The 103,344-nt window shown below is 38.3% G+C and overlaps 9 protein-coding genes across 15 annotated transcripts; 5 read left to right on the forward strand and 4 right to left on the reverse strand.

Moving 5' to 3' along the window:
* Positions 1-3,435: 3,435 nt before the first annotated feature.
* LOC103970510 (U-box domain-containing protein 44) lies at positions 3,436-8,352 on the reverse strand. The gene is made up of 3 exons (XM_009384307.3): positions 7,522-8,352; positions 6,952-7,252; positions 3,436-5,543 (listed from the first exon to the last, which is right to left on the reverse strand). Exons 1-3 carry the CDS (start codon positions 8,233-8,235, stop codon positions 4,081-4,083), a joined length of 2,478 nt encoding a protein of 825 aa, XP_009382582.2. The 5' UTR covers positions 8,236-8,352; the 3' UTR covers positions 3,436-4,080.
* Positions 8,353-13,468: 5,116 nt separating this feature from the next.
* Positions 13,469-28,450, forward strand: LOC135627802 (F-box protein At3g54460-like). 3 transcript variants are annotated; one of them, XM_065134124.1, is made up of 9 exons: positions 13,469-14,187; positions 19,483-22,134; positions 22,207-22,420; positions 22,497-22,775; positions 22,861-22,920; positions 22,993-23,123; positions 23,424-23,538; positions 24,857-25,006; positions 28,144-28,450. In XM_065134124.1, exons 1-8 carry the CDS (start codon positions 13,667-13,669, stop codon positions 25,001-25,003), a joined length of 4,119 nt encoding a protein of 1,372 aa, XP_064990196.1. In that variant the 5' UTR covers positions 13,469-13,666; the 3' UTR covers positions 25,004-25,006; positions 28,144-28,450. The 3 variants fall into 3 exon arrangements, with proteins under 3 accessions (XP_064990196.1, XP_064990197.1, XP_064990198.1); XM_065134125.1 differs by lacking the exon at positions 13,469-14,187 and adding an exon at positions 15,284-15,382; XM_065134126.1 differs by lacking the exon at positions 13,469-14,187 and adding an exon at positions 15,426-15,535.
* Positions 28,451-30,932: 2,482 nt separating this feature from the next.
* On the forward strand, positions 30,933-33,134 carry LOC103970513 (two-component response regulator ORR9). The gene is made up of 5 exons (XM_009384310.3): positions 30,933-31,305; positions 31,406-31,497; positions 31,581-31,658; positions 31,774-31,844; positions 32,642-33,134. Exons 1-5 carry the CDS (start codon positions 31,203-31,205, stop codon positions 32,916-32,918), a joined length of 621 nt encoding a protein of 206 aa, XP_009382585.2. The 5' UTR covers positions 30,933-31,202; the 3' UTR covers positions 32,919-33,134.
* Positions 33,135-34,484: 1,350 nt separating this feature from the next.
* Positions 34,485-60,098, forward strand: LOC135585757 (protein LONG AFTER FAR-RED 3-like). Of its 4 annotated transcripts, none has more exons than XM_065134129.1 (15): positions 34,485-34,644; positions 34,766-34,914; positions 39,606-39,707; positions 41,440-41,512; positions 44,847-44,953; positions 45,035-45,158; positions 46,795-46,989; positions 47,334-47,419; positions 49,886-49,993; positions 55,379-55,474; positions 55,553-55,651; positions 55,810-55,884; positions 57,125-57,256; positions 57,372-57,487; positions 59,741-60,098. In XM_065134129.1, exons 1-15 carry the CDS (start codon positions 34,554-34,556, stop codon positions 59,913-59,915), a joined length of 1,728 nt encoding a protein of 575 aa, XP_064990201.1. In that variant the 5' UTR covers positions 34,485-34,553; the 3' UTR covers positions 59,916-60,098. The 4 variants fall into 4 exon arrangements, with proteins under 4 accessions (XP_064990201.1, XP_064990205.1, XP_064990202.1 ...); XM_065134132.1 differs by lacking the exons at positions 34,485-34,644; positions 34,766-34,914 and adding exons at positions 39,189-39,314; positions 39,393-39,477; XM_065134133.1 differs by lacking the exons at positions 34,485-34,644; positions 34,766-34,914 and adding an exon at positions 36,934-36,995.
* A 4,632-nt stretch (positions 60,099-64,730) lies between these two features.
* On the forward strand, positions 64,731-65,732 carry LOC135627265 (uncharacterized). Its single transcript, XM_065133285.1, has one exon. It carries the CDS (start codon positions 64,768-64,770, stop codon positions 65,386-65,388), a length of 621 nt encoding a protein of 206 aa, XP_064989357.1. The 5' UTR covers positions 64,731-64,767; the 3' UTR covers positions 65,389-65,732.
* A 3,339-nt stretch (positions 65,733-69,071) lies between these two features.
* LOC135627150 (uncharacterized) lies at positions 69,072-70,096 on the forward strand. Of its 2 annotated transcripts, none has more exons than XM_065133146.1 (3): positions 69,072-69,410; positions 69,615-69,709; positions 69,783-70,096. In XM_065133146.1, exons 1-2 carry the CDS (start codon positions 69,088-69,090, stop codon positions 69,625-69,627), a joined length of 336 nt encoding a protein of 111 aa, XP_064989218.1. In that variant the 5' UTR covers positions 69,072-69,087; the 3' UTR covers positions 69,628-69,709; positions 69,783-70,096. The 2 variants fall into 2 exon arrangements, with proteins under 2 accessions (XP_064989218.1, XP_064989217.1); XM_065133145.1 differs by having other exon boundaries at positions 69,796-70,095.
* Positions 70,097-70,216: 120 nt separating this feature from the next.
* LOC135627153 (AT-hook motif nuclear-localized protein 28-like) lies at positions 70,217-71,954 on the reverse strand. Its single transcript, XM_065133150.1, has one exon. It carries the CDS (start codon positions 71,899-71,901, stop codon positions 71,038-71,040), a length of 864 nt encoding a protein of 287 aa, XP_064989222.1. The 5' UTR covers positions 71,902-71,954; the 3' UTR covers positions 70,217-71,037.
* Positions 71,955-72,844: 890 nt separating this feature from the next.
* On the reverse strand, positions 72,845-73,291 carry LOC135626322 (SKP1-like protein 12). The gene has a single exon (XM_065131547.1). It carries the CDS (start codon positions 73,289-73,291, stop codon positions 72,845-72,847), a length of 447 nt encoding a protein of 148 aa, XP_064987619.1.
* A 6,822-nt stretch (positions 73,292-80,113) lies between these two features.
* On the reverse strand, positions 80,114-81,291 carry LOC135627417 (U-box domain-containing protein 11-like). Its single transcript, XM_065133515.1, has one exon. It carries the CDS (start codon positions 81,190-81,192, stop codon positions 80,191-80,193), a length of 1,002 nt encoding a protein of 333 aa, XP_064989587.1. The 5' UTR covers positions 81,193-81,291; the 3' UTR covers positions 80,114-80,190.
* Between the last annotated feature and the right edge of the window lie 22,053 nt (positions 81,292-103,344).

The following is a 103,344-nucleotide window of genomic DNA, read 5'->3' on the forward strand; positions in this document are numbered from 1 at the left end:
ATATAGAATTTACTAATTTATAGAAACATGCATAATATATGTGAAGGGTATTAGTAATAACAATTTTTGGATATTTAATGACATTAAGCTAACAATCAAGAAATTAACTAATATATATAAATAAAATCACTTTGAAGGATGTATATGCGATATTTGAAAAGATGGTGGGGGGGGGGGGGGGGGGAATCAATCCTCGTTTAATAATCTTTAACCACATATTTGAAAAGCTCTATATAGCTTTATCAAGAAATTTCATTTTTTTTATTTTGAAAAATAGGCTGAACCACTTCTGTTGGATATTAGAAATGCAAAGAATTAATTATAAAATCCAAAAAAAGTCAGATGTTAGATTATGCATTCAAATCAATATCAATTGATTGCTTTCCAATCTTCAAAAACTGCAATTTTAAATATTCTAATTAATCAACACATTTAATATTTACATTTTATAGAATTATATATATATATAATTGATTTTACAAAAATGTTTCTTACCAAATTGTCACTTTCATTATCATATATATTTGGGAGAGACTCTCTAAATATTGCAAATAAAAAATAAAAAATAAAAAAAGAAAGTTTAAGCAGCAAGGAATCAGAATGTACTTCCTTTATAATCCATGAAATGGGACTTCACACGCTTCCATGTTTACCTATGGTGCTATGTTCCTCGAGTGTATTACTTCTGCTAACAAGCTTGAGAGGATGCCTTTGGTACCTAAAATTGATCTTTGATTCTACTTCTGAGAAGAGCCTTTGGTACCGACGAGGGAGATGAATGATTGCAGCCTCTTCTCGGACTCGGTAAACAGCTGAAGTACTTCTTCTTACGGAGGGGACCTCCCCCTTCCTCCATTCTGTACTTTTGTCATGCTCACTTCTCCCTATCATCTGCTATCGTTCATTGGTCTCATCCGCTGCAACTCTTCTCTACCTTCTATTACATTCATCTCTTCTTTTATCTTCGTCGTTACCTTCCTCTTTTGTCTTTTGTTACACTTGTCTTTCTTCTCCTCTATCATCATTGTCACTTTTGGTTATCCTCGTCTCCTACTATTTTGACTTTGTATCATCGCTTAGGGTCACCTCAGTCTCCCTTTGCTACTTAGGCTCCCTCTACCTGCTCCTTCGTTGGTGATATTGACTTCTTCGGAGATGATCTCATCATCTTCACCACACTCGTATATAAACGTTGTTATTCTCAATTATAGAATCATATTGAGAATATCAATTTTGAATATAAATATTTCTAAATCCACACAAAATAGAAAACTATATATTTATTATTCTCGTGTTATTTTTCCTCCGATCTGAAAGTCAAATATAAAATGAACATTATTTATGTCGTATACAATCATATATCAAAGTCATTATACTTGTTTTTAAAACTATAGTAAAAATATGCCAAATTTGAATATAAATATCCACAAATTTAATTAAAAATATTCATAAATTCGTGACTTCGAAGGAAGGCTATGTGGGACGATGACATGGGTCTAGTTGCAAGTAGGACAAGTGGGGCGACTATCGACCTTGTCATCTCATGTCAAGAAATTACTTCTTCATCTTCGATTTTAACTAATTTCACTAAGGAGATGACTAATGATAATGTTATCAATAATAAATTTATTAATTATCAGTTACATTATTTGATATCATACAAGTGTTTTCCTATTACAGGCTAGAGTAATTTCAAGCAAAAGCAATCTAAAACATGGTTGTGAAGAAATTGCCAAATTTTTTTTTTAAAAGAAGGTAATAACCTATTACAGAATTTTAAATAATTCAAGTTTCCAAGAGAGAAAGCAACATGATCTAAACTTTTGTGTGGGTGGGGGGGGGAGGAGAATGTCATGGCATGGGAGAAGCAACGACTAGCCATTGAGTGATTTGATGTATTCATCTTGCCTAAACTCTTCTCTTTCATACAGGCACACAAATACTTACACACACAACACATATGAAGAGTAGGTATCTGTGTCCTCTGAGGTATATAGCTTTTTATTCATGCCACGAAATTGAAGATGGGACCAGAACCAAAATTATAACGAGCTATAAAATATTAGCCAAAAATTTTAAGACTGATTAAGCCATTATTTATAATAACAAAGGCATCAGTCCTGCAGATACATAAGCAGTTTAACAACTAGTCTTAAAAGAGATGAAAAAAAAAAAACGAAAAGAAGAGTAGAGAGAAATGTGAAGGAAAGAAATGCAGTCCGAACCCATATGCAATGGATTATCCGATGCGCCTCCAAACTAAAACTATCAAGCTCTCGATATGTATGTCGTCTGCACAAAGATCGTGGTTGGGAGAAATTTTTCGATCCAATTCGTCAGAAACTTAAGTTAGTAATCCAAGATATATGAGTGTAGATGCGAGTGGTCAAAAAGTTGATTCCCTTTCATTGTGTTAAAGATGAGCTTTTAAACTTAATTGTAAATATATAGAATATTTCATGAAATATTCTATTGAATCTTGAATTTTGATGATGAAATCAATTAATGAGTTTATTGAACTAATATGCTTTTAAGATAAGTGATATAGAAAATACTTCAATCACAAATTCAAACGACCGAAGAGCCAACTATTGAGCATGAGAGTCGAAATTATGCTAAAAAATTATCATGTCAAAAATTAGACATCGAGTTAAAGAATTGGTCAACGTGCCAAAAATCAAACTTTGTACTAAGAGTTCGAGCATAATAGTAAAATGATCAGATATTGTGCTAAAAGATTATATGCTATAAAAAAATCGACATATTGATGTGGTCTAAACCCGTATATGCAGGATTGTCAGATGTTCCTCCAAAGTTAAAACGTCAAGCTCCCGAGGTACCACCTTCACGAAGATCGTAGTCGAGAAAGGTTTCACAATCTAATCCCCTTAATGCCCATGTTAGTAATCTGAAGTATAAAAGTGTAGACGTGAGCAATAAAAAATAATAATCACCTTTCAATATGTTGAAGATGAGTTTTTATATCTAATGAGCAAAATATAATATTTTATAGGGAGATAGCCTATGCTCGCCTCCAACAATCTCCTCCTAACCTCTTCTCCATGTGGGCAACGAGGGAGGATAAAGAATGATTTATCGTGAATACCGTGAACGGATGAAGATTGAGATGTACTACCTGTTAAAAAGCTAAGAAAGTTTATTATTATAATCATGACCAGTAAATTATTGTCAAAGGACGACATCCACAATTCCGCGCAAAGGTCAATTGGAGCTCAACGAGCATCATTGATATGAGCTTATACAGCCCTACCAAGTAGGCATCCCTCAGTTGTTACATAGACATCTGAAGAATAAAGCTAGCATGGAAACAATAGAAGATCTGCTACCATTGAACAAAGTCACAAACTACCAGTGAGGTAGACATCAGCAGGAAAACAAACCATTGCTAGAAGCAGTTTCAGAGACCGATGTACGTTAGGACTAAACCATCGAAGAATGATTTCATAAATGAAACTACACTATGTACTTCAAAGTTCGACCATTCAAATACAGCTCCATAGACCCAACAAATATGTGCACATCCTCTACAAGAACAGTTACAGCATAATGTATATTATAGCACACGCAATTTTATAATGGAAATTATATACATGTAAGAATTGGCATACCTACATTCCTTTTTTTATTTCCGGAGATATGAACAAAAATTGGATACACATGAGCACTTCCATCGAAGAGTCTTGTGTGTTCTGCCTTCTGATGAAGGTGAAATTATGGCTGTCTTCAGTACACAAATGTTGTGGCATAAAAGATCAAACTTGCACTATAGATCTCACATTCAGTATTTTCCCCTATACGTACATAGTAGATTCCGAACCCAAAGTTTTATCTGATAACTTCTTGCGGTTGCTACAAGATCATAATGGGCCAGTCACAGCAGCAAGGGTACAAGTATCTCTCTCCTTTCCTTTGATGAACATTATCGATATATAGTGAGTGGTCCTTGTTTCCCAAGTACGTGGAAGGCAAAGCTACGAACCTTTATCCTTGAACAATTACAAACTTTGTTGAGTTGCTTTTTGAAGCTTCTCCAAAATACCAAAGAAGTATTAAAGCCTCTCAGAAGTAGCTTGATTGTGTTTGCAATAGCTGAAGGTGTGCTAGAATCTTTGCAATTTTTGGTTTCAGAGTTGGACTTCCTTTTTGTGCTAGATCAATGAGAACAACTTGAGCAGCTTCACCATGCTGCTCCGTGTGGGCTTCGAGCCTAAAGATCCTCTCCAGCATCCATATCGCTTTTTCTTGAGCCTTCAGATTACCTACTTCAAGAACTCTCACAAGTGCCTGCACTCCTGATACCTTTTCAATAGCATTGCTTCCACTTTCCCATGTCTCATCGTGCAATAAGGTTGCCAGGGCATCAAGAACTGCTTCGTCTGCTTCACGCTCTTTGCCTTCCAACACTTGTACCAAAGGAGGTATAGCACCAGACTTAACCAAGCAAAATGTACTTTTCACAATGCAAGTGCCCTTGTGAACCTCACAAAATGTTTCGGATGATGGAGGAACACATAACCATCTAGTGGACTTGACCTTGCTCAAAGCAATTGTATTCTGTGATAGCTGACCCAGTGAAATAGCAGCTTTAGATTTGGCAACAGCAGAGCCACATGAAAGTAACTTCAAAAGGCAAGAAATAATACCATGTGATGCTGATATTCTCTGCATTTTCTTATCCCAAGGAACAGTGAACCGAATCATCACTCCTGCAATGCTCTCAAGTAACAACATTTTTGTAGTACCTAAAGATCCTATGATGGTTTCCCCAAGCAAAGAAATCAAAACAGGGAGTAAGTTTTCCCTTGCAAGAATTTCTGTTACTCTTTTGTCATTCACAGGGAGATTACTAAGAATGCCAACAGCAGCGGATTTCTCACTCTCTGAAATTGATGTCGAGACAATATTTACTAGGATGTTGAGATGAGCCTCTCCTAGCTGCTCAAAACACTCTATTGCTGGACCAAAATCTTTAGAGATGTGGAATAGTAAGTTCAAGGCTGCAATCCTGATCTCAGGATTGTCCTCAGTTAGGAATGGCAGAAGCAGCTGCATAGCACCATTTTCCTTCATTTTGGTTCTGATTCTTTTGGCATTAGGGTGACTTGCAATGCTATTAAGAGCCTGTAAAAGATGAATCTGGATTGCAGGGCTTGAGTGGTTAAGAAGAGACAGAATTTGTGGTGCCACACCTTTTTTTATTAGGATTAGATCAGATTGTGCTATGCTCGCAAGTATAGCTGATGCAGGTTCTCGAAGAGTCACGAGCACAGATGTAACAGAAAATAGGAGCTGAAGTAATGGTTCTACAGCACCTGACTTGATCAAACGGTGAATGTTCTCTCTCAAGCCAGAGAGGTTACGTAAGGCCCCCAGTGCAGACAACTTGGATTCGAGTTTCCCCATCGTAAACATTTTTACAAGGGGTTCTATAGAGCCCTCTTCTCCAAGGGTAGATTTCATTTGGTCTGTAAGTTTCATTCTTGAAATTGCATTTGCCATAAGAATTTTGTTCATTTCAGAACCTGCAGATGCAATATTAATTGAATGGACCAAGTTAGCAGGATAGGTTTCAAACAAATCAGCAAGAATAACTATGTCATAAATATTAGAAGGAAGTAAATTCTTTAAAGCTATCAGTCAGTGCACTGATGCATACAGAAAGTCAAATGTGAAAGAAAAATATGACATGCTTGGAGACCAAAATAGTCAGAAGGGCCTGAATGTTTTGATAGCTAAATAGATGGTTTCCTAATTCGTAACCATATAGAAGTGGATTTAGTGGATCCTTATATTATTTCAGGAAGAAATTGTAGTCCACATAGTAGTGGATCCTTATAGATGTCAACAACTGTAGTCCACATATTGAGATGAAGACAACGCAGATTTCATGTCTAGGTATGGAGTAGTGCTTACTGGGGAAACACAAGTAGTCTTTGATTATTAATATCACCAAAAGCCCATTAGAATAAGAACTAAAGTAAAACTTTGTCAACTTGAAATGAGTGCAAATGCTAAAGCTACCTTTGCGATTCCTCGAGTACAAACAGGATTCTGCATATAGGTAAGAGGCACATTATGGGCAAACATCTAAACTGCTTTTAGCATACTCGGCCTAAGTATCCAAATTTAATCCATAAATTCTTCATTTACAACATACAAATTACTGATCTTGGGATCAAAGATAAATGAAACTACATTAAAAGGAGTAATTTATGATAATATGGTCTGAGATGGAGGCCATTTGAATTGTCACCTCCAGTCCAACACAAATAAATCCACTTTCATTCACTTTATGCATTAGACAGTGTATCATTTGAGGAAACAATATGTCATGAACTTTGTCCGCATTTATTTAAGTTACCTATATTTGTGTAACAAAAAGTAAGATATCCCTTAGAGATTTCAGCATTAAGTAACATAGTTCCATTCAAGTTGGCCGACTGAATTCTGAAATTACATGATATAATTTCCACAGTAAAAGATGAGATCTTTTAATCAAGTTCATTATCTTAAAATCTCTAGTTGCAATTTAAGAATGTTGGATGGAGTTCTTATCTTTTAAGTAAACGACTTAGTTTCTAAGAGATCTCAGAACTACGATTAGCAATTTGAAATCCTAATCATCTATCATAGTGACTTAGAAGGAAGATGAAATCTAGATCATAGTTCCAGGGTTGGTTCAGTCATTTCTGCTACTTTGTTAAGGATTCAGGGATAATTGTCAGTACTATTATTACTATTAAATCACACTAAAATAATTAGTTTTATCTTGGAAGAAACATCTTAAACTGAACACCTTGAATAATAGATACACAACTGAGTAATTAAAAAACACATATACAAGATGTTGCTTAGAAACCAAACATAATGGAAATTTACATCTGGCATCGTACATGAAAATTTGAAATTAGAGGATTGTCTTGAAAGTACCTTCCTTCAAATAGTGTACCAGAGGTACGAAGTAACCAGCTTCTGCCATAAGGAGAACATTGTGTGCGTTACCTGACAAAACTCTCAGTAACTTCCCTGAATCTTGTGAAGCAATAGGGTCATCTCCATTTTGCAATGTAACCAACATCACCATACAACCTTGGATTCTACCAATTCTCTGTCGAATTTTCGGGACTACTGACAAATCCAAAAGCAGCCCTACTGCTTCTCTACTCTCTTCAACATACCTTGACAAAGATCTCACTATAGTAGAAAGAGCTTCAATGCCTGCCATTCTCTCCTGCAAACTAAATGACAACATAAGCAAACCAAGCAACCATTGCATCATTCAGTGTGCCCATGTGCACTTTCTCATGATCCTAGCATACAGAATTATGACCAATCTAGCAATCAAGTTAGCTTGACTCTGTGAACAACTCGATCTAAATTATAACATCTCCAAGAAGCAAAATCACAAAAGTAACTAACTCACATCTAATCCTTAAACTTCTAAGATTGAATAACATGGAAATCGAAGTGGAAAGGACATAAGTATACTCGAAATGCTACCTTGTTCTCGGTGCTGTACGATGCAAGACTCCTCAACACCGGAATCATCTTCAACCTATTCGCACTCTTTGCGGAAGCCAATCGATTAAGAAGAGCTGAGATCAACCTCCCGCCCTCCTCCCACACCAATCCCTCACCAAGTAGGACCTCAATCTCAGAGATCACTACCCAGAGTTCATCCTCCTCCCCATTCTTAATCCGCACAACCAAGTCTTCGGTATCTACGTAAGTGCCGCCACCCTTGTCACTCGCCGGTCCCTGGAATCGCGCTTCCATCAATTCCATCTGCAGAGCTTCCATCTCACTCCTAATATTCGCCGGTGCATCGGTCCACGCGCCGGCCAAGACCCGGACTCCACTCGCGAGGTTGCGAGCGGCGCCGTCGAGCAGGCGGGCGGCCAACGCGGAGGGATACCCAGTCGATCTCTCGGCGAGGCAGCGAGAGCGGCTGAGCTCGGAGTCGAGGGATTCGACAGCGCTCCTCTTGATGGTTGCGGTCGGTGCATCGGCGAGCTCGGACGGCTGCTGCAGCAGGACGTGGAGGATGGGGTTGAGGCGGCCTACCAAGGCCGAAAAATAAGGGAGGGCGGAGGGGACGTGGTGGGAGGACTCGGCGACGTCGGTAGGCCCGGCGAGGGATGCGGTCTCGTCGACGGAATCCAAGAGGCGGGAGAGGAGCTCGGCAGTGCTCGGGGCAGAATCCTCGGGCTGCATGGTGAAACGGAAAGGAGGAGGGAAAGCAGTTGCTGTAGAAGGATTGGCGATCGATAAGAGGAGGGAAGAAGAGAAGTAGTGGAGGGCGGCAGAGACGGAGCCACCCAGAAGCGCGGTGATGACGAAGTGGGATAGGACGGCTTTTGTCGTGAATCTTGACGATGACGTGGAGAAGACCGATTCAAACGAGTTAAAGAGTGCGGATTCCGTGTATCAACTAACTCAAGACGGCGACTAACAACCGTAAATCGGGTGCTAAGTGGGGTCCACATGGGTCGACCCACGGATTGCCACCAGTAGAAAACGTTGATATCCTGTTTGGTGATTTGAAGCACACAGATGAGCTTACGCGTGGAAGGATAGATGACGGTGTGAGAAAGGTCAAGCCCAGAACACGGAACCGATTTAACAGATATATCGGAGTAGAAAGATAACGGTCCGTCTTAAACGTGTGAGAACCGTTTATGTTCTCGCTCTTGTTCTTGAAAGAAAACAAAAAGTAGGTCTACTCCAACTTTTAGCTGTCATTTCAGAGTTAGTACTTAACCTAATTTATTTGGCAAATTGATAATTCAATCCTTCTGTTTGTCATGATAGTTTATTTTTTAAGTTTTTGAATAATAATTGTTGATTTTATTTAATCAAATGAGAATCGGATAGAGATTTATTTATTATTTATTTATTATTAAGAATAGTGAAACTTTATAAACAATGATGTAATCATTTTTTTCGATAGATAATTAAATATTATTTAGTCTTGTAATAAAATCCTAGAAGCCTGATCCCCTCGAAGTGATCAAGGAGGATAATCCTCTTGAAGTAATCATTATATTTTCTCTCATTTCTTTTATGATAAAATTCTAGGATCTTATCAATTGGTATCAGATGATTCTTGATGTTATCACTGTAGTGTTGCCGTAGCTATCATCAAAAAAAAAAAAAATGAAGAGAGGAAGAAGAAGCCGCACACCCCTGCTTTCCCTGGTTCCGACCATCTCACATGTCGTCTCTGCTCTTCGACCAGCGACTGACTCTGTCTCGCCCCCCTTCTCTACCACCGCTGTAGGGCAACTCGATCTCCATCATCGCCTTTGTTTCCCAGCCAGCATGCCTCCTCCCTTCGTTGCGCTGCAATCGCTCACGCCCCCATCAAGCTCGAGCGAGAAAAGGGCGCCTCATCCCGCATTCCACCATAGTCATCCCTTCGAGCCTTCAGCGGAGACAATGCTGCCAGTATCTCATCCCACCGCAGCCCCGTGATCGTCTTCCCTTTCGCTCCTAGCCTCGGTCACCACCACTTCCTCTTCTCCACCGACATCAACAATAGAGCATCCTCTGCTGTTGTAGTCATTGGACCCACCGTTGCCTCTTGACCTTGTCAATGCCACCACAACCACCCAGCCTTCAACTTGCATGCAGCCTCCCTGCCCTCAGCCAACAACCTCCTCTCCTCATTGTGCCGTAACCGCCATAAGCCCATCTTCTCCCATATGAAGCCCATCTGGTCGAAAGGGCTCCCTGCTTCCCCTGCTTTCAGCCAGGCCCACTACTGTTGTTGCTTTCCGATTAATGACCACCGTCACCGTTGCTCCTCAGCTAGCAGCCTTCCCTCCTTGCTGCTCCACCCTACTCAAGCAAGAAGGGCCATGATCGTTGTTTCCTGGCCAACGGACCAACCCCCTCATCGCTTCTACCATCGGCGACGCTACCCCCAACCGCACCACCATCGCTGCCTCCCCTTGGGTTATATATGAAGTCGCTAGACCATCCCTCCTCATGCCGATCAAAATAAGGCAATCATGACTGTCGTAGCCACTGTCGTTTCCTCAACCGTACACAATCCCTTGGCATCACCAGCGCCTCCTTCTGTAGTGCGACAAAGACAGAGCAACGTTGCCTTCCATTTACATCGTCGCAGCCATCGCAACAGTGAGCCCTTGGCGGCGCTGCCCCCAGTCGCACTACCATCGCTGCCCCCCAGCCCTCAGCAACAACGATCTCTCCATGCAGTAACCGCAACAAGCATCGCTGCCTCCCACGCAGCGACCACAACTACATTCCAGCATCCTCGTAGCACCCTCCATTCCCATAGTGCTGCCATCGACTGCGTCACAACAGCAGCACCAAATAGGGTAGTGCCCTAGTCCCGACACCAGAAATAAGAGTTGAAATTACATATTTGCAGTCTTATGTAATGGTCATCGATAACTCGATTAAAGCACAAATGGAAGCATTGGAAATCAGAATTGAGAACCGGTCGTAAGAAATACTTAATGATTTCAAAAAGAGCATACTGGAGAGTTTTAGCAAATTTCAATAAGATAGGAGCTCAAGTTCTATATTGCACAGATCTAAAAATACAAGAAAATAGCCCTAAGATTGTGACATAAACTACTCACACATGAAGGTAGAATTTTCGAGATGGGAAGATGGAGATCCGACCAGTTGGATCTCTAGGGCAGAATTTTTTTTTCGTTTTCACATAACTCCAGAGGAATTCGAGGTGGAAATAACCTCAATCCAACTAGAGGAACATGCAATCCAGTGGTATAATTGGTATAAAACTTGTCACAGAGTTCCCTCATGGGAACAATTTAAAAGAGGACTTTTTATTCGCTTTAGACCATTTGAATACGAGAATGTTGATGGGCAGCTCACCAAAATTTATTAGACTTCTATAGTGTTATAATATTAGAGCAAATTTGAATGATTGTCAAATCAAGCTAGAGATTGGTCTGAACGACAACTGGTGAGAACATTTTTTGAAGGACTTAATCTAGGTATCCAGTGTGAAGTTAAGGCTTGTCAACCCCGCACTATGATAGCTGCGATCTCATTCGCACATCTACATGAGGAAAAAATTAGCAGGAAAAATCATGGAAACAGAAGCGATAACAACCAGATGATCAACATGCCACTTGCCCCATCTATTCCCAACCAAAACCCTGACACCCGAAGACTAACCCAAGAAGAACTCAAGGAAAGATCAGCAAAGGGTTTGTATTATGATGAAAAGTGAAGTATGGAGCACCGATATAAACAAGGTCAACTTTTGATGATTAAACCAATTGGAGAGGAACTAAAAGCTAAGAATGTGAACTCGAATCATGAAGGTCTAGATTCTAATAAAGATGTTGGACTTACCATGCATACAATACATGTATTAACTGTCTACTCTAACCCGCAAACTATGAAAGTTGACGAAACTCTAGAACATCAATATGTTATAGTTTTGATTGATACTGGTAGTACTAATAATTTTATAGACAGTAAAATTGTTGATCGATTGGCCCACCACATTGAAGACTGTGATAAATTCGAAATAAAGATCGCTGATGGACGAATTTTAACTTGTAATAGCAAATGTTCGAAAATAAAATTGATTATACAAGGTCAGAAGTTTCTTGCAATGATTACTACACTGAAAGACCGGCCTATTGCTTACACTATCAAAAAGTGGAGATCATACTTACTTAATCAATGGGTTGTGATGCGTTGCAAATAGCGAAGTGCTGAAAGAGAAGCTCCCTGATGCTACTCAACCTTGAGGACAAGGCTGATTTGAAAAGGAAGGAATTGTTAGGATCCATTTATTTTCTATGCTTTTGAGTAATGTTTATTGAGTCTGTTTAATTCAGTTAAAGTCGAGTAGAGGTTTATTTAATATTTATTTATTATTAAAAGTCGAAGTCCTAATGAACTCTAGGTGGAACTCTATAAATGGTGATGTAATCGTTTCTTTTCGATAGATAATTAAATATTATTCAATCTTGTGACAAAACCCTAGGAGGTCGATCCTCTCAAAGTGATTATTCTTTTTTCTCTTTTTTTCTTCTATGATAAAATCTTAGGATCTTACTATATCGTTCGTCCGTCGTTAATAAAAGAATAAGTTGTAGACACATTCAATTTAAAATTATTTATAATATCATAGGACAAATTATTGAACACGGCATTCATAGAAATCTTCAAGTTTCCAAAATCAATCCCTAGACTGCCAAATTTTAGTTTTTAATATTTTTAATATTTTACTATCAATTGCTGACGAGCGAATAAGTTATTGAGATATTGATCAGCTTGATATAATTTAGAACCGTAAATATATAATTGTCCAACGTATCTTTAAGATGAAAAACTTTGTATTACTTATAAAAAATTAAGATAAAAAATAATTTTTCTATTCAATTCCTTTAACACCAAAGTATGTATATAGTTAAAAAAAATAAACTGAAGATGAGTTTTTATATTTGATCATAAAATAATAGAATATTTTTAAAATATTCTACCATCATCTTTATTCATCTCTGACCTTTTATCCACATGCATAATTAAGAGAGGAGATGAAGCTTATAATTATTTATTTTAGATCGTCTATATGAGTAGGTAATAAAGGATGAACTTATCTTTTTCTTATAGACACCAAATATTAATGATTTAATTTAAAGAAAAAAATGTTAAATGTAACCGCATATAACAGGATAGAGGACTATCATATTCTTAATTTTACAAAGCTCTTCTAATATTTAAATTAATAGTGTATTGGACCGATTCAATCATATTGTCAGCGTAGACCAAAAAAGAATATATCTGAAGATAAAAAGTGACTTGTGCTGTTTTGTTTTGTGTCTCCTCAGTTGATGTGAAATTAAATATATTTATTACATGTAGTATATGTTTAAATGTTATTCAGAAGTTTCGAATAACCCATGCAACAAATATGCTATCACACCCTTTCAGGTAACTTTGAGTGTGATGGTCTGACTTAATCAAATATAAACGAACTAAAAATTCGATCCAACCCAATTAGATTTGGAAAAAAAACATTTTTTTTATAATAAAAGCATTTTGATCAATTTATAAATATAAAACATTTTTCTGCATTATGGAAAAACTTAAAAAAATGAGGCTTTTCTCGAATAATAAGTCAATAATCTCTCTCTCTCTCTCTCTATATATATGTATATATATATATATGTATATACATATATGTATATATATATATGTATATACATATATATATATATATGTATGCATATACATATATATATGTATATATGTATATACATACATATATATATGTATATATATATACATATATATATATATAATATTTATAATTTAAGGGTGAAATATGGCGGTTTGCAAACGTATCCATAACGGGTTATTTCTTCGTCTGATATATTAAACAAAGATAAAACGCAAACGGATCATGAGTTCAGTCGGGCGTCTTCGGTCGATCCGATTCCAGTCCGTCACGTCGTCGTTAGTTCTTCACCCATCCCCTCTCTCCTTTGCTACGAATCCTTCTCCTATTCCATCTTCACTTATCCTTATATTTTGGCTACTGCCTCCTTCCATGTCTTCCAAAGCCGAACGCCACGAACATTCGGAACCCTAATCTGGTCCCGCGACAGCAATTCGGGCTTCTCTTATGGAGAGCGACCACAAGCTTTGCGGCTTCCTCCAGGTCGTGCTCTCCGTGCCCTCGCCCACCCAAATCCTAACCCCCGGCGCTTCCTGCTCCCTTTTCTCCGACGGACCTAATGTCGGTTTCCGCTCCGATGAAGGCGTCCTCCTGCTGCCTTTGCCCGACCGCACCGCCTCGCCTCCGCCCGCAGCTGCTGACGCCGCCGCCGTGACGGCGACTCCGGGGAGGACCATGGCCGCATTTGGGAATGCCGCCGTGACGTTGCCCTCGTCGGCGTCGAAGAGGAGGAGGCGGAGGGTGGCCGGGCTGGTCAACGGGAGCATGAGCGTAGTCCACCAGTTGCAGGCGCTCACGGCTTTCAAGTGCGTGAAGATTGATGCCAGAGTCGTGAGGATTTCTGCTCGAGGGGACGGCGAGGTGAGGGCGGTGGTGTTGATTGACTTGTATTTGCCCATTGCTGTGTGGTCCGGTTGGCAATTCCCCAGGTCCGGGGCGTTGGCTGCATCTCTCTTCAAGCATGCAAGGTATGGACCTCCTTTCCTCTAAATCGCTTGAAAGTCGTCCAATTTTAGATATCGTAATCTCAAGTGAACTTGTTCATAGGTCCAGGTGCTGTGCCCCGATACAATAACATGATCATACCGTGTGTAAGCTCATAAGAAACCACATTCACAGAGCAGGAACTTATATCTTTCAAGTGTTTATTCATAACAACGAGATGGCTTAATTGCTCAGTTCTTAAAACACTTTTGGATACCATAAAAAATGATGACCTGCTTGCTTTCTTTAATTTTCATTCAAGGGGATCTTTCCCCATTATCTGGGCAAAACTTGGTGTTCATTACATGAAAGTCAACATATAAAAGGTTGTAGACGTTAGACCTATTGCCTTATCCAATTTCCTTCATAAATCACTTGATAAAATCTTTGCGGATGAAATTAAGCTAAAAATTTATCCTCTTAGTTCCAACAACAATTTGCTTTTGTCCCTGATAGCAGTAGGAATATTCATGATAATATCCTTATCACCAATGAGGTTGTTTATTCAAGGCCCAACTTTAAATATCTCCTCTTATTCTCATCAAGGTGAAGTCTTTTTGACATTTACTTGGTCTGACATCTTTGAAACCCTGAGTAAAATGTATTTATCTTCTGTTTTTGTTCAGTGGATTATGACTTTTGTTTCATCCTCTAGATTTGTTTGCCTCATTAATGGTAACTCTTCTAATTGGTTCCAGAGTCATAGGAAAATAAGGCAAGGAAACCTCCTCTCTCCTTATCTCTTTATCCTAATTCACCATGTCTTATCCAATATTCTCACTAATTTTGTTAGGCACAAGAAAATCATTCCCTTTAATCTCAAAGGAATCAAAATCTCATTACTTATGTATGGTGATCATCTTCTTATTACAATTAGGGGTAATTCCAAATCTTGCCTTAATCTTTGTTAGAGCTCTTTATATTTTTTTAGTCCTCACTAATCTAAGGATTAACAGAAGTAAGCCTGAATATTTCATCCCCAAGTCAAATGATCCTAATGTTAAATTATGATATCTTTGGTTTCGATTAGGGCAAATGGCCCATGAAATATCATGACCTTTTTGTCTCTTTTGACTGATTAGCTGAAAAAGACTAAAGTTTGATGCCGGACAAAGCGGTAACAATGGTGGATGTCTAGGAGATGGTTCAAGGTTTGATGAGGGCCTTGTAACTAGCGAGGTATGGTACATCCTATATTATGGCGTGCCCTATTTTGTTGTGTGGGACTAAATATATACAAAATCAGGGCTTTGACATACTCCTTTAAAGGCCACAGGAATTGGTATCCTTACTAATAAGGATTCTTTTAGCATTCCCTGAGTTTGGGGCAAGGTATATATTGCTATCTTTGGTATATGTTATTTGTAATGTGTTTAGTTAAGATTTGGTTACTAAGTATTTATTATCCATGTCTAGCATGTGCTTTTCAGATAGTATATGTGACAAAAGAGTTTTATTCTTTATATAAGATCAAAGAATAGAAATGAGAATGAATAGCTACAAATAGCAATTTTGTATCAACCAATAAAATCAAAATTGCATGTGTGCCATCCTTGGGGAGTTGAGCCAATGCTATTAAGAGGCCTCCGGTGCTTGTCTAGGCACTTGGGTGAGATGAGGCTAGAGCGCCTCAAATAAATTTGAGGAGGCACTTAGGCTTGGGTGCTCCTTATGCGAACTCCTGGTCCTGGGCATTGGTCTGCCTAAGCGTTCGCTAGGTTAGCTCAAATGCATTGAGTTTGGTTCTGTTAGCTATAACAAACCCAAGTCCGAACTAACAAACCCGATTCGCTCTCCCAATTCAAGTCCAACTCTAATTTGACTAAGCTAGATATGGGCCAGTCAAATAAAATATCTAAACATCCTTAACCCCACCCCTAACCCTTCCCCATGATTCGAGTCCCAATCTGATCTGATTGAGCTAATTGATCTAGCTCAGTCAACCAAGATATCTTAACCAAGGTTTGTAATTTCGGTCCGTACCGGTATATTGACCAATGGTCGGTACGGTACGTACCGAGGCATATTGATGGTATGCCCAAAAAAAAAGCTCCAAAAATACCTGAAAATTAGAAAAAATTAGTTTAGGATTTTGAAGTTGGAAATAAATATAAATTTAGTATAATTTTAGTGAAAATAATCAAAATTAAGAAAGAATAGTGACATATATCTTTTTTGAGCTTTGGGGAGTAATTTTGTTATACGTTTTGAATCATCATTCCATTAATATTGAATTATCTACAAAGAAATGATTTGAATTGTTAGATGTGAGTAATAATAAGCTTGAGAGAGTTGAAGAGATTGAGAGATTGATATGAGTTGAAAGAGGGAGGAGGAAAGGGGAAAGGGTTTAAAAACCCTTTCCTATGAAATATGGCGATCTTAGTCATTGATCGATAATGGTCGAAATTCGACCGTTATCGACCGATACACACCCCATATCACTCGATATGGGATTAGGTTATGGTATCGCCCTCAAGTCGGTAATGGTCAGATTTCGATCATTACCATCCAGTACAAACCTTGCATTGCCCAATACGTGGTTAGGTTATGGTATTGCTCGGTAAAGGGTAGTCCACGTATTGGTCCCTTGTCGGATTGATACGTGTCACCCATACCGGGCGGTATGGGTTGGTACTGCGCACCATGATCTTAACAATCTAGTTCACGCCCTGGTTGATAGGGGTACATGTAAGTGTAAAAGTCAGTGAGCTCATTTAAAATAACTGTAAACTATATTATTTGAAGATAAAAATATCTAAATTGACAACTCTTGGAAATTAGGTGTAAAATGAGATTCAACAGATTTTTTTTGAAGCCTAAAATGATATTTTTATTAATTTGAGTCCACTAAAATTAAAATTGTGATAAATTATTTTTTTTTATCAATTAGCCACTCATTTCATGAATAACTTCATGAATTGAAAGCTTAAAATTTCTTTTATATGAAATTGTAGAATGAATTTTGGCCCAAAAAAGAGGTTTTTGTTATTATAGGTAAAGTAATTTTGATGAAAAATATTTTAATATTTGAAGTGTTACTATAATATTTAATATTTATTGATTTGTTTACAAAATATTATTTTTAAAACATATATTTTTATTTTACAAACAATGATTTGATTTTACCATATTTTATTTTTTGTCATAATTTTTTTGTTTATTTTAACTGTTATTTTTTTATAATTATTTTATTAGTATAAATAAATTTATTAATATTATTTAATTTTGTTAGTCATTATTTATTTTTGTATCAGTTTAAATATTGGTTGGGTTAAATTGGTCCAATTAGATTAGATTGAAAAAGGAGGGAAAAGAGAAAAAGCTGACTTGATTGATTGTGTTGAAACATATGATCAATCTTAGATAATACTTACATGGATTCTGTTTAAGCCGACTGGTACTGAAAGCCTTGCTATTAGCTAGCCTTTCAAGTTTCAAGGTTTTTGTGGTGCCTACCAAAATGGTAAGGCTCCAATTAGCCCCATTTCATGTATATTTTGTCAGCAATGCAGGATGGACCTTTTTAACAAATGATTAGGGATGGCAGTGGATTGGTTTTTTTTAGTACTCAGGTCTGACCTGCTTAAATTGGTCTTGGATTTTTCTTAGGTTTATGATGTGTTCAGGTAGGGAAGTTGGTACATGAGTTAGTGTTCAGATACCTAGGTAATTAGTCAGGTTTGGATCCATTGTCAATCCTTGCGTGAGCTAGGATGGCAGTTCAGGTATTTTGGTCCATTGTCTTACCAACCCACATAAATTGGGTTCAAGTCCCCTTTAATTGGGTTTGGGATGGGGTTCGGTTAGGAAGGTAGGTACCCATGTCAGGTCTGGGTTTGCTTTGGGTTGAAATCAATGATGCCAAACCTTTGCTGTCCTGATCAATGATCTTGATGACTTTTGAGGAAAGGACATGCAATTATGGTGCTTATGACCCTAGGTTCTAGTTAATAGTCAATATAAATATATGATCATGAGATCCATTTAATAGTCCTAGGCCTTTTAACTGATTCTAACTTCTTAGAGAAAAACTTTAAGCATTATATGCTGTTATGCTTATTCCCATTAACAATTACCATGAGAATCAGGATAGCCTGTCACGCTCTGCTGATTCCGCAATCATGTGTTTTATCCCTTTTAGTGTAACCTCCAGGATTCTTACATAGAACGAAGTCATTAACAACAGATGTATTCAATCATTTATGTTTTTAAGGAGGAGTTATGGGTTAGGTTTAACAAACATTTAGTGCAAAAGAAACAATCATAACAAAGCTTAGTAAATATGTAAAATAGTGAAAACTTAAACTGTTTAAAATTATGGGACAGTAGCTAGAAGAGATTAGTGATTTAAGATTTATTTTGGTCAGTTAATAGAGTTCAGAGAAGGACACCAGCAAACTTGAACAGTAATTTGGCAGGATGCTGGCATTGAATAAAAGATACCATCTGATTGGCTACAGTTTGGCAGTTAAAAGATGAATCAATATGATGATCATATTTGGATTAATCTTTATCTTCCTTGTTGAGTACTTTATCTATTTGTTTATAGGTTCCCCATTATGAGGTTAACTGTGTGACAAGATGTGGATAGCTGGTTGGAAAGTTAAACATAGAGGCACAATTGCTCTTCTCACTCTTCCAAAGATGATTTGGTGAATAAGATGAATTGGCAATATTATCCAGTAACCTGTTTCTGTTATGGAAAGTTCAATAGTTGGTTCAATGAAACCTCATGAAAAAGTTGGGAGGAATTGCCTGATTCGCTTGATAGAAGGATATGCTTTAGCAGAATCAACAAAATGAAGTTTACCTGTTGCTATTAAAAGAATTTGGCTCATGCTTTTTGAGATCTATATATCTCCTCTTGGAGTTGGCATAGTTAATATCAGTTATAACCACTGAAAGTTTATGGCTTTTTTTCTAGGGAAAGATATCATTTGCATCACGTGATTGATATGGTTTTGATAATTTTATATAAGTAATGTATATACATGCATACATTTATATTTCTTTGCATCATCGTAAAAACTCACTTAGATTGTTGTCCACCACACTGAGTAAACTCTGTTGGTCATCAAATGTTTGATCCGAATTTTATGTTAGCAACAAATTTGCTTGTATAGGTCCCATGTGTTCCCTGATCAGTATATTGTTCTTATTATTGTTTGTTTATCTAGTGAATTAATTAATTTGGATCAGATTTATGTCCATCCATGCAAAACCATGAATGGTTAATTAACTATTTGCTAACATTAATTACCAATGTCTGTCTACAGTTGTAATTGGGAAGTCAGAATTTCTTTACTCACCTTTGATTGGAAAGCCAAGGATTATTGCAAGTTGGATGATGAATCCATTTGGAACTATTCTGATTGTCATATCTTGGGCTGCAAGATGCGCTGTACTTTATCTGGTTCTGACAATAAGAATCTATTTGATCTTCATGAAATGTTCAAGAGCTTACCTAGCATTGGGAAGGAAAAGAAGATTTACTCTACTAGAATAAGACCTGATGGCGAATTTGTAAGTCCTGGTATCTGGGATATTTCGGATGATGTTTTGACAAATGTGTTGAATCAACTTGGCCCCAAGGACCTTGTAAATGTTGCAGCCACTTGTCATCATCTAAGATCCTTGGCTAGGCCTATCATGCCATGTACGAAGCTAAAGCTTTTTCCTCACCAGGAAGCAGCAGTTGAGTGGATGCTAAAACGTGAGCACCATACTGCTGTTCTGGCACATCCTCTATACAGAGATTTTTCAACAGTGGATGGATTTTCACTTTACATGAATTCTGTTTCTGGTGAACTATCTACTGAAATGGCTCCGACTGTATGTGATTTCCATGGAGGAATGTTTTGTGATGAACCAGGATTAGGGAAAACTGTAACTGCTCTATCTCTTATCCTGAAAACTCATGGAACTGTTGCTGACCCTCCTCATAATGCAGATGTAGTTTGGTGCATGCATAATATGGACCAAAGATGTGGTTATTATGAACTTGTTGCTGATAATTTAAATTCAGTTAACTTTATGTCAGCAAGAAAAAGATCTATAGCACAAAATTTAGGAAGGGGTGAGACCCAATTTAATCAGCCCCTACTGAGACCTAGTTCAGTTGAAAACTCAAATTCCTTCCCATATGATAGATGCAGATCAATAGATTCTAAGTTTACAGCAGAATTGATAGATTCTTCTAGTTGGAAGTCGGATATTTCAACTTGCACAAAATCAAGTCCAATGCCTGTAACATGCATTGTTAGAAGTACTAGAAGCTTGAGTCGAGTTAAGAGAAATCTTCTAAACAAATATGGAAAGGGTATTATCTCTGATAACAACATAAAGACTGCAGGAAAAGTTGTTGGCTGCACAAACATATCGACTGCTGCAAAAGGAGAACATTTGATGAATCAGGAACATGTTTTTCCTGCTGTTCGCAACAACTACAAGAAGCTAAAAAAAGAGACTGTTGGTTCTGATTCTAGTGAGACATGGGTTCAGTGTGATGCTTGTAGAAAATGGCGAAGGCTATCCGAGAGAAGTACACTTGACACTGCAGCAGCATGGTTTTGCAGTATGAACAATGATCCAATACATCAGAACTGTGGTGCTCCAGAAGAGTCTTGGGACTCCAAGACAAGAATTACATATTTGCCTGGATTTTATACAAAAGGAACTGCAGAAGGGAAAGAGCAAAACATCTCATTTTTCACAAGTGTATTAAAGGATAATTTCTCACTGATCAATCATGAAACAAATAAGGCTTTAAATTGGTTGTCCAATCTTTCACACAGCAAGTTCCAAGAGATGGAAAAAAATGGTTTGACACGGCCAGTTCTAAATGCACAGTGGGAAGTATATACAAGAGAGGCTCAGGGGTACCATAAAATATTTCAAGCATTTGGGCTTGTAAGAAAGCTTGAGCATGGTACAATAAAATGGTATTACCCATCTTCACTTGATAATTTGGCATTTGACTCTGCAGCACTCAGGATTGCTTTGACCAAACCATTGGACTCAATTAGGTTGTATTTGTCTAGAGCCACCCTGATTGTTGTCCCAGCAAATTTGATTGATCACTGGATAACCCAAATTCAGAAGCATGTTAGTCCTGGTCACCTACGTGTTTATGTGTGGGCTGATAACAGAAAGCCTTCTGCTCATAATCTTGCATGGGATTATGACATTGTCTTAACCACCTTCAACAAGTTAAGTGCAGAGTGGGGCCCTCGCAAGAGGAGCATCTTAATGCAAGTGCACTGGCTTAGGATAATGCTAGACGAAGGACATACGCTTGGCTCAAGTCTCAGCTTGACAAACAAATTACAGTTGGCTGTCTCTTTGACTGCAGCAAGTAGATGGATTCTTACTGGTACACCAACTCCAAATACCCCAAATAGTCAAGTAGCTCATCTTCAACCTATGCTCAAATTTCTTCATGATGAAGCTTATGGTCAAAATCAGGAATCCTGGGAAGCAGGTATACTTAGACCTTTTGAAGCACAACTGGAGGAGGGACGGTTACGCCTTTTTCATTTACTTAAGCGGATTATGATTAGTGCAAGGAAAATAGATCTCAAAAGCATACCTCCTTGCATAAAAAAGATTACCTTTTTACATTTTACTGAAGAGCACGCAACAAGTTACAATGAATTGGTTCTTACTGTCCGACGAAATATATTAATGGCTGACTGGAATGATCCTTCTCATGTTGAGTCACTTCTGAACCCAAAACAATGGAAGTTCCGCAGTAGCACTATTAGGAATGTCAGACTATCTTGTTGTGTAGCTGGTCATATCAAGGTAACAGATGCTGGTCAGGATATACAAGAAACAATGGATATACTAGTGCAACATGGTCTTGATCCTCTTTCAGAAGAGTATGGGTTCATTAAGAATTCTCTTTTGAATGGTTGTAGCTGTTTCAGGTAATTGATGCATATAAATTTTTAACTGATGATATTTTCTGATAATAATCATTTTGTTGTTACTACATTTAGGTGCGAAAATTGGTGTCGTTTACCTGTTATTACACCATGTCGGCATATGTTGTGCCTTGATTGTGTTGCTCTGGACAGTGAAAGATGCACTCTACCTGGCTGTGGATATCATTATGAGATGCAATCTCCAGAAACAATAGCTCGGCCAGAAAATCCAAATCCAAAGTGGCCTGTTCCCAAGGATCTTATTGAGCTACAGCCATCATATAAACAGGCATGCCATTATTTTTAACTAACATCAAATGATCTATTTCAACTACTGCTCTAGAATTACTTGTGCTCTTTTACAGGATGACTGGGATCCTGACTGGCAGTCAACATCTAGCAGCAAAGTTGCATATTTAGTAGAGCGATTGAAGGTTTTACAAGAAACAAACAGAAAATTTGGTGAATCTGTAGATGGAATAGATAAAACCAAGGAGCTTCTTTATTCTTCTAAGGTCAACTGTAGTTTTTTTGTGCATCGGAAAGCTTGGTCCGCACAGAATAGTGAGTCTTGTATGGTGCTGCCTGAGAAAGTAATTGTTTTTTCTCAGTTTCTTGAGCATATACATGTTGTTGAACAGCAGGTAAACATTAAACATGTCTTCGAGAGTTTATTCATCATCCGAGTAACCTATAGTGAATGGGTCGATATTTGGTTCTTTGTTTCAGTTGACAGTTGCTGGCATCATCTTTGCTAAAATGTATAGTCCGATGCATTCCAGCAACAAGGTATGAAGTCATTACCCAATTATAAAATTATTCGTCCCACATGGATGGATCTTACTTAATTGTCTTGTTCAGATGAAATCATTGATGACCTTCCAACTAGACCCAAATTGCATGGTTTTGCTAATGGATGGAAGTGCAGCCTTGGGCCTAGATCTGAGCTTTGTTACACATGTTTTTTTGATGGAACCAATCTGGGATAGAAGGTAATTCTCTTGTTTACCTGTATACAGTAAGTAAATGCATATATGCAAGAGGTACCACCACTTGCGTTAGTAAATTCCTTTTTTAGTGTTAATTAATGCTCTGTTGTAGCTATTCAGGAAGTAAGGACATTAACTTGTCTTAATCAGGCAATAGTTATCTTCAATTTTGTTTCTTCCATTAATTGCTTACTGTTTGTTATGTGCTTTTCCTCTTTACAGTTTTTTTTCTATTTTTATTTATCAGCAGATGGATAGGCATCTCATTTTAACCTGTACTATGAATTTGTTATATGTAATCAGCATGGAAGAACAAGTGATTAGTCGTGCTCATCGCATGGGTGCGACACGTCCGATTAATGTAGAAACACTGGCAATGTATGGTACCATTGAAGAGCAAATGTTGAAATTTTTACAGGTAAATATTTCCTGACGTTGCGTGCTCTGCTGTAGGTAGCTTGTTTGATCCATTGGTGAGCATTTTTAATGTGTTAAGAGGCAATTGTCCGTTCTAATTCATACTATAACAACAAAGTCTAATCCATGTAAATTTCAGTTCTAAGGTCAAGCACTTTTCATTTGAGGATTGAAGTACAAGTGATTTGACAAATATAAAACAAATCAGCGATCGGAAGTCGACCTGGTGGTTTATCTTGTTTTATTGCTCAATTTTTGAAATGTTGAGGAGAAAAATAGTCAGTTTCTAGTGACTAGTGAATACTTTTAGAGTTCTAGCTACTCTAGTTATGATCTACAAGAGATTTTTTAATGAATAAATCTATCCTGCTGTAATCAATTCCCTGAACAATAACAAGGCCTCTGGTTGTTGCTTCTCTTGTTCTGTTACATGAAGATCTCTTTGATCTAATCTTCCATGAATATTTAACCTGTTGCTAGAATTTGTTTCATATCTTCTTTGGAAGTCCTTGGTGGAATTTCTTCAGATTCTCTTTCTAGGGCTACTCATGGGAGGTTTTGGGTGGTTGTGCAAGCAACTGAAGCAAGTAAAGAATGGTTTCCACTTTCCACCAGTCTCCAGGCTTCATTAGTAAAATAATTTTAGACAATACGTTAGTTGAATGCTTTGCCATTTCGAATTTGGCAGCACAATGGAATTGGGATAAAGTGCTAATTTTGCCTCTTTTAATTATATATCTCTCTTGTTGTGTTATTCTTCTTTGAATGAGAAAGGTGGAGAGGGTGTGAAAAGAGGAGTGATCAGACTTTCGAGGAGATGGGAGTGATTCTCAGGGTTCTACTGTGACCAGTTTTGCTTGAAATATATAGGGTTTTAAATCAGTTCCAATGCAAGTTTGGTAAAATTATGAAAAAATGGGCTAGATATAATCAGTTCACTTCATACAACCTGAGATTGGGTAGTCCACATTTCAATCCATGGTTAATTTGGCATGTACTGGTTGATATGGTATGGTCTGCTGCGATACTTTTTGGCTATGGTTTGAACCTTTACTTCCTGCAAGGTTCCATTCTTGTTGTTTTCTTGCTTAATCATCATTTGAGGTCGACATTAGTTTTGGAAGCAATTTTCATTTTTGCCTTATTTTCTATAATTAATTCTTTTTTGGAAGTATGAAATTGTTTGCTAATCCTTCTTGGACCCTTTGAACCTAGGGCTTAGTTATAATTGTATCTGCAAGATTCTAGCACTGGAACATTTAGTAAGTGCAATATTAGCTGCAAGTTTAATGTACCACTAACTGCATCTGTCCCTTCAGGATGTCAATGCTTGTAGAGAAACATTCAAGCAAGAAGTTGATAAAGATGAATATGAAGGGACACGAGCTCATCGCACACTACATAATTTTGCTGAAAGCAATTATTTGGCTCGATTGAGCTTTGTGCGCACAAATGTGAAAGCATAACAGGTATTGGACCTGTCACAATCTATCTAATTATCTGTTAGTTGCTATTTACAAACTAGTTAGAATAAACATGCATTGTATTCGGTCTTTTTGTTTATTATCTTCACTTTACTATCATAGATTCTAGACAGCAAAAAGTTATGTAGATGTTAAACTTTGTTACATGATCATCCAGAGTCAAAAACTTCATGGCTGCTATTATCAGGAGAGTAGTACAAACTATAATTAGAGAGATTACATTAATGATCGCATTCTATTTAAGAATATTAGAACCATTATATTTTTCTTGCAGACTCCTTCTATAGACCTTATATTTATCATGAATAATACAGTGATTTAAAAAACGTTAGGCGCCAAGGTCATTAAATGTCCGAGGCGCTAGGTGCCCACCAAAGTGCCTGGTCGAGCAAAGCGAGGCACTCTAAAATATCAAAATATAAAAAATATATAATATAATTGATAAATATGATTATATAAGTATTAAAAAAAGATCTAAAGTATCAAGTCACATTATCCATCTTCTAATAACAAAAATGTCGAAAGACTCAACAATAAAACTTTACGTCAAATGTAATCATCATCATAATCAACATCATCATTCTCAAACATATCATCAACTTTCTCTTTCTCTCGTCCAACTTCATCAAAATATGTTTTATCCTTTTCAACAATGGCAAGAGATGACTATTATATAGGTTTCTTCTCGTCCATCTTCATCTTTCTCTTCTTCTCATCCTCTTCAATAATAGGTTCTAAATAAATAGAGATTAGCAGTGTTCAAATCTAAATAGGGACTATTATAAGGTAATAGTAATTAACAATATGCTATTAACGGTATTTAATCCACTGTTAATAGTAGTTAGAGGAGAGAAAATAGTCATCGGCGGTGGAAAGTGGAGAAAGAGAGAACGACGGTGATGAAAGAACTTTCGATTGACGACTGTGGTGGCGAAGGAAGCTTCGGACGGTAACAACAGCGATGGAGAAAACTTTGGACTACAGTGGCGGTGGCAGAGGAAACTACTGACAGTAGCAGCAGCGACCGAGAAAACTTCGGACAGCGACATTGCGGGCGGAGGAAGCTTTAGATGTGTCTATCGGTGGCAGCGGAAGCTACGGTCCGCTCCCTCGATGGTGGAAGGAGCTGCACATGGAAGTAGTGGCAACAGAGGGAACTACACACGAAAGCTAGACCTTTGGACCCGTTCGTCAGCGATAGAGGTAGAGGCTGTGCGTGTTTATGGGCCAGGGTCGTGCACGCAAGGTGGGTTGCTTGTGCAGCTTTAGAAATAGTAGGTTCAATTGAACCAATTAAGTTACTGTTCAATCGAACCAAACTTGATCATCCGGCTCGGTTGCTTTGCTAAAACAAGGTGCTTGCCTGAGGCGCCCGATGCCTGGGTTCATACGAGCTCCTAGGCGGACTTCACCTCGCCTCACCCAAGCGCCTAGGTAAGCGCTCGAGTACCTATTTAAACCACTAGAATAATGAAACATGGATATCTACTATTGAAGTAGTCATCCTTGAGGAACTACGGCATCTTCTTTGGCCTTGACACCACTATCTTCAAAGAACAATTTAAAGAATAGAATCAAGGTATAATGAATGCATGAATCATCTAAAAGTTTGTAAAGGATATAGGAAGACAATTTTACTTACAGAGAACATCATGGAGGACATGATTTTAGCTAGTATTGACATTAGGAGCTTTTCTTTTTCATAGACTTCAGTAGAAATTATAAATAAGGATTTATATACTCTTTAACTGAGCTGGGAATATAACTTTTTATAGAGTCCTATGGTGGCAAAAAATCCCTGTGGCCAACCCCAAATAATTGGGATATTATGGTTTTTTTGTTGTTGTGAGCACCCTGCAACAAGTCTAATAGCATTTTATGGTAATTGCTTTTAAGGATGTGCATGTTTAATATGATAACTATCATCATGGAGGATAAGACTATATGCAATGTTACTGTTAGAATAAAGCAAAAATGAAAAATCTTATACTTTCTCACATGGCAAAAGAGTAAATATGATAGCCTGTTTTGTAACTATCATATATCATTGCCTTTTTTGTTCTAGTTAACTTATATTGCTGAGTGAAAAATCTATGGAAGTGCTTTTGTATTGTCATTTAAGTGATTGCTTCCTTTTTTTCTAATCGTTTTGTCACCATGTACCAATGATACAAAGAAGAGTACAAATGCTAGAAAGGATAGGGTGCTAAAACCAAGAAGCTTAAGAGTTACTCATCTTGTAATGTAGCTTCAAGGGATTAATATCTTGGGGAACTTATCACCTTTTAGCCACTGGAACAAGCACTTTCTTTGTTATGCTGGCTCACATGATTGTACCATCAAAATAGGAAAGCTAAGACAATGTTGATGAAACTGAAGCACTAGGCTTCTCTTTGTAATTTGTATGGTTGATATCAAGATCGGGATCCACTTGTGATGATATGATCAAATTTATAGAAGTGCTCAGATTAGACTTACAAGATCAAGACAAGCCAAGAATAAACTTAAAAAATATAATAAAAAATATTAGCAAAGGCGAAATAGGATCTGAGAACTTAAAATATGTTTTTATTCTATTATTTGATATGATATCTAACTTTTCAATAAAAAAGGAAACTACTATAAAAATTTTAAAAATCATAAATGATAACAACAAAAGATATTGGAAAGTAATTCATCAAGAAGTAACTATGATATATTTAATAGAAATAATTGTAGTAAATATATAATAAAAATTCAAAACATTTGCTCCTACAACTTTGAAAACTGTGATGCTGAAGTGTCGGGTAATGTGAAAACAACTAGAGAAGAAAAGATATTTTGAAGAGAATACTCCTGGGATTCAAATAGATTTTAAATGTCATGACACCTCTCTTCTTTTTTTGTGGAGAACCAAGATTGATGGTCACTATTTGTCCTTTTCATATACTTGTGTTCTTTCTTTTCTGTCATATGCATGGATGATTAATGCAACAAATACAATAGTTTTAGGAAATATTATTATTTGCAATAGTAGCAACATCTTCATTTCACTCGCATAATTATAAGTTTTCTTTGTCTTTCAATCTGAACTTCTTCCTCTCCTTTTGCTTTACGGCCTCTTTTTTTATTTGTTTTTGCAGCTGTCAAATGATAATTGGCCGAAATTAGCCAACTCCGATTGAATTCCATTGGTTGTACCTATTCCAATTGATTTTATGACTGTAGGTTGAAAAGTTTTGGAAATCATAAGCCTTTGATGATACTGATACAGATGGAACATTAACAGAAGTCAAATGATATTGTGAACCGTGTTCCTTTCACATCCAACCTTTATTTTTGAGGAGGTAAGGTGGCAATATTTGACGTTATGTAAGGCAGAGCAATCTGTATATTTCTGGTATTTATCTGACCTGAGGTCTTCTCCATCCTTGGATCTTTCTTCCGTTATTTTGGTAGCAAGGTGAGGTGGCATCGAGTGTCGAGTCTATTAAATCTTGGGTGGATCTTGGACTGAATTGCTCTACATGGGGTTAACAAAGGTTGGTTTGACCATGTCAAATCGAACTGGTCTAGTATTATTGAGATCCTCAGTTTTTGGAGCTTGATAGATGACCGGCTCGAGTAATTTTGCTCAATGGTGTGCAAGCAGCTTCATTTGTGAACATAGTAGAGTCTCACTTTAGAAGGAATTCTATCTGCATAAGTGGAATAATGTAGCTAAGTTATTGTAGTGTTGTTATCTGACATCCAAAGCAAACCCACTATGAATACATATGTATAGGAAACCTGTGAATTACCGCCTATTGTTGTTTATCAAGGGAATTCGAACCTTAGTGGTTGGTCAACGGTTGCTGAACTCGATCGAGCCGATCACAAATCAGGTGGAGTCAATCTGTCCTATCACGATCGAAACCCATATGATCTCTCGTGAACTAGTCAGTGCCAGTCCATCCACGGCTACTGCTTATGACTTGGAAGAATCCACAGATCGAATCAGATCAGATCAAGCTGGGCCACCATGTCACAGAAGAGTCTGTGGGTTGTTGACCCGAGTGATTTGCATGCATCTCACGCTGGGCTGACGGTCAACGATCATGCCCAAGCCGGTCAAGATCTCATTGCTACTATGCATTGGTAATTAAGGACGCTTCACGCCATGTTGAATCGGTCCAATGTCTAATTAAATGGTACAGTTTCTTGATTGAGCCGTCGAACCGAACTACTATTCCAAATTGGCGTGTGAAAGAACTTTACATGGACCACATGAGTTTAATGTTTAGAGGTTGTGAGATGATATTTGATAGTCGTAATCAGCTTCATTCATACTCTAATACCGAATAATAAACTCCAAAAAATGAACTGGTTGACTGACGACAATTTTTTGGTCAAGTCAAATATCGAGTCAGGTCTAACTGGATCACCTCATGCGTTCTCATTACAGAAGAAAAATTGATCACACATTGATTTGACACTCGAAAGACCTTTTTTCCTATCTATCTTAAACGATAGATAATGACTCCGACAGACATCCATCCCAGATGAACGCTAAGTTCTATGACCATATGAAATCCAGTACACGACGCATCTAAATATTAATAAGATTTTGGGGAGTACAGATTTATATTTATTATACAACGAAAACTAAAGCTAGAGAACATTCATTAGTTTAATATAAGGTAAAATCTAACACTTGTAGATGCACATTCATGTTTGGAATACGACTAGAATTCAACCCAAATCCATATCCTTGTCCAAAAGATTTTGAGTGACTATTTCGGAGTACATTTAAATAAAAATTGATCCACGTAATTTTATTATTATTATTATTATTAAAAGAACCTACTAAATTTGAATCAATTGAGGGACAATTATATAACCTGAATAATTAGAGGGAAGATTTAGGTGAAAGTGTTATATTTGACTACCCAAATCACCTATAATAATAATAATAATAAGATAAAAAACGAATGCACACACTACATCAGCTAATAATACAATTATATATACAACACCCACCTTAACTTCAAGAGACGAGACTCCCAAACCATAAATTGGTGGACACACACCACATCAGCTAAAAGAGATCATTTTGTCTATCAGATCCTCAATCACATACTTACATGGCCCACACCATAGAGCTTGACCAGCCAAGCTTATATGGTAGCACAAGAAAATGAAATGGTATGTGATCCCAATATTGAAATCTGGAAGAAATCAGTCATAGAAAGACAATGGCCGGTGGAGTCTTCTTCCAGGTCTGCTACCAAAAACTGTACAATCTTCACTCAGCAAGCATCCATTCTTGTGTCAACCTCAACTTCTTTAATATATATATACGTGCATGATACTTGTTATGCCTTTGGTCTCCCATCTGACCGACTCCTCAGCAATACTAAATTATTATCATATATGAATGAAGATACAGATGGTGGTGCGTATGATGCCTCAGGCTGCTATTTTTGTATGCTACATTGAATAGTCTGGCACGGAAGCAAGCAGAGGAGAGAGAGAGAAGGAAAGAGATGGAAAAAGATCCGTGGAGACAGCAGGAAAGAGAGAGGGAGAGAGAGGGAGAGAGAGAGAGAGAGGGAGCAGAAGGACAGAGATGATGGGGAGGCAAATCTAGAAGGGATCACATGGAATTGCCTTCCAAGTGCTTGTGGGGGAGGGGCAGATCCTGCAAAGACCACAAGAACTCACACAACCAAAGAAAAGCGAGGGCCGACGGTGACGTCAGCGAATCTCATGCCAGGATTGGGTGGTCCACCACCACCGAGCCTTTCCCCGCTTCTGCTCCACGCCCTTCATCTGCTGGCCTTCCGCCCCTCCTCAGCCCTCGATCATGGCCGCACTAATCTCGTAGCAAGTTGCTTAACTTTGGCCCGAAAGGACATGTCAGGAGGTGGCTTACATATAAAACATCACTCCATGGGGGACGGGGGAGAGGGAAGTGCCGTTTCTGTGGTGGCTTCGCTTGGTATCCAATTCATAGATAGAGCCGAGGGGATTCCTTTCGAGGAGGTGAGATTTTGGTGGGTTGCAAGGTGGATTATATTTGATCGTCTTGCTGGAGGTTGGAATCCGCTGGTGAGAAAACACAAGGGAAGTGAACAGAAACCTCTCCTCCTCCTCCTCTTCTTCTTCTTCTTCTTCATTGCTGTTGTAGTTGTCGTCATCGAGAGAGAGAGAGGAAGAGAATATGGCTGTTGATCGGGAGGCACAGTTTCATGTGCTGGCTGTGGATGACAGCCTCATCGACAGGAAGCTCATCGAGAGGCTCCTCAAGACCTCATCCTACCAAGGTACTCTCACTGCTTATACTTACTTGCATGAATGGGGAACAGCGGATTCGCCACCCACTCGATTCAAGTGTTTCTGAGAGAAATGTGTTGTTTGCTTCAGTTACCACAGTAGACTCTGGGAGCAAAGCCTTGGAATTGCTGGGGTTGAGAGAGGACCAGGATATCTCATCGCCTTCCTCACCGGACAAGAACGTAAGTCAAATCGTCCATCGATTTCACAGCATGGGTTCTTCTCGTTTCTGATGAATCGTGATGGATGGTAATCGTGCTTATAGGAAATAGCGGTGAATTTGGTCATAACAGACTACTGTATGCCCGGGATGACAGGGTATGATCTGCTCAAGAAGATCAAGGTAGAACTGATGGCTGGTCCGATTTCCATTCTTCGACTTTTAATTGCTTTTTTAGCTTGTTTCAAGATAGTTATGTGTGTTTGTGTGTGTGTGCTTGGTTTACTTGTTATATCAGGGGTCATCATCTTTGAAGGAGATTCCAGTTGTGATCATGTCCTCTGAGAATGTGCCTTCCAGGATCAACAGGTGAGGAAGTGGATTCCTTACCATTAAATTCTTGCATGAGATTTTGGTTTGGTTTCACTCGGCATAAATGGAGCACCTTTACAGTCTTGCAACTTTAAGAAAAGGTGAAGTAGGAAGGACAATAAAAGAATCCCAAGATGCTGTTGGTTTCTCTTCCAGCTTTCTTAAGTTTACAGTGACCAAGATATGAACTTTGTTCCAGAGGCTGATACCTCAAGAGCTGTATCCAATTTGTTGCCTTTTAGGAATTCCAGAGGCTGCCACTAATTTATGCAGCTAAGAAGTCCCAAGAAAGAGATCCAGCTCAAAATACTACACGGATGGGATTCTTCTTCTTCTTCTTCTTCTTCTTCAATTCACTTGCTTTTCATCAAAAGAGGAGAGAAACAAAAAAATAATAATAATAATAATAATAAAGGCAAGCAGTAAATTAGATCTTCCCTGGTTCACACAGTATCTCATATCTTGCCCATCACTGGGGGTAACGAGCGAGGATGGGGGGAAACATCCAAACCAGCAAGTGGTCCTCGAGGCATGTTTGTTTTCCCAACTTTGGTTCATAAAAGTTGGGTCGGAGTCATCTGTGCGGTGGTCATAGCTTGGGTGGAATCAGGATAAAGCCACCCCTATACGCCAATAAAGTCAAACATCCAAAATCTTTTCCATGTTGATGTTAGATTTGCTCAATATTCTGAAGTTGATGTGATGAGAGAAAAAAGGATAGAAAGTCCCACCTTAGACTCCTTTCTTCTCACCTACATCTGACATGTAAATGCTTTGATGTGTCCTGATGACAGATGCTTGGAAGGAGGAGCTGAGGAGTTCTTCCTCAAGCCAATACAGCTTTCAGACCTCATCAGGCTCAGACCTTACATGCTAAAAGGCAAGTTGAAGGAGCAGCAACCATCACAACACCAAGAAACCAACAGTAGTACCATTAGCAGCTGCAGCAGTAATAACAACAGTAAGAGCAATAAAAGGAAGGCCATGGATGAGGGGCTTTCACCTGAGAAGACCAGGCCAAGATTCTCCAGTAGTAGCTTGGCATTGGTGTCATATGAAGAGACCACCTAATTGCTTACGCCATAGATCTTGTGTTCTTTTTCTCTCTCTTCGCCATCTACCTTGGATTGGGTTTCCTTGAATCATATGCCTGGAAACCCATATACATACACCTACTTGATTCCAATTTTTGTTGTTGTCATGATCTCCCCAACATCACAAGCAAATGTAAAAAAGAAAAATGGAGATTCAAGTCATGAATGGATAGATTGGATTTCTGAACTCAAAGCGTTTGCACATGGATGCGTTGCTACCTATGCCCTCTGTATTGCAGCATTCAAAGGACAATATGATGAAGAACCATAGCAAATCCAGCTGAGACGAGACAATAAAAGGCAGGAAGCCGAGAAAAAGTTCAGGACATCAGCCATTATTATGTTCCTTGACCTCTCAGACTCCATGCCGAAAGCTTTTCAGTGGCTTGCCAACCTTTGTCTGTAATGGCATGGGGGACTGCAAATTGCATGATTCAAAGCATCAGAAAAATTTGATCTACTAATAATGTATCTGAGCCTTTTTGGTTTGAACAGAGCATGGAAATAGCATTCGATCAAACCAAAGAGCTTAGATTATTCCCAAGCAAAACACTTGGCTTCCAGTATTACTTGGAGTAGCTGCATTTGACAGCCCACCGAAGGATCGCCTTGCACGCAACCACCAAATCATTTAATTAGTTCTTCAAAGGATTGTCCCCATGCCTTCTTCCACGGCAATTAATTCTTGCTTCCAATAAAAGGGAAATGCTTTTATGATGAGAACTTACAACAGAATTTTTTTGCTAGATTTTAGTAAGATTAAAAAGGCATTTTTACAGTTGAAGGACGACTGTGATTCCATTCTTACCATTAAAAAGTGCAACCTGATGCCTTGAGAGTTAGAATCTTAGTGTCTCTTGTGTTGAGCAGTTTTGATCCAAAATGACATCATTTCTTGTGAGGACTATAACAAGAAACACTTTTGGTCTCTTCCATATGACTCTCTATTAATAATTTAATAATCAAAAATTAAAACATAAGATTTTTATAAATATTCATAAAAATCTTAAAATAAGTTGTATATATTTCTAACATAAACTAATCACATTGTTTTTGAATAATTTCTATTAGTTTTGTCTCTTTCATATTAGTTTTTAATATTTTAGAGGTCAATAATTATTTTCATTATTTAATAAATTTACCATTGATTTTATAATTTGTATAATTTAATTTTTTTTTTAAATTTAACTAAAATTATAAAATTTGTTGGTTTTTAATCCAATTTTATATTCAGGGATCTAACCCTAAATCAAATTGAAATATGAAAAAAAAAAGAGAATCAATTTTTGTTGGATTATATATATATATATATATATATATATGAGATAAAATCATTCTTTCTTTCGATTTTAAAAAGATTATATATATATATATTTATTATTTGAGACATTAGAATGGATTAGAATAATATCAAACGAAAATCAAATAAATTAATTTTTTTAATTAGAAAAATCAAACGAAAATGTCTTCTAATCAAAACAAAAACTTGAAACGATTTCCTTAATCCCAAAAACTCTACCTACCAAAACCCACCGCTGATTACTATACTACCAATGGCCCAAAATTGCTCCACCGCCGTCACCCCCTCGCTGCGTACTCTTCTGTTATTGGTATGGCCAGTAGAACCACCGCCCTCGCGTCCCTCTCCGCGGTGGCTGCCGCCCTTTTCGCTATCATCCTCGCTCCGGCTCTGCGCCTCGCATGTACCCCCTCTCTGCTACTAGTCTCACAATCTTACTACTAGTTGAGAATGAAATCGATGGTGAAGCAATAGGGGAATGACTTGGGGAGGGCTAAAACTGTGTCGTGCTCTGTGAATCGCAGGGAGTCCGTGGAAATGGAGTCGGATTTCGGCGGACCTTGTGGTCATGAATGCGACCATCTACACCAGCGACCCGTCCCTTCCTTTCGCCCAAGCCATGGCCGTCCGAGGCGGCCGGATTCTCCGTGTCGGCAGCTATTCCTCTGTTGAGGTGTTTGAACTTTACCCACCTCTTGAAATCTATTCTGTTTTGTGTTTATTATTTGTATCGGCTGTTGACGCTGGTTGGTCTCGTGTTGTTTGTGACTAAAAATTCGAGGATAACAATAATGAAACTGATAAGTCAACATTTGGTCATATTTATGACTAAAAATAATGAGGATAACAATAATGAACCCGTAGGCTCGCGAAGAATTGTCCGCCCACATGGTTTTACTCTTTCGAGGCTCGTGAGCCTCAAAAAGTATAAAACTGTTACCCTTCGGGTCACCCTTACCCTCATAGGTGCCTTTTGAGGCTCATGAGTCTTGAAAGGGCAAAATTGTGTAGACACGTCTAAAGCGGATAATTCCTCGTGAGCCCATGGGGTCGCACCAATGACGATCAAATGTTGACTTATCAGAATGGTGCTAGAAGGAGGGCTTGAACTTCGGCTTCCCTAGGGAATAGCACTAATAAGGACATTTAGTCCCACATTGGTTGAGAAGTAGGAGAATCAAGACTTATAAGCCCGTCGGGTCACCTTTACCTTCAGAGATGCCTTTTGAGGCTCACGAGTCCTGAAAGGGCAAAACTGTGTGGGCACGTTCAAAGCGGATAATTCCTCATGAGCCTACAGAGTCTGAATTCTAAGAGTTCTTCAATGCCTCTCTGTTTATTCAAATCCAGGTTTAGTGTTGTAGGTTAATTGTAAGTGTAGGTGCTGTGGCGATGCCATTTTAGAATTAATACAAATGTTTTATCTATCAGTTTATGTTGAATATATTTAGGGGGTATGAACACATGGAGAAACTTGATAGCTTCGAGTTATGGGTTGGACCAAAAAGTACATACAAGGTTGTCTTTGATTCCCCTTGTAGTTCCATTCATCTTTTGAATGTTAGCTCTTGGCTGCACTTTTAAGATTTAAAAGACAATCAAGATTTAGAGCTTATGTGAATTGCACCCTTTGATCATGTTCCATGTGACATAACTGGAAACTAAGAAGCATGAACACATGCTTTTGGTGGACTTGTTCGTGTCTGACGCATGTTAAACAAGTATATGTCGTCGACATGGCTGAACACATGTCCAGTTATGTTTATTTATTTATTTTCATTTCTATTTGTTGGACATGGCATTGCTTCTGGTTTGCTTTCATGCGCTTTGTTGCGTGATCCTCGCGTGCAACGTTGCGCTTGCATGGCCATCACATGAGGGCCGTTTGCTTCAGATTCTATGTGGACACGGATCGTCGGTGTTGCAAGGAAACATATATCAGTTATATCTAGACATTGTTAAATATTATTTGATGTACTCAATATTTATTTTGGATACCTACATTTAGATAATTTTAATTGTTTAAATCTGTATGATGATATTTATTTGTTCATATTGCTGAGTTTATAAAATTGAAGTATAAATGCCATACAACTCATATTAATATAATATATATACACACACACGTGTCCTCGCCGTGTATGTGTCCTAATTTTTTTAAAAATGACGTATCGCTGTGTCCGTGTCCCATGTCTGTCTCTGTGCTTCTTAAACTAGAAATATCAACAATAAAGTTACTTGTTTCTCACTGAACTAAAAGAAACTCGACCATTTAAATTGATCTAGTAGGAATTCCTTTACTATTGATTTGTGCAAATGGAGGAACTGAGCTGCTTTAATCATGCTGTGTTGAAAGCATGAACGTATTGTTTTTTATGCGGGACTATGCGTCACCATGTTGAGGTATATCTGAGAACTCATGACCCAAAGAAGCTTAGATATTTACTTATAACAGAGGAAACTAGATTTGATGCTCAGGAGAGGCTAAAAACTTGAATAAGAGTAGGTTGAACCTAGCATGGAAATGGAAAGAAGTATCTGTGTATTGAATTATTGATTACCTAGAGGTTCTAACTAAATTGGCATATCCTGAAAAGGGAAAGAAGTCTCTGTGCGTTGATTACCTTGAGATTCCAACTGAATTGACATGTCCTGAGAAAATTGACAAAATATTGATTTATTGATCATTCAGGCTGTGCGCTTGACAAAATATGAGCTTGGACTGGATCAGCCGATGCTTGTTTCACATCTAAGGTTAACACATTTTTATCATGGATGTTGGCACTGTCTTCTTATGTGATTATAGTTTTGCTTAGTGCAACCGCATAAAGTAGTATTGGCATTGGCTTTTTAGAACTTTAAGCTGCCAATGTGATTTGAGTTTTGCTTAGTATAACTACCTAACTAGTACCAACATTGACTATTTAGAACTTCAAGCTGCTAATATATGTCTAATTGCATACTGGTTTGGACTGAAGGTGAATTAGATTTATGATCCTAAGACATCCATTGCAATATCATACTGCTATCATTGTTGGAAACATATGATCTGCAGCTCACTAGAATGATTTTAATGTAAAAAAGAAGAAAGAAATTGTTCAGTGCTTGATCTGTAATTGGGTCTCATTGTAACATTCATTTTGGTAGACAATATTAGATCAAACATTTCTCTGAAAGGTTCAACTATTCCAGTATTGTTGACACAAGACCATTTTAATATAATTTTTTTGAATAAATTTTATTAATTAGAAAGTATTTTGCAGATATCATAAGTTGCAAAATAACATCTTCCATAATTCTACATTAATTATTAATACTGTGATCTTCAAGATCCAAGATATAATTAAAGGCTGAAATATGTTGAAGTTTGATTGATTGTGGTAGCACAAAGCAAGGTTTGCAATTTTAGGTTGTGGGACCCAGAACGTACTGTGGCACTGTTGGTTTGGGTGAGGGTAAAGAAGAAGGACGAAGAGGAGATGGGCTTGCTGCCAGCAGCGAGAAGGGGGCTGTTGGCAGGACTCCTTGTGAGCCCTAGATGTATCTTTTAATGGGTGACTTCTCTTTTACCTAAAAGTAAAATCTGTTTTTGTCATGAATTGGATCTGACTACCTGGTTTGAAGTCACCTCCATCCTGGTGGCAATCGGACTGGTAAATATTGGCTGAACAGTATCAGAACAGGTGAAATTGCTTTCTTTGGCACAAAGTAACTTGGTGTTTCTAAGTTGGCATAAAACTTGATTGAAACCAAGGAGTTGCCATTTTAGCATACCCAGCTAAATTTATAGTAATGCACATGTCCAAGTCCAGATAAGGGCTCGTTTTTATGAGTCAGCACTGAGTGAGGATGCCTGATAACTGCCTCACACATCATTTAGACGACCGACAGGAACATGGTTCACTGCCGCAACAATGGGTGCATATTCTGGTACATCACTCTTAAAGTAGAAACATGACCTTTATTTGGAATATCAGATGAAATTTCTCCAAGGTTCAAAGGGATGATTCAAGCTTGGTTTAGTGTATGAAACTGCACAGTAGACTGTTTGGATGCTATTCCTCTCTTGGTGAAAACAAGACTACAGAGAAATTGAAGCAGCAGGATAGCATTAGAAGATGCAGCATTGGCAGAATTAGTGGCAGCAGAAACAACTTCAGTAGATTGGCAATTCTTGTCCTCAGTGAAATAAGGCCTATGAGGATTTGGTACAACAGTACCATTGATCTCCCAAACTGGTTCAACATATGGCAGATAGTTCTTACCCTTGAAATGAAAATGGCTTAACAGTCTAGTCTGGACAAGGCATAGAAGGCAACGACCTCTACTGTCTCCCCTCCTCTCATGATTGCACATCCCATAAGGGGATGTTCAATTAGGAGCCTCGTTAAGAGCATCATCAAAGCTATCAACAGAAGATTTTAGCAGCAAATATCTAGTGTGTTTTAATCATAAAACAGAATCCTATTATAACTAGGAGGTAGTAGAAGCTGTAAAGGCGGTCTAAGCCTCAGTGCTATCTTTTTGGACAATGTTATTCTCTTTTTCCATCAATAAACACTGAAGTGGACAATGTTTTCCTGTCAACTTACCTGGGAGTCTAACTTTGAAGTGGAGAAGCACAAGTTACGGGGCATAGTTCCCAACAATTTTTGTTTGAGATCTTGCACTATTCAGCTGTCCTTACCACCATTCCCTACCAGTCATCCATTAGATTTTCACTTAAAAATCAATTTTTTTGATGATTATGATGAATGATTGATTAGCGAGATTTGATAGGGATTGCCTTTACCCTGTTACGCTGACCCAATCGATGAGAGCATCATGCAAGTTACACCATGTGCTCCAAACTACCCAGTCACATATGCCTAAAAGGTGAAGTGGTTGTATTCCAATCAGTGCAACTTGGGATCCTTCAATTCTGTGGTAAGACTTGATCTTTTAATACTTATATGGAATGCCTCTTCAGAAGAATTTTCTTCATAGATGCTCCTTTTCCATGGTATGGAAGGCTTCTCTCATCTGAAGCTGGTCTTGAAATTCTCTGATGCCTCTTCAGAACTGGACTGTCAGGTTCTGGAATGATGTTTGGCTTTTCTCCTTCCCCTTTTCAACTGTCCTATTTCTTATTTATCCTATCATCATGAATAGTTATAATCTGGTGGCCTTCATTCTGACCGGGAAGCCCAGTGTATCTGGAAGCTATTCTGGTATAATTCACTGGCCCATCAACATGGTATATCTTATTTCTCTCAATAGTCTTTCATATTACATGATCTCGTTGTTGTCATTGAGAAACTCGCAATCTTCATACTCGGGTATTGAAACTTTCTTTTTGTTGCATATTAAATTTCTGAATTGCAGGACCTGGTGGGCCAAGAAACTTATGTGTTGAACCTTAATGGGAATGTTGTAATGCCAGGGTTTATTGATTCACATTTGCACTTGATATATGGTGGCTTGCAGGTACTGCTGCTTATTTTCTTTATTTGATATTTATGGTTTGTCAATCCAATTGGTTAAGATGCTTGACATATATTTCGTGTTATTCAGTAACTCCCATGACTACTTTATAATTGTTCACATGCAATAGTTTCATTATTGGTAATGTGTCACACATTTAAGTTATGTGAAACATATGTTATAAAATAACTTTTACTAGCTTCTGTACAAAAAAAGTTGATTATTTATGCCATGAGTTATTAAATTAACTATGTCCAGAAGTCATTCAATTAGTGACTTTTTTTATTTTTTCTAAAATTTAAATATCTATCTCTTGAAGATGGTGGTCTGTTCTTTGGTCTGATAATATGAGTAATCAAGTATATAGTTTAGCTGAAAGTGAAGAAACTTGTTATGGGATAGTCAGATAGATAACAAAACTAGTAAAATAACTTTTACTAGCTTCTGTACAAAAAAAGTTGATTATTTATGCCATGAGTTATTAAATTAACTATGTCCAGAAGTCATTCAATTAGTGACTTTTTTTATTTTTTCTAAAATTTAAATATCTATCTCTTGAAGATGGTGGTCTGTTCTTTGGTCTGATAATATGAGTAATCAAGTATAAAGTTTAGCTGAAAGTGAAGAAACTTGTTATGGGATAGTCAGATAGATAACAAAACTAGTAAAATAACTTTTACTAGCTTCTGTACAAAAAAAGTTGATTATTTATGCCATGAGTTATTAAATTAACTATGTCCAGAAGTCATTCAATTAGTGACTTTTTTTATTTTTTCTAAAATTTAAATATCTATCTCTTGAAGATGGTGGTCTGTTCTTTGGTCTGATAATATGAGTAATCAAGTATAAAGTTTAGCTGAAAGTGAAGAAACTTGTTATGGGATAGTCAGATAGATAACAAAACTAGTAAAATAACTTTTACTAGCTTCTGTACAAAAAAAGTTGATTATTTATGCCATGAGTTATTAAATTAACTATGTCCAGAAGTCATTCAATTAGTGACTTTTTTTATTTTTTCTAAAATTTAAATATCTATCTCTTGAAGATGGTGGTCTGTTCTTTGGTCTGATAATATGAGTAATCAAGTATAAAGTTTAGCTGAAAGTGAAGAAACTTGTTATGGGATAGTCAGATAGATAACAAAACTAGTTATCAGAGTAGATGCTTTTCCATTCCTAGATATAGCTGAAGTTTGCATAATTGCACAAATAGTAGATATGCAGCTCAATGTGTCTTAAGATGGCTTTAATTAGCTAATTAATATATTTTTTACTGCACAAAAGCTTAAGTTAAGGCAACATGAGATGGTACAGTGCATTGCATGGTTAAGAATCTAGTTCGTACCATGGTGTTGTACCCATTCTAGGTTGGACCAACACGTCCTGACTGATACCTGTGTACTGACATTTCATACACTGGTATGTACGGAAGAGGATTAGAGGAAGGAAGAAGAGGACATAGTGGAGAAAGAGGAGGAAGAGGAAGAAGGAGAAAGACAAAGGAGGAAAAGGTGTTTGTATGATTTAGGTTTGACATATCAGCATATATATGCTCATATGATTTAGATAATGTTCCATTATTTTGATGATTTAAGTTTTTTTTTCAGTTGCAGTTAGGGTGCTAATGTAACTATTCCATCTAGTGATATATTATTCATATAAAACATATCATTTTCTCAGATAGTGAACGTATTCCAGTGATATTTTGGTTCATATGTTGCTTTTCTATCACTCAGATGGGACGAGTGGAACTTCGAGGTGTAAAAAGCCAAGAAGAATTTGCAAGAAAGATCAAAGAAGCTTTGAGAGGTTTACATCTGTGCAACTATCCTTTACGTATTAATTTGACATTGCCAAATTAACAGTTGGTTGATGTAACAAAATACATAATTCTGCTGATCAAGTGAACTTGATATTTGAATTTTGAAGCCAGGTTGGAGCCAACCAATCTAACATTTATAACTTGAACACAGAGCGAAACCTAACTAGGTTGTCCTTATGTGCCTTTCATTATATTTGCAGAGCATAAATCCTTCTTAGAATTAATTGAGACTTGATCCATCCATTTGGCTCTAGTAAGGACAACATGACTCCTCTTGGTGTTTCTCTTATTCTACTAAATCCTTTAGCATAATTTTAGTAATGAACTTATAAAGCACATTACCATAGGCAATAGATTTGAAATTCCCAAAACTAGTGGTACTACCAACTCCAAGTACCAATGTAAACGAAGTGGCATTTATTTTCTTGTCAATTTCTTAGTTTTTTGCAAAATGTGACATAGCTATTATTATGAATTAAAATCTCAGAAAAAGTGACATTGGTCTTTGAATGTACTTGTATATTAGTGGTACACCTTGTTTGGCATGTTGTTATGGCTGGACCAACCGACATGAATTCAGTTGACGTCAACATGAATTTTAAAATCAATATAAAACTTAAGTTTTTGACTAAAGGAATCAATCAAAAATTAAATTTTGGCTAAAATATTATCCTAAATAATGAATAAACAAAGTTTTTACGATTTATTGCAAATCATATTATGTATAAGTTCTAAACATGAAACATGATACACATCATACCTTATAACTGACCTATTACCCCCAAAATATTCTCCGGTATCAATGGGAGATGGTTACAAGTTCTCATTGTGGCTCGGTTGTAGATTAAGATTATTTTTCTAAAGAACCCATGCATGAAATTGTTTTGTTGGCATCTGATATCAATTTTTTTTTGTGCTATTGATGAAACATAGTAGCATATGTGGTGGTATCATCATCAATTACTTGCGGTAGTAGGTTACTGGGTTAGGCACACTATGACAAATATGACTATGCCTGCTCGAGTATAGTTGAACTATGACTCTCATCACTATATTGATGTTTGGAGCTGTATGAAGCATTGGATTATGAGAAGGACCTAATATCATCATGATATTATTATTTATGATATGAGGTTCATAGTGAGAGGAGATTATGACCATGAGGAGTTTGTATGATTTGAGATCTTATCTCCTTGAAGTCATCAATTGCCTTTTTTTTGCCATTGTCCTTCTGGCCGTAAACAAATGGGGTGGATCTGCATATACCATGATAGTGATCCTGGGTGACGATTGAAATATTATTCCCTAGACCATGCTTTACTTTATATGTATGAGTAATGAGCACATAAAACTCTAGGCCTTGACCATCATCACTAGTAGATGCACTGTTATCCATCTTACTATCATCTATGTGGACCTTAGAAAGAGTAGATACATTGGTGAAGAAGTATCATCCTCTGAATTGATTTGTTGCTCTTCGATGAAATCCAATGGATCAACCGACTTCAATCACTGTGCTATCTGGATGATTAAAACTGATGCATTCTGCCATGACCCATCGACTTCCGAATGCTTGTAGCCAGACCACCTCCTGTCATCAGGCCTTCTTCCTCATACTGAGCAGCCTCATCCTATGGGCCGTTTTCCTTGATAGCCTTTGAAATGAATGGTGAACTCTTGCTCATTAATAAGTAAATCACCTAACTCTCTATTGTGTACTTTAGCTTTGAAGTGTAAATGTTGCCTTCAGCTAGAGTTGGTGGCAAGTTAAGTGACATTGCATCATATGTATTTATATTTCTGCATGCACCCAGTGATGATTATAAATGAACGAGTGATGCTCTCTGTTATTGCCTCTGTCCTCTTCGCCAGTCCAATATCACCAATGTCCTTTATCATGAGGTGTATACAATGGGCCATACATCATGTCCAGAAAAGATGCCTTCTATTGTCCAATGATTTGCTGGCCCTTTTTTGAGGTTAGTGTCATTATCGGAGATCACTTGCAGTCTTGCACTATACATTTCTCTCCAACCTTATCTACCAGTCTTCATGGATCCTGAATGTATAATGTATCATGAAAATGGTATGATGCATCAACTGACTTATAAAAGATAATTTTTTTTGTTGTTGCAATAGATTAAAAAGTTTATGATAATCATCCTGATAGGACCAAATAATAGTCACATCATAAAGGCCCCATTTCTTCTTAATTGATATGATGCATCAACTGACTTATGAAAGATATTTTTTTGTAGCAATAGGTTAAAAAGCTTATGATGATCATCCTGATAGGGTTGAATCATAGTCACACCATAAAAGTCCTGTTGCTTCTTAAATGACTTTTGGGTTTTGGATTTCATCCACCTCTTTATTAAGAAATTATATATACATCTGTCAGCAATCTCAAATGAATCAGGAACTTGTATACCGGAACTATGTTGCTAAATGAACCAAATAACTTGATAATAAGGGCCTCAAGCTACATATGCAGGGATGTGGTATATATTAACCCATCTTGCAATCACCTTTCATATATTCTCTTTTTTTTCCTCCTTAGTATGAGCATCATCTATCATGATTTATTTTGTACCTTGAAGGAGAAACCATCGGTCTAAATTGCCAACATTAGGAGATCGCCTCTTGCCTAATGAATTACAAAAAAAAGAAACTCCATATGCCCCCGCCTCATAATGGTTGTTTGGTCCAGCTCATGTGCACCGCTGGGCTACATTAGAAGCCATGAGACAGGATTCACAAATAATCTTTCTTAAGCTTTTTAACAATAGCATCCTTTTACCTCTTGTATGTACATTTGAGGTATATAAAAGAAGATATACATGAAGGATCTTCATTTCAAGTTCTGTCTGAGCATTTATCATGTAGATTGGGTCTTCTCCAATTTTAACTGTATCATATATTTTTCTGGGATTTATTTTGAGGCCGCATTTTTTAGCTTATTTTACAATTTGCTTGCTGATAACATTTATGCATGTACTCTTTTTTTTTCCTCAATATTTCTGTTGCTACTTGTCACTACTATTGAGAGATGACATTTTTAGTACAGCCTAGCTCTACATACTACTGTTTGCTGATATTGGTACCTGATCAGCTTTTACTTCCTGGATCTTTCTGTTTTTCAAATAGTTTTTAGCCCTATGTATTGTAGTAGGTATATGACGTGTGCACGAAAGCATCACCTATTGGTGACCTTATACATGTTAAAGGAAAGAATCACCTATTGGTGAAGCCTTATACATGTCAATAGTATCTTTCCTTTTTTTCTTCTCTCTAACTTCATTAGAAACATATTCATGACAGGTAAACTTCATGGTGAGTGGATCTTAGGTAGTGGATGGAACAATGATCTCTGGGGTGGGGAATTACCTCTTGCTTCTTGGATAGATGGCATCACACCTGACAACCCAGTTGGTTCTCATGCTATTATTTTCATGCTATATGTTGAAGTACCAACAGCATAACTTGATATGGAACATTGTTATGGATAGGTATGGCTTTCGCGCATGGATGGTCATATGGGATTGGCCAATTCACTTGCCCTAAAGATAGCTGGAATTAGCAACAGTACATGTGATCCAGTTGGTGGAGCTATTGTGAAGACTTTGGAGGGAGGTAAATATGAAGCTCAATAAATTATAAAATACTATTTTAACATAACGAAGCAGGTTAAATTGATATTCGTTTGCAGTGCATTAGTGGATTATGTAGGGAAATTTAAGATTTGAACAGATTAATTTCTGCTTGGTAACAAAAGAGGGCAAAAAACAAATAGATGGACTATGAGAGTAATTATGGGGAAATTAAACATGTAAAGGATTGAGGATTGATGCTTGACCTGTAGCCATGATGCTTGTAAAAAATTTCAACCAAGTTTTTCTTATCCATAAAAAAATGATTGGTTCAGATTTGAGTTTTCACACTCCTCTTGGGTTTGGAAGTTCTGTATTGTAATAACTAATAAGCTTTTTTGCAAGTGCCTTATAAAAGGAACATAAGTGGACTTTTAAGTATTGTGGAATCAACAAAATAGCACAAGCATTGGAAAGAAAGGTGAGCTAGTGAGAATAGGTCTATTTTGTCAATTGACTCAATTCAATTATTTTTTGTTGACAAAAATGTGAAGATTGTAGCTGAAAAGTTAGCAGTTATAAATGAGATGAAAGATAAACTAAAAAAACATTTATCATTACAATCACTAAACAAAGGTAATCACTAATGCTTGGTGAGGTTATGAAAAGACAACAGAGAGAGAACAATGAAGGGTATGACTGAGATTTAAGATACACAAATGGTGCCAAATAAAAGAAGAGATAAAACGTGAGCCTAGCCTGGCCTGAGATTTAAAATACTTAACAAATAGTTGTATCATAAACAGATGTTGTCATATATTAATACTTTAACTATTAAAATTGTTTATACTTATTTTATAAAAAATAAGAATTTTATCTTCTGCAGTAATATATTGGCTAGATGGGTATATGTACCATGTGTATATGTTTGATGCAGCACATGGGTAGATCAGAATTTAATTTCACATGGGTAGATCATAATTAACTTTTTCAAGGCATTAAAAGTTCACTTGCAGGATTTTTCCAGTGAGCTATTAACTTAATAAGAAGATCAATAGTGGCATTGAAAAAGAATAGTTCCAAATTTCAAGATACTAAGATACAAGGCACTATGAAATAGTGATGTTTTTGTAATTTGTATTAGTAAATTGAAACAATTAATTAGATCATTGGTGGCTGACATTTTTAATACACAGAATATCCATAAAAAGAGAGGGAAAGGAGTCTGTGAGGGAATTTCATAAGGATATTTCAGAAACTAAAGGTGGCTATGTCATTGTTTTTACTTATTTTCTCTGACGCATGCTTTGGTAGGACACCACATGTTGCTATATCTAGTGAAACACCAATAGTAAATGGATTGAATTCATGCATGATAAATATGCCACTAAACGTGGTGACGGAACAATTTGCAGTCAATCAGTTATATTATACTTAAACAACAAATTCTTATACCAGTCACACTTGCAGCTTTCTTTAAGCTGATTGTATGATATTCTATGGCAAATGAGCTTCTTCCCAGCTAGGAACCAAAAAAATTATAAAAAAATTATTGTTAATGAAAACCAAAGGGTCACAATATTTCCTTATGTCCATTAGGTATTAACAATTACTTGAAATTTAAAGTTTGGCTCTGCTTGACTTTGTTTTTCTTTAATTTGTATAATTCTACAATCCAGAGCCTAGTGGTCTGCTGGTTGATTCTGCAATGAAGCTTGTTCTAGCTGTGATACCTGAAGTCTCGATCCATGATAGGAGAGACTCACTGATCAGAGCAAGCAAGTATGCATTAACGAGGGGAGTGACAACCGTGATCGACTTTGGGAGATTCTTTCCAGGCACATCAGTTGATCATATCTGGCAAGACTTTTCAGGTTACACTTGGGAACCTCTTTAATTTTCTTCTCAATAGTTTGATGACAAGCTACCTTTTATCCTAAAGGCTATGTGCTGTCATTAAAGGAGGTTATTTAGCCTTCTCCCATGTTGCAGAATAGTCTATTTCTTTACCCCAAGTAGTAAAGTCAACATGTATTGTTGTATAACCTGCTGAATCAAGTGATTCTGCCACATTGATTATTTGGGATTAGTCTCCTTGGGGAAGACTATCATTATTATCAAATATATATTCCTGAATTGGCTTTTCTACTTTAGGATTATCATCTTATCAGGTGGATTTTAATTGGTTGTGCTGTCCTTGATATACATATCATTTCAGATGTTTACCAATGGGCTGATTCTTCTGGGAAAATGCTGATCAGAGTTTGCTTATTTTTTCCAATGCAAACTTGGTCTCAACTGGTTGTAAGTATCAGAGCCCCAATTACAATTCATTCTTGTACTTGAATTTTTACTATATTACAATATACCGGACCAAGTCTTAAATCCGAGTATTAATTATAAGAATTCTGTGTATTCTTCTTAATTCTTATCTGTTTTCCTTCACTGTAAGTTGCTCAAAGATAATAAAGTCCTAGACGACATCTTATTTTGTCACCAACCCAATAAACCACATCATATGCATACTTACTGGAGGAGCAATTGATATCAACTAGTATCTTGGTATGGAAATATCGAATAAGTTTCTGGAGCTCAAAGGTCCAATGCTAAAAGTATCAAGCAACAACCATGAAGTTATACAATTTAAAAAGGCTTGATTTCTCTGTGTTTCACACCAACACTTGTTAGACACATTTTGACACATGTTGGGTACCTCAAAACACATAGACTCTTTGTACCATCTATACTCGTTTATATTAACATACTCTCTATATATATATATATAATGTAATTTATGCATTCTTTGTTAGTTAATGGTGCATATTGCATGATAAAGCTGTTGATGTCTGACTTGCTATATGTTCCTGTCAATCCCTAAGATCCACTTATATCTTGGGGTGACTTCCACAAACTTGAAGCACTTTCATGCCCCCAAAACTGGAATTAATAGTTGTACTCTGATTGATCTGTGTCCATTCAACTGATCCCACAATTATGGGAGTTTTGTGTCTAGGCTCTCCTTTTCTGATCAGAAATTAGCTTATGAGCTATTCTAGAAGTGGGAAGGTACATTCATGGATTGGCTCTATAGATGTATCTTCTGGTTATATGTATGCTATTCTAGGTTTTACATACGTGTGTGTGGTACATAGAGGTGTCAATATCTTTCCCAATTGTACATTACTTGTGGAACAAAATTGCTTACCAAAATTGTAATTCTACTGAACCAAATTGATTTTTCGTATGTGTTGGCTAGCTTAGCTGTAAAAATTTTGTCAGATCACTGCAAGGCCCTGAGATCACCATCCACCTTCAACACTTATCATTTGCAAAAAAAACAAAATAAATGTTAGTATAGAATTGTATAGATGTACATCCTAGCCTCAACTAAGGATTTTAATTTCGAATAATGCCGTCCGTACTGGGTGGCACGTACCGGTCCGCCAGCAGACCGGTGCGCGGATTGCTTGCTACCGGACAGTACTGTTGATTGGGGCTTTTTTTGCCCGGTTACCACCCTAAATCGGTTGGTGATGGTCGATTTCAACCGTTACTGTCCACTACCGGGTGGTATTAGCCGAGGGAGAAGAAAGAAGAGGGAGAAGAAGAGGGAGAAGAAAAGGGAGAACCTAGAGATCCGACGTCACTCTCCCTCAACAATCCTGATCCGTCGCTGCTCTCCCTCGTCGGACGCCATAGATGAGATGTCGCCTCCTCGTCTGAGGCGATGAGGCATCGACGTTGTCGGCGACTTCTCCTCATCCGCGCGGGGAGAAGAAGTCTCGGCGACGTCGCAAGGAGAAGAAACTGAGTGTCGTCGAGGCGACCTTTCTTCTCCCTATGCGGGCAGAAGAAACGAGGCGGCGACGTCGCCTCATCGCCCGTTTTTGCGTGGGGAGAAGGAAACCTCAGTTTCTTCTCCCCATGCTGTCACAGACAAAATTGTAAACGGGGTGTTTGATGTAATGCTCATGTATGCCAGTGTCTTTCGGTTTTGTTCATGCTTTGCACAGCATGTAAAGAGCTGGCAGTAGGCTTAGCAGCCCCATTTTCTTTGGTTTTGGTGGCTGTCTTAAGCTTGCAAACAAAGGTTGTGTTATGTGGGAACTTGTGGGGATTTCGGTCTATAGTGGATCATTTTGGACCCTTTAGTGTGCGACCGTTCAGAGCTTGTGAAGTCTGTTTGTAATTTGCATTGGCTATGAAGTGTTTACTGAAATGATTGCTTGTGGATCCCGAGTGAGATGCTTTCTTTAACCCATTTTCTCTTTCGTAAGTCCTAAGGGATCATAGGAGGTTTCGGGGAGGCTGACCTTTGTGGACGGACATGCAAGGGTGCCACACGACTTTGGCAAAATTAGCTAAGTGCATGACAACGTTGGTAGAAAAAAGAGTTTTTTTTTTACTTTATATATATATATATATATCAAGCGGTACACCAAAATGTACTGCTCGGTATACCATACTATGTCGTATCGAGCTGAGCTCGATACTCTGATATGGTACGGAATTATGAACCTTGGCCTCAACCATAAATAAAGTTATGTACATGAAATTTGGACTACATTCAATTGACAAGTGTTTTGTGACTATCTATATGTTGTAAAATGGTGGCTTGCTTATTTTCTTTTATTAAAGTGTCTATGCTTAACTGCAGTTTGGTTATTGTTGTCCACATATTGCCTTGAAATCTGTTTTTACTAATGTTTCTTTGATATATCAATAGATAATCTTTGTCTCAAATCATTACATCAACTGTTGGTTCCTTAGGATCTTATTCAAGAAAAAGGTAGAGCCTTGAGTCAATGGATACATTTGGGTGGTGTCAAAGCTTTTGCTGATGGGTCTTTGGGATCTAGTAGTGCACTTTTCTACGAGGTAGGTTACCATTTCTATCTAATACAGTATATTCATTTAAAATTCACGCAACTGATCTTTCTTGTTTAATTCCCTTTAAGTATGTAAATAAAATGTTAGCATATGCATTTTGTTTGATATGATCAAGAACATGGAGTCAGCATTGCCATAATTACTATTGTTTCATGCAGTCATTTGCTTATTACATTTTTAATTTTAGGTTATGGGTCATGTCATGGTTTTACATGTGCCTGGTTGATCCATCCAAAATCAATATTCTAAACTAGTTCCAGTTATCATAGGCAATTACTATAATTTTGTTGCCTTTGGGTTTCTATTTGAGCATACTGATTGCATACATTATAATAGTTCATCTTTAATGTTCTATCAATTGAATTGCAAAGAGGCTTGGAAGAAAAAGGTGCCAAGCATGTAAGAGATCCATTTCAAACGAAAATCAACCAATTTTAATATACTTGGGTTAAGTTCCACTTAGTTCAGGCTAGCGTTCGCCTTACTGGTTCATACCGATGTATCGACCAGTCGGCGGTATAGTATACTACATACCGCTCTGTACCAACATGCCGTGTGTTAGTATGGTGGGGCGTACCAACGACATGGAAAAATGGCTGAAAATAGCTCCAAAAATTCTTTAAAATAGAAAAAAACATAAAATTAGTAATTTTAAGTTAGAAATAAATATAAATTCAGTATAATTTAGCAAAAATAATCTAAATTAGGAAAGAATAATTGCGTATATCTTTTTCGGGCTTTGAAGAGTAGTTGTGTGGTATGTTTCAATTTGTTATTTTGTTGATATTAAATTATCTACAAAGAAATGATTTAAATTGTTAGATTATTTGTTAAACAACTTAAACTCTAAGATTTAAATTAATTAAGCAATCGATTGATGGATATGCATAGTTCTACCACCAAAAAGCAATCAATCGAACCAACTAAACCGATATAACCCTTACCCAACCCTAACCCGTTGCCGCTCCCGATCCCGATCCCGATCTCGCTGCTCGTCGCTCCTGCTCCCGCTGCTCGCCACTATCGCTGCTCGCGCCTCCCGCTGCTCGTGCCTCCCGCTCCCTTTCCCTTTCCCTTTCCCTTTCCCGCTGCCGCTGCCGTTGCCGCCGCTCGCCGCTGCCATTATGATTTTGTATCTTAGATTTTCTTAATTTAATAGCATATTTTTATTTAAAATTTTAAATAATTATATTATATTTTTTTATATTTTAGCGCCTCGCTTCGCTCGGGCGAGCGCCTAGCGCCTCGGGCGTTTTTGGACCTTGGCGCCTAGCGCTTTTTAAATCACTGATTGCATCTGCTCAAAATCATCCACTTCCTTCCCCTTCCCCTTCCGTGTATAAACTTAACCAGTAACTCATCAAATTTCATGATCTGAATCTTGAGTGGCATGTGTAAGAAATTGCTCCTGGTCCATCCACCACTCTTAAATTATGTTGACGGGACCATCGACTCCCCGACAAAGCCGACATCATCGGTCGAGGCACTGCTGTCCACATCACTGTCATGTCTTCGGACCGTGAGGGTTGCTGAATGCAATTGAGAAGGTGTTTCGTTATCCGACTCGATTCTTTCCAACATTGGTTGATGTTACTGCCTTCCCTTTTGTCTTTTCCTTGCTCGTTGGCAAACGATTGTGATAGTTAGGTCTCTAGTTCCTCGAGTAATTTGACTCGATATTGTTCGGCTCTTGCCACGTTCTAACCGAGGGTGATCTTCCTCTTGTTGAGGATATGAAGAAGGGTTTAACCGAGAGTGATGTTCTGCCATGTTCTAACTCGAGTTAGAGAGTGAAAAGGGAGAGAATGAGGGGGTATAAATGGTTTAAAAACCCTTAGATCTAGTTCAAATGGTCAAACAAATTGTTTGAATTCAATAAATGCCGGCCATTGATCTGTATCGATCGAAATCCAACGGTTACCAATCGGTAATGGTCGGATTTCGATTGTTCTGATCATTGCAGACTCCATATCGGGCTATACGGGGTCCCTTATTATGGACCGTTTGGTACTGGGTGGTCCACGTGTCAATCCCCTATCAGACCAATATGTACCGCTTGTACCACCAGGTACAAGTTGGCACAGTAAACCTTGGTTCAGGCCATGGTTCTCCCTGAATTTCTTTCTAGCAGAAATGAGCTTCAGGTTCTTGATCAGAGATCTCTCAACTTCTCCAGTTTTTGACACCTAACTGTGTAAGGAGTTCATGGATGTGTTTCTCTCCTTTTCCTCCTTTTTTATGCTTTTCTTTGTTTATGCTCTTTCTTCTTTACCTTGTGATGCTGACCTATGTATGTTTGTTAAAAATTTTGGTTTATTGGCAAGGTTTCAAAAGGGGTTTGAAATCTCAAGTACTAGATCCATATTGGTCCCTGACTGGACTGATACAGGTCCAGTTCATGATAGCAAACACATAGTATGTTGGTACATGCTGCGTGACTAAAAAGTGGGAGGGAGGATGAGAAGAAGAAGAGAAGGAGAAGGTGAATAGGAGGAGAAAGAAGAGGAGAAGAGAGGAGAGGACTAGGAACGGAAGAGGATGCGAAGGAGTATTGGGCAGCAGGCGTCAAGTGGCTTTTACGGACAGGGTCACGGGAGATGAGCGGTGGGTGGCTTGAGTTGTAGGGCACAGAGTCAAGTGTGACAATGATAAAGCGAGATGAGGGAGGTTATAAACTGGCTTGAACAATCCGAAATGGGTTATTTCATGGCCTGCTTTTCTATCGGCCTAGTATTTACCACCTGGTTCATACTGGTCTGAATAGTCTTCTAAACCTTGGTCTCAAAAACGAGCACACCATTGAGTATGCCCTGATATTTACCTGTTTGATAGGGGATCAACACTCAACAACTGAAATGGCCCAGTCCTAGGCATAAGACCTAGTGCATCTACTGTAACAGGCATACTACCCACTTAACCGGTATTTGATTGTTATCGCCCTTTTACTGGGTAGTAACCTTACCCCTGTTTTCAGATCCTAAGTATATCTGTCACCCTTCTCTTATTCTTAACCAATGCTTTTCTTAATTCCTAACAAAACATTCTCAATCACACATTGCAAACCTCATTTCTCTTCAAATAAGGCTATCATCAAGGAATTGAAAGCTCATTCTCAAAATGTCCTCAATTTACAGTGAAAGAAAGTAAATTCAAATCTCAAGTTTGAGATTAATTCTCTTGAATGAGGTTGCATTCTTATGATTCTTTCTCTTCAGATCATGATTTCATCAATCGAGATATAAATTTCAGGTTTCCTATTCAAGTTTACGGATCTGGATGCATACGGATCCAAGTTAGAAATGCAAGGATCTGCCTTAGATGCCTGCAAATCACAGCGTAAATCTTTACAGATTTGACCTAGTTCCACACCCATATAGGTTAGGTCCGTGTGGATCGGGCCTACATATTGGTAGATGTATGAAGATTCACACAAATCTGACCAACATCTATGCAAGTGCCATATAGATCTATGCATATCTATGACTCTTCTGTGAGATCAGACCTTGATTTCCAATACTAAATTTATGATTATGATTAAGATGAACAATTTTTGAAAAAAATGACACTGAAGCATCGGAGCACTGGCCTCACGTCGCAGTAGGCTCATTGTTTGAATAACTGCCATTATGGCAAATGCATTCTCTATGACTACATTGGTCCTGATAGAGGAATAACCTATCTGAAACAACTTTTGGCCACCGGATTTTCAAATGTGACCAAATGCATGAAGGTGCCACCACAGCAAATCAGATCATCTTTCTGAGCCTGTTGAGGAAGAGAGGTTTAAGAAGTCCCCAAAAAGCCCCAAAGGGATTTATTATGGATCCAAAACTGGGGGTAAGATTATTGTTTGACATAGGGGCAGGTAATGGTCAAATACTGGATGTTATGTTTGGTACGATAAGTGTAACAGGTGGTATGCCTGATTTTGAAACAGCTCAGGCAATTTTGCGTGTTAGAGTGCCGGTCCCCTGTCAGACAGGTATAGACTGAGGCCTATTAAGTGGTACATTTGGTTTTCAAAATAATTAGGTCTTTGGGCAAAATTAGTTCACCTTTTTGTTTAATATACAAAAGTTCAAAATTGCCTTTTATATAGAGCTTTGGAGAAATTGGTATATGTTAATTGTAACATACATCTATGAGTCTATGACTATAATACTAAATTGGGGACAAAGAAAGGTTGGGGACCAAGGAAGAATCCATTTGATTACCTATTGTTTAGGATGATTCAGACCCTTTGATGGACTCTCCATGGGCAGCTGAAAAATCAGGATGATGTAGTGCACGTTGAAGATGGAGATCCACCATATCCATTGAAGCTCATCTCATACTGGATCTAGGAGGATTAGGTGGATGATGATTCCGAGCCTCTAGCAAGGGCGTTCGACCTAAGAAGGATGATAGATTCAAGCGCCTTATGTATAACTTCAGCAGGATCACGATGCATTTTAGTCATGCACAGGAAGTCTGTCACAGTCATCCAAGGGCAAAATGATGTCAGAGGTCACTCATTACAATTGAGTCTTTAAATGCCATTGATGACTAACAATTTGAGGATGACATGACAACCATCATGTGTTTTAGAATGATGATAGTGATGATAGTAATGATGAGGATGACCAGGGCTTGAGTTTCTGTATTCCCATGAACTAGAGTTGTGGCATGCGGATAGGAACTGAGATTTACTTATTCCGATCAAGAAAAAGATCATGTCTTCCGATCCAATAGAATTTATGAAAAAGGAGAAGAGCAAAGAAAAGATACTTGATGTCTTCGAGGAGATAGGGAGAGCCTAGCTGAGACTGAGTTTGACAAGTGTTCCTCATGGTAATTGCCTTCCTACCAGCATAAATTTTGTAAGTCAGAGTATGCTTTGATCTCAGTATACTGAATCAGAGTTTTCATTTGCCCACAGCGAGAAGAGCATTGGATTGATAGTTCTAGAAACTACTAACAAATATGTAAAAAGTAACTAGGCCCAAATATGCGTAGAAAAGGGGAAAGTTGATTGTTACAAATGCATGCTATTACGTGGTATGGCTTGGTGCTGGTACCATACAGGTCTGATCACCAGTCAGTAACACTATCAGGCCTGCATTTTTGGTTTTTGGTCTTGTAATATAATTAGTTAGAAAATATGTTATTGTCTAATATTGTTTCAAGCAAAAATTATTTGTCTGTTTGCTTTTAGATTTGCATTTTGACTCAGTTGCACATGATATTTATCTAATATTAATCATTTGTTCTTCTTAAACTTGCATAACCTGCATTTAGACTCACAGATATATTCATGTCCTTTCATTATATATATATTTGCAAATACCAATTCTAACTTCTTGTCTAACAATGGAGTCTTAATGAGTTTCTTAGCCTTATGAGGAGGATCCATACAGTTATGGATTGCAAGTAACAGATATAAATTGGCTCCAAAATGCGACATTGCATTCAGACAAATTTGGACTTCAGGTAATATCTATTTATTCTGGCCAATTTGTGCTCTGCAACTAGAAGTTGTTTCTAATGTGTTATTAGTCATGTAATCAGGTTGCCATTCATGCCATCGGAGACAAAGCCAACGATATGGTGCTGGATATGTATAATACTGTTGTATCTTATAATGGAATGAGGGATCGCAGATTTAGGGTCATGTTCTTTCTTTATCTGAATGAAATTCATAGGAAGTTCATGTGCTGTTAGTCTTTAGCTGTCTTATGCATTGCTCATCTACTGCTGAGAAAAGAGATGCTTTTGTTTATTATGAGCTTAATTCTTGTTGTCATCAACTAATTGGCCATAAACAGATTGAACATGCCCAACATCTGGTTCCAGGATCAACCATACGTTTTGGTGAACAAAGAATTATTGCCTCTGTACAGGTAAACCGGAGAGCAATTATTTATTTATTCCTTCATGAATATTTATCATGGGCTTTCTACTAAGTTCTATAAAAGGAAAATTAACTAATAATGTATGGTTGATCTTGTACACTCCAATGTTTGGTAGAGACTACAACAAAGTCAAAAGTTCCTGGATGTCTTTACTCTCCTTATTCATCAAGAATCTCTAAGTAAATCTTTTGAGGCTGGTTAGTTCTTGTGTTTCATATGTGAGAATTAGGAGAGAAGTATCTGGACACACACTATATACAGCAAGAATTCAAATTACAGTCCTATACAAGTTCTGGATTCTGTCAGACTGTTGGTGCTTTGTATACCAGGCGATACACCAAACTGTACAGCCTGATGTGATGATGTCACTGAAGAACATAATAAATACAACAATGAATGATAGTGTCCTATATCAAGCTGTATACTTTGGTGCCGAACTTGATCAGACTGGTAAATACCAATCAATATATATTGGGGCCTCCAGTATTTAAATCCTTGATATGCAGTAAGATCCATCCATCAATTTCTAGATTTGTTGACATACATGTCCTAGATAGGTTCATCAAGTTCTGTATCTTATATCTACTGCCACATTCCACCATCCAATGATTAAAGGCAACAACATCAAATATCTATGCTGTGGGAAAGCTATTCTTGATCTAAGCTCAATTTTTTTCAATTCATATGTGTGGCGCATATAAACTTGAAAATAATAATCCTTTTTCTTTTTAAGTCGGCTTAGAATCTTCACCAACAAATGCTGTGCAGCATCTTTGTTCTGTTGCTCAATGGAATGATCTACACATTAACAATAACGAGATATATTTCTTATGAAATACTTTAAGCTTCCAGACCTTTATCATGGAAAATTCTTGACTATGGTAACCTACAAAAAGTTGATGATGGATTACAATATATGAATATGCATGTCATCCATCTAGCGAGCGACAGTGCCATACTGTTGGCATCATTATGCTTAATGATTTTCACTTTTGCTATTTTTATCTTTATCTTTTTCTGTTCTCTGTCTTCATGCTTGTGAAGTCCCCAAAGAGAAGTATAATATGAACATCTTCATGCACCAATATCATGTTGCATGCCCAAAGTTATTCTGTCTTATTGTCTCATCATTGTTTTCTAATTCTATCTGTACCACAAAACCTGTTTTGAGACATTAGTTCTTGTTGGAGAAGTAATTCACTGATTAGAAATATACTTATGTTAACAGCCAGATCATCTCCTGGATGATGCTAATTCTGCTGAAAAAAAAATAGGCACCATGAGGGCTCAGAGAGGATCATATTTGTTCCAGTCACTCATTGACAGTGATGCAATCGTAGCTTTTGGTTCTGATTGGCCGGTGAGTATTCTTAAGTATGATTTTTTCTTAATTTAAAACCTTGAGAAACTTTTACATAGATGTACCACTTATGAAAGTTGACTGCTAAGTCATTGCTGGTGCATTGTCATTCTAGGTTGCTGATATCAATCCACTTGGAGCCATAAAAACAGCACTATACCGAGTCCCTCCAGGATGGGAAAATGCTTGGATTCCGAGTGAGCGTATGGCTTTATATGATGCTCTGAAAGCGTAAGATACTTTCCTCCTATAGTCTTTGCTGCTGTTGGTTTACAAAAGAGATGACACTTTGGGAATATTCAGTAGTTATTGCTATCTTAATTTGCAAGTTTGGCACATACAATTGCAGTGAATCAAAGCTTAGTTGAAATGGATGAGATACAAAATGGTTCGCCTTATCGGTTCATACCGATGTACATACTGAACTGTATTGACATATCAACACACGATATGGTGGGATGTACATACAAATCGATATGTACCGCCCATATTGGTCATCTGTCGGACTAGTATGTACCGCCTGTATCGGGTGGTTTGTTACGGTATGACAAACCTTACATATACCAAAAAAGTATATTTTTCTTTAAAAATTGGCAATTGTTCCAAAGAAAACAGTTCTGAGAAAGTTTTTCATGCCTTGTGATTTTCAAATGATTCTTTGTAGAAGGAAAGATTATGTGGATAACTGCCGGTACAAATTTAAGGCTGGATTATTTATAATCTAGATTACATATTAAAATATTGTTCAACATTGAGTGAGGATCTTGATAGAAGACTTGTCATCAAGAAGGTAATAAATGGCAGGTCTTGGGTTGACGTGTGTATGTATGTGTGCATGCATATTTGTATGCATATACAATTAAGAAAACTGTGGTTCGTTGATACCTGGACCAAAAAACTTAAAGTTTTCTGGTTTCTTTGGCCTAGTATGTATCTAAGTTCTAGAGTTCTGGTTCTCTCTATTTTTTCTTCTTTTCACTAATATGTTATCTTTCTTTCTTTAGTTACCACTCAGTTACTTTACCTCACAAGTGTCAATTTGTGAATTTTTTTCTTAATAGCATACGAACTACTTGTCTCATTAGAAATATCAGTCATATACCTGGTGGTGTGTAAAATTTTAAACTGTCCTTACTTCTACCCAAAATCCATTTTGGGAAATTGTTTGATTTTGGGAATTTGGATTACCACCTGCTATTTAAGATTCTGCAGGTCTTATCATGTGGTCTAGTCAAGTTGGAAGGAAGCAAGTATTAACTGGCATGGTCATTGTGCTACTTGAACAAGAAGGCAAACCAAAAGGAAAACATGAAGATGTGGAAATAAGTATAAAATACTAACCTCAGTTCTGTCCAGCCTTATATTAGTTATCCAATATCCACATTAAATGAATCAAGGCATTTAGCAATCAAGCAATGAGATGTTCTCTTCCCAGCCATTTTTTCACTTATCTAGAGCTAGTGTGAGGTGGCAAGGAGTGATAGGGCCACCAGGTGAGATAGAACAGCAAGAGGGAGGGACGAGAGTGCAGCTATGAACCTTGTGAATTTAAAATTGTTAAAGCCAAGGTTTATAATACCGTTGGACCATCCAACAACCTACTAGCATGCAAACCAAGGTAAACTGGATGGTATGCCTAGTATAAGGCTCATATCGCTAGGTATGCTCCAGTACTAGGCCATATATATATACATACATACATATATACATACATACATACATATAAAAGGTTTTTCTGAAACTTGGCACATAGCAATATACCAACACGTGTCGCTCATATGGCTCAGACCATATGTATCGGTGTGTTGGTATGGCTCAAAGCACCTCAAAGTTCATTTTCTCAAATCGTCTATCAAAGTATGTTTTCATTAACATACTGCATAATGCAACCAATTAAGGGTCATTCTGATGATGATTCTTTGAGGTGATTTATGTGCAATAATTATAATGTAGGAATCCTTAAAATATCTTGGACGGTCATGCCTTCCATGCAGGGAAGAGGCCAGGATACTTCTTATTAGGCTATACAATTATAATAACTTTTGGGGTTACTTTGATATGGAGAAAATATTCGAGATCAGGTGAGTATATCAGGTATCATCATACCTTGAGATTAAAAACAATCTGAACCTTAACAATTTGACTTATGGACAACATAACCTTTTGAGGCATGGACATTTCCAAGTCTCTGAAGAATTACTTGATGTGCATACTAGTGGAAATATAAGACTGAATTTTGAATATTAATAATGCTATGTCAAATGGATTAATGTTGGATTTTTTAGTGTCTCTTAGGATATTTGCTGTTTAATGTCTTTAAATCTGACCTTCATCCAATCATGTGTAGATCTTCTTTCAACACATTTGCAACTTAATTTCTTTCGACACATTCAACATTCAAATGTCTATATTAATTCTGAGTTGCATCAGATACATTAATATAAAATTATTAACATCATTAAATGCTTATTTTGAATATGGTAGGTCGACCATTTCAGCTGCCTACGCTGGCTTCTTAGACCAAGAGTTGGGTAGTCTGTCCGCAGATAAGTATGCAGATTTTGTAGTTTTACCAGTCGATTCATGGGATCAATTGGCAGGGGATTTACCTACTACTGTATTGGCAACATATGTAAATGGCAAGCAAGCTTATCCATGAGATTGTACCAAATTTTTTTGCCTGAGTGATTCATCAATGTGTCCTTGAGATAATATATATAGAGTGCAAAGTTGAAGGTAGGGATGATATGCTATCAGCAATAGTTGCTTTTAGTTTGTAAAGAATCATTATGTAACTCATGGTTGCATCTGGAAGCATACAAAGGTACCAAAGTAAAAACTACATTTTGCCAAGTACAGAATTTTAATAGGTTCAAGCACCAAGATTAAGCTTCTTTAGAGGTCATCATCGATTTCTTTTTGTAATTTTTAGCAGGTGCAATCACAATGCGATCGAGCAGCTGATGTTGGTATCTTGTTCTAAACGATTTTGAACTTACTGACCAGTGAACAAAGGTTCTTTTGCAGTTCCGCAATGCTAAGCATTCCTCACGGCGTCTATCGAGGCGAGCATAGACATCCAGTTCCAGGGTTGTCATCCACACCTATCTGCAGGTACAACATTTGATTCTTGTGATGTGCTTTTAATCATCTTCCTCTACTGTGATATGCTTCGATGCTATAAAAAAAACTTGCTGCTAGTGCATATCTCATAGAGGTAGTCAAATTGGACTAGTGATCTAAGTTTTACATAGTCTTAATTGTTTCTTCTCATGTACTAGTTGGATTAATAACCTCTGAGATCACTAATACATGCCATCAAAACTGATCCTTCCGTACACGGATAGACTTGCTGAATTAAATTTTTTCTAACTTGGTTGAAGGAGTCCCCAAAAGGCAACCTTGGAGCATAGTTTGGTTTGCAAGTTAGCAGGTAGATTTGTAGAGTCGACTGAATCATTCTCATGATGAACTAAGAGAAGAGTTGGTACTCGTTCAGGATAAAGTTTGATGAACAGGACAAGATTATGGCCAAGCTTTGTCCATTAGAATAAGCAGCCAAATAGTAGAAAGTGGTAAGTTCTTGCCCCAATCATTATTGTGCTTGGATAAGCCTGTGTTTGCTTAGATTCGAAGTTAGCTTCGATGGCTGGACGTCAAGAACACAGGGTGTTATGTACATGTCATCTCAAACCTGTCGTGATAAATGCGAGCTCAGTTGGTCAACCAGCCATACGCTTAAATCATTCCAAGGAAGAAGACATCAAAACAAACCCTCCTAAGCATCATTGATGATCCAAAGTTGTTTTTGAATTTTGATCTTTGACTTTTCAAAGTGACGTGAACCGACATTAATGGTCAGCTTTGGACGGCTGTTCAACTCGAGTCCTTCGATGTGGGGAAGAGCAAACCACATTAATGGCGCCCATCGGCATTACTTGCTTACTACTGTTCTTCCCGTCACCACCCCGTATTGTGGAAGGACTAGTGCTCCTTTCGTTACCAGTTGTTGACCTTTTCGTTCATTAGTACATGCATGCACGTTACTAGCCATGCATAGTTTTCACCCACTTGGCTGCATCACAAGTGTAGTCAAAGGGAAATTGCGCTAATAATATAGGAAATTATGCTAATAATATAAGATTAATGGACGAAGGCAAAATGGTAGAAAGAGGTTTTTGGCGGCGCATACACTCGCCTGTATCAAAAGTCAGTACTGGATTTTATATTCTAATGTTGTTTGAAGTTAACAAGTCAAATTGACGTATGCATCAATGTATGTATAAGTTCCTGTGCCATAATGCATTCAACGATTAAAATCTATTCCAAGCAACTCACCGAGTACAATGAATCATCTCATGAAGCTGACCTGAGTGATTTGACTAGGGCAAATTTTGTTCCAAGTCAAGGATGGAGATAGATTGTGTCACGGCCATACCACCACAGCACAACACCATTTGTGATTTTGTACATCTAATGTAATCTGTTTAATGTATGATAACTAAAACGTGTACATAACTCCTTTATCCACTAAATTGACATGATAATTTTACGCAACATCTTAAGTACATCCTCAATTTAATTCATCTTTGTTAAAACGTATAATCCGTAGAAGCCTCTTCTTCTTTTTTTTGTAATCATGGGAGGATGTCCTCATTTTTAGGTTTTCTATTTGATACGTTTATTTTCCTCTAATATCATAAATATATGTTACCATTGCTAATGTCTTTTTATCTCTTCGTTACAATGATTTTACTCTTGATTGTTATTATGATAGGAAGAAGACGAGAGGAAATAGATGAAAGCGACGAAGTTGAAATAATGAGTGAAAGCGATAAGGCGAAGGATATTTGGGATACTAAAAAATATTTAGGACACAAAATGAGAAAATTAAAAATAAGAAAATCATACCGTAAAAGCAACAAAATGTGATTTTTTTTTTAAAAACTATCCTTTTTAAAATTTGTGATCATCTAATCATATCTAAAAGATAATATTATAGTAAATCATGAATTTGAGTCGAAAAAAATCTTTCTTGCGTGGCCAATTTAGCAAATCATGGGTGCCTATCTATCACGAGATTACCAAACCGCATATCTTTCTTGTCTCGTTAGATCCACCATACCAACCGAAGTCAAGAAGAAAAAGTTATGAACATTAATACCTGTGATGTACGTATGCAATCACGTACTAAGAACAAATACTGACAACATACACGAAAACACAAAGCTGAGGGCTTTCATTGCTGAAAATATTACGTGTTTTGACATATCTGAATTCGAAGTTGATTCCTAAGTATGATCACATTTGAAAGCCAATTTGGAAGTCAGGAGTGCTTTTCTTATACGTTGAAGAATTGATTTCCAGTCGACGAAGAATTGATTGGTAAGGAGGAGGATTAGGTTGCCATCATTTCGATAGTACTCACGACGCAGAGGGCCACAATAGAAGGAAGAAAACCTAAACTTGGCTGGACCGACATATAATATAAATATAATTCTTGTGATTTATATTCTAGTGAAAATGTCATGCAATAATAATATGTTCTCTCCATTGCAAAATTCTAGTAATTTATATATTATTATACAAAGTCGATAGGTTTCATGTTCGAAATTATTTTTTTTTTTTTAAATGTTTCTCTTATCAGATTCAGATTGAACATCAAGACAAACCTTGAGTCACATTTAATAGTAAATATAATTATGTATACAAATTTCAAAAATAATAATTACAAGAAAATATATAAAATATATATTTTTTGCAAAAAAAAAAAACCAAATGCATATAAAATATATTAACTCAAAATGAAATATCAACTATTAAGTACAAAGAAAAGTTAGTTAGATATGCCCAATTATTATCAATTGAGCTATGTTCTAAATAGAATAATGGACTTGTAATTTCTTTAAAATATTAAATTAAAACACATAAATTAATGTATAATATATATGTAAAACAAACATATGGCAATTTAAAACAACTATTCATCGTGGCACTTGAGACTGATGGGAACCGAGTGTCGATGACTAGCAAAGCCAAGTGAGGAAGGTTGAGTAGAACGATGAACGACACGTTTATTAACCAATAAAGTCGAACTAGTTTTATTAGAGAGTTATTTATCGAAATAATAATACTCTTATAGATCTATTAACGACAAGTGGATTTATCTTATATTAGAGAATTAATAGTTCAATTCATGCAAGTCAATAAAAAATAATCAAAAAAGTTACCCCTCATTTTGCCTGATAATTTGATCCAATTTTATTTTGATAATTATCAATCATGTGGTGTTACTATGGTTTCACGATAATGTGACCGAGTAAAAAGTATTCATCCGCGTATGAATAAGACTTGCAAGTCATATGTTACACGAAGCACATATGGCTTGCAAGTCTCTCGTGTGCAATTTATCGAATGCTTGCTGAGTTATGACAAGCATGGTTATCAGGTTTTTCATGCTATTAAGCATGGTTAATAAAACTCGAATTGACTTGATCTCGATCGGTTCGATTCACTAATACGATTACTTCGAGTGTTAAAATAATTATCAAAAAAAAAATTCTTAAGAGATATTTAAATTCTTTTATTATAATTAAAAAAATGAATCAATTAATAAGAGATATTTATCACTCTCTTATGGACAAATTAAGCATATTTTTGAAATATATCATATGAAAATTTGAATATTCAATCTTTAATAAGTGAGTCTGGTACACTTCTCATCATCAAATCAAAATCAATATTACACGAATCTATAATACAAAATTGATGTCGACAGTTGGAACATGTTAATTAAGCAGACAAAATCGATGTCGCCTAGCCAAATCTAATCTCCCTATCATTCGCTCGATCCACATCCAAGTCACTTGGATACACCACCGATCACACGTTTCATCCTCAACCCACTTAAAATACTTGGGAAATCAAATCACGGCCGACATGTTACCAAATCAAACTAGCTGATATCATTGACAATGGAGCCATCTTCTTAGGTTCATACCAATCACATTCAACAATTCTAACCCTATATTTTTCTTTGCTTTAGGACGTGGCTCCCTCCAACCCACACTCTATGTGTGCATTTATAATTGCGGTTGACCGAGTCCAACTAAATCATGTAATGAATTCAATGCATTTTTATGTATTGATTGGCTAGTTTAGATGGTAATAATCATCATTTCAAGTTTTTCGGATCAAAATCCATCTAATATAATATATATAATATAACGATTTTGTTGGATGATAAAATATTCCAAAGTGAGACTTTATGTATAACACAAGTAGAGATAGAAGAAGATAGGTGGTGATATATCCTCGTAGACAGTTGACTTTTTCCCAGCAATGTCATGGCCTCTGACCACCGACCGGATCAAAGACCTAAACCACGGAATAGTCCAAGTCAACCCGCCTCCCACCCCTTCCTATATAATTACTCACCAGTGGCTCTTCCTCCGACCTTCAGCCCTCTCAAAGTCATAATCTTTGGCTTCTTCTTCTTCTCCATCTTAATCATGGGCAATGGGATCTCGCCTTGCTTCAACCCCGCCTCCAAGGGCGGCCTCGTCAAGCTCATCTTCTGGGGCGGCGCCACCGAGTTCTTGGCCGAGAAGCAGCTCGCCGGGCAGCTCATGTTCCGGTTCCCGGACCGCATCGTCTGCCACGCTGACTCGTTCTACATCGGCCACCCCGTCCCCGTCCTCTCCATCGACGACGAGCTCATCCCTGGCCAGGCCTACTTCGTCCTTCCCATCGACAAGTTATCGTGCCACGATCCCCTCACCGCTGTGTCGCTCGCCTCGCTGTCCTCCGGCCGCACCAAGCCGTCGCTGGCCGGCAACGGGGAATCCCCCTTTGAGTACGTGAAGGGAGAAGACGGCCGGTTGCTGATCAAGGTGCTCCCGGAGTTCATAACCAAGGTCATCACCTCTGTCGAAGACGGACAAAAGTGTGGCAGCGACGGAGGGACTCTGTGCACTACGCCGGAGTTGAGGAAGCACTACTCGCAGCTCGTCGGGCCTAGAGATCACCCATGGTCGCCGAAGCTGGAGACGATATCGGAGACCAGGAAAAGGATATCCGCAGGCAGGTTATCGCCTGTTCGGCTATTAGGGTTTCAGAGGAGATCATGTTAAGTCCTCCTGTTTGTTCCACATGCATCTAATGTTGCGTACGTCCGAATGTTGCAGGTGAAAGCTAGCCGCTCTGATTAGGGTTCTTAGAGCAAGGTGTATATATTTATGGACATACATAATTTATGGACGACTGCCTCTCTTTTATCTTTTAGCATACAATTTGATGAAGAACGAAGAAACTAAGCAGTCAGTCGATTGTCCATCAAATCCTTACCTCTTTTTCGTAAATAATGACCATAAGATTGTTGATGAGTATGGACAATATACTATCTTCTTCTACAATGTCCCTTGTGTAAATTTCATAGCTTCAAGAATCATTTTATGTCTTCTATATTTTATATTTGTTTTTTGGGTTGAGACAGTAAGTATATTATGATTTGTAGAGTCAATGTCTCATTAAGACACAAAATCCTAGGAAAAAAGAGTAATGGGGTTTGATTCTTTTATGAATATATTATGTATCTCTATATTTTGTTGAAAAAAATAAAATATGAGAATTACTTTATATGCTACTAGTTTTTCTTTAAGGTGTTAAAAATTTAAAGAGGGTGAGAGAAAAAAATTTAAATTCTTCGAGACTTAGGTAAAAATTGTGTAAGGGGATTTGTAATAAAGATTGAGTTTAGATAGTCTTATAATTGATTTTATTCAAATTATCAAAATATTTTAATTAGTTCAAGTTTTTCTCTCTATTTATTAGATAGTTGGGAGATTTTTTTATTTTTTATTATTCCTTTAACTTCTAAAATCCTTGATTGATTGGTGAAAGGAGACGAGAAAAGGAAAATTATGTCTAGTACTAAGGAGGCCTATCCATATATGTGCTTTGTGCTTTCCGCGTTTGCTTATTAAGTGTTTGTATTTACATTGTTACGAAGAAAGTTATATTATAGGAAAAATAAGTAGGCAGCCATTTTTGTAATCCAATAGATTTTATTCCTTTAAATGTTTATATATTTTTGGGCAAATGTCAATGCCTCCTTTAATGTTTGGATACTATATTGTTAGCAAAATGGTGATACGTACACTTGCAATTTTAGATAGGTTGAATTAGGATGAAGTCTTGTCAGCGTCATCAGAATCCAATATATATTTATATATGTGAGTGGATGAATCGAGTTGGATTAGGTCAATTGAGATGCAAGTCTTTTTTGGTGAATAGAAGGGCAATTATTTAAGAGACACATGAATTGAGATTTCATGGTCATCAATATAGAGAGAGATGGATGAGACACTAATCCATGGGGATTAGTGGTAGATAGTGTGTGGCATTTGCAATAATGAGTTAAGTATCATATGCATTTGTTTTCTAATGATTTGTGCTTTCCCGTGTTTCATAGATTTTCCTACACACAGATTTACTATAAATCTTGTCTTGTCCTATATTTCATGTGTTATTGTTCCTCCCTCAGTCAACGTGATCTATGATTTGGATCTAAGGTATGAAGTGCATTAGATCTTACAAATCGAGTGCCAACATTTATTAAAGGCCTTACGGCTTATCATCTTATTCTATATAATTGGGTCGCTTAATCATTATGTTTTTCTTTTGTATTTATGTCAAATGCAAAACGTAAATATGGCATCATCAACTTTTCCCTAATGCCCAAGGATTGGAACAAAAATGCATATCATATATCATCTCTTATTCATATTATATTTTTTATCGGGAACATCAAAACTAGATTTAATCCTAAGCGTCAATATCTTTCTAAGCTAAGCTAAGCTAACAATGGCTTCTTTAATCTTCTTCTTATCTTTTAAATCTAATTAATGTATCCATACTTCCTCTAATTTCGTCTCCAAATTGGTCAGGTTCTATGAAAGTGGTCGTTGTAATCTTTCCTTAAGTGTTTTACGATGCACAAACCTAAAAGTTATATTTGAGAACATGTTTGCATTTCTAATGTTTAGTTGGAAAAAGAGATTTGAATACTTTGAGTATCCGATAAATAATAGATGAAAATTGTATTTTATTCAATAAAATTATATTTCAAAAGTTCATTGAATATTTTTGATAAATTTACTCTTCTGATGTTCTTAATATTTATTCAAAAATAAATATATATTTTTTTAATTAAATTAATATATATATATATATAATAAAAAAAATGAATGTATGTAATCTTATAAAAATTTTGTATGGCCCAAATATATAATAAATAAAAATATATAATCACATAAATAAATATAAAATAATTTTTAGAAATAAATAAATAAATAAAATTTTATCTTAAAAATATTTTATCTTACTAAATTATTTTGGTAATATTATAATTTTAGATTAAGTTACAAGGTATTTTTGAAACTTAAAAAATTACATTAGTATCCTGCAAATGCAAAGATATTAATACTATCCTAAAGTAGTATATAAGTATTTCCAATACAATATTAAGACTAAATGTGATTTGAAAAAAATTTACCAAACACTAATCTACATTTGAAATATGCATTGGGTCTTCGATGCACATTTGAAATGTATTCCTAAATGTACCATAAAATATCATTCATATGATGTTTATATACATAATTTCACAATTGATCCGACTATAATTGGATTTGAATCGGAATTAAAATTTTGAATAAAAAATTAAAAATTAAAACAGATGACTTTGGTAGAGAATCGAAATGATTAATTCCCAAATTGAAATTGGAAATTTCCAAACACTAATCTACATATGAAATATGCATTGGGTCTTCAATGCACAATTGAAATGTATTCCTAAACGTACCCTAAAATATCATTTTTTAGATTATACATAATTTCACATTTATCATAGATCAATTGATCCGATTATAATTTAATTTGAATCGGAATTAAACTTTCGAATCAAAAAAATTAAAAATTAAAAATTAAAATAGATGGTTTTCCAAATTGAAATTGGAACCAAAATTTTTTAATTGAAATTTTTAATTTTTAACTGAAATTAAAATTGAAATTGAACAAAAAATAGAACCACATGAAATGGATTTGATTTCAATTTCAAATTTAGTAAAAAAATATTTAAAAATTATATTAGCATCTTGCAAATAAATGCTAAGATACTAATACTATCCCGAGGTAGTATATAAGTATTTCTAATCAACATTAAAATCATATATGATTTAAAGAAAATTATCAAACACAAATTCATATTTGAAATGTAACATTTCAAATGTGTTTCCAAACGTATTTTAAATTATCATTCATATGATGTTTAGAATATACATAATTTCAGGTACATAATATATCAATAAATTTGATTTGAATAAGAATTAAATTTTTGAATCAAAAAAAAAAAAAAAGATAGTGTCGGTTCAGAATAGAAACGGTTGATTCCTAAATTGAAATCGGAACAATCGGATTCTGAACCAAAAATAGAACCGCATGCATGAAATGGATTCCATTTCAGTTTCAAATTTAGTAAAAGGGAAGTCACTGGTAGGCATATCATTAGGTAGGATGGATGGTGTATCGATTAAGCATCTCCATGCCTTTTTCTCTTCAATTAGTAGTTCCACAAATCTATCTATATGGTTAAACCTCTCCACCCAACACCTGAACTTGGAAGTGCAGCAGCTGGAAGGCACACTCACCAACTCCACTTACCATACCTGCAGATTTGTTGGATGGCAGCCACCAACACCTAATAAGTTTTGCATGCATATATATCACCCAAACAGGAAGCACACACACCACAAGCAGCAGTAGCAGCAGCGATGGCTTGTGCCTCAGGTGTTAGGGTAAACCCTAATAACCAGCAGCAAAAAGAGGAAGAGAACCTTATCGATGAAGACGAAGAAGAATTCATCGAGCTCGACTTGGAGGTGCTGAACCGGATTCCGACGCCGAGGTACTACGAGAGCTATCAGGTAACCAGCGATGCCCTCCTCGCCAACTGCCTCCTCCCCGTCAGGTACGTATGCAACGCTATTCCCATTGACAGCAGCTTGCATGGGCAGCACCCCTCGATGAAGCCGCAGCAGTACTACTACAAACTACCTCCCATGGTGACGACGACAGGCACCAAGAGTAGCCCAAGGTAACTCCGTTGGACCAGAAACAAGGTGTCGATCATACGATCCTGCTTGTTAGATTGTGTAACCGGTGCATGTCAACTATGTCGACCCATTGTCTTTCACTGGTGCATCCAGAATTCATAGTTAATCTGCGAACAGCAGCGAAGTAGCTTTTGACTTCAATCTTTCCTTATTTTCGCTAATTCACCCCCTCTTAGTGTCTACAGTCAAATAAGCTGAACGTTTCTGTGAGGACCTCCATTATCAGAAGAATCACATCCTCTCACTATCATTAATCCAATTCATCAAATATAACAATATGGTATGCTGTGGATTTCCAATACTTTTTCCTCATGCCCTTTCAAGACATGAAAGCTACACTAACACACCAACAGTTGTGGCTTTCAGGGAGCCGATAGATGAGCATTTTGGAAGGATTTCAAATCAAGTATACAATTTTTTCAGTATATTCATTTTGTGGGGATATATAACGAGGATAATTCATTTTCGTGTTGGTGCGATGCTTCATTTTATTGTACATGACCCTTCAAAATATAGAAAACTCACCTATGCTCTCAAAATGAAGAATAAGGTCAGCAAATGATCAACTTCAGAGGTGCATCTACGACATTTCGAGGGGCATCATGAATGCCTATGACACTTCGTAACTTTAAAGTGTATATATGATAATGCGGAAAAAGTCTCCTATGTAACTTTGTCTTATTATCTGCTAAGGCTTTTAGAGAAGAGACCACTCTCTCTCTCTCTCTCTCTAGCAATGAAAAAGCTGGGTATATAATTTTCAGAATTATATAACTAAATAAAATAATAAACAAATAATTTCTAGGCAACTTTGCTCATTAGGTAGAAGCGTATTGAGAACCCTACAGGTGCGAATCAGGGTGCCGAGCACGAGAACATGATGGTTTCCCCCTGTGACAATGTAGTAGAAAAGCGGAAAGAGAGAGAGCAGTTTCCCGCACCAAATGCTTCTTTTCATCATCTCCATCTTTCTTCGTCAAAAGCGCGAGCATTCAAAAGGGAAAGGCGAGCGACCATATTCCCATACCAAGTGAGTGCACCTGCGTGCCCAAGTGCTCATGAATCCCTGCCTGCAGCGCCTCTGCACCACCTACTAATCCTTGCGTTTCTTTGACTGACTTCGTTATACGTACAAGAAAGAAAATGAAGGAAGACGCAGAAACTTCCGAACCCTCTCGCGCTCACCCGCACCATGCGTCTCTTCCTTTTCCAAGTTCTTTGCCAAAGTTGGAGCGTCCGAGACCAGCATAAATGCATGCATTTATCCCGCGCGTGCCGGCACACAGCAGAGGAAATATGTCAGAAACCAAGTAAATAGCAACTACATGTTTGAAGAGATCGATCACTGTGATCCATGGTCTGACCCATTCCCACTTCCATTGAAGCATCAAATGACGGTTGCTATCTTTTTACTACGTTGGGGGATGCATTGGAAGCCGGAGTTCAGCTGTTCCCAAGAAAAATAAAGAGAAAAAAGGATCTCATAGCTTGGGATAGAGCTATGGAGCATCGAAACCCACCATCTTTAGCACCCATGCATCAGTAACAGAACAAAATTTCCCTCCACTTGCAGTAGCTTCTTAAGAATGCATTCTGGTCGGGTTCGAGTTAGTAACGAGGAGGATGAGCATGAGGCGGAGGACGAGTCGAGGAAGGCTGCGCCCACAGAACCACGTCGGTGTGGGAGAGCTGACCAGGCAACGGACTGGTCTCGCCGAGGGCTACCAGCGCCTCCGTCTCCGGACTGACGTCCTCCTCCTTGACCCCCTCCTCGTCATCCTCCGACAGCGGCAGCCGATGGAACTCCGGCTTCGCGAACGTCGCAGCAACAAGCAACACCGGCCCCACAGCCGTCATCGGCCCCGCCACCGTTCCCCCTATGACTTGGCCATGCGGGCCCGCCAAGGAGACGGTCAGGGGAGGCAGCCGTGCGGTCCAGGCGGCCACCGTCGGGGCGGGTGCCCCGGCAGAGGCGGGCGGCTGGGGAGGGAGCAAGGTGCCGGAGAGGGAGAGGATGTCGAAGCGTCCGGGCACGGATATGGTAGATGGGCCGTGTGCCGACAAGTGTCGGAGAGTAACGTCGGCAACGGTGCCACTGCCGCCGAGGACGGAGACACCTACGCGACGTCGGCGAGCGAAGTCGGTGACGCCAGATACGATGTCGGAACCGCCAGCGAGCTCCAGGACCACCGGGTGCATCGCCGACTCGCTCGCCTTGGTGATGACCACCGGCGGCTTCGGCTTGTTCTTGGAGCCCGGAGGCCGCCCCCTGGGCTTCCGCGCTGCCGATCCACCACCCGAAGAAGGCTCACCTCCGGCGCCAGAGGAGGAACCTCCACCGCCGGCGCCCCCGCGGGAGGATCTAGCTCCAGAGCTTCCGCCGCCGTCCTCGTCGTCGTCGGAAGCGGGCCCGTCACGGGGCTGCGAGAGGCCTATCATGGCGGTGCCAGGCGTCCGCACGAAGTCGGACATGCCGCTGCCTTTAGTGAGCCGGACCGACACCGAAAGACGAAACCCGAAACGGCTCCTCAGTAGAAGGAACAGGCGATGGGTGCGCCCTCCCGCCGCTTTCTTTTATAGAGCGCCCAAAAAAGTCGGCATCCCGAGGAGTTACGTTGGTCCTCGCATTGTCGAAAAGCTAAACTGGACCTCTCCATCCGCACCGTTCACTCGATCGACTACGAAGCCCGATGTAACCCAATCTGCGCTTGCTGCCATCGATAAGGAACCCACCGCCGTAGCTCACAGGTGCACTTGGTTGCACGAGAGGAAAGGTGGCGACGGTGAACGTCTCATCCGGCCAGTGGCGAAGCGGAGAAGTAGACGGGACCCACGGCAAAAGTTGGGGAGGAGGAAGAGGGGAGAGAGAGAGAGAGAGGGGAATCCTAAACGCTATATCCATGGTAGGGGCGGTAGCCTTTGCTCGTGTCGTCCCATCGACGTGTTGCGTCAGTGGCACCAGTGAACCTCTTTACACGGTCAAATTGCCGAACTTTTGATAGATTTAGATCGACGTGCGCTGCTTCGAGATTACCGCCCAGTGGGAGCATCAAGTGATGGGTGGTGCAGGAAGCTGAGGTTTCCACGGCCCCCCCCCCCAATTAACGTGTTTTTACATCCCGAACTCTGGAAAACATTTTTGTTTTTCGACACACGAGTTTTGTAGCAAAATAAATAAATAAAATAAATTGAATTTTTGGGAAGAAAAAAAAATTAAATTAAATTAAAGTTTTGTAGCAAAGATATCACTGAAGAGAAACACAACAAAAGATATCACTATAAAACTAAGCCGAAAAAACTCTACCATCACAAATCTGAGTAATTCGGAATCGATTCATCGTGCCAAGAGTGCTCAGTAAGTAATCTGTCATCCAGAAAACATCGGTCTTCGTACATCCATCCATCACGAGAAGCTTCAATCAAATGCCCATGCACTTTCAGCTCGAATCCGTTGCAATTCCTCGTCGGTGAAGTCACATTCGATATCCAAAAACTCTCTGATTTCCTCGACAGACATGCCTTTGAACTTATCGGCCAGTACTTTACATGAGAGGTCGAACAACGAGGTCGCTTCGATGTAGTTGGCAGCTCCAAGCACGTCGATCATCGTATTCATGTCCGTCTCTATCAACTCCTTGATTATTTTCGTCACTTCTTCAGCATCATTCTTGGCATTCACGTTCAACAACTCTAGCAACTTAGCGAGCACGGGAGCTGTGACGTTCAAGAGGGGGACTTGCAACCCATCGGCGCCGCCCATGTCCGAGATGAGGTTTCTGATCATCTCACTCTGGTTTGTGATTTCTTCCACGTCTACCACAAATTCGTCGCCATTGGAAGCCATGAGAACAATAGTCTTCATTTCGGATTTCGCTTGTGACGACTCCCCCACTAAAATATCTTTAGACTCAGTCGACATGATTGGTTTTTCCGAGAATTCAGAAACCCTAAGCGAAGGAAAAAGAGTAAGATGGCATAAAAATGATTTGATCATTTCATTTATTTATTAGAAATAAGAGAGTTCTTATTTCCTAATCGAGAGACATGCAAAGTATCATTTATACTGTGAGAACAACCTAAAAGGCTGCACGATCTACTTCTTTATCCAACACACCGATCGAGCATGACGTGAAATAGCTATACAAGTCTTAGCAAAGGATTCAAAGCCAACCTCATCTAGAAGAAGAAGAAGAAGAAGAGAAAAAAATACAATTTTAAGTTATAGTACCAAAATCAAATCGAAAAGACTTGTGTCATCGGATCACTAAAAACATTTTTACCATTGAAAAGACTTGTATTACATATTTAATTTAAAATATTTTAAAATATAAAATAATTCAAAATTATATGTATAAAAAATATGAAGTATCAAAATTGATAAAAACAAAATCTTAGACAAGTGATAAAAAGAATATCATCGATCAACGTTTTAAACATAAACTTCTATACAAATTAAATAAATATAATAATATCTAAGAATTAACTATGTTAATATAATCCAAAATAAATTATTTTAATAATATAAAATAAATAATCTATTCAATATAGTTATTGCTACTTAAGTAACATACGCATATAAATTTTTCATATCTCAAAATGGATATTGTTTTAGTCGTTCAATATCAGTTCTACCGTAATAAACTTATATTGCACATGATATTTTAAATTTTTAAACTCATTTTGCTTGAGTTAACCCTAGTTTCAAAATTGACATAGAGACTTTTGCTTGAGTGATTTAAGCTAAGAATATTCAAGTAATTTTTGATAACACATAAATTTCTATCTCGATGTTCTGTTGAGAAAAAACCTTCACCCTAATATGTATAAATAAGAATATAATTTCTTTTATAATTTCTCTCTTTTATCTTTTGTTTCATTTCTTACAATTTTAACTATATTAACAAAACCAGATTGGGTTTATTTAACCAGATCGGTTTATACTTAGTTATTCAAAATATAATCGGAGCAATTAATTCATTCTGAATTTTTAACATAATTGATCTAATATGTGAATTAAACTGGCCAATGGTTTGATTATTAATATTTCCAGCTCGATCGTTCCGATTTAGTCTGATTATGATACATATGAGTAGAACTCCTACAAACGAAGACCAAAGAAAAACTCCATGTTATCTCATCCAACTCTTCAAAAACCTCATACGAAAATAAAGAGAAGCAATAACATAAGTTTTCTTTTTTTTACCTATTATCTCTCTTTTTGTGATGTCCAGCCAAACTTCTTGTCACCTGAGAGAGTAGCGTGAGGAATGATGGGTATTTATACAACAAATGAACCACATTTGGCATCTAAAACCTTTCCCAACTAATTATGATTCCTAATTCCAAATTCCAAATCTACCATCTAATTATTACCTACTCTTAGTCCAATTTAATGAGTGCCGAACGAAAATTTAATTACCATAAGCTAATTTAATAGGATAAATTTTTATTACATTAAATAACGTAAAAGACGCTCACATGTAGACTCAAACCTTATATTTATCACTTATATAATAATGTACTAACTATTCGAATGTCTCAACAAAGATATATAATCATATATTTATTTATCACTTATGGCGGATTGGAAAAAAAAAAAACATTTTTCTTTCCCTTTTGTCTAAATTTTAGTTTTCATGTCATATACCATGTATTTTTAATAACAAAGTTGAATTTATTATCAACTTTAATTTAGATTTATACCTATAAGGAAGACAACATTCATTTTGCAACCCTTTTAACTTTTATCTTTCAAAATTCGAGTTACCTTTCTTTTTCAAATATGAAATGGTTTTCCGGATGATCATGTCTATCACAAAAGTTGTATTTATTCTTAAATTGAAAGTATGATTTTGGGACATATGAGATTGGTCCTTGGGCAAATTTAGTCCATGTTATATTCAATATTGCTTCTAAAAGGTTGAGACATGTTTTCTTAAGGTCATATTGAGAGAGTGTGTCTGACCTTAAATTTAAATAGAGCTTGTTTTGAGATTTTTTTTTAAGTGATCTAATTAATTTATTATTTTTAATGGAATATAGGCAACTTTACCTTTTCTTTCATGTAAGCCCATGTTTGTGTTTTCAAAAGCATTTAATTGAAGGGATATTTTGAAAATATTATCTTTTAGTTTTTAGTTTTCTTCCCTCACTAAATCAACATTTAAACATGTGGTACATAAAGATAGTTTCACATGCTCATTTTTAAGCTTTTATATACTTGACTTGATTTATTGTAGTCATACAACAATTCAACATATGCATAATGTAACTCATTATAAGATATCAAAACGAGGCAAATTACATCCATCGCTTCCTTGTGCCATTAGAACATAATTTGTTGGTTGTTTCTATATCTCTTCATAGGCATATATGATCTTCTCACCATAAGTCACAAGTAGTAGCAATAAGGTTAAATCTTTGACCTCGTGTATGGATGTGATCCTTAGATTCCAAGCTTCTAAGGATCTAAGGGTCTTACATGCCATATCATAAATAGAAATAGATTTATCAAGAGTTTTTAATTGAGAATTGGATTAATATATCACCAATATATTTCATTGTTTTATCATTAAAAAACTTAAAAGTATGCCAAATATTAAAAATGGATTTATATGAAAATTCAATCAAACTCATTTTGACCTAAAGTATAATACAAATCAGATTATAATTAGAAATAGATTTATCGAGAGTTTTTAATTCATTGTTAATATTTGAGAATTGATAAATACATCACCAATATATTTCATTGGTTTATCATAAAAAAAAAGCTTAAAATTATACTTAAATAAACTTACGCCTTTATGGTAATCTTAAAAATATTGTACCCTATACGAGTGGTTCAAATCAATGTATACCAAAGCCCTCATGTTTTTATGTATCCAACAACCTATATAAAGGCGATTTAAGTTAGTACATCCCAAAAACTTCATGTAATCAAATTGCATTTAAGTTAGTCTGTCCCGTACCCCAGTATATATCATTCATATAATATCTATTATGTGAACAGCTGACTTGTCTTAATATCCTCATTATCTCATGTGCCTAATAATCCTTACATTTATGGTTTTTGAGCATCTACACATCTCATTTGCCTTACATAGGTAAAACATGCTAACATTACTTTATCATATTTTATGCCGATAATATCTATTAAGTTCTTGAGTCAAATATTATACTATAATATAGGCAAACCGAGCAGATAATTGGACTATATTTGATGAGGAATGAAAAACTTATTTAGGCTCAATACATGACATCCAATTGGTTATCGGAGCCCACTTAGTGACTAGATCATGTTGCGTCATCTAAGCTCACATAAATTAGTTAGATGGAAAGGTAGCACCATAAACATGTCTAGTCAAAATTACGTATAAAAATGAATATTCCCTTTCCAAACTTTGGCTGAGAATATTAAGGGAGGTGATATGACACATTTTGGTATCACTCACGTGGACCAGGCAAGTAGATACGACGATGCAAATGTGAAACTTCAAGTTTGATGTGATGTATATCACACATATGGTGGGCAACCGCTCGTCGCCTCCTCCATACGAACAATATCATCACGGTACAATTGTCCCGGAAAGCTCGAGGCGGCGCCGCACGATACCAATCCGTGCAAGTCGATCGGCACTCGTGTAAAAGCTTAAGCTAATCGTAGTTAATTGACCCTATCGGCCAACACATCCTCGTAGGTATAAAAGTTAACCCTCCTTGATCATGAGGAGGGGAGACTCAACTTCCCCTAACTCCACAATACTGACTTGAACTTCGGAGGGGTCGAGTTGAAAAATCCCTCTCTCGACCTCGACCATCGTGCAGGAATCGACAACGAAACAGTAATAACCCATCGAGGGAGAACCGTGCTCGAGAGACGTTGCTCGGACCTAACCCGACCCGACGTCGATGTGACCCGAGCATCCCCGTGGGCAACATTGTGCATCTGGTACTGGATCGAGCCATATTGACACCTCGATCACGACATAAAGGTTCACCAACATGAGGGTCTTTCTAGGTATCCATTTATCTTATATCATTCTAAACTCATATATACTTATTCTCTCGCTTTCTAAACTCATATAGGGGTCTCGTTAGATGCTATCGACACAGTTTTGCATGATCATTTGGCTCAAGAAGGAAATACTGTAAAAGAGACAACATGAGGTGGCGACTAGCTTAAACAAATCGAAGGCATTATCTAGTTTGCTGACATGACACATTTTTTTGGAGAACAAGCCAGTTTGACTTCTCTATATGGTTGTTGATGATTATTTTTTATATTAAAATTATTATCTTATATTTTGATGATAAAATTAATTGATAAATTTAATAAACTATTCTTATGTCAAGATAAATGATACATGAGATACTTAACTAAGAGTGCGGACCACTAGAGGATACATGAGGATCAATTGTCAAGTTGATAATTGATATCAAGCTAGGGGATCGAACATCAAGCAAGAAAATAAATGTTGATCCAAAGGATCAAACATAATGTTAAAGGATTGAAGTCATATAATCAATGTATCGAAGGATTAATCGGAGCCTTGGTAAAGTAATTAGGCTATGAATAGGTTGCAATTGGACTAAAAATAGGCTTTCACTAAAAATGAGTAATGGTAATGAGATGATAGATAATTACGATGGTGCCACATCCGTGTTTTAGATACTTTTACTTGATTTACTCTCTATTTTGAGATTGTATGGGCCTTTCTTTATATACCTCATCGGTGAATTGAGGCAAGAGTTACAGTCTTCTTGAGATTAAACATGATATATATTATTATGATATGAGAAGCTTTTGAGTTGTAAGGGTTATTCTTTATAAAGCAATGGGTATCTCAAGTGTAAGAGGTTTATTCAAAGCCTTCCAAAAGAGAGAGATAATAAAAGTGGCTGATATTTCATTAAAGTGAATATAGGTAAGAAATATCGAATCACTAAAGACTTTTGTTTCTTCCATTATGTTATTTCTTATTTAGACACTTTCTCATTACTTTTACAAATTATATAAAAAAAATTTAAACATATTTGTACTAATTTATCCCCAATTCTAATTGATAAGGGAAAAAATGGCGACATGACGCGTCACGACACCTGGGCGCCACTCTGTCCGAGGAGGAGGGCAATAATGCTGACTCGACATACGCTGACATCATCCGCTCTCGGACAACGCCTTCATCGTTGCCTGCCCCCGCGCGCTTGACCGAGGCAGAGAAGGATGACGACTGACCCTCGCCCATACCCTGCTACATTTCGGTTCTCCACGCAATGTCAGTAGCAATGTCAAACGCCATTAGAGGCACCAGCCTGCCCCCTGCAAGCGGGCACATCAGGGAACAGTAAGCTTCCCTATAAATACTCTTACCTTTTGAACGGTAAAGGGGGACGAAGACGGTAACTTCTACTTCTCCATCTAAAACCCTCTCCACGTCTTCTAACTTGATCGTCGAAGGGGTCGGGCCAAGCCTCCGACCCGACCTCCGTGCAGGTTCGAAGATGCCCGACCTCCTGCTGGGCTCCCGGCGTGGAGCCGCCTCCAGGAGGACCCAACGACGCCACCACGCGACCTCCCGACCGGACTCGAAGCCCGCCTCGGGACGATCCCCTCGTCGACCGGACCCGAACCAAGCTGCGTCGACCCCCGAAGCCACGGCTTACGGTTGTTCACCGTAACACTAATAATGAGAGCAATAGTCTCTCATCTAGTTTAACGATTAAAGAAAATAATGATATTCTTTAGTAAAAAGGAGGATCATTATATTATGCATCCTTCCATATTTAATAAGATGGAATACATTATTATGCATCCTTCCATATTCAATAAGATGGAATACATATTGAAAGACTCAAATGAACTTTTTTTTACTTTATATTTATTTTGATATTTGAAACATTATCAAATTTGATTTTCAAAGTCAACGAAACTAATGCATAAATATAATGATTTTAAACAAATAAATATTTTTCATTGAATGCTAAGACTATGCATGACTTATTTGTTTATTAAAAAAGTTCAATCAAATTTTCACTTATAAGAAATCTAAAATTAATATATTAGTAAATAATTATAAATTATTATTATAATAGAACCAACTGATTTACAAATATTATGAATGGGTTAAAAATAACTTGATAAAAATTACTGTAATATTAAATCGATAAGTAAAGTTCTTAAGCAAAATTGACCATAGAAGAAGAATAGAACCAAAACATAATTCTACACAAAGGACTCATGCAATCATTTAATTTATGATATGAGATACAAAGCACACACAAAGTAAAAAAATAAAGTTGGCATCTCAAGAAAGGGATTATACAAGTGAAATCAAAGGCATAAGGTTAAAAAATAATTGATAAATAAATATTTTTATGTTAAAAAAAAGTAACTTCAAAACTAACTCAGAGGATGAGAGTATGAAATCTCATTCCACTTCTTTTTTTTTTAAAGGTATTAATTAATCTAACTAATAAAGATCTTAATAGTTTATCATAAGATTCTCCATTATATTTTTATAAAAAAAGTACTTAATATTTTTTAATAATCTAAAAAGATAAATATAATTTTTGATCCATTAAAAAAGATTATGGTTTACTTTAAAATAATTTTGATATTTAAAACATTGAATATGTAATCCCTAAATATATCATTATTTACCTAAAATCAATTTAACTCATCATATAGAAAGCCGTCAAAACTCTTTGTGAACAAAAATCAATTAGTGGATGGAGAGGGATGCAACAATTGACTTTTTAGTCTTACGGGGAGGAAGTGGGAGAAGAATAAGAAAGCGGCGTATGCGGCACGGAGTCATCGGTGCCGGTTTCGGAATCATCAATACGCTGCAACTGGCTCCCCCGCCGGCTCTCCAGAACCGTCAGCAGAGCCTCCGCCTTGCTCTTTCCCCTCGCGCTCACCCCACTGTCGCCGCCGGCCAGAGCCCTCACGGCCGCGTCCGCCCCGTCCACCTCCCTGACGTCCCCCACCGCCTTGTCCCCGCCGCTCTTTACCAGGTTCAGCAGCGCAGCCGCAGCGTTTTCCCTTGCCCTGCCGCTTCCCCCAACCACCAGATCCACCAAGACGCTGACGCCGTCCACCCTCCGGAACGCCTCCACGCTCTCGTCGCATCCTGCCACCTGGGCGATCACCGCCGACGCGTCCTCCACCAACCCCCTCCGCCCGTCCTTCACCACCAGCGCGAAGAGGGGCGGCACGGCGCCCAGCTCGACGAGGGCGGTGCGGTTGAGCGGGTAGAGGGCCAGGCCGAAGAGGGCCTTGAGCGCGTCCTTGATGGACCTAGTCGGCGCGCCGGGAGCGCCGAGGAGGTCCACGAGGGCGGCGATGAGGGGCTTCTTTGACCCGATGACGGAGCGGTACGCTTCGACGGAGAGGAGGCTGTAGAGGGTTGCGGCGGCGTGCTGGGCGGCGGCGGGGGAGAGGAGGCGGAGGGCTGCGGCGAGGGCGTCGAGGATGCCCGGGGTGCACATGAGCGCCTCGCGGGCGGAGATGGAGAGGTTGAGGAGGGCAGCGGCCGCGTTCTCCTGGGCCTCGGCCGCAGACGAGTGATGGTGGTGGTGGTTGAGGAGGCGGGCGGCAAGGAGGGGTACGGCGCCGGCGTCGGCGAGGGGGGCGCGCATCTCCGGGTCCTGCTTCGACAGGCGGCGGATCTCCGCGATGGCTTCGGCAGCGGACTTCGATTCCGCGGCGACGGAGCTCAGGCGCTGCACCAAAGTTCGGGCCTTCTGCTCCTTCTCCTCCATCAATCGCCCTCCCTAACCCAATTGCTCCTTTCTTTATTATGGACATGGCACGGATGAAGGTGTTTTAGTGGGAGGCGTGTCCACTACAGTAATGGATAGTGTTGACTTCGCAATCGTTGAAGCTTTCGCAGAGTTAATGGTGGGAAACCTTTTTGACCAGTGTTGTTGGGATGAACGATGCAGTCCTATGGACTTTTCTGACATATTTAGTTGTTATTTTATATGTTTTTTTTGGGGCACATAAAAGCCAAAAACAAATTGGAAGCAGAGCTATGTATTAGATTCTGTGCGTGCCAGCCTAGGAAATAATAATTAAGTATTAATTTATTAGCCATAGCTTGTTGCTTGCTGACTCAGAATTTATCTTTCTCATATGCACTCACTCTATTTATTGTTTTCGAAGGTGTCTAATGCAAATACTAGAGAAATCCTCGGTCTATCTCGTTCTCTTTGCATCAAAATCTTTGTCACGGCTCATGAGATTATGTTCTATTTTTTTTAATAAAATTATGTGGTATTAATTTTTATTTAATTTTTTAGAAAAAATAAATATAAAATTTAATCTTAGGTTCTTATGAGCTATAATAGAGATATAATGACATAATGGACACCTTAGTATCATATATGTAATACTTCAATGTTATATAATTGTTACTTCAGCGTCATGTGATAGATACCTCAGCACTATATGTTCAACACCTTGATGTCATATTATCATAGACAAGTTTATACAAAGAGTATTCGATATAATGTTTGTATATGTTAGTATTTTTCGATTTTACATACTTTGCACTTCGATATAATGTTTGTTTATAGTTATTTTAGTCCTATAAATGTAAGTTGTGTGAAGTGACAAAAGCACAACTACTCAAAAATAGGTTATTCAAGTAGTTATTTTAGGAGTTTTCTTGCTTCGTAGAATGATACAAAATGTCAACCAATAAAACACCATATAGTTACCCATGTAGCACACGGCTGGATAGGCCTTTGGAGTATTATCTAAGATTGATTCACTATCTTATTTTGCAGTAGTATTATATGGGTACTTGTGGGGACTTTTGGCTGCAATGGACCACCTTGAATCCTTTATCACATAATCGTTTAGAGCTTGCGAAATCTATGCTTATAATTTACATTGCCTATCAAGTGTATGCTGAAATGTCTACTTATGAGATCTCGAGTTAAACATTTTCTTTGACTCGTTTTCTCTTTTGCAAGTTCTTATGGGACCATAAGAGGTTTTGGGGATACTAACTTTTTACGGATAGACACATAAGGGTATCGCACGACTTAGAAAAAATCAAATAAGTTCATGACACATGGTATTAGAGTAAGACAAGCATACTTAGAAACAGTTGATATGGAAATGTGAGTGACCTAGCGAGGTTATGATGAGGGTAGCCAATATATATGACTGTTTGAGGGAAACAAACGTAGTGACGTAGGAAAATGAGTCACTTAAATGAGTGAAAATCCGAGATTGACATTTAGAGAAATAGCCAACCATTCACATGAGAGGCATTACAAGGACAAGCACGCTGGGAAGAATGCGTAGTGCATAAAGGTTGGAATAGTCGAGTTTGAGATATGACTCAATGTTGGAAACCAAACTTGATAGTGCTTAAGATAAGCATAGCACTTGACAAAGGATAAGATTGTATAAAGAGGGATAAGTTACTCGGTGATTGAAAGAGTTATGCAAACCTCACATAGGTGAGGAAAATTGCTAACTCAAAAAATTTGATACTTATATAAGGGCTTATATACGAATGATAGATTGTTCAAGGTCATCCCAAGGTAACTGAAACTCAATGATATAGAGCATAAAAAATTTTTCTTCAGCATAAGAAGGATATGTCAATAGGAGGCTGAAGTGTACAATATGTGTAACATGTTACTAGGTCTTGAGGGGGCACAGTGAGAGTTATACTAACGATAGAGTCACAATCTAGCAAGTGTGTTCATGGTAACAAAATAGTGCATAGTTTTTTCAACAAGGTGGAGTAGTCCAAGGGGATAGTAGTCTCTGAAACCATTAGAGGGAAGGGTGTGAAGTGGTACGTCACTCTAACGGGGCAAATATTTAAGGGAGACAAGTCTTAGTTCTCTAAAGGGAGAATCATATACAACGGACTACCAGATGTTGAGGGGGTACCTCAAGATGACATCTCTGTAAACCTCAATGGATCGTGCGAGCGGCAAAGAATTATTGCATGATCTCACATGAGGTAATGCGTTGGTGAATACATTATGAGATTAAGTAGGGGAGTGACCCTAGGTAAAGTAATATTTTGATGGATGCATTGTGAGATCAAATGAGGAAGCAATCCTATACAATACCAAACAAAGATGCACTTAAAATTGATGTAGAGATCAGACTCAATAGATGGCTGACCCATAGAATAGTGGGTGTGAGGGCAACCATCAAGTTAATGCAAATCGAGGAGTGGAGCAACTTAGGTAAAACTTGGTAAAGTGTTCAAGCCACATGAAAGAAGTCAACATAGAAGATATAACATGGAGTGGAGGCACAAAGCTCTCATTGGATAAAGGCCAAGGATATAAACTCTTATAAAAGCAAGAGTGAGATAATGTCATTCCATGGATCCCTTATTCTGATGGAGCAAACTCATCTTATATGGTGCTACAATCGAATGGACCTTCAAGGCATATGCACCTTATTTCGATGAAATAATTGACGAAGGGACTAAGGCGACTCAACTCGTAGAGGCGATATTAAAGTCAGAAGGCTTTAACACAGGGCAAGAGGATATGAAGGTGGGTACTCTTGAAGAATATGTTGTAGTGCTGCTATTTAAGTTGTTGCAAAGGAAGTTGTGCGTAGTGGAGATTGTACTGAGGGTAGGGGCTGAGGATCTAGATAATGGTGCACCAATTTTAGTGAAGTAATGGATTTTGAGAGTTATTAGGTGATAAACTATCATAGAGTTACACTTTGTCTGTGTGTGACCTAAGAGTGGGTGGGCGAAGGTCGATTGCTAAAAGAGCGTACATAATTGGAGAGGATGAAGGCCTTGAAATGTGTTGATAAAGCCACACAGGGTGAGATTGTAGTTAGAGTTTGTCTCACAAAGATCATAATACAATGGAGATGTCATCAAGAGGTGACATGGTATAGTAGATCATGGTGGAATAGTTCGAGGTAATACAATACACATGGGAGAAGTCCCGTGAGGGACTTAATCATACGCATATATAATCAAGAGCTACAAGAAGCTCCACTTCAATGGGCAATACAATGACAAAAATGACTATGGATTTAAGAAGTGAATGATATGGTACCGTATGGGTCTGATAGCACTATACCCAGTATACGATCTCTAGGATATTAGATGGATGAAGGACTATAGATACATGATAACTAAGGATAGATATGTCCAATAGATTGGATTCCCCTATATCGTTTGGGGACTGCAGCATAGTGGCCTAGTACGTTCGTAATCAATGAGTCAAGTGAATTATTATGGAGATAATAATTCACTGAGCTAGAAGGAGTTCTGATAGGTATGACTCACGGCTAGCTCGATATTGGGCCTAGAGGGTCACACACATATGGTAGGCATTGCGATGAGTAAAGGTTTAGATATGTGATATCTGCCGGAGCCCTTATCTTATTAGATATCCAATAAGCCATTGAATTATTGGATCATATGGACGAGATCCAATAAAAGCCCATGAGAGATTATTGGATAGATATCCACTAATCTAAAAGGCATGGATAATTGGATGCAGATCCAATACCCAATAGGGGAGGATCCATTAGGGTTTGGATTCAGTGATTCATAGGCTAGAGCCTTTGCTTGCCTCTCCTATTCTCCTCCCCCCTCTTCACCTCAAAGCAGACCTAGAGATTTGAGGAGCATAGTCACAGCTTGCTGTGTGGATCACCACTAGAGTGGAGGATGCTTGACCTCCTTCACCCTCTCCTAGAGATATGCAGGATTCAGGGATATACGATCTCCCTAGGTAACACAATCTACTCTATATACAATTTTAAGTTTTGCGGATTTTTGCGTACCAATCTTCACACGATGATGAATATCTCTTTGGGAATAGGAGATTTTATTTTTTGTTCTTCCGCTGCGCATGTGATGTCGCCCCAAGATTTCCCAACAACACCAACATAGTTGAACCCCAAAAAAAGTGGTTCCCCTTGTAAAGGAGGCTCCTTACACTAATATGGTGGAATCCTGACACTAATATAGTTGAACCATCCAAAGAGGTGGTTTCTGACACAAACATAACTAAAAACTCAAAGAGGTGGTTCCCAATACCAATTTGGTTGAACTCCCAAAGTGGTGTTTCTCGACACCAATATGGTATAAACGCCTGAAGAGATGGTTTCTAACATTCACATGGTCAAGCCCCCGAAAATATGGCTCTTGAGAGCAACACGATCGAATTGCTTGAAGAGGCAACACTTGAGAATGACGGGATCGAATTTAGTTATAAATCATCCTTGATAATGATGTGATCGACTTGGTCCAAAAGCATCTACCGATATTGATGTAGGTCAAATCGATCTAGAAATATTTTTCGATAACCACAAAGACTGGATTAGCCTAAAAGTGTCTTTTAATAATAACATGATTGAATTGGTCCAAAGCGATTCTTACAATGATAATATAATCAAATTAGCTTAGAGCCCTCTTATGATGACAACACGGTGGAAATGACCCAAGGCACTTCTTTTGATGATAATACAATTAGAATGATAAAATGACCCAAAGCACTCCCTTCAACAACAATATGATTGAATCAACCCAAAGCAATCTTTTAATAATAGCATGATTGAAATTTTCCAAAGAGCTTCCTTTGATAACAGTATAGTCAAAATAACCCAAAGCGCTCATTTTAATGACAACGTGGTTGAATGGACCCCAAGTACCCCTTTTGACGAGTGCACGGTCAAAATTGCCTAAAGTGCTCCTTTCAACGATATTACAATTGAAATAGCCCAAAGCATTCTCTTCAACGATAGGATTACTAAAATAGCCCAAAGTGCTTACTTCCATGACAACGTGATTAAATCAGTCAAAAACATTTATTTCAATGATAATACAATTAAAATATCCTAAAGTGCTCCTTTCAATGACAACATAGTCAAAATGACCCAAAGAGCTTAGTTCGATAATCATGCCATCGGATAGGCCTAAAGTGCTCCTTTTGATAACAACACGATTGAAATTATCCAAAATGCTCATTTTAATGATAGCGTAGTCAAAACGACTCAAAGCGCCCACTTTGATAATAATGTGGCTAAAATAGCCTAAAACACTCCCTTCATCGATAGCATAATCGACACGACCTAAAGTGTTACTTCAACAATAGCTCAATCGACATGACTCAAAGAACTCCATTGAACATTGGCATGATCAAAATGACCCAAAGCTGTTCCTTCGACAATAGTGAGATTTACACAGCCCTAAGTATTTTATTTGGCAATAGTATGATAGACACAATCTAAAGTGTTTCCTTCGACGACTACACGATCGACACAACCCAAGGCTCTTCCTTCGACGATGGCACATTTAACATAACCTCAAGTGTTTCCTTTGATAATTGTGTGACTAACATTACCCAAAGTACTTTCTTCAATGATAACACAATGCAAATACTCCCTTCGATGATAATGTGACTAAAATGACCTAAAGCCCTAGCTTCAATAATGGATAAGCAACTATCCCATTTTGTGTGGATGTTAACAATTGAATAAGAATCATAATTGTGCCCCAACTTCACTATGCTTGTCAAGGCATGATTTTGGGAGGGAGGGCGATGAGGGGCAAATGATAGAAAAATAATAACATAGCCAATACCTCAATGTCATATGGTCAACATCTAAGGGGTACATGGGCGATACCTCCGTGTCACATGACTAACACCTCAGTGCCATGTGGTCAATACCTCAGGATGTTACTTACCAAATCACAATTGTCACATGTCTTGTAGATTCTATGCAACATGATTACATTAGAACTGAAAGATGCATATAATCATATTCTTGACATTAATATATATCTATGAGCATAATGATCCAAAACTCATACTATAAAAGACCCCTCAAGTATATTCTCAATGGGTTTCTCCCTCTCTAGTGAATTTTACATATTTTGCATTTAGCACGTGATGGAATTCTTTTAACCTCTTACTGATTAAAGTATCAGAGGACCCTTATGAGATATGCCCCGACACAAATTCCTTTTTTTTGTAGAATCTCTTATAGAACAGACTCATTTTTTTTATATCAAACTCATATGGCTCTGAATTCCTTTCCCATATCAAACAATCAAATTCTACTTTAACAAGTTAACCTAGCTAGCATGTAGGATTTGATTTAAATTCATATTTGTAGTTCCAATGAATGTAAACTTCTTGCATAGATTTATTAATTTTTCATTTCAAAATAATAAATTTATAATATCAACACTGTATATTATTGGAGAACTAATGTATTAGAAAGAAACCAACCTAAATGGTCAATACTTAAAAATTCTTTGAGTGAGACATTGAGCAAAACTACATTAAATCCTAATATTATGAAAATTCTTTTTGAGTGAGCCAACAATAAACTACATTGAATCCTTATATTATGGAACCATATCAATAACATACGAATTTAAACATAAAAAATATATGCATATAACTCTTAAACCATGGAAACAAAGGGATATACTGAATCGATGTTGCATTGGAATCTAAGTGAACATGTTACAAAGGGAAAAAAAAAAAGATAATATATATGGATGTGTACCTAATAATAAGGATATAACATAAATACAATTATAACTTATTTTAGACTAGACTATCGCTCGGCTCGATCTTCTAATTCTATCAAACCTCAATAGGAATGTCATTAAATCTCACATTCTTACTTATTTTAAATTATTATTTTTACTCAATTTGCTCTAATTTTATAATAAAAATTAATGACATAGCTAATACATTGACACCACATGAATGGCATCTAAGGGGTACATGACTAATAGCTCAGAGTCAAGTGGTTGACACTTAACCCTATGTGACTAACACTTTAGTATCATGTGGTGGATGTCTTAAGGATGTTATTAATCATATCACAATTACCACATGTCTTGTAGATTCTGTGCAACATGATTCCATTATGATCGAAAGATATGTACAATCATATTCTTGATATTTATGTGCCTCTATGATAATAACAATCTAAAAGTCACACTACAAAAGACCCCAAGTATATTCTAAATGAAGCTCTCCCCACTATCGTGAATTACGTCTTTTGTATTTAACACTTAATCGAATCCTCTTAACCCCTTACTACTTTAAGCACAAAAGGGGCCTTGTCATGTATGCTTCAACATAATTTCGGATCCCTTGTTCAACACACTTATTTCTAAATGTCAAACTCAGGCTCAAACCAAGATTGACTCCAAATTCTCTCCTCATATCAAATAATCAAATTTCGCATTAACAAGTTAACCTAGCTAGCATGTAGGCTTATACATAAATTCATATTTGTAGTATGAATGAATGTAAACTTCTTGCATAGATTTGTTAATTTTCCATCTTCAAAATAATAATTTTTAATATCAACAGGAGAACCAATGTGTTAGAAAGAAATCAACCAAATGGTCAATACTTGAAATATTCTTTGAGTGAGGCATTGAACAAAACTAAATTAAATCCTAATATTGTGGATCATATCAAAATTCTTTATGAGTGGACCAACCAATAAAACTTCATTGAATCATCGTATTATTGAATCATATCAATAATATATGAATTTAAATATAAGAAATATGAAAATATAACTCTTAAACCATGGAAACAAAAGGATATACCAAACCAATAGTGCAGACATGGAATCAAAGTGAATGGCTTACAAAGGGATAAAAAAGATTAAAAAAATATGCATGTGTACGTAATAATAAGAATGTAACATAAATAAAAATAGAACTTATTTTAGGTCAAACGATCTCTCGGTCTCCTAATTCTATCAAATCTCAAGACGAATATTATCAAATCTCATATTCTTACCTATTTGTCTTTCTCGAATCCTTTTTTACGCAATTTGCTCTAATTTTATATACATATAAATGATTATTAGATCTAGAATTATTATCAATATTTGGAGTTAAGTTATTTATAGAATATTCATTAAATACAATAAAAATAATTTATCTATTTTTTTTATTATCAATTTAATATTATTAATATTTTTTTATCCTCATCATTAATGCATCTAATATTATATAAATCCTTGCTTTTTCTTTCTATTTCTTTAAAAATTCGAAAGATATTCTTTTCTCCATCTTTAGTACATAATTTATTATAAACATTATATCTTACCATAATGACAACTCTTTTCATCTCTTTGTTTAAATTCTATATATTTCTTAATATTTAAAGTATGATCTTTAATAACAAAGATATTTTTTAGTATCAAAATTATATAATCTAATAGGATAAATTATCGAGAAGAGAGATGTGCCTTCATTTTGTTGTTCTCCATTAGTGTCTCCTTTTTTTTCCCTTTGTTTCGAAAATATCCCTTATAATGTATCTCAAACACCTCAACTTAATATATCTCATACATATATAGATGCTTGTTAATGTCTAATTCGATAGCCCCATCCCGCGACTCATGTTAGTGTATCTCAAAAACCTCAGCATAATGGCATGCAGCAAGCAACACAAAGTACAAAATGTCCTCTCCTATCTCTTAGTTTAACCATGAAGTCTATCCCCAAACACTTTAATGTTCGCTGATAGGGATGATTTTACCTCATGTCAGTTAATCTATTATTGAGGTTAATACTTAAGTAGGGCTCCAAGTCATTAGTCCCAAAATTACATTGTAATGCATCCCGATGTGTCCCGTATCAATTACTGATAATAACTATCCTATCTTATTAAGATTAGAGAATGATCAGACGGTTTACCTAATCTTATCCTAGGCCAACTAGTAAGAATGTCTAGGGATCAGGTGTAAAAAGGAATTCATCAGCTCACACTGAGGGGGAGACTCTCTATACATTAACTTAGTCATATAATTTATACTACTGTCTTCTCCCGTTTATTGACTTATACATTGAAGGGGTTGTGCTGGGCAATCCCCAGTGCCAACCTATCATGCAAGATCGTCAATTGCCTAGGACACTAGGATGACCCAATCATGGAAAGAAACCTTGCAACCAAGAAGTTCTTAAACCGCCTACTCAATCATCCTGAATCGAGTCCTCACTAACAAAACGTCTTCCGACCAAGCAATCTATATGGTCTCACCTTACTAACTCTCTTACGTTAATTAGAAAAAGACACATGAGCGCTTCCATAATAATGGATCAATCATGACTCACAAATCAACTATACTTATATGGTACACCATAATTGCAAATGCCAAGAAGGGTGACCCACAGCCGACCCAACTAGCTTAAACACAACATACTTTGCCACTTATTTATTGCTTATGAATTGGCAGAGTCCACGACAAAAGCCAAATCTTCAATCTTCTACTTTTACATTACTATGGAACAAAACAAAACCCAGCTTGAATTCAGGTAGATGTTGACGTGTCGTGCCAAGATTCATTGCATCCGTATGGTTTGCCACAGTAGAGTCTCGTCGACTGCACTGCAACCCTGCAATACTATAATAAACTACTAAATGGTGATGCCCAGTTAGAAATGGCAGCGTGCGTTGGTTGGGTGCATTGAACCTCTGCGTCAGTTGCGCACGTGGCTGCTTTATGGAGTACGTAAGTCACCTGGGTATGAGGTGGGAGACGACGTCTTCCCAAAGGAAGAGTCCGAGGAGAATCGATGAGGAAAACGTCGACAAACTTACGATCAGTGCCTTTCCCTTCTTTTCTCTCTCTTTTTCGATAAACTTAATTTTTTTTTCTTATTTTCAGTGCGGGTGGTACTCATTCGATTATCACAAGCATATCAAACTATAGGAGCCCAAATAGGTCGACCTACACCGCAGGGGTATACAAGTCAACCACTCACACTACAGCATCACAAAGAGGTACGATCGGTCCTCACTAGTTGCAGACACGTACTGGGATGATGCAAGTCACGCTCCTCTCCTACCCCAACAGATGGTACCCATTCCGCAACCACAACCAGCAGTCTAGCCATCGCTTATTTGCACACCCCTTGGTTCTACCCCAACTGATCCACCCCCGGTGCACCAAGACCACCCCTAGTTAACCAAGGGGCAACTCGAGGGCCCACACTTCCCGATAATGAAATGCAACACTCCCTCGTCTCACTGAGAGCTCAATTACAATTAGTGAACCAACACCTAAACTAGGTGCAATGAGAATTCTAGTAGTTTAAGAGGGAGGTTGTCGACTCTGTCTCGAGTAGATCTCCTTTTGTCTAAGATATCCAAGAGAAGCCCCTCTCGACCAACTTCCGCCTCCTGATGCTGAAGACTTTCGATGGAAATTTTGACTTGGGATAGCACATGGTGGCCTTTTAGGCTCAGATGGCTATTGAAAAACCTTAGACATCATCACATGCATAGTGAAAAATAAAAACAAAAATTAGTTTCCTAAAACAAATTTATTGGATCGTCATGTGATGATCGGGAGCATAAAACTCAAGAAACTGAAAAGCGCATAAGGGGTGTGAGATATTCTCACGTAGAGGAACTCATATATCCCATAAGATTATAAATTCTAGTCCATGAATGAAGGAGCTCTCATGAACTCCTCTCTAGTAGTGATCTACATGATGGACACAGTAACAACGCACCTCCTCATATAACTCATTCTTTCCTTGTGATCGCGCACCACCATACAGTAGCAAATAAGGAGGGATCGATCCCTCTTGTTGTCCTCTCGCACTAGTGAGGGGGCCAACGACTAGAGGAAAAAGAGAGGAAGAGATGAGGAGGGTGGCGGGTATAGAGGTCTAGCCTATGTCCCTTTGATCCCCAACTCTTATTTATAAAGAGCCTCCTTTAACTAACCCTAATAGATCCTACCTTAATGGATATTGGATCTCCATTCAATTACCGCTAGCTTAATGGATATTGGATTCTCATCCAATAACCATTCTAAGCTTTATTAGGTCTCACCTAATGGATCTATTAAAATAGGGGTTTATTGGATATCTCATATCCAATCCTTTATTCGTCGTATTGTTCACTATATATGTGTGACCTTATAGGCCCAATGCTGAGCTGGTCATGAGTTGCATTTGTTAAAACTCCTTTTGACTTAATAAATTATTATTCCTATAATAATTCACCCAACTCATTGACTATGGATGTACTATGCCATTACGCCATAGTCCCTAGATGGTATAGGGGGATCTAATCTAGTAGACATGTTTGCCCTCAGTTATCATGTATCTATAGTTTCTCATCCATTTAATATTATAAAGATTATATACCAGACATGGTACTATTAGGTACATACAGAATCCATCAGAGTCTCACTCTATTCAAAGTCTCCTAAAGAACTCATTTTCTCTCAATTCGAATCTTATGCTTATTTGATTTATCACAATCTGATTGATCTTGGCTAGAGATTTACATGAGTGAGAATACATAAGATATTCCTCTTATGATACGAGAGTAGATGATCCTTTATTGATACTCAATTGCCTTCGTAAGGTTGGTTGTCATTCTCAATGACCGTTTATACTAGATCTAGAACTTCTAGACCTATAATTCTAGTATCAAAGAACAAAAGCACTCAAACAAAACATCATTGGTGTCTCAAGTCTAAGGATCAAATATATAATTGGGAATACAAAATTGCTATCTGACAATGAGATATCATTAACCATCCAATATTCTGTAGGGGGGTCATTTAGTAAACTCATTCTCTAATGAGCATATACATTATATCCCTAGTGTCCCCATGTAAGATCAGTTGCCTCTATCATAAGGATGGGTATATAACACACCAGTATATCCGGTTACCTTAATATCCTTTTTGAGTAACCTATGACTAGGAATATTTAGGATATATGTTTAAATATAAATTAGTCTCATTATCATAATATAATTTTCATTGCACAAATCCAAGGATATCATAATATATATTCATCATCTAATATAAAGTGAAAAAAATAATAACTAAAAGAGATTGTGTAGTATATTACATGTGTCATCACTAATGTGATTAGCTTGCAGGGCACCAGTAATTAGCAATGACACTATACGACACATCATATGCTCTGATATATCGAACGTTCCTGACGAAGCTAATGGGGCCAACTTAGGAATGGTATAGCTGCTTTAAGCCCCTCTTAGTGTCATCCTTTCTCTGGCTGACGAAGGAGTTTGAGCTTCATTTTTTAGTGAATGTGTACTTGAAACCCTTGGTGGCAGTGCTGCTCGGCTTGAGATAAAAGAATGATGAGCCCCTTTCCCACTTCATCGCATAGTTCACTAGCGAGATTCTAGGGGTTCTTGATGCTCACCCCTTATTAGTCATCTAAGCCTTCATGATGGGCCTGAGGCCCTCACGGTTTTTCTGGTTATTAGTCAAAAGGCCACTAGCAACTATTCCCAAGGCACTCCAAGGGCCAACCAGTATATGGTCATTGAAGTAATGATTTCGAGCCGATGACAGGAGTTGTACAAAATGTCTCATTAGGAACCGCCCCGAGCCTAAGTTTTCTACTCACCTCGAAGAAGACCCAATCGACCTAAGCCATCTCACTCAAGGTCCGACCCAACTCTCCTCAACATGATGATGACAAAAATCTTCCAAATAATTAGGAGAAGGGGTTTTTGAAAGAACTGATGCCAATAAGGAGCTTTCCGAAGCGGAGGGATAGGTCAAATTATTATTGATTCCACCAAGATTATGACCATGACACGGAGGAGTACCGAGACCTAAAGTATCATATCGAGAAACTCATCCATAGAGGCCACCACAAGAGATTCCGCAACAAGTCTCGAAAACCTTCTCCCCATCCCCAAGGCCCGATGGAAAAGTAAATAGAAGTTATCATCGATGAGCCTGCCTTAGAAGGAGATAGCTCCTCCGAGCGTAAGGCCTATGCATGGGCGGTCATAGAGAAAAGCTTGAGGAATGAGGAGGGGCCTGAAATTACTTTAGTAGGGGAAGCTAAATACCTTGAGCATGACGATGTGTTGGTGATCTTGGTCAGGATGGCCAATGCTCGAGTAAAGAGAATAATGGTTGATACTGGTAGCTTCATCGATATGCTATATTTTGATGCTTTCTAGAAGCTCGAGCTAATGGAGAAGGAGCTCTCCCCGATGACCTCGACCATCATGGGGTTCATAGGGGATTCTATTTGTTCCCTCAGAACTACCAATCTACGCATCACCTTTGGCAAGGAACCATTCACCAAGACTCTGATGGCCAGGTTCACGGTGGTAGACGTCCCCTTGGTATACAACATGATCATTGGTCACCCCACCCTCAACTGGCTAAGAGTAGTGGTGTCCATGTATCATTGAGCGATGAAGTTCTCGACCCAGGTCGATGTCAGCAAAGTATGTGATAACCCTCGAGAGTTAAGGTAATGTTACCTGATGGTGGTCTCACTACTATAGAAGACGAAGTCTGAGCCACCAAGCACATATCCCTAAGACCTCGCGAAGGCCCTATTATATCTTGAGCCGATAGAGCAGCTGATTGAGGTCCCTCTTGATAAGGCTCAACCCGATTGAGTCGTAAAGATTAGAGTAGCATTTCCCGAGGAAGATTGGGTCCAACTAATTGACTTCCTTGGGAAAAACATGGATGCCTTTTCTTGGTCCCCAAAGGATATATCAGGGATTGACCCAAATGTCATGCAACATCACTTGAACATTTTCCCTAAGGCTAGACCTATGAAGCAGAAGCCTCTGAAGTTTACTCCCGACCGCCAGCAAACAATTAGTGATGAAGTGGATTGACTAACGAAGGCGGGGTTCATCACTAAGCCTACTATCCTCAATGGTTGCTGATTGTTGTCCTAGTTAAGAAATCTACTGAAAGCTAGAGGATGTGTGTTGATTACATTGATCTTAACCAAGCTTGTCTGAAGGACTATTACACCCTCCCAAGGATTGTTCAGCTGGTAGACTTCACCTCAGACATGAACTTCTCACTTTCATGGATGCCTTCTCATGCTATAATCAGATCTGCATGCTATAATCAGATCTGCATGGCTCCCCGGGATCAAGAGCACACCTCCTTCATCATCAATCGAGGCTTATATTACGATGAAGTCATACCCTTCGACCTGAAGTACTAGTCATAGGTTTCCCAACATGAAGAATGCGGGGGCTACACACTAGAGAATGCTTAATAAAATATTTAAGCACCATATCGGGAGAAACATAGAGGTATACATGGACGATATGATGGTCAAGAGCAGGACCTTCGACACCCACTTGACAAACTTGACTGAAACATTTGATACCTTGAAGAGGTTTAACATGTGCATAAACCCATCTAAGTGCACGTTTGGGGTCAGCTCGAGCAAGTTCCTTGGTTTTATCATCCATTAGAGGTGGGTAGATGCAAACGTCGAGAAGGTGTAGGCAATAACTAAGATGCAACCACCTTAGTTTGTGAAAGAGGTTTAATGACTTATCAGGAGGTTAGCAGCACTCAGCCAATTCCCATCCCGCTCAGGCGATAAATGCCTCCCCTCCTTCCAAGCCTTGAAGAAATTGAAAAACTTCACTTGGACCAAGGAGTGCTAGGAGGCCTTCCAAGGATTAAAGTGCTACCTCGCTCAACTACCATAACTCATTTTGGCCATCCCGGGTGAACCACTAAGCTTGTACCTCGTAGCCACCAACCAAGCTATCAGCTTGATGCTGGTACAGGAAGACATAGGAGCACAATGACCTATCTACTATGCTATCCATGTGTTGAATGGACCTGAGGAGCATTATCTCCCCATTGAGAAGCTAGCACTCGCAGTAGTGCTGGTTGCTAGAAAGTTGCACCCTTGCTTCAATGTGCACCCCATACGGGTGGTTAGTGACCAACCACCATATCAAGTCCTCTCAAGTTTGATGTCTCGGGGCGAATGCTAAAGTGGTAAGTGGAGCTTGGAGAATTTGACATCTAGAATACTCCAAGGACTACCATCAAGGCCCAAGCGCTAGTAGACTTCATATCAGAGCTATCCTCTATAGTGGAAGCTGAGGATATGGAGCCCGCCACCCCAACATGGACCTTGTTCATTGATAGGTTGGCCACTTTAGAAAGAGACGAAGTAAGGATTGTCCTGAAGGGCTCGAACAATCAATTGTATGAGCACGCTCTTCGATTTGAGTTCAAGATCACCAACAACGATGCCGAGTATGAGGCACTCCTATCGAGGCTCCAATTTGCCCAAGAGCTCCACATGAAGGAGCTGGAGGTACTCAACGACTCCTAGTTGGTGGTCAACCATATCGACAGGAGCTATAAAGCTCGAGACGTGATCTTGGTGAGATACTTGACCAAGGTGCTTTAACTCGCACACAACTTCAAAGACGAGATGCAACTCGTCGACCCTATTATGGTTCGTGGACTGAGGCATATCCTGCCTTGGTATTATATAGTCAATGGTTAGCTATACCAAAGGTCCTTCAACCAACCCCTTCTCTAGTGGTCTATCGCCCCTAGAGGCCAAGAATGTGTTTGCTGAAGTGCATGAGGGAATTTACGAGGAACACATTGAGGGATGTACCCTAGACTTCAAGGTCCTCCGACAAGGCTTCTATTGGTAACTATGCACAAGGACATGATCGCTTATGCTTAGAGTTGCTAGAAGTATGCTCGGGTGCAACACCAACCCGTGATTCCCCTAAGCTTGATCGACAGTGCTTGATCATTCGCCTAGTAGGGAATGGATCTCTTGGGACCCTTTCTGCCCACTTGAGCCGATGGAAGTTTCTCATTATGGGGGTGGATTACTTTACTAGATAGATAGAAGTCAAACTTCTAGTAACCATCTTGGAGAACAGGTAGAAGGATTCATTTGAAAAAACATAATCACCCGGTTATGAATCCTAAGGGCTCTCACTACCGACAACGGAACATAGTTTAACAACTCAAAATTTAAAGAGTTCTGCTAATCCAATGAGATCCAGCTAAGGTTCGGCTCAGTAGTGCACCCATAAACTAATGGCTTAGCCGAGGTCACCAATCAGGCTATCCTAGAAGGATTGAAGAAAAGGGTCATGGGAGCATAAGACACTTGGGTCAACGAACTCTCGAGCATACTCTGGGCAACTCGGACCACCCCCAAGACCAATTCGACCAAATCTCCCTTCAGCCTGGCGTATGGCACTGAAGCAATTCTATCACCCGAAGTGGTCTTTCTAACCCCCTGCATAGAGAACTTCATCGAGGCAGTGTTCAAAGGACTTTGGGCCAACCTGGATTTGATTAGTGAGCTAAGAGCAAAGGCGCACCTTCGAGCCTTGAGATACAAAAAGGTTGTGGCAAGGCTCTACAACCATAAGGTCTACCCACAATAGGTTAGGGTCAGTGACCTTGTCCTTTGCAAGGTTGAGATCATCGACCCGACTGACTCCAGAGGAAAGCTAGCCTTGAACTAGGACGGGCCCTACCGAGTGACTGAGGAGGTCTGAGATGGAACTTACCACCTTGAAATCATGGAAGGTAAAACATTGTCGAGGATCTAGCACATTGCTAATTTAAAGAAGTTCTATCCCTAACATCGGGTTGCTGAAGGCTCGAACATGGCCTGACGCAGCTCGGACACATCAACAAGGCTATTTTATTAAAAAAGTATCTTCATTGAAAATATGTTTTTATTAAAAGGAAGTCTTTACACCATCATTAGTTTGAGCATCCACAATAAGGATTGAGCCTCGACTAACCACAAAAAAAAAAGGGTGAAGAAACCATTACAAAAGGGGTCGAGTACAAGGCAGACAAGTCTACTCGACAACAAAACGATCGAGACACCACTAGGCAGATGGCAGAGGGGGATGGAGGCTACCGTCAAAAGGTACCTTGGTATCCATAAGGATGTCCTCATCCTCGGGAAGGTCAGCGAAGGGGTCCTGCTCGACCACTAGGTTAGGATACTTTGCCTTGAAGTGTGCCAAGGTAACCATGTACCCATACTGGTACGAGACCTATCCCGACCTCTCCAAGTCCTTGCGAAACCTGATAAATTCCTTGTACTTGGCAATGGTCTCCTTTGCCCGTTTGGGAGCAAGACACTACTCTTCAGCCAAAGCCCCCTCTAGCTCCTAGGTTATGACCCGGGCCAACTCCTCAAAGATCCCCAACATCTTTTTCTCCAAGGTGCGTTTCCTCCCTTGGGTGTCCTTCAGTTGCTGCTTGGACTCGTTAAGTATATGGCTGATATTCCCAAGTTCTTGCTTGGCCCACTCTAGCTATTCAACTAGGTTGGCAGCCCGCGCATCTAACTTGACCACGGCTGTAGGTGTCGATCCCACCTCCAGCTCCTTGAATTTCGCCCAAAGCTAAAGTGGGTAACCGTCGCCTTCTGTGGTCACCGCGTTCACAAGCGGTGCGGGATGCCCGTGGTGCTGCCATCGCTCGCAAGTAAACTGCTGCCCGCACACGACCGTGATGCGCGGTTGCGGGGTGGTACACAGCCCTTCGTTGACAACGATCAACATATATGATCGTCTCAATAACATCGATGATTGTAAACAGTAAATTCATCGGTCAAACATAAAATTATACATTGCTCATAATAAGTAATTGAGCAAATCATATAGAAAAAAATAGATCAATAATATCCGACGAATCATTCAGGAATCGTAAATAAAAATAATAGATCTAATATATTTGATCTCAAGAACTTAGCTTTGATACCAATTGTTAGCATAAAATCTGTAATCATGCTATCTGTAATGCGAAAAAACTTTTATGCCAAGATTAAAATCAAATAAATTAGATATGATAATATTACGATACATACCTTTCTTGTTATTCAGAAAAATATATCTTATCTGATCTACAAGCTAGATCCTTCTCCTCTCTTCCTATCTTTTCACAGGACAACATAGATTGATGGATTAGAGGATTAGGGAAGAGAGAGATTGAGAGAAAAACCTTAATCTCTCAATTGTTGAGATGCTACTCAGATGTACTCTAATGCACTCAGATGCACACAGATGATCAGAGGTCCTGTCTATTTATAGGCGAGAGTAGAGAGTCTAGGATAAGTTATTAGGAGAGTTCCTCCCATCAAGGTTATCTCCTAAAGAATCCTACTTTAATATGGACTTCTTTTCTATTGGCCAATAACCATAATCAGAATCCAATCATATCTATAATATATCTTACCTAATTAAATAGGGCCACATAATCTAACACAATAATATAGAATAACTTATTGATCACCACCCCCGCATCCAAGACCCAATCCACCAAGCCTATTATGTAGTGTTGGTGCTGCACAACACAACCAAACCAATGTCAGCAAACCTCTATGGAGGATCTTCATAAAAAATAAATGAGGTGGAAGAGTTTGAGACTACTCATCGTGACCATGCTTTTGGTGTAATTGCTGATTAAGACCTCCGAGGGTGAGCAATATATCTGCTTCACTAATAGGTGGTAGAGAGCTCATCGGTAGCACTACACGTCGGTCACCCCATCGACCCACACCTTTTGCCCATGGGTGAGATTCACGCACTATGGTTCAAACGGGGCATTCGATGTTGATTCCGAGAGGTCGACCATCTGTAAGGCCATAAAAAGTTGGGACGAGGTGCGGACTTTGGCTCTGCATAAGTCTTGCATTGACCTCGAGCGAGATGCTTTCTTCCCATGCTACATTGCCTCGGGAACGAGTGGGGAATGCCCCTTATCCCGACTGCAGCCCATGATAGAAGCATCTTCTCCTCGAGCTAACTTATAAAGGACATCAATCAGTTCCTAAGCAGAACTCCCTCCAACATCAGCCTCCCTCGGAGCTCTTTTAGAGCGCAACACTTTTCGGACTACAAACTTCTGCCTCTTCTTTGGCTGCTTCGAGCCTTCATGGCCCAACCATGCAAAGCTCAATGCATAAGCCACCCCCTTCATGCTTTTGAGGTCCATGCTTACAGATAAAAGACAACTAGATACTAGCTTAGCATTAGCACCAAAAAACATAGAAGGAAAAACCCAGGTCATACCCCAAGGGGTCGGGCTGAGATTCGCTTTGACTAGCTAGTACTCATCTATCTTCTTCACTACCTTAGAGGAAGAAAGGATCTCCTTCATGTGCCCAACATGCTCGGTCTCCTCATCAGATAGGAAGGGAGGAACGTTGTTGATGGCTTGCACTAACCAATCAAGGTTGACCCCTCACTCTTTACTGGTGCTGACAAAGAAGTAGCATACCTTCTAACCCTTATTATTCGAAGGAGTGCCGTGCCGCTCACATTGACCCGCCATGGTGGGAAAAGAAGATGCCCACTTTAGTGAGGCTAAATATGCCCGAGATGTGTAGATCAAGAAGGAGATAGTGGAAGGTTAAGTCCTACCATAACGAGGCCATCGGCCCGAAAGAGGTCAAGATGTGTAAGTCAGGAACAAGGTAGTGGAAGATCAAAGCCTACCATGGCGAGAAAAGAATACGCCTCCTATAGTAAGGCTGAATGTGCCTAGGATGTGAAGATTGAGAAGGAGGTAATGGAAGATTAAGTCCCGCCATGGCGAGATAAGAAGATGCCCACTACGTGAGGCCATTGGGATAAAAGTTCCTGAGATGTGTAAGTTAGGAAAAAAATAGCAAAAGATCAAGGCCGACCACAATGGGAAAAGAAGATGCCTACTACGATAAGGCCGAATATATTTGAGATGTATAGATCAGAAAGGAGGTAGTGGAAGATTAAGTCCCGCCATGACGGGGGAAGAAGATGCCTACTATGACGAGGTCATTGGGTTGAAAATTTTCGAGATGTGTAAGTCAAGAAAAAGGTTGTGAAAGATCAAGGTTCACCATAGTGAGGCCATTGGGCCGAAAGTGCCCAAGATGTGTAGGTTAGGAAAAAGGTAGCGGAAGATCAAGACCCGCCATAATGAGACCATCAGACCGAAAGTGCTCAAGATGTGTAGGTTAGGAGAAAGGTAGCAGAAGATCAAGGCTCGCCACAACGAGGCCATCGAGCCAAAAGGAAATGTCTAGGTCGGGAAAAAGGTAGCAAAAGATCAAGGCTTGACACGACGAGGTTATTATTGCTAAATGTGCCCGAGATGTGCAGTCGGGAAGCAAGTAACAGAAGATCAAACATACCACAATGTAAAAAGAGAAGGCCCACCATGATGAAGCCATGGGGCTAAATGTGCTTGAGACATGCAAGTTGAGAGGAGAAAAGACCCACTACGATGAGGCCACTAGGCGGAATGTACCTGAGACATGCGAGTCGAGATAACCCGATCCACTTTGATCCCCCTACAGTAAAGTTATTAAGGAAAATGTGCCCTAGGCACGTAACTCAAGATAACTCAATCCACTACAAGGTGCAAACTATGGCAAGACTCGACCCAAGCCACACATCAAAAAATATGATGTATCCAAGCAAGAGAAGACCTTGATCGACAAAAGAGCCATATGACGTACCTCGAGCCCTTGTACGAGACTCCCAAGCTACGCCTTCCGGGGGGATGAATGATAGAGAATATTCCAACACTAGTCATAATTTGCCAATTGATAGCTACCATGGAGTTGACATGGAGGACACCTCGACATTCGTCTTATGCAAAAAAAGGGCTAAGATTGCGAGCGACACTGTCTTAGTTGTCCCTTGCCATCTTTGCATCACATGGGACTACATGAACTGGTGCCACATTATAGGAACTCGGATAGGTCGACCTGTGTCACAGGGGGTGTACGGGTCGGTCGCCCACACTATCAAGTCGCGGAGAGGTATGATCGGTTCTCACTAGCTACAACTCCCTCTTGTCAGCTCCGTAGGTATAAGAACTAAGCCCCGATACTTGATGAGGGGATCGATCGAAGAGCAACCTGTCTGATACAAGTCCTTTTTTCATCTATTAACTTAAGCATCATATGAGTCAAGTTGGGAATCCCTCCGACACCGACCTGTGGTGCAGGATCTCGACGACAATATCAGGACCATCCTCTACTGCCCTGACCCCACTCTTACCACTCCGAGAAGTCACCTGGATGATCTTGTACCCTTGTAACTCCGGTTCATGATATCAAATTACAAACAAATACTATTTGTGCAACCCTCTCCGAAAACACAAAAGGATTTCATCTGCCAAAATTAGCTAACTTGTTTGCGAGAGCATCTCAACAGCCTTATCATAATAGAAGATGTGATGATAGGTATCGTGGAAGGATCATAAGTGCCACGGGATGTTGCTGAGTCAGAGAACACATCGATGATACTCCTTAGAATGAGTGAAAACTTTGATTCTGGACAAGAATAGCATAGCCTCGAGAGGCTGCTTCATCTTGTAATCTACTTATCGTGTTTGTGCCCAGCACGTGAGTCCCAGCCCTGAGCATATCGAGGAGTTTGCTCCAAGGGTTTGTGTAGCCCCTCCTACTATATAGAGAGAGGTGTTGCAGTAGTGGTTATCCGAGGCACTTATGGTCGGGCGTCATCACCGCCTCCTCCGCGAGAAAACGGTAAGCTCCAGCAGCAGCAGCAGCAGGAGGAGGAGGAGGAGGAAGAGGATAGAGGTTTGATGGTTCATCACTGGAGTGCAAGCGCAGTGCTGCTGGCGCTGATGGCGGTCCTCCTCGTGTTGCCACTGGTTTTGCCTCCTTTGCCTCCACCCCCACAGTTCCTTCTCCTGATACCTGTAGCCATGATGCTTCTGCTTGCGTTCCTTGCTTGCTTTCCCTCCAACAACATGGAATCGTCTCATCACTTCCCCCCACAACATCAGTGAAAATACTTCCTCTCGGCACTCCTGGTATCTATCATCAACTAGGCATGGCGAGCTAGTGTCAGAGAAGGCTTGCAAGATGAAGTGATATGTAATTTTTGCTCTTTCATTCCCAATGATTATGGTTCTACTATTTTTGGTCTTCTTCCTCTTCTCCTTCACCGAAGGGTCGGCTCCCAGGTGTTTGCATCCGTCTCCGAGAACTCCTGTTTCTGCCAGGCCCCACGATGTACACAAGAGGCATTGCCGCAAATGAACACGACAAATTCGTGAGCATGTGCCGGTGGAGTCCAGCAATCGATCCAGAA

This window comes from Musa acuminata, chromosome BXJ2-11 (genome assembly GCF_036884655.1).
Source record: "Musa acuminata AAA Group cultivar baxijiao chromosome BXJ2-11, Cavendish_Baxijiao_AAA, whole genome shotgun sequence".
Lineage (NCBI taxonomy): Eukaryota > Viridiplantae > Streptophyta > Magnoliopsida > Zingiberales > Musaceae > Musa > Musa acuminata.

Coding starts and splice junctions, on each gene's coding strand:
- LOC103970510 (XM_009384307.3), bottom strand. CDS start 8,235: ATGCAGCCCGAGGATTCTGCCCCGAGCACTGCCGAGCTCCTCTCCCGC. Junction 7,253..7,521: donor CGTACAGCACCGAGAACAAG/GTAGCATTTCGA, acceptor TTTAGTTTGCAG/GAGAGAATGGCAGGCATTGA. Junction 5,544..6,951: donor GGTACACTATTTGAAGGAAG/GTACTTTCAAGA, acceptor TTGCATCTGCAG/GTTCTGAAATGAACAAAATT.
- LOC135627802 (XM_065134124.1), top strand. CDS start 13,667: ATGGAGAGCGACCACAAGCTTTGCGGCTTCCTCCAGGTCGTGCTCTCC. Junction 14,188..19,482: donor TCTCTCTTCAAGCATGCAAG/GTATGGACCTCC, acceptor GTCTGTCTACAG/TTGTAATTGGGAAGTCAGAA. Junction 22,421..22,496: donor TACAGCCATCATATAAACAG/GCATGCCATTAT, acceptor GCTCTTTTACAG/GATGACTGGGATCCTGACTG.
- LOC103970513 (XM_009384310.3), top strand. CDS start 31,203: ATGGCTGTTGATCGGGAGGCACAGTTTCATGTGCTGGCTGTGGATGAC. Junction 31,498..31,580: donor CTTCCTCACCGGACAAGAAC/GTAAGTCAAATC, acceptor TCGTGCTTATAG/GAAATAGCGGTGAATTTGGT. Junction 31,659..31,773: donor ATCTGCTCAAGAAGATCAAG/GTAGAACTGATG, acceptor TTGTTATATCAG/GGGTCATCATCTTTGAAGGA.
- LOC135585757 (XM_065134129.1), top strand. CDS start 34,554: ATGGCCAGTAGAACCACCGCCCTCGCGTCCCTCTCCGCGGTGGCTGCC. Junction 34,915..39,605: donor GCAGCTATTCCTCTGTTGAG/GTGTTTGAACTT, acceptor TCTGAATTGCAG/GACCTGGTGGGCCAAGAAAC. Junction 39,708..41,439: donor TGATATATGGTGGCTTGCAG/GTACTGCTGCTT, acceptor TCTATCACTCAG/ATGGGACGAGTGGAACTTCG.
- LOC135627265 (XM_065133285.1), top strand. CDS start 64,768: ATGGGCAATGGGATCTCGCCTTGCTTCAACCCCGCCTCCAAGGGCGGC.
- LOC135627150 (XM_065133146.1), top strand. CDS start 69,088: ATGGCTTGTGCCTCAGGTGTTAGGGTAAACCCTAATAACCAGCAGCAA.
- LOC135627153 (XM_065133150.1), bottom strand. CDS start 71,901: ATGTCCGACTTCGTGCGGACGCCTGGCACCGCCATGATAGGCCTCTCG.
- LOC135626322 (XM_065131547.1), bottom strand. CDS start 73,291: ATGAAGACTATTGTTCTCATGGCTTCCAATGGCGACGAATTTGTGGTA.
- LOC135627417 (XM_065133515.1), bottom strand. CDS start 81,192: ATGGAGGAGAAGGAGCAGAAGGCCCGAACTTTGGTGCAGCGCCTGAGC.